Source organism: Manis pentadactyla, chromosome 12 (assembly GCF_030020395.1).
Source record: "Manis pentadactyla isolate mManPen7 chromosome 12, mManPen7.hap1, whole genome shotgun sequence".
NCBI classification, from domain to species: Eukaryota; Metazoa; Chordata; class Mammalia; order Pholidota; family Manidae; genus Manis; species Manis pentadactyla.
In genome coordinates, this window is record NC_080030.1 from 7,547,268 (window position 1) to 7,690,365 (window position 143,098).

General features: G+C 49.3%; 1 protein-coding gene and 1 long non-coding RNA gene across 2 annotated transcripts; both read left to right on the top strand.

Annotated features, from left to right (window-relative positions):
- The first annotated feature begins 26,255 nt into the window (after nt 1-26,255).
- LOC130679948 (phospholipid phosphatase-related protein type 2-like) lies at nt 26,256-29,668 on the top strand. Its single transcript, XM_057489553.1, has 4 exons — nt 26,256-26,309; nt 27,584-27,760; nt 28,338-28,460; nt 28,965-29,668. Exons 1-4 carry the CDS (start codon nt 26,256-26,258, stop codon nt 28,995-28,997), a joined length of 387 nt encoding a protein of 128 aa, XP_057345536.1. The 3' UTR covers nt 28,998-29,668.
- A 5,561-nt stretch (nt 29,669-35,229) lies between these two features.
- On the top strand, nt 35,230-83,524 carry LOC130680024 (uncharacterized). The gene is made up of 3 exons (XR_008993022.1): nt 35,230-35,293; nt 47,007-47,071; nt 82,850-83,524. It is a non-coding gene; the product is annotated as an uncharacterized LOC130680024 (long non-coding RNA).
- Nucleotides 83,525-143,098: the final 59,574 nt, after the last annotated feature.

The following is a 143,098-nucleotide window of genomic DNA, read 5'->3' on the forward strand; positions in this document are numbered from 1 at the left end:
TAAATCTTAATGTCCATGTCACAAGGAGAAACATGTGGAACTATGTGATGACAGATGTTAAGCAGACATTGTGGGGATCTTTTCTCAGCGTGTACAAATACCAAATCATGCCATCGTGTGCCTGAAACTAGTCTAATGTTATATGTCAATCATTTGTCTGTTTAACAAAATAAGTTCTTACTCTCGGATGTGTGCATAGTTATTCAACCTCCTCAACCTAAACACACTTTTCCACAGATCCTCTACACAGGTTCCCACAGCTCCCAGAAATTACATACACAAAGATGCAACACAAACACCTGACCCCCAAAATATTGAAAGTCCCACTGGCAAACAGGAGCCCCGCTCACCGACAGACCTACCCCTGGATTTAACCCCAAAGACAAACAGACGTCTGTGTACTGACACACGCCAATTCCTGGACATACCCACGCACATCCTTACTACCCGTAGAGAAGACTAGACTGTAGTGAGAAACAAATATGCTTACCAATGGTGTAGCCAGACAAGCAGGCAGTGTTTGGACACCTCTCAAGTCCTGACCAAGGCACCATTCATTCATTCATTGAATGAATTCATTGAATTCTTTAGACAATTGCATACTGAGTCCCTACTGTGTGCCAGACCCTGTTTTAACCATTTAGAATACATCAATGAGCAAAATGAAGATTCCTACCTTGGCAAGTATATAAAGAGTCTGGAATATCTAGTACCAGAAAGTAAGGAAGTGCTCACAGATTAATGGCGCCGTATCTACAGGACAAAGGAGGCAGCCGGAAGGAGCTGGGCCAAGGGTGGGATAAGTTGGTATCAGTGATGACAGTCACCAAGGATACTCCATTGAATGTATAAGAATCAGAGGTTATGTTGACATAAATAACAAATAACTAAATGCCATGTGAGGAAGCTCCCACCAGGCACCATCCCGATTGGCACCTGGGTATTGGACTTCTAATCTCCAGGACCATCAGAAAATACATTTCAATCGTGTAAGCCACCCAAGCTCTTTTGTTATGGCAGCCGGAGTGCTCTAAGTCATTCAGATTCCCCACTGCCATCCAAAATTTTCTCCCTTCACAGCTAATGTCATCACCATGTCCTTACCTCCTGAAGCTCTCCTAGGGCACTGTGAAGTCCCTTCCCCGAGGGGTGGTGATCCCAGTGCCTAGCACAAAGCCTGGCACACAGAAGGTCTTTTGGTGTTCTGAGACTCAGTTTCCAATGGTGGAGGGCTGGTCCCCCCACATCAACCAGCAATTCTTGGACAGCAGCAGGGTGTCTGGAAATTCAACTCAATTCTGACACTATCTACCTGGAGACAGCATCAGATCCCATGGGTTAAGGGTTCAGTCCTACAAGACTGCCCCCAACACACACTTCAGGCACCAATCGCAAGCCGGGCTTGTCACCTGCACTTCTGACCCACTGGCTACAGATCAGTGGTTCCCAAGACGCCCGTACTTGGGTTTCATTAATTTGCCAAAGCAGCTCATGGAACTCAGAGAAACAGCGAGGTTGTGTCTCCAGGTAACAGCTTACGCACTTCCCTGGCCCAGCGAGGCCCACTGAGGTCTGAAAGAAGGCACTGAGGTGCAATCCTGATTCCACCACTGGCCAGCTGTGTGGGCTTCTCTGGGCCTCAGTTTCCCCATTAGAAAGTGGGAATGGCAATAATAAGACTTTCCTCCAAAGATTCTTGTGTGGACCCCATGAGAAGGGGCAAGGGCGATGGTCCCAGCCAAGTCTGTGCTCAATAGAAGTGGACTGCTATTTTCACTGGCCTAAGCTAAGGGGCAGCCTATCTCAGACCAGAAGCTTTTTAGAGCAGTCTGTTGCTCCCTAACAGAGCCCCAAATTCTTAGGCCGTTGCTCAATGCCTGGCTGCCCCCTTCCATCGTTATTGTTCATGCCGCCCCTTCCACATACCCTGCATTCCAGTGAAACTGGGCAACGCATCACAGGCAAAACACAGCTGGTGATGTCTACCCCAGGACCTTTGCTTATTCTGCCTCCAGAGAGCCCATGGCACAGAGGACTGGAATGGGCATCACAACTTATCAACCTGGACTGTACCCCAGTTTCACCTCTTGAATGCTACTGACATTTAGCAAGTGACAAAACCCTTCTGACTTTAGTTTCTCCATATGTACTGGAGTGGATAATGTATACACTAGAGATAATGAATGAGGACTAAAAGTGTATGGGAGACTCACCTGGACCTGAGAGGTATAGTAATAATAATTATTACTATAGTAAAATAAATGGTAATAGTAATATCAATAATAGATGTTAATTAATGTTATGTTATGCATAATCACATAATTATAACACATATTATATATAATTGAAATATAATTATGTGTATTATAAGATAATACACACAATTAATGTAATTATTATTACAGCAAAATAAGTCATAATATTAATCTTAACAATAAATTTGATATATAATATATACTATGCATAATATAGTATTATAATTATATAACAAAATAATGAATAAAAATTTAAACATAATAAAATTATATAATAATCATACAATTATAGTATGATATGTATTATATATTACTGTGTATGATATGTATGTTATAGTATTACAGTATGTCATGATAATAGATGCTAATGCTACATTATATGACAGATGATTATAATGATATGCTTATATATTATTATAACTATTATGTATGTATAGTAATTATATATATGATTACATAATGTATTTATTCTTAAAATACAATAAATAATACTCATGTTAATAAATGCTAATTAATGCTATTATATTATGATCATCTATGATAACTCATAATTATCAAAGTAATGTCATAGTTTTATATATTTTCTATATGTTTACTATATATTCATTATGTATTTAATTATAGAATATATGTGATTATATAACAAATTATAAAATATATAATGATACATGTTGTTATATGAATATATACTAGCATCCATGATATAATATACATTTCAAATGTTTTTCCAATATTAATAAGTATTTGCCATGTGCCAGGCACTCTTCTAAGAGCTCTACATATACTAAGTGATGGACTCCTTACAACACCCCTCTGATGTCAACAGGCTATTAATAAACCCATTTTACAGATTGAGGAAAGGGAGGTAGGGAGAGGCAGAGCAGGGCTTGAACCCTGGACATCTCCCTCCAGAGCATCACTGTCAGATGGGCTGGTGGACATTCCTGCAGCAACGGACACGTTTTGTACCTCCAGTAGGGTAGCCACTGATCCTGCATAGCTCCTGAGCTCTCAGAATGCAGCTGCCATGGCTGAGGAAGTTAATTTTTATTTTTATCTAATTCTTAACAATTTATATTGAAGTAGCCACATGTGACTAGAGGCTATTGCACTGCGAGCCACAGCTTTGGGGCCCTCTCTCTTACCCACCACCCTCTCCTGAAATATAGCACCCGTGGCTGACTGGGCTGGCTGTAAGAAAAGTGTTCTTCATATAATAAATGCAGAGCAACAGTCCTGACTACTATGGAGAAATCATTCCTCCTGTTCCTGGGACTATGAGGCTCCCATTTCCCACTTGACTTGGAGATGCTGTAGATGAATATTACATGTTTCCCTGACTTTTACTCCAGGAAGAAACAGCAGTGCACCTACAAAAAGGAAGGCAATTGAGTACTCTGAACTCAGAATGGGAGGCAACAGTGAGTGGTGGAGACTGGGACAAACTGGGTGCTCTGAACTCAGCATGGGAGGCAACAGGGATACTGGGGACTGGGACAAATTGAAGACTTCTACCTGCTCCATCAAAAGGGACAGCTGCTGCTCAGCTTTTGCTGGGAGGCACACGACTGGGGTTGGCAGAAATTTAAAACTTTTTACAAGGAGTTGGAAACCTGGAAACTTTACAGGATTTCAAAATATCAGTGGGGGGAATGCAACAACTTTTAAGAGGCTGTACCCCAAAACAAAGGCATTCTTGGGCCTGAATCAAGCTTTAGGCCATCATTTGAAACTTCTGATTTAAATCAATGGTTCCCGATCCTGGCTGTGCATTAAAATCTCTGTGGAAGCTTATTTTTAAGAAAAATACCAATTTGGAGTGGAGCACTGACATGGGATTTTTCTCAAATCTTCCAGCGCATTCAGACACACAGTCAGACTTGAGAGCCAGTGATTTAAATATCTTGGGACCTTTCACGCAATAAACATCTGTGGTATGTCCACGTGCTATATTTTGTGACAGGGACATCCTCTTAATAAAGAGGATTGAAATGTGGGAAAACAGGCACCCCACTCCAGCTTTTTCTGTGTCTTCATCTCTCTCCTTTCACATCTTGCACCCCTATGTCTGAAAACAGCACACCCCAATTTACTCTTGGCTTTTCTCTCTTCCTTTTTATGGACAGCGGAGCCCTGAAGCACCCAGAGGCCAGAAGCATATAATTGACTTCTTGGCAGGCCTCTCAAAGGCTGCAGCCGAGCAGACCTGGCGCTCCTTAATCCTAACCAAACAGGATCGGTCACAAGGCTGCCTGCACCAGAGGAAATCTCCACGTAATTTCCAGAGGGAGCAGCTCTGGAGAGAAACACGGAGACTCTGCTGATCAGGGCAGGTGGGTGGGGTTTGCACCACAGGGAGCAATTTTTTTTTCTTTCAAAAACTGGAAGGAGAGCAACAATGTGGATTGGAAACAAATAGAAGTTTTAAGAGGGTAACTTTCCGGCTCTGGGCCAACGGCTGTGGCCTCCCTGGGCTCCTGAGGACTGCGTCAGCCGGGGCTCCTTTAAATGAAACCTGGTTTGCAAGATTCCAAGCCCTCAAAGACAGACCAGAGTTCCTGGCCTTAAACTGCTTCTCTCTTGTTTGTTTAATCTGGCGTGTGGAGATTGGAGGCTGGGGGTTTAAGGAAACCGGGGACAGAAAGTCGCCCTGCCCTGCCTGCTTCCCCAGCCGGGCTCTTCGGTTTTGATACCAGCTGTGTCTTCAGAAAGGGCTTCTCTGCCCTTCTCTGCCCCAAAACCTGACATCCATCTTTCTGTCCAACCAATAAATATACACTGAGTGTCTAACACGGGCTAAATTGAAGCTAAGGATTACAATAGCACCCCACCCCCATCTACGGGGGGATACGTTCAAAACCCCTCAGTGGATGCCTGAACCCTGTAATATACCATGTTTCTCCTATCCATACCTTCCTAGGATACAGCTGACTTTATAAATCAGGCACAGTAAGAGATAAGCAACAATAATGAATGAGCAAATACAACAATATGCTGTAATAAAAGTGATGTGAATGTGGTCTCTCTCTCTCTCAAAATATCTTTTTGTGAGTGGTGGAGGCATCGCGACCTGGCATTACGCTGCTATTGACCTTCTGACGTTGGTTTCCAGCTCCTCAGCACCCACCCAGGGCTTACTGGTGGACCTGCTACTGAACTGCAGTTGACGCCTAGTAACTGAAACTGGAGAGCAAAACTGCAGATAAGGGGGCACTGTTGAGTATTTTTATCATTCTTACTATCCTAACAGCAGCAAACACATGTAGGCCCTATTCTGTGCCCCTGACATGTTCTAGGAGTAGTTCATGTAAATCCTTATTGAAAAGCTTCTACTTTCCCCATTTTATGGAGGAAGAAACAGAGGTTCAGAGAGGCCCCAAGTCATAGAATTGGGCTAGGATTTGAACTGGGCCATCTGGCCCCAGACCAGCCCTCTTCACCCCCTGGCATCGTGCTCCCCTCACAGAACATATAGTTGAGTGGGGGCAACTTAAAAAAACAAGTTGACTTCAGATATTTATATTTAAATTCTCATAAAGATATGAGAAATTTAGTTTTCCTGTGGAAACAGCCAATTTAGCTAAAATTAGCTGATTTACCTAATTACTAGGGATTGTAGTTTATTGTGAAAACATATCTGTAATGGGTTGTGTCTGCTGGGCTGAGTAAAAGGGTAAGTTTTCTTTCTGCGTCAGTCTCTGAGCAGGTTGCCTGTGAAATGTGCCATGTTCTGGGTTAGTGCTTATGGTTTAATGGCTTTTCGTTAAGATTTCCCCAACACCTGCCTGTTGCTTCCTGCCTTTTTCGAATCGACACATTTAGTCTAAGAGTCCCAGGAATCCAGAGCTGGCCTAGTTTGTGGTCTTAATTTCACAGTGACATGGTGGGATCTGTCATTAATTCTGGGTTCAAATCCTGTGTGGCCCTGGACAAGGCACTCAACCTCTCTGTGCCTGAATTTCCCCCTTTGATAAATTAGGGTTACAAATGACAGTACCTATTCCAGAGGATTATTGCCAGAACTAAGGGGGAGAAGGGCTTAGGCCGAATCCCGGTACAAAGCACATAATTTTAGTTAATAATAACAACCAGTATGGTTTTAGGATCCCTCATGCTCATTGGGTTAGTACTGTGTCGAATCCCAATATTAGTAACAATGCAGTGCTGTCTGCATTCTCAGTAAAAGCTAACATGCATTTTGACCTTGTTGATATCAGTGAACAAAACAATGTCCCTGCCGTCATGGGGCTCATAGGCTGGAGGGGGAAATAGATAAACAAGTAAATAAGTAATGGTGGAATGTAATGCCAAGTGGAGGGAAGGAAAGTAAGAAGAGAAGAGTGGTCTCTGTTGGCCGGGTGTTTAGAAACACAGAAGAGTGACAGACAGGCAGAGACTGCACGGGAAAGGGAGGCCCAGTGAGGCTGACACTCATGGCCATCTGAGAATGATCCTGAGCTCTTGTGTACCCACATCCCCTCCTCCCGATGACCAGGACCAGCTGAGGCCCTTACCTGCGGGCAGTAGGCATCTGAGCACGAACAGCACCAGGAGCCACCACTGGCCTCCGGGGGGACCCTGCCACAGGCTGGCCATTCAAGGCATCAGGAACACATGGGGGCCAGTCCTTGGCTTCAGGGCAGTCCCGCAGCTGAGCCCACAGACATGTCCCGCACACCCTCCGCAGGGCCGAGGCAGCCAGGTGGCTGAGTTCCGGCGGGTATCAAATGTTGGCCTAATCCGTGAGGCCAGGTGGGGCTGGGAAGGGCCCCTTCACCTGTTCCCAGGCCCTGATTGGCTCTCCCGGCCCTGGGTGAGGCCTGCCTAGGCTCCCAGGCGGGTGTGGAGAGGGCTGCCGGGCTCACCCAGGAGTTACACCCATTTTCCAGGGGAGGCACCCTGGGGTACAGACACCTTGCTGCAGCTCACGCATTCCTCGAGGGTCTGCTGGTGTGGGCACCGAGATCTGACGGCAGAGGGACAGCTGGGCTCTGCAGAGCTCCCAGCTGGTCGGGAAGGGCTGGGGCGCCAGAAAGAAGACGTGACCCTTGTTCCCGTTGCCCTGAGTGGATGCTGAGGAGCTTGAGACAGAGCAGCAGCATGGTGAGGCTGGGGTTCTAGTAAAAGCCCCAGTGGCTATGGGAAGGATGAAGGTCTGGAAGAAAAGATGCTGGGGCTAATCGGGCCAGAGGGGGCTGGGGTATTAAGTCGGGGAGGCCTGATTGGAGTCATAGCGGTGGGGACAGAGGGAAGGAAACACACTAGGGAGGTGGAACAGAGGGGCAGTCTTAGAGAGTGGGGGACAACACTGGGGGGAGGCAGTGGGGTTCCAGACGGGAGTTCCGTTGGGCCGTTGGTTGGCGATGACCCCATTCTTTTCCCAGATCTGGCCCCACACCACCTTGTGTCTGGTCCTGTCGGCGAGAGCGGGTCCCCGCCAGCTCAGTGTCCTGCTCCCGGCGCTGCTTCTCTCTCTCTCTCTCCACATGCAGTTCCTACAGTCCTGACCTCCTGCCTTCTCCAAAGCCCAGCATGCGGACCCTTTCTATTTCTTCTGCCTGACATGCTTTTCCCTCCAGCAGTTAGCAGATGGCTGCTTGTCCTACAAGACCCTGTGATAACCCCTTGACCCTCTTAGGAAGCTGCTCATACTGCTCCTCGCTGCCCCTTCCCTCTCTGAGCAGCTGAGACTGCTTTTAGCGTTGATTTGTTCTGAGCCTATGAGCTCCACCCATCCATCCATCCATCCACCCATCCATCCATCCATCCATCCATCCAATCCATCCATCCATCCATCCATCCACCCATCCATCCATCCACCAATCCATCCACCCAACCATCCATCCACTCATCCATCCATCCATCCATCCACCCATCCATCCATCCACCCATCCACCCATCCATCCATCCATCCACCCATCCATCCACCCATCCATCCATCCACCAATCCATCCACCCATCCATCCATCCACCCATCCATCCATCCATCCACCCATCCATCCGTCCATCCATCCATCCATCTATCCATTACCCATACATCCTTTTATCCACCCAACACACATTTATTGAGCACCATCCTGTGTTCTAGGTACAAAGGACACAACAATCAATGGACAGACAGACATTTGTACCTCACAGGGATATGGATTCCAAACCAGAATAAATAAGTACAAGCAAGGTCACTGCAGATATCAGTAACTCTAAGGAAGGGGGAGGAGACAGGGAACACTTCACACAGGGTATCAGGCGAGGCACCTAAGGATGTAATGTGTACGGATGACAAGGATGCAAAACACAGGAAATGCCTGGAGAAGAACATTGTTGGGGGAAAGTGCAAAGGCCCTGCCGGTGGGAATGTGCCTGAGGTTAGTGTGGCTGCAGAACAGAGAGTGAGGCAGGAGAGACAGGCAGAAATGGGGGCAGGGGGTGAAATCTAAGGGGTGGGGCTCTGTAATTTTGCTTATCTCAGCACCTAGAATGTGTTGGCTGAATGAAAAAATATATGAATGGTTGGATGGATGAACGGATAGATGGATGAAAATATTTGGTAAAAATGGAGTTGCCGTGAGTGTAGGGAAATCTAGGCGGGCCCCCAGAAGAGGCACTTCCATCCTTTGGGCTACAGATTAGACACCAGGCTCCTCTCTTCAAATGCAGAATCCCAGGACAGGGGTGACCAGCATCCCTTTACATGGATGAGCGTTTTAGCCAAACCAGACCTAGAGGCTCTGAGCAGAGGTTTTGGCTCCTGCGACTTCCAGCTGGCTTGTGGCCCCGGAAGCTGTAGCTTCCCTCCCTGCCCTGGGGGTACAGGAACCCTGCCAAGAAGCATTAGTAACTGAGCTGCCCCACTGTCCCTAAGCTGCTGGGATCCACTGTCTCCTCCCACGTGACCAAGGAGGTCAGTGCCCAGGAGCATCGGTGGGTGGGGCTGACACTGCCCAGCTCCTCAGGATGTCAGCACCAGGTCTGGGTGTGGATCCGCCACAGGCAGAACCCCAGAGTCAGGCAATGAGAAAGTGGATTCCTGGGGGTAGGGTCTGTCTCTCCAAATTCTGATGTATTCGTCACACACATCAGTACAGGTTCTGGAGCCTGATGCCAGAGTTCAAATCTTGACTCTTTGTTTGCTGTGTGACCTTGGGCAAGTTCTTAAGCTCTCTGAGCCTCTGTTTTCCCACCTGCCAAAGAAGGTACAAATGATGCGGCACACGGGAGCTGTGTAAAGAGGTCTGGACTGCCCGGGGCGCAGTTGGCCTGCTTTGGGAGTGTCTTTTGATAAATACAAGCAGAAGTCAATGAGAAACCTTGCCCCTGCCCTTTGGGCCCTTATTCCTGGGAAGACAATTTGATCCCCACCACACTTGGGGGGTGGCAGGGCCCAGGACAAGCTCACTTTGCACATAAGCAAACTGAGGCTTGTAGTTCTTAAGCACATGCAGGTAGGTGCCCAGAGGTGGACATGGTGTAGGAACATTCAGCCTGGACTCCTGCTCCAGCCAAAGCACAGTAAGGAGGCAGCACCCAGGGCAGCGGACCAGGGGCAGGGAGACCGGGGTTTCAACCCTGCTGTGGAACCTTGGGCAGGTCACTGAACCTCTCTGTGCCTCAGTTTCCTACCCGCAAAATGGAGCTTATCCCTATCACAGTAGACAAGAGCTCAAAGAGGTGAGGCCCCCTACTTAGCCCAGAGCCCTTTCCTCAGTGGCGTGTGTGTATGATTTGTGGCAGATTCATCATGTTCACAAATAGCTTTTAAAATGCAAAACAGTGCAATTGTTTGTGCCACCATAATATTTACAGTAAAAGGTGCAGGGGAATCCTGCATATCAAGTTAGTGTTGTGGTTGGTTCCTCAGGAAAGGGAAAGAATCAAGATTGTGTAAATACATGACATAGGGACATCAAATATGTCTGTATTAAATATTGCTATAAAAACAATTTTTTTTGGTGTGTGTAAATTTGATCATGTTGACGGGTGGGTACCAAGCTCCTCACTGGTATCTTTGTACTTTTGTTTCACTTGAATAATTCATAACAAAAATAAGCACAACTATGTAGGATTAAAAAATATTAAAAATATCTCATGCATATGCTTTTGTCACATTTTCTCTGCAATAGGATTTCACTATTTGTGTTAATTCATATATCTACTTATTTTTATTATGATTCATCTAAATTGCTGTGTATTTCATCCATGTCCTTGTCGGATGAATAATGACGTCAACAATGTTTCCTTCATTCCTTTTCTACATGATTAAGGTTCCCAGCTGGACTTGCAGCTCATAATGTCTTCCCTGAAATTTGCGGTTGTCACAGGTGGGATGTTCTTTTTGATTGTTTTCTTCCTCTTGCTGAGCCCATTGCCTCTTCTGATGAGCGAGACACGCCAGGAGCTGCTGTTCATGGCAGAAAAGGAGAACCACGATAGGAAATGTCAGGATGGGGGTGCCCTGTGCTGACTGCCATGCTGGATGTGTTTCTATTCACTGCTCATCATTACAACATCCCCATAAGGTCTAATGAGGGTTCTCGTTATGCAAGTGACGACACGAGGCCTCTGCAGACAATGCTCCCAGTTCACAAAGCAAGTGCTGGTCTGGACTGAGCTCACTGTTTGAGTTCAAGTAATCCTCCAAACGATAAGGGCTGTCGTGGCCACTGCAGGCTCCCCAGGAGAGCGAGGACCACCGCTCCACAGAGACCATCCTGTAGGTCAGTCAACTGGCTTGTAAATAGCATGTATTTCTGCATTATCTTGTCTCAGTCTTCTGAGGACCTACAGATTGTTGTTATTTTCATAGATGACAATACAATTTATTCTTTCTCAGATTTAACTGTTTTTCTTAACCATATGACACTATCACCTTAGGGGAAGACATCCTCTTAGGGTGAGACAGAGAATCTCACCGACACAGTGTCTGCTTCCTTTAGAATGAACCACTAAGGCAGATGAGGACCGTTTCAACCGGGGCGTCTTAGGAGCTTCGGGTTGATGGGAAGCATTTCTTCTCTTTGCCAGGAGTGGAACGTATACTTGGATGGATGCCTTGACCTGCTACATGCTACTTCATGGGTAGAGGAAGACATGCCTTGCAGGAACGGGAAAAGATATTGGGCTTTGCTCAGAATTAAAATGATAAAAATGTTAAAGGAATTTACAAAATCTGTGCAATTGTAAATGCTGGTTCTGTGTCACCGGGGGCATTAAGAGAGACTGTTCAACAGAGTTAACTCAGCAGACAGCTGGTCTAAACTGAGGCCCAGTCTTTGCTGGGCACCAACTGTACTTCCTGTCCGTGACCTAGCCTCATCTTACCCAAGTGTCCTCATGGGTAAATGGGATGAGAGCATGTAAAATGCGTCTGTAATGTGACCAGCTCTTCAGATGAATCTGAGGAATGCCAAATACTGGAGAGCATTGTTCTAGAATGTAGATTTCATAATGTTATTCTTGTCCTTCTGTTTGTTTGAAGGCATGGGATATTTCTAAAGGAAATGCCATGTCTGATTCTTGGTGTCAGTCTCAGCACTTGGCACAATGTGTAAAATGGAGTTGGTGATCTCTAAAAATTTGGGCCAGTAATAGGAAGACAGTAAAGAAATGGTGTGAGAGATGGTGATGGAGGGAGAAATTAGCAGAGGGACAGATCTGAATATTCATGTGGATTCACAATATATATGGAGGGTGTTGTTTGTTTTGTGGTAACCACTGATTCTCAAACATTAACATGTTTCAAATTCATCTGGAGGGCTTGTGAAAACACACATTTCTGGTCCTGCTCCCTGAGTTTATCCAGAGGAAGTCTTCAGTATTACCAAGAATTTTCATTTCTATCAAGTTCCCAGTTGGTGTTGCTGCGGTTAGACCAGGAACGATTTTCTTTTCTTTTCCCTGCCTCTTTTATACCAGCCAGATTCATCAACAACATGAAGCCCACAAATCACACAGATGTTTCAGAATTCCTTCCCCCGGGACTGACACAGGAACCAGAGCAGGAGCCCAGCAACTCAGAAGCCATCACAGAAAAGTTCTCTATTGTTGAGATCATTTTGCTCTTAGTGAATTCAATGTCTTGAATTCACAGTATGAGATTTCCCACAGTTTTGGCAGATTTTCCCAGACTGGAATATCTGACCAGGAAATTTGTTTCTAGACAGAATGTAACAGGGATGCTTTAGGAATGGAAACATTCACAAAACCTTGACAATATGAATCAAACTCTTGAGGATGAGGATTTTGTGGTTTCCTTTTTTTGTTGTTTAAAGCCCATGCTAAGTTTCTTTCAGAGTTTCTCACATTTTCCTATGCCCAGAAAAAGCCTCTAGGACCTGGTGTTCTGGTTGTCTATTGCTTTGTAACAAGTCACCCCAAACTGAGTGGCTGCAATACAGCAGTGAGTGACTGTTTCTCAGGATCCCATGGTGTAGCTCCAGGCTGAAGGGGGTTTCAGGTCCAGGCAAGTTTACTCTGGATTCCCTGAGACCGAATAACAACAACGGAACACAGCAGGTGGAAAAGGGCTCATACCAAGTTTTATTCTCACAGAGGTAGGTTGTGTTAGCATCACATCTGCACCCAGAAGTCTGCAAGTAGCAAGTCTCTGTCTCTGCATCCTGCTCAGCCTCTGCCCCAGCGGCTGCCTCTGCTTTCTTGCTCTCTTGCTCTCCTGCTTCCTTGCTGTCTGTCTTCCTCCCAGCAGGAGACAGAGCTCTTTATGTAAAGACATAGGCAACAACGGCTCATTGCCAAGCCTGCGCAGGAGGCTAAGTATTACATCAAGCACATACACAATGGGTGGGCAGATTAGGATCAGGTGAGGGTCCTGGCCATGGTAACTTCCATTTTCCCTATGCATGGGTTCTGTGTTTGGTCCCTTTGCTGATCTCACCCGGCTGGCTCTGTCTGTTACATTCTGCCAATGGCTGGGCTGGACAATCACCTATGTGGCAGTTGGTACTGGCTGTTGGCTGGGCATCTTGTTCTTGAAAAATTATTAGAGGGAAACCCCACTAAAATAGAGTTAACAGGCCAGAAGGGGGTGCTCTTATGCCAACCACATGATGTCAAAATTACAGAAAAAATTGTCCACTATAGACCCCAACAGAAGAACTGTCAAATGGAAAGAATCATCAAATACAGGCCCCAACAGGGAAAGACGTACATTGCATCTCCTACAAGAAATCGTGTAGCCCAGCAACTCGACCAATAAGAAATTGTCATCACCTTGAACTCTTGCTTTCCTTCAATGGAATTTCATTCAGAACAAACCCTCCCAACTTCCTTCTTCTTCTCCATAAAGTAATATTTCTCTCTTTTGCTTATTGGACTGGCCTTAGCTTGCAGGCCCTGAATTGCAATTCTCTGATATCCCAAATAAGCCCATTTTTGCTGGTAAAATAACCATTTATCTCCAAGGCCAACACTATTTGGTATCAGGAGTGTGATCCAGAGAAGGAAACCAACCCTCCCAACCCAACCCCCAGTGGATCTGAGGCTGGTAAGCACACAGGTGCTGGTAACCAGAAAGCCTTTGAACTCACTGCTTTCTTGCCAACCCTAGCATTTGTGGGTAACACTTCTGGATTTTGAGATCCACTCTTTGTGTTTTGAGCTCTCCAGGCTTTATTCAGGATATGTTTTAAGGCTTTGTCCTTTCTGATAGTACTCATTTGGACTTTTGGTTCTACTTTTTGGAAACAGACTGTTCCTGTTGGAACTGTGCTGACCTTTGATCTGATTCCTTTTAGAGCTGGGCTATTCCTACTGGAACTGTGCTGTTTAGGAATTTTTCTTTTTGCTCTAGAGAAAAACCTCCAGGAAATGGGATTCCAGAAATCAAGATACTTTGAAGGTGCTGCCGGCCCACCCAGCCCTTCTGTGATCCCAGTAAGTTAGATGTTTAAAAACTGTGGTCCTTCCTCATTTGCATTTCTAAATAAATGGGCCAACATAACTGAAAGTAGTTTAGAACACCAATGGCCAATGTGGGAAACTATTCATCTCCACAGACTTACTCTTCTCAAAACTAAATTGGACAGCCATGGCTCAAAAATTGTCAAAATGGAATGGGACACCTATTTTAATTGGTATTTTGAAACTTTCTAATGTTATCCGGGATCTAAAATTGCCTTTTTGCAAAATAGAATTTCCCAACTAACTGAGACCAACAATTAACAAAAGACAAAGAGGCTTCCAAGGCCTCTTTTTTCCCTCCCCTGTTTTCCTTTGTCTCCAAATGCACAGCCGCCGCCTTATGACCAGGCCCCACCTCTAGGGCCATTATTCTTTTTCCCTTCTGCACCACCTAAACTCCCTATATAGCCTCAGTTTCCACATTCTGATTACCTATCAGAACCAGCCCCTTTAAAGTTAAGTGTCCTGAAAAAAAAAGAAATTCATAAAAAGTTAAGTGTCTTGAGGATCCAAAAAAACCCCAAGTTTCTGTTTCCTGGAGTAAGGCTGCATCGCAAGCCACAGTTACAGAGTCTCCTGAAGTGACCGAGGACCCCATGTGTTTGCTGAAGTGTTTAATACAGTTATTCAACTTACCGACCTGCATCTCAGGTTTATATCAGTTAGTCTACAAGTACCACATGCTTGTTGGGGCCCAGGCCAAACACTGGAGAAACTGGCTCAACGGAAACATCCTTATTAGGCCGAAAGAGAGACATGAGCAGGATGAAAAGTGGGTGGGGCCTACCAAGAACTCAGAGAGTTAATCAGACAGAGCCGGAGCTAACTCAGACAGCTGACTGACTGAAGCTACAGGGACTGAGAGTGACTATAAGGGGGCAGACACTCCCCAGACAAGATACCTCAGAGCAAGGCACACTCCAGATGACAAAAATTTCCCAGATGAAAAATGTGACAGCGCAACCCATGTCTCCAGTCCTCCAATCAGATCAAGCGCCCAAGGCCAAAGAATGTCAATCAAGGACTCCTTTGCCCTGCCAAAAATCCCATAAAAGAAGCCTCACGATAGGCAGTCAGGGCCTTCTGACTCTAAGTCAGAGGCCCACTCTGTTTCAGATAAAACTTGCTTTCCTTTCTTGACTTTGGTTTCACGTTTCACTCTATCTGGACCTGACTTCTCTGTGATTCCAAACCTAGTGACACCCCATCATCCTGAACAGGATTTAGGAAACAAAACCCTAATTTGTGTCAAAATGCTAGAGCACTCACTGAAAACCTCTCCCGAGCAGCTGCAGTAGTTTTCCTAAGCCTGATTAGAACAAAATTCAAGCTTTCCCACAAAAATATAAATCAGTTCATGATTATTATAATTGACTTCAGATTGTTTTCAAAGAAAATTCTGGTCTTCCTTTAGATGTTGAATCCACTGTGGGCCAAAGGGCAGGCTACCCAAAGATGTGCCATTGTGACATGCAGATTATTTCAGAGTTGAGATCAAGGCCCAAATGATTCAGAAACTTTGACGTCCCACCCGCCAACTTCATGAAAAGAATTGATACAGTACATGCACCAGAAAGAGCTCTATCACCTTAGATAGCTGTATTATAAGGTAAACTAGGTGTGGTAGACAGGGAGGGATGTGGCTATGAGACAGGGACCTGGGTTTAGACAGAGTAGGGTGAGGGCCTCTGGAGAAAATACCCTAGGGAAACTCCATATTTAACAATTAAGTGAAGTCAGAGTGTCCTGCCAGTGGGTTTCAGCCCTGGGCAAGTTCACTGTGGACTCAGTGTGACCAAAGAAATTGACAGCAAAACGTTCCTTGGGGTGAAAGGGTAATATCCAACTATATTTCCAGGTGGCAGGTCAATCACTAAAATCCTATTCACTCAGAGCGAGTCTGCATGCAGCAAGCCGGTCTCTGCCTCTGGGTCCCTTTGTCCCCACAGCCATCCTCTGGGCCTCTGTCCTCGGTGCTGCCACCACTCCAGCCTCTGCTCTGCTCTCCTGCAGCCTTGCAGCCCTGCCGCTGTGTCGTGCCCAGAGCACTGGGCGGAGCTCTTTACATAGAGTCAACAGCCATGTATTGCCCACAGGTGTGCAGTGAGCTGGTCAGCCAGGGCCAGGTGAGAATCCTGGCCACAGGAACTCATTTTATTCACACAGAGTCACATTAATTCTGTAAAATGGCATAAACATTCTTCTGTGAGATTAATTAAAATTAAAAAGCCAGGAGTAATGTGGCCTGAAATGTTTGAATATCCCCCACATAAGAAAAGACCGCAGCATAGCCCATGTCTTCATTGTGTCAGTTAAATGAAGCTATTGTAAAATTTACTTTAGCCTGCTAAAAGGCCCAGCTTATTTTCTTTAACTTTACCCAGATGCTGCTTTTCTTCCTCTAGCCCTAATCAAACGATTTGCATCCTAGGCAAGTAATAATGGCAAGCAAGCCCAGACACAAACAGCATAGTAAAAACAGGAAAGATTCCATCTTAAAGATAAGATTGCATTTTAAAACCCAAGAAGTCAAAAAATAGGATTCTTAACATAGCAGACAATGACTCAGCCCACCTTGGGAGCAGGACAGGCAGTCTTGATTGATATGCTCCCAAACCAAGAAGCTACTATTCTGGGATAGAATCAAAGCAGTAAATTTCCTGTGTTAACTCTACAAAATTATCTGGAAGACTGATAAGAAACTTCGTGTCTCTTCCAAGATAAGCATTTGGGGACTATTTAACAGGTCTGCATCCCTGGCCCTTTGTCTCTCAACTGCCTATAAATCCCTAGACAATGCACCACCCCGGGGCTATCTTCTCCCCTCTGGGCAGGGGCAAGCCAGGAGCTCTATCCTTTGCTTTATCTCTAAATAAAAGCCTCACACATGCTCTCTTACCTTGAGTGTTTGCAAAGTTCATTCTTTGACTAGGTGAACAAGAACACCAGCATCAGCTTCTCTGAGGAGTCAGAAGACAGGGAGCCCCCAGAGCCCCGTGCTTGGGCCCAGGTCAGGGCACCCGGTGCCAGAGGGCCCTGCCAGCTCCCCAGCACACACCAGGTGGGGAAGGTTCACTGCAGCCCAGTCAGGGTGGCCACGCAGCCGTGTTAGCCTGATATCCCAGCAGCAGTCCAGAGCCTGGCATGCTCGGGGCACCTGCACACACCCGGGGCAGAATGGACCACTGGCCCAGTGACCACCCAGCAGGCCCAGGGCTGCTGCTTTGTTTCTGGGCCCAGAAGCTCTTCTGTGTCAGGTTGAGGCGGGTGGGCCGTGCAGGATGACAGGTCTGACCTGGGCCACCGCCCTGCTTGGGGCCCGCTGGCCCTCCTCCTGCCCAAACCTACCTCCCTATGTGGCTGGGGAGCCTGAGGTCATCCCTGGGACCACCATGCAGGCAGATGGCTCTGAGGGTGCTGTATGCAGGGCCAGGGGAAGGAGGGTGGCCTGCGTGTCCTGATTTTACCTCCTGTCACCTGGTCACCTGAGGCTGTCAGGAGGGCCCAAGTCCACTTCCCCAGTCCCCAATCTGGGGCTCCACCTGCAGCATAAGGCCTAGAGACTCTCTCCATCCTGGAGTCCCCCACGGCGGTGTTTGTGCTTATCCTGGAACTCCCCAACAAGCCATCCCTCCCCTCCTGGGAGGGTGAACACATCCTGAGGGCCCTTGGGGAGCATATGTGGAGAATCAGAACCAAGTGCCTCTGCTCATCTTTCCCAGCCTTTTGTCATTGATGTCATGCCACTCAGCCAGTAACTGGACAGCTGAAGGGCACCATGGGGGAGTACTCGGGATCTGGGAGCTTTGTGGGGTACTCTGAGGTGTGAAGTGTGGAGAAATTGGGCTCAGAGAAAGCCCCCAACAGAAGACGTGCACCTCTTGGAGGGGCTTTGAGAGACCAAGTTCAATGTTTTCTGAAAAGGAATTTTCTGGAATGTGTGGGGCAGCTGTGTCTCATCAAATGGGACAGTGCTAGACTGGTGCCCTGCAGCCCTGGGATCTACTTGGGTTACATATGCATTGGTGTTCCAGACGTGAGGAGACACCCTGGGGCTTATAGATTTTGGTGTCTGATCATCACCTATAGGCGTCAGGAAGAAAGGCCCAGGTTCTGTTTGAGCAGCCCTCCCCAGTGCTGCCAAGGTGTGCCCGCCTGGGGCTTAGAGCGCCCCGCTATTCCTGAGCACCTTATGGGGGTAGAACAGAGGATGGAGGGCAACCTGGCAGAAGTCAGGGACCCCTGCGTAAGAGTTAGAGGGCCGGGGTGGCTCGGGGGGCACATGAGGTCTGCATGAGAGCTGAGCTTTGGGAAGAAAGAGCAGTGTGGGGGCAGTCCTCTCCCTGATGGCATCCCACCCGCACAGGAAGACCCCAACCCCAGGGATAACATCTAGATCACACTGCCCTCAGGGAGGCTATTTCTTTTCTTTTTTTTTTTTATTAAGGTACTATTGATATACACGCTTATGAAGGTTTTACATGAAAAAACAATGTGGTTACTACATTCACCCATTATCTTGTTGAACTATGTTGAATAAGAGTGGAGAGAGTGGGTATCCCTGTCTTGTTCCCCATCTCAGAGGAAAACCTTTCAGCATCTCGCTGTTAAGTATGATGTTGGCTGTGGGCTTGTCATACACGGCCTTTATTATGTGGAGGTACTTGGCCTGTATACCCATTTTGTTGAGAGTTTTCATCATGCATGGATGTTGAATATTGTCGAATGTTTTTTCAGCACCTATGGGCGTGATCATGTGGTTTTTCTCCTCCTTTTTGTTGATGTGTTGGATGATGTTGATGGATTTTCTAATACTGTACCATCCTTGCTTCCCTGGAATAAGACCTACTTGTTCATGATGGATGATCTTTTTAATGTATTTTTGAGTTTGGTGTGCTAATATTTTGTTGATTATTTTTTTTCCTCAGAACCACTTTCCTTTTTTGTCTTTTCAATATACAAACTGTTTTTCCCACTATACCTGCTACACACACGCACACACACACTCACACACACACACACACACACACACACACATACATATACATATATGCATAAAGGTAGATTTTTCCTTTAGAGAACACACAAAATACAAAAAATTACCTTTGCAAATCTGTTAGCATCTGGAGCATATAAAATGTGTGTTCACCTGCTTTTTTTTTCACAAGGCTCCCCTGATCTCAATGAAGTGGCCAGTTGGAGTTTGTCTCCTCTTCTCTCTGGTCCATTGACTTCAGCCTGTACATACTGATTCTAGACTTCCTAGATAGTTCACAAACAGCTCCGGTGAAATTAACTTGAGGACAGTGTTTGAAAATGCCGAATTACACACTTTTTTGTGCCTGTTATTAAACGTTGTTTCCAGAAGATCAATCTTTTAATTACAGTGAGCTTCCCTACTGGTGGTTCTCAGTAACAAGAAGTGTATGGTGTGAGCTGACTGGAAAAACTAAAGAAGAAAAGCAATTTTTCTAGCACATTCCCTTTGCAAAAGTAACATCTCCAGGGTACTGAATAGAGTCTGGTCTTCACCAGCATATCTAAGGTTGGTCCTATAATCTCCATCAAAAACTTACCTTCATGAGTTCATGTTTGATAGGAAGAATGTATAATAGATAGATGCTAATACTTATTGTGTATTTGCTGTGCAATGGGAATTGTGCTAATCATGATAAATTACATACAATGAGGTTGGCTCTGTTATCCTTCCCTATTTTAGAAATGAGGAAACTAAGGCTATTCAACAGTTAATCTGTGGCCTTATAACAGTAAGTAGAGCACTATGTTAAATTTAGCTCTATCTTACCACAAAGGTAATGGTATTAACCCCTACCCCCTCCCTCCCTCCCTCCATCCCGCCTTCCTTCCTTCCTTCCTTCCTTCCCTCCTTCCGTCCTTCCTTCCTTTATTCATTTTTATTTTGTTATCATTAATCTACAATTACGTGAAGAACATTATGTTTACTAGGCTCCCCCCTACACGATGTCCTCCCCACAAACCCCATTACAATCACTGTTCATTAGCATAGTCCGTTGTTGTAGAATCACTACTTGTCTTCTCTGTGTTGCACAGCACTTCCCATGCCCCCCCCACATTATCCATGCTAACGGTAATGCCCCCTTTCTTTTTCCCCCTCATCCCTCCCTTCCCTCCCATCCTCTCCTGTCAATTTTCCTTTGATAACTGTTTGTCCATTCTTGGGTTCTGTGATTCTGCTGCTTTTTTGTTCCTTCAGTTTTTCTTTGTTCTTACACTCCACATATGAATGAGTGAAATCATTTGGTGCTTGTCTCTCTCTGACTGGCTTATTTCCCTGAGCATAATACCCTCTAGCTCCATCCATGCTGTTGCAAATGGTAGGAATTGTTTTCTTCTTATGGCTGAATAATATCCCATTGTGTATATGTACCACATCTTCTTTAGCCATTTGTCTACTGATGGACACTTAGGTTGCTTCCATTTCTTGGCTATTGTAAATTGTGCTACGATAAACATAGGGATGCATCTATCTTTTTCAAAGAGGGCTGCTGCATTCTTAGGGTAAATTCCTAGAAGTGGATTGTTGAGTATATTTTCATATATTCTTCTCAGTGATATTGGTCTGTAATATTCTTTTTCTGTGGTGTCTTTCCCTGGTTTTAGTATTAAGGTGATGGTGGCCTCATAGAATGAGTTTGGAAGTATTTCTTCTTCTACTTTTTGGGAAAGTTTAAGGAGGATGACTATTATATATTCACTACATGTTTGATTAAAGTCAGCAGTGCAGCCGTCTGGTTCTGGTGTTTTGTTCTTAGGTAGTTTTTTGATTGCCAGTTCAATTTTACTCCTTGTAATTGATGTGTTCAGATATTCTGTTTTTCTGGGTTAGCCTTGGAGGGTTGCATTTTTCTAGAAAGTTTTCCATTTCTTGTAGGTTATCCAGTGTATTGGCATATAATTTTTCATGGCATTCTTTCATAATTCTTTGTATTTCTGTGGTTACTGTAGTGGTTTTTCCTTTCTCATTTCTGATTCTGTTCATGTGTGCAGGCTCTTGTTTTTTCTTGACTAGTCTGCCGAGGGGTTTATCCATTTCATTTATTTTCTCCAGGAATCAGCTCCTGCGTTCATCGATTCTTTGTCTTGTTTCATTCTTCTAGGTTTTATTTATTTCTACTTCAATCTTTATTGTGTTCCTCCTCTTGCAGACTATGGGCCCCCATTTGTTCTTCTTTTTCTTGTGATAGTTTTCAGTTTAGACTATGCATATGGGATTGTGGTTCTCTCCTGAGGGAGGCCTGTATTGCAGTATACTTCCCTCTTAGCACCGCCTTGTCTGTGTCCTACGGATTTTGCGTTATTCAGTTATTGCTGTCATTTGTCTCCATATATTACTGGATCTCTGTTTTTATTCGATCATTGATCCATTGATTATTTATTTGCATATTTTTAAGACTCCATGCGGTGGTAGGCCTTTTCATTTTATTTGCATAATTTATTTCTAATTTCAAACCCTCGTGGTCTGAGAAGCTGCATCATTTTTGTGGGCTACTCCGGGATAACTTCGGAAGTGAGTATAGGCATCTGAGCCTGCTTTTTCTTTCTTTTCTGTCCTTCTAGAAGGAAGCTGTCTATGGCACACAACATCGGGCACTCGTCAGTTACTTAAATGGGACTAGCCCAGCTGCCGATCTCAAAGTCTCGAGTGACAGGTTCCCCTGCATCTCCCTCAGTGGATCCCCATCTCCCTTGGGAGCCGAGAAAGTCACCTGAGTGGAGGCCAGGATTCCCCTTCAGAGGCATCTCCTTGGACGCCAGGGACTGAGGAAGGCCGTGGGCACCTGCGAGAGTCTAGGCTGAGGGTGCACTTCAGCGGCTTCTCAAAGGTCCGCGTGTCTGGAATCAGACCCCGACAGCCCGACTGGGTATCCATGAGGAGTGTCTCTCTTTCTGTCTGCCTGACTTCCAGCCTGCTTCTCCAGGCCGCCCCAGCCTCTGGGTGAGGCAAGGGTGCTCTTTACATCCTTTCCTCACTCGATGTGTGCCTCTAAGTTCGTCAGTGCCCTGGACCCCATTGCTCAGCACCGCAGGGTAGGAAATCTATGCTTTGCTCTTATTCCTAACGAAATGCTGTACTTTTTTTTTTTTGTAGATTATTATTTTTTATTGAAGTGTAGTTGACACACAGTATTACATTAGTTTCAGGAGTACAACACAGTGATTCAACATTTATATACATGATAATTCTAGCTACCAGCTATCACCGTACAAAGTTGTTACAATATTTTGACTATATTCCTTATGCTATACATTACATCCCGGTTACTTATTTATTGTACAATTGGAAGTCTGTACTTTTTTTTTTTAGAGGGCATCTCTCATATTTATTGATCAAATGGTTCATAACAACAATAAAATTCTATGTAGGGGAGTCAATGCTCAATGCACCATCATTAATCCACCCCAAGCCTAATTTTCCAATCTTCTGAAGCATTTTGAACAAGTTCTTACATGGAGAACAAATTCTTACATTGTGAATAAGGTACACGGTGAACAGTACAAGGGCAGTCATCACAGAAACTTTCAGTTTTGCTCATGCATTATGAACTATAAACAATCAGTCCAAATATGAATATTTGTTTGATTTTTTTACTTGATTTATATGTGGATTCCAAATTTTTCTCTTTATTATTATTATTTTTAATAAAATGCTGAGGTGGTAGGAAGATGCAAGATAAAGGTAGACAACATAGTTTAGTGTTGTAAGAGAGCAAATGTAGATGATCAGGTGTGTGCCTGTAGACTATGGGTTGATCCAAGCTAGACATGGGCAATAAAACATCCACGGATGCAGAAGATTTCTCTCAGAGCAGGGGTGGTGAGGTTCTAAGCCTCACCTCTGTTGATCCCCAATTTCTCACCTGATGGCACCCCTGTGACTGTGCCTGTCTTAGGTTGTTCCTCCCTTGAGGAATCTTACCCGTCTCTGGCTAACCAGTCATCTTCCGGGGCCATACAGGGAAATGTAAAGTTGGTAAGTGAGAGAGAAGTCTTATTGTTTGAAAAGGTTAGCTTTTTACTTTTTTGCATATTTATGCCCTGTTTCTTCTATGCCCAGCATTTGTTTTGAGGTATCTTTACCACTTGGAGGAATTATGATACTCGGTAAATTCGATATGAGGCACGAATTCTATTTAAGGGTTGTAATTAGGAAGGAAGAAGAAAAGCTATAGAAGTAGCAGGCGGAAGAAATCGTGGGAAGATTGATTATTTCTTTCACATATCTTCTTGTAGAGTAACTTCAGCATGTATAGGTTTTAAACTACTAATTAAATTGCACACACTCATTAACATAATAGGAGTACAGTTACATAACCAAAGCAGACCTATAATTACCAGCCATCTCCAGTGAAAACAAGAAAACCAGTTAGGCACCTTAGGCATTTGTGAAAACTTATCTATGATATGGTGGATATTATCCAACTGAACTTGAACAGTCTGAGAGAAATCCGACAAATTAAAACAACCCATTCCTGGGGACTGTTCACATCCCATAGGTTCTTTTAACAGTACATATTCTGTAGTTGTAAGATTTTGTAGCGCTACAATTTGCACTTCTCCAAATTCTTGGTTGAGTTCCAACAGTATAGATCCAGTCAAATTTGTTGTTTTACTGTTTGCACAGGCCAGCTTAGATATCTCCTTCTTCATTCCCATGGCAAGTCCAGGAACTGGTGGGATGAGTGCAGCTACAACTGCAGCATCGCCTGGATCTTTGTTGAGGTTTTTTGATGATCATCTTCTGGTATGAGTCTTCCCGAGAGTGCTGATGTTGGAAGTTCTTTTTCATATCGTATCTTAGTTCATTGTCTGGGTAGCCAAATTAGGCTTTGATCCTCTGTATTAACACAAACAGACCCTTTGCCTACACTTTTATATGCCCTTTGTACCATTGTGTAGAACTCATTGGAAGTCACCACACAGGAACTGCTTTTTTGTTTGTTTGTTTGTTATCATTAGTCTACACTTACATGACGAATATTATGTTTACTAGGCTCTCCCCTATACCAGGTGCCCTGTAGAAACCCCTTTACAGACACTGTCCATCACCACAGGAAAATGTTGTAGAATCACTACTTGTCTTCTCTGTGTTGTACAGCCTTCCCATTTCTCCCATCCCCCAACACATGCTAATCTTAATATCCCCCTTCTTCTTTGCCCCCCTTACCCCTCCCTACCCATCCATCCTCCCTAGTCCCTTTCCCTTTGGTACCTGTTAGTCCATTCTCGGGTTCTGTGATTCCACTGCTGTTTTGTTCCTTCATATTTTCCTTTGTTCTTATACTCCACAGATGAGTGAAATCATTTGGTGCTTGTCTCTCTCTGACCGGCTTCTATCCCTGAGCATAATACCCTCTAGCTCCATCCATGTTGTTGCAGATGGTAGGATTTGTTTTCTTCTTATGGCTGAATAATATTCCATTGTGTATATGTACCACATCTTCTATAGCCATTCATCTACTGATGGCGGACACTTAGGTTGCTTCCATTTCTTGGCTGTTGTGAACAGTGCTGCGATAAACATAGGAGGATATCTGTCTTTTTCAAACTGGGCTGCTGCATTCTTAGGGTAAATTCCTAGAAGTGGATTGTTGAGTATTTTTGCATGAAATTTCCTCAGCGATATTGGTCTGTAATTTTCCTTTTCTGTGATGTCTTTGCCTGGTTTTGGTATTAAGGTGATGCTGGTCTCGTAGAATGAGTTTGGAAGTATTTCCTCTTCTACTTTTTGGAAAAGTTTAAGGAGGATGACTATTAGATCTTCACTACATGTTTGATTAAGGTCAGCGGTGCAGCCGTCTGGTTCTAGTGTTTTGCTCTTAGGTAGTTTTTTGATTGCCAGTTCAATTTTGTTCCTAGTAATTGATCTGTTCAGTTTTCTTTTCTTTCTGGGTTAGCCTTGGAGGGTTGCATTTTCCTAGAAAGTTGTCCATTTCTTGTAGGATATCCAGTGTGTTAGCATATGATTTTTCATGGCATTCTCTCATAATTCTTTGTATTTCTGTTTTTTCTGTAGTGATTTTTTTCTTTCTCATTTCTGATTCAATTTATGTGTGCAGGCTCTCGTTTTTTCTTGATGAGTCTGACTAGGGGTTTATCCATTTTGTTTATTTTCTCCAAGAATCAGTTCCTGCTTTCATCGATTCTTTGTGTTGTTTCATTCTTCTCAGTTTTATTTATTTCTGCTTCAATCTTTATTATGTTCCTCCTCCTGCTGAATATGGGCCCCATTTGTTCTTCTTTTTCTTGTTATAATAGTTTTCAATTTAGACTGCTCATAGGGGATTGTTCTTCTCTCCTGAGGTAGGCCTGTATTGCAGTATACTTCCCTCTTAGCACCGCCTTGTCTGTGTCCCACGGATTTTGTATTGTTCAGTTCTTGCTGCCATTTGTCTCCTTATATTGCTTGATCTCTGTTTTTATTCGGTCATTGATCCGTTGGTTATTCAGGAGCATGTTGTTAAGACTCCACGCGGTGGTAGGCTTTCTCATTTTACTTGCACAATTTATTTCTAGTTTCATACCCTTCTGGTGTGAGAAGCTGCATCATTTTTGTAGGCTCGTGCGGGATAACTTCGGAGGTGAGTATAGGCATCCGAGCGTGCCTTTTCTTTCACTGTCCTTATAGAAGGAAGCCGTCTATGGCAAACAACATCGGCGCTCGTCAGCCACTTAAATGGGACTAGCCTGGCTGCTGATCTCAAAGTCTCGAGCGACAGGTTCTCCTGCGTCTCCCTCAGTGGATCCCCCGTCTCCCTTGGGAGCCGGGAAAGTCACCTGAGTGGAGGCCAGGATTCCCCTTCAGAGGCATCTCCTTGATGCTAGGGACTGAGGAAGGCCGTGGGCACCTGCGAGAGTCTAGGCTGAGGCTGCGCTTCTGCGGCTCCTCAAAGGCCCTCGTGTCTGGAATCAGACCCCGACAGCCCGACTGGGTATCCATGAGGAGTGTCTCTCTTTCTGTCTGCTTGACTTCCAGCCTGCTTCTTCAGGCCGCCCCAGCCTCTGGGTGAGGCAAGGGTGCTCTTTACGTCCTTTACTCGCTCGATGTGTGTCTCTGACTTTGGCTGTGCCCCGGACCCCGTTGCTCATCACCGCAAGGTAGGAGATCTACGCTTCGCTCTTACTCCTGACGAAATGCTGTACTTGTTATCTCATAAAAAAGTGTCCAGTTCGTTGAAGAATGCTGTTGGTAATTTGAGGCTGATTGCATTGAATCTGTAGATTGCTTTAGGCAGGATGCGCATTTTGATAATACTAATTCATCCTAGGCAGGAGCATGGGATGAGTTTCCATTTGTTTGTGTCCTCTTTAGTATCTGTTAAGAGTGTCTTGTAGTTTTCAGGGTATGGTAGGTCTTTCAGTTCCTTGGTTAGGTTTATTCGTAGGTATTTTATTCTTGTTGATGCAATTGTGAATGGAATTGTTTTCCTGATTTCTCTTTCTGCTAGTTCATCGTTAGTGGCTAGGAAAGCAACAGGTTTCTGTGTATTAATTGTGTGTCCTGCAACTCTGCTGAATTCGGATATCAGTTCTAGTAGTTTTGGAGTGAAGTGTTTAGGGTTTTTTTTTATGTACGATAAATATCATGTCATTGGCAGATAGTGACAGTTTGACTTGTTCTTTACCAGTCTGGATGCGTTGTATTTTTTTGTTTCGTCTGATTGCCATGCCTAGGACCTCCAGTAGTATGTTAAATAGCAGTGGGGTGAGTGGGCATCCCTGTCCTGTTCCCGATGTCAGAGGAAAACTTTTCAGCTTCTCGCTGTTAAGTATGATATTGGCTGTGGGCTTGTCATATACGGCCTTTATTATGTTGAGGTACTTTCCCTGTATACACATTTTCTTGAAAGTTTTTATCATGAATTGATGTGGAGTATTGTCGAATGTTTTTTCAGCATCTTTGGACGTGATCATTTTTTTTTTGTCCTCCATTTTACTGATGTGGTGGATATTGTTCATGGATTTTCTAATAGTGTACCATCCTTGCATCCCTGGAATAAATCCTACTTGATCATGAGCTCTTGAACCTACCCCTTGAACCCCAATTCCACCCTCTAGTTCTGAAACTCCACCCCAAGCAAGCATCTTTCTGGGTGTGTGACTGATCCTGGGGATACCAGGCCCCAGAAATGTCCACTGCTCTTTGGTGCTCTGTGCACATCCCCGTCCCTGGAAGGACCCACTGGGAGTCCGTGACTCCATCCCCCAAACTCCTGTTCCCCTGGCTCCTTTTTCTGGAGACCCTGGCCTCAGCGTCCCAGTCCAGTGTCATTCCGGGGGATCCAGCCACTCCCCATAACCAGGAACGCAGTGTCCACTCGGGTTTGGCAGCTGCACCGCCCCATGTGACCTGACCGGTCTGGCTCCCACAGATGTACGTGACACTCGTGTTCTGTGTGAAGGGCTCCCGCCTGGTCAAATCCTTGCTCTGCCTGCCCCTGCTGTGCCCTGCCTTCCTGGTGGTCGTGGTCCGCGTGGCTGAGTACCGCAACCACTGTTCAGACATTCTGGCTGGCTTCCTTACCGGAGCAGCCATCGCCACCTTTCTGGTGAGCCACCTTCCCATCTGTCCCTGTATGGCAGACCCTCCATCAGCTCCATGACCCAAGAGGCAGGCCTGTGTGATGGTGGAGAGTATGGACCTGGGGCGAGTCTCTTAACCTTACGCTGCCTGGAGGTTTTCATCTGTGAAACGGGATGATAGGAAGAGGGCCAAGCAAGTGAAGCACTCGCTATGAGCACAAAATTGAAGGAGGCACAAACCCACTCAGTAATCAAGATAAATAGTATAGTAATGAAAACGTTTTAAAAATCAAAATTAATGCAGACAACACCTTGTCCAAAAATACTGAAGTTTTAAATGCAGACAGTATCCGATTCTGCTCTTGCACAACTTGGCCTTACTTGCCTTCACCTTCTTCCCACCCTTTGGACTAAGTAACAGTACCTACCTCTTGGTAAAATGGAAAGAACAGTGGTGCCATATAGGAAGCGCCATAAAAATGTTAGCTGCTTTTTGAAACCTGAGCCTCAGTTTCCTTATCTGAAAAATGGGGATGGTATTTATACAACTCCTACTTATTGGCCTCTGGCCTCAACATGCAAACTGCCCTCCCTCTGCCCCAGGTCACCTGTGTCGTGCACAACTTCCAGAGCCGGCTGCCTTCTGGCCGAAGGCTCTCCCCCTGGGAGGACTTGGGCCAAGCCCCCACCATGGAGAGCCCCCTCGAGAAGTTAAGTGTGGCCCAGGTAAGGGGGGCTGGGGGCCGCTCCCCGCTGGAGAGGGTGGTAGCTGGATGGGGACCAGGGAGGCAGGAAGTTAGGCAAGAGATGGGGATCTCAGGGCCATGGGGGGTGGGCAATGGCTCATCTCTGCGGGCCTAGGTCCTGGGGGACAGTCCCAGAAACAAGTGCCCGTCTCCTCTCTCCCTCCCAAGGGGATATGATTAATCCTGAGAATCCTGGTTGGTGTTTCCATTGGGCTTTCTGCCCAATGCGCCCCCTCGTGGTTGTGGCCGGCAGGGCCTGGGGGGCCGCTAGCCCCTTCCCTCTGCCTGTTTGTCTCAAAAACCTTAGGCCTGCAGGCCGCATTGGACACCGGCACGGCTCACCCCACCCAGTGAGTGCCGAGGGAGTGGGGGGTAACCAGGGGGGACTTCCAGATGGCAGTCACTGCCGCAGAGGTCTCCCCTATGTTCTCGTGGTCCCTTCCCAAGCTTTCTGATGCCCCGATCTCTGCTCCCTGACCCTCAGAGCCACAGAACTGCACCCGCCGTGGCCACCTGATCCCCAGCTGCGTGTCCTCCAGGGCTCCAGCCATGTGTTCGTCGCCCCGTGTGCCGCGCCCTCGGTTGAGGTCTGAGCCGACACCGCTGCCCCTGCCCCTGCCTCTGCGTGCACCAGCTCCCAGCCAGGGCCCCTCACCCTCCTCCCCGGGGCCTGGGGGGCCAGGTGGGGGAGGCGGACGTGGTCGGAAGCTGCTGCTGCCCACACCTCTACTGCGGGACCTGTACACCCTGAGCGGACTCTACCCCTCCCCTTTTCACCGGGACAACTTCAGCCCTTACCTATTTGCCAGCCGTGACCACCTGCTGTGAGGCCCCACCACCCACCCAGAACCTACCCGCTCCCCATTTCTCCCCTGCCACGCGTGTGTGTGCGTGTGCCGTGTGAGTGCCAAAGCCCCCTGTCCCCAAACCAGCCAGGCCCAGATATCAGCCTGGCTGGGAGGACATTAGGGGGACCCTCCGCCTCTCTTGTCCTCTGGGACCATCCAAGGGGCATAACTAGGAGGTGGGCCTCTAGGGTGGCTCCTTTAAGAGCCAAAACCTGACCCTATTGGCCACTGCCAGCCAGTGGGGACCCCCAGTTCTCAGAATTCTAAGCAAAAGGACTTTACTTCAGCCAATGGGAAACTCCCCCGTCAATTCTTAGAATCTCAGGCAGAGGGCAACTCCAGGCAGTGTTCAGCGTCAGAACAACCAGTAGGAGTCCTTGGTTTTCAGAATTTCTAAGGTGGGTGGGTATGATTCCAGTCAATGGGGGACGCCAGTGTCATAGCGCGTGCCAAGGAGAGGAGGGAGGTGGGATCATCCTTTGTCACTGGGTCTTCTCAGAATGAGAATGCTCAGCAGGAGGGTGGGGGCAGGCTCCCCCGCGGCAGGGTCCTTGGCGCACCTATTCCTATCTCAGCCCCGCCTCCATGTGCAACCTCTCACTGAGTCCCTCCTAACTCCCTACTTACGCAGGGCTAGCCCCAGTTCAGAGGTTTTTGGGCTTCATGGTGCTGTGCTTCCCCTTGCCTGAGCCTGGGTCACTGTAAACCCTTCTGTTAGTTATTAGGGCTGTGGGAAGGGGCCTGTTTTTCCTGGAAACCACCCCTGTTCTCCACACCATTCCCCATGCCTCAGCCTCATGCTTATGTGCCATTATAGAGGACATGGGTGGAGCAGAGAGGGCTCCCCCTCCTCGGGCAGCCAAAGGTACTGGGCAGAGGAGAAACTGCCCCACCTTTCCTGCTCCCTCCTCATCTTTAATAAAGACTTGTTTGTAACAGAAGTTTGGCCACTTGCCTTCCTTCCCTGGGTTGCAAGGAAGAAGAACTTTAATCATGGATCTAGGTGTTGGTGAGTCTGGGTGTGGGTGTGTCTGAGGGCAACTGTGGAAAGGCATTGTGGGACCAAGGAGCTAACGACTTGGTTTTAAATCCTGACTCAGTATTTTCTGGTTGTGTGGCCTCTGCAAAGTTACTTAACTTCTCTGCTGGTTTCTTTTTTTTCAATTTTTTAAATTTTGGTATCACTAATATACAATCACACGAGCAACATTGTGGTTACTAGCTTCCCCCCATTATCAAGGCCCCACCACATACCCCATTACAGTCACTGTCCATCAGCGTAGTGAGATGCTATAGAGTCACCACTTGCCTTCTCTGGGCTATACTGCCTTCCCCGTGTCCCCCCTACATGATGTATGCGAATCGTAATGCCCCTTAGTCCCCTTCTCCCTCCCTTCCCACCCACCCTCCCCAGTCCCTTTTCCTTTGGCAACTGTTAGTCCATTCTTGGGTTCTGTGAGTCCGCTGCTGTTTTGTTCCTTCAGTTTTTGCTTTGTTCTTATGCTCCACAGATCTTTATCTTTTCTTTAACTGTCAAATGTGGACATCCCCACACAAACACACAAACATGTGGTGAGGGGCCTCACATGACTGTCTTTTCCAGGCATCTGGCCTCCTTCTGACCATGGCCATGGTGCAGAGGGCACAGGGAATAGGGCCAGGGCACTAAGAATCTCCAAGCCAAACCCCTAGCTGCATGGATGCAAGCAGGGGTTCTGATAGTGATGTTGTGCTGAGACCCAACCTCTGAGGACCCAGTGGAGACCAGGGAGGGTAGGAGCAGGCAGGCAGCCACACAACAACACCCACCCCTACACCGTGGCTCTGCGGTGCTCCAGATAGGCCATTCGGGACTCCGCGTCATCCAGGAACTAGGAGAGGGGAGTCGGCTTCCCTCCCTTCCTCCTTCATCCATTCAGCACTCTGGAGCAGCTACTGTGTGCCAGGTGCTGTTTAGTTAGGCACAGGGGCCACAGCAGTGAACAGAACAGATGCCAGTCCCTGCCCTCTGGGAGCCCACCTTCTACTAGGGAGAGACGGAGAATAAGCAAGGGAAGTATGATAGGTACAAAGCCACAATTCCAGATTTCAACAAGGTCTATAAACCAAGATTTCTTTCCTAATTCACGTGTGGCAAATCCTGACCTGGACTGACATGTAGTTATTATAGCCTTTATTAACGTGATGTGGATACCCTTATGTTTTGTTACAGACAAAGTGGTTGATTTTGAGATATTATCCCAGGTCCCACTAGGTGTATTATGCAATATGTAGTATTTATACCATAGTACCACTCACAAATCTGAAAAATTCTGAATTCCAAACTCTAGGTTCAAGGATTTAGGTCAAGGATTGGGATATTTGATATATCAGACCTTGATAATGATAAGAACACTTAGCTGGAGAAGACAATGGGATAACTGGAATAGGGACACAGTTTGCACTTTAAAGAGGGTAGTCAGGGAAATTCCAGGCAGAGGGAACAACGAGCGTGAAGGCCCTGAGGTGGTAATGTACCTGATGTGTTCAGGGAACAGAGAGGTGTGTGGCTGGAACTGAGCAAGTGGAAGGGCAGGGAGAGGGAGAGGAGATGGAGGAGGTGCTGGGGCTGAATAAATGAAATGGGAGTAGGAGAGGGCTGAAGGCAGAGGAGGGGCAGCGTCCTGCTGCACCGACCAGACCGCCTGTTTCCAGGGTTTGCACACCTCAGACCTGCGGTCCCCCCTGTTGCACAGCTTCTGTGTGCGACAGAGAAGCAAAACTTGAGCACAGAGGACAGCACCCAGAACCGCCCGTCTGCCTCCGTCCGTGGTCCTGATGTTAAGCGCGGGCCAAGAAAGAGTGAAGTGGGGGCTGCTGGACACAGAAGTGTTTGGCCCTGCTAGAGAGGGTGGAGACAGCAACCCTTGCCTTGCCGACAACCCCACCCCAAAATGGATAGGTAGCAAACCCAGACTAACGTTACACACTTATTCAAGTCTTCTTGACATGCCCCTGCGGTCTCACAGCATCTCAAAGTCATTAAAACTGAGCTCTGGTTTTAATATCAACCAGACCGTGGCCCCTGTCTGCTCAAACCTTCTTGAGGTTCCTCACAGCCTTCTGTGTCAAAGCCAATGCCTCAGGGCGCCTTCCCTTAGAAGGCTCTTCCCCCACGTATCTGCATGGTTGAATCCCCTCAGCTCCTTCAAGCCTTTCCCCAAATGTTACCTTCTCAGTGAGGCCTGCCCCTACCACCCTATTCAAAATTGCAAAAAGAAAACAAGTGGCCCTTCCAACTTGCCTTCCCCGTACAAACTTTTTCTGCATACACTTACCATGTGCTTAGAGACTGTTTAAACCCCTCGTTATGCTCAGTGGTCATTATCTCCTTCCTCGCTAGGATGTAAGCTCCACCAGGACAGAGACTTGTCTGTTCTCTGCTCACACCCACATGCCTAGGACAGGGCCCAGCACACAGTAGGTTCTCAATAAATATTCATTGAATGAACTAATTGCTTGAGCTGCTAATCAATGAAGGAGAAGCACAGATTGTCCCCGAGCTATCCTTCATCTAAGGAGCCCCTCTAAGGTAAGCATCCTTCCAATAGGACATGAAGAGGGGATTCTGAGAAGTGAAAGAAGTACTGCATGCACAAGAAATAGGCCAAATGTATGCATCTCTGCCAATGTATTCAGCCTATATTATTGAGCACCTACTGTGTGCCAGGTGTAATTCTAGGTGGGAACCCAGCAGGGAACAAAATAATGACTACCGTGGTGGAGCTGAAATTTAGCCAGCAGAGAAGCTATAAAATAAATTCATAGCATTGGAAGTGATGTTATCTGAAGAGAAACAAAGGTGGATAAACAGTTAAAGAGTGAAGGGTGTGTGATTTTACACAGGTGGTCAGGGAAAGTCTCTCTGAGTAGGTGATGGTTAAGCAGAGACCTGAATAGGAGCAGGAAAATGAGCCACAGGGATGTCTTGGAGCTAAGTGCTCTGGGTTGTGATCATCACGCTCCTGTGCACGTAACTGTGCATATAACTGTGCACGTGATGTTGCAAAGTGAGTCGAATTATGGTTGGGAAGCATTTGACAAGGCAGTGTAACAGTGTGCAGGTTATGTGTGTAGTAGCAATGGTATGGTTGTATCAGTGTATTCTGGTGTATGGGAACGTGAATGTGGAAGACTGTGTATGGGATGCTTTGTGTCAAGATCAGGAAGGGCTGTGAGCTTGTGGGTGATGGGGATTCTGGAAGTGCAGTACATGCAGAGTCCTAGTGTGTGTGTGTGTGTGTGTGTGTGTGTGTGGTGTGTGTGGAGGGGTGTGCGGGTGCCCAGCTGTGTGGGTGGGTGTATTGGAGCATGTTGTGGAGCCATTTCCTGGCCTCAGAGGGAGAGAGAAAGCCCAGAAAAATCTCAGTTCCGCCCTGCCCCTGGGTCTCCTGGCAACGCACCACTTTGAAGTTACCAGAAAACAGAGTTGCCAGGGTAACCGGGTGAGTGACAGCCCTGGGGCGAAGCCAGAGATCGCTGGAGCCATCACCTTTATCCTTCCTCTCACCCAGTTACTCATCACCCTACCTTCCTTTCTTCGTTCATTCATTTAACGAGCACATACTGAAAATCTACAATGAGCTGGTTATTGCTCTGGACGCTGCAGATACCAAAGTGAACGAGACGAACAAGGTCCTCGCCCTGGCTCTCTCCCTCTTCCTGCTCTGTCTCTCCTGGCACCTTGTTTGGTCTATGGCCCTGCTTCTTCCATACCCCAAACAGGATCCACGGAGCCCCCAGACTCAAAGAACCCAAGAATGGACTGACAGTTACCAAACGGAAAGGGACCGGGGAGGTGGGTGGGAAGGGAGGGATAAGGGGGAAAAGGGGCATTACGATTAGCACACATAATGTAGCGGGGGGACACGAGAAAGGCAGTAAATACAGAGAAGACAAGTAATGATTGTACAACATCTTACTACGCTGATGGACAGTGACTGTAATGGGGTGTGTGGGGAAACTTGATAATGGGGGGAATCTAGTAAGCACATTGTTGCTCATGTGACTGTGTATTAATGACACCAAATTGAATAAATAAATAAATACAAATAACACGTGGGTCATGTCATGAAAAATTAGAAAGTACTTTGAACGAAATGAAAGTCCCGCCTGACAGCCCTCGCGGCCAATGAGCGTGCAGCGTCCCGCGCAGGCCCGCCCCCGTGTGAAGGCCGTCAGGGCCAATGAGCGTGGGGCGTCCGAATCTGGCCCTCCCCCGACTGACGGCACTCCAGGCCAATGAGGGAGCGGCTCCGCGGAGCAGGTAGCCATTGGGCGCGCGCGCGCAGAAAACGAATATCCGGCGGCTGCATACTAGCTGCAGCCGCCACATTGAAGTCAGTAGGTTCGCCCTGTGCCGCCAGGAGGAGCTGCTCCCGCGGCTCAGTCCGTGCTCCGGTCCGCCGTCCGTATCCGGGCGCCTCTGGCCCGTCCGCGCTGCGAACCCGGCGGAGCCCAGATGGTGGACCCGCGCTGTGCTCGGCTGCGCCTTCCTCCCTGCGCGGAGGCGCTGGCGGCACCTACCTCGCCCGCTGGGCCCCCGCCGCCGCACTCGCCGCTTCGCGTCTCTCCCGCGGTGTGCGGAGTGCTGCGATTGACCCTGACGTAGAGCCGCCGCCACGGCCGGACCTGCGCCCGTCCAGGTCGGCCGCCTCCAGCCTGGCGCCGTCGCGCAGCGCGACCAGGAACCCCGATGCGGCAGCGGTCCTGGCTTTGGCTTCGTCGGCCGCCGCGGAGCAACCGTGCAGGAGCAGCTCGTCGGCCGCAGCGCGTGCGGCCGCCTATTCCCCGCCGACCGCTTCGCCAAGGCCGCCGAGAGCCCGGCCGGGAAGCGGCTTCGGCCGCCGGAGATCTGCGGCGGAGCGTCCAGAGCGGGCCCCGCTTCAGGGGTGAAGGCGACAGCGACGGCTCTGTGGGCCACAAGGTACGTGGCGGCGGGGACCCCTGCCTCCGCCTGCGGGCGCGGTGGTGCCGGTGAGGGGGCGGTCGTGGGAGGGCCCGGCGGGCGGCGCGGGGCCCGCGGGGCCGTGGGGCGGCCGACGCGCGTGCTGGGTCCTCGCTGGGCCCGGCTCGGGGCCGCTCCGCCGACCCGCGGCGCCGCCCGGGACGGGGCCGCAGGCGGAGGGGCCGGGGTCCGCGCAGGCGGGGAGGCCGGCGGGCGTCTCGCCGCGTGTGGAGGTTTTCGGCGGCGGCCTCTAGGGCGAGGGCCGGGCGAGCAGAGGGTCAGGCGGGACCCGCGGCGGGGCGGCGGGGGACAGGCCGCCGGAGGCCGCGCCTTCAGAATTAAGTGTTTTCCTGAGGTGCCTGTCGTCCTTGCCATTTGGGATTCCCGATTCAGTTTCCTGGCTGGTCATTGGTCTGTTCAGGTTTTGTTTCTTCCTGGGTCAGCCGTGGGAGGTTGCGTTTTCCTAGAAAGCTGACCATCTTCTAGGTTCTCCACTTTGTTACCATATAATTTTTCATAGTATTCTCTCATAATTCTTCATATTTCTGTGGTGTCAGTAGTGATTTTTCCTTTCTCATTTCTGATTCTGTTCACGTGTGTAGACTCTCTTTTTATTGGTAAGTCTGGCTAGGGGTTTACTATTTTGTTTATTTTCTCGAAGAACCAGCTCCTGCTTTCATTGATTCTCTCTATTGTTTTATTCTTCTCTATTTTATTTATTTCTGCTCTAATCATTATTATGTCCCTCCTCCTCCTGACTTTGGGCCTCATTTGTTCATCTTTTTCTAGTTTAGTGAAATGTGAGTTTAGACTGTTCATATGGGATTGTTGTTCTTTCCTGAGGTAGGCCTGTGGTGCAATATACTTCCTTCTTACCAGCGCCTTCGCTGAGTCGCACAGATTTTGCATTGTTGAATTATTGTTGTTATTTGTTTCCATATATTGCTTGATCTCTGTCTTTATTTGGTCATTGATCTACTGGTTATTTAGGAGCATGTCGTTAAGCCTCCATGTGATTGTAGGCCATTTCGCTGCCTTTGTGTAATTAATTTCTAGTTCCATACCCTTGTGGTCTGAGAAGCTGGTTGGTACAATTTCCATCTTTTCGAATTTCCTGAGGCTCTTTTTGTGGCCTAGTGTATGATCTATTCTTGAAAATGTTCCATGTGCACTTGAGAAGAATGTGTATCCTGCTGCTTTTGAGTGGAGAGTTCTGTAGATGTGTAAGGTCCATCTGTTCTAATGTGTTGTTCAATGCCTCTGTCTCCTTACTTATTTTCTGTCTGGTTGATGTGTTCTTTGGAGTGAGTGGAGTGTTGAAGTCTCCTAAAATGAATGCATTGCATTCTATTTCGCCTTTCAATTCTGTTAGTATTTGTTTCACATATGTAGGTGCTCCTGTGTTGGGTGCATATTTCTAATGGTTATATCCTCTTGTTGGATTGACCCCTTTATCATTATGTAATGTCCGTCCTTGTCTCTTGTGACTTTCTTTGTTTTAAAGTCTAGTTTGTTCAATACAAGTACTGCAACACCTGCTTGTATCTCCCTATTAGTTGCATGAAATATCTTTTTCCATCCCTTCACTCTTAGTCTGTGTATGTCTTTGGGTTTGAAGCGAGTCTCTTGTAGACAGTATATACATGGGTCTTGTTTTTTTTATCCACTCAGTGACTCTGTGTGTTTTGTTTGGTGCATTCAGACCCTTTACATTTAGGGTGATTATCGATAGGTATGTACTTACTTATTGCTATTGCAGGCTTTAGGTTCGTGGTTACCAGAAAGTTAAGGGTATCTTCCTTACTACCTAAGAACCTAACTTAACTCACTTAAGTATGCTATTACCAACACAATCTAAAGGTTGTTGTTTTTTCCCCTCCTCATTCCTTGTATATTAGGTATGGTATTCTGTACTCTTTGTCTGTCCCTTTTTATTACCTCTGGTGACAGCTATTTATCCTTAGGAACACTTCCATCTATAGCAGTCCCTCCAAAATACACTGTAGAGATGGGTGGTGTGAGCTGAATTCTCTCAGCTTTCGCTTATCTGGAAATTGCTTAAACCCTCCTTCAAATTTAAATGATAATCTTTTTTATTTTTATTTTTTATTTAGTTATTATAATTTTTTGTATGATTCATCTACAATTACATTAGCAACATTGTTTCCTCGACTCCCCCCCATCGTCAAGTACCCCCCATATACCCTTTGCAGTCAGTGTCCATCAGCGTAGTAAGATGCTACAGAATCACTACTTGTCTTCTCTGTGTTGTAGAGCCCTCCCCGTGGACCCCCCTACATTGTGTCGGCTAATAGCAATGCCCCTTTTTTTCTGCTTATCCCTCCCTTCCCACACCCATCCTCCCCAGTCCCTTTCCCTTTGGTAACTGTTAGTCCATTCTTCGGTTCCGTGAGTCTGCTGCTGTTTCGTTCCTTCAGTTTTTTTTCTTTGTTCTTATACTCCGCAGATGAGTGAAATCATATGATACTTGGCTTTTTCCCCCTGGCTTATTTCACTGAGCATAATACCCTCTAGCTCCATCCATGTGGTTGCAAATGGTAGGATTTGTTTTCTTCTCATGGCTGACTAATATTCCATTGTGTATATGTACATCTTCTTTATCCATTCATCTACTTATGGACACTTAGGTTGCTTCCATTTCTTGGCTATTGTAAATAGTGCTGAGATAAACATAGGGGTGCATATGTGTTTTTCAAACTGGGCTGCTGCATTCTTAGGGGTAAAATCCAGAATTGGTATTCCTGGGTCAAATGGTATTTGTATTTTGAGCTTTTTGAGAACCCTCCATACTGCTATTGACAATGGTTGAACTAATTTACATTCCCACCAGCAGTGTAGGAGGGTTCCCGTTTCTCCACAATCTCACCATCATTTGTTGTTGTTTGTCTTTTGGATGGCGGTGATCCTTACTGGTGTGAGGTGATACCTCATTGAGGTTTTAATTTGCATTTCCCTGATGACTAGCGATGTCGAGCATCTTTTCATGTGTCTGTTGGCCATCTGAATATTTTCTTTGGAGAACTGTCTGTTCAGCTCGTCTGATCATTTTTTAATTGAATTATTTGCTCTTTGTTTGCTGAGGTGCGTGAGCTCTTTCTATATTTTGGATGTCAACCCTTTATCGGATCTGTCGTTGATGAATATATTCTCCCATACTGTAGGATGCCTTTTTGTTATATGGATGGTGTCCTTTGCTGCACAGAAGCCTTTCAGCTTGATATAGTCCCACTTGTTCATTTTTGCTTTTGTTCCCCTTGCCCGGGGAGATATGTTCATGAAGAAGTCGCTCATGTTTATGTCCAAGAGATTTTTGCCTATGTTTTTTTCTAAGAGTTTTATGCTTTCATGACTTACACTCAGGTCTTTGATCCATTTCGAATTTACTTTTGTGTATGGGGTTAGACAATGACCCAGCTTCTTCATGCTCCTCCATGCAGCTGTCCAGTTTTGCCAACACCAGCTGTTGAAGGGGCTGTCATTTCCCCATCTTATGTCCACGTCTCCTGTATTATATATTAATTGACCTTGAATGTTTGGGTTAATGTCTGGGGACTCTATTCTGTTCCACTGGTCTGTGGGTCTGTTCTTGTGCCAGTACCAAATTGTCTTGATTACTGTGGCTTTGTAGTAGAGCTTGAAGTTGGGGAGCGAGATCCCCCCTGCTTTGTTCTTCCTACTCAGGATTGCTTTGGCTTTTCGGGGTCTTTTGTGATTCCACATGAATTTTAAAACAATTTTTTCCAGTTCGTTGAAGATTGCTGTTGATATTTTGATAGGGATTGCATGGAATCTGTAGATTCCTTTAGGCAGGATGGCCATTTTGACAATATTGATTCTTCCTAGACAGTGGCATGGGATGAGTTTCCATCTGTCAGTGTCCTCTTTCATTTCTCTTAAGAGTGTCTTGTAGTTTTCAGGGTATAGTAGGTCTTTCACTTCCTTGGTTAGGTTTATTCCTAGGTATTTTATTCTTGTTGATGCAATTGTGAATGGAAGTGTTTTCCTGATTTCTCTTTCTGCTAATTCATCTTTAGTGTCTAGGAAAAAAAAATGCGGTGGAGTCTTTAGGGTTTTTTTAAGTACAATATCATGTCATCTGCCAATAGTGACGGTTTGACTTGTTCTTTACCAATCTGGATGCCTTGTATTTCTTTGTTTTGTCTGATTGCCGTGGCTAGAACCTCCAGTACTATGTTGAATAACAGTGGGGAGAGTGGGCATCCCCGTCTTGTTCCCGATGTCAGCGGAAAAGCTTTCAGCTTCTTGCTGTTAAGTATGATGTTGGCTGTGGCCTTGTCATATACGGCCTTTATTATGTTGAGGTACTTGCCCTGTATACCCATTTTGTTGAGAGTTTTTATCATGAATGGATGTTGAATACTGTTAAATGTTTTTTCAGCTTCTGTGGATGTGATCATGTGGTTTTTGTCCTTCTGATTGTTGATGTGGTGGATGATGTTGGATTTTGTGATACTGTACCATCTTTGCTTCCCTGGAATAAGTCCTACTTGTTCATGATGGATGATCTTTTTTATGTATTTTTGAATTTGGTGTGCTAATATTTTGTTGACTATATTTTTTTTTTTTGCTCAGAACCATTTTTATTTTTTGTCTTTTCTATATACCAAGTGTTTTTCCCACTATACTTGACACACACACACACACACACACACACACACACACACACACACACATGCATAAAGATGGATTTTTCCTTTAGAGAACACACAAAATACAAAGAATTGCCATTGCAAATCTGTTGGCATCTGGAGCATATAAAATGTGTGTTCACCTGTTTTTTTTTTCACAAGGCTCCCCTGATCTCAATGATGTGGCCAGTTGGAGTTTGTCTCCTCTTCTCTCTGGTCCATTGACTTCAGCCTGTACATACTGATTATAGACTTTGTAGGTAGTTCACAAACAGCTCAGGTTAAATTAACTTGAGGACAGTGTTTGAAAATGCGGAATTACACACTTTTTTGTGCCTGTTATTAAGTATTGTTTCCAGAAGATCAATCTTTTAATTACAGTGAGCTTCCCTACTGGTGGCTCTCAGTAACAAGAAGTGTATTGTGTGAGCTAACTGGAAAAATAAAAGAAGGAAAAAATTTTTTCTAGCACATTCCCTTTGCAAAAGTAACTTCTCCAGGGTATTGAATAGAGTCTGGTCTTCACCAGCCTATCTGAGGTTGGTCCTATAATCTCTAAAAACTTAACCTTCATGAGTTCATGTGTGATAGAAAGAACTTATAATAGATACTTGCTAATACTTATTGTGTATTTGCTGTGCAATGGGAATTGTTCTAATCATGTTAAATTATATACTATGATGTTGGCTCTGTTGCCCTTCCCTGTTTTAGAAATGAAGAAACTAAGGCTATTCAACAGGTAATCTGTGGCCTTATAACAATAAGTGGCGCACTATGTTAAATTTAGCTCTATCTTACAAAAAAGGTAATGGTATTAACCCTTCCTTCCCTCCTCTCCCTCCCTCCCTCCCTCCTTCCCTCCTACCCTCCCTCCTTTCTTCCTTCCTTCCTTCCATCCTTTCTTCCTTCCTTTATTCATTTTTATTTTGTTATCATTAATCTACAATTACATGAAGAATATTATATTTACTAGGCTCTCCCCTATACCAGGTCCCCCCTATAAACCCCATTACAGCCACTGTCCATCAGCATAGCAAAATGTTGTAGAATCACTACTTGTGTTCTCTGTGTTGTACAGCCCTCCTGTTTCTCCCACCCCCCTATTATGCACGATAATCTTAATACCCCCCTTTTTCTTCCCCCTCTTTATCCCTCCCTACCCATCCATCGTCCCCAGTCCCTTTCCCTTTGGTACCTGTTACTCCATTCTTGGGTTCTGTGATTCCGCTGCTGTTTTGTTCCTTCAGTTTTTCCTTTGTTCTTATACTCCACTGATGAGTGAAATCATTTGGTATTTCTCTTACTCTGCTTGGCTTATTTCACTGAGCATAATACCCTCCAGCTCCATCCATGTTGCTGCAGATGGTAGGATTTACCCTCTTCTTATGGCTGAGTAGTATTCCATTGTGTATATGTACCACATCTTCTTTATCCATTCATCTACCGATGGACATTTAGGTTGCTTCCAATTCTTGGCTATTGTAAATAGTGTTGCGATAAACATAGGGGTGCATCTGTCTTTCTCAAACTTGATTGCTGCGTTCTTAGGGTAAATTCCTAGGAGTGAAATTCCTGGGTCAAATGGTAGGTCTGTTTTAAGCATTTTGATGAACCTCCATACTGCTTTCCACAATGGTTGAACTAATTTACATTCCCACCAGCAGTGTAGGAGGGTTCCCCTTTCTCCACAGTCTCGCCAACATTTGTTGTTGTTTGTCTTTTGGATGGCAGCCATCCTTACTGGTGTGAGGTGATACCTCATTGTAGTTTTAATTTGCATTTCTCTGATAATTAGCGATGTGGAGCATCTTTTCATATGTATGTTGGCCATCTGTATTTCCTTTTTGGTGAACTGTCTGTTCAGTTCCTCTGCCCATTTTTTAATTGGATTATTTGTTTTTTGTTTGTTGAGGCGTGTGAGCTCTTTATATATTTTGGACATCAAGCCTTTATCGGATCTGGCATTAAAAAATATATTCTCCCATACTGTAGGGTTCCTTTTTGTTCTATTGATGGTGTCTTTTGCTGTACAGAAGCTTTTCAGCTTAATATAGTCCCACTTGTTCATTTTTGCTGTTGTTTTCCTTGCCCGGGGAGATATGTTCAAGAAGAGGTCACTCATGTTTATGTCTAAGAGGTTTGTGCCTATGTTTTCTTCCAAGAGTTTAATGGTTTCGTGACTTACATTCAGGACTTTGATCCATTTTGAGTTTACTTTTGTATATGGGGTTAGACAATGGTCCAGTTTCATTCTCCTACATGTAGCTGTCCAGTTTTGCCTGCACCATCTGTTGAAGAGACTGTCATTTCGCCATTGTATGTCCATGGCTCCTTTATCAAATATGAATTGACCATATATGTTTGGGTTAATGTCTGGAGTCTCTAGTCTGTTCCACTGGTCTGTGGCTCTGTTCTTGTGCCAGTACCAAATTGTCTTGATTACTATGGCTTTATAGTAGAACTTGAAGTTGGGGAGTGAGATCCCCCCTACTTTATTCTTCTTTCTCAGGATTGCTTTGGCTATTCATGGTCCTTGGTGTTCCCATATGAATTTTTGAATTATTTGTTCCAGTCCATTGAAGAATGTTGCTGGTAGTTTCATAGGGATTGCATCAAATCTGAATATTGGTTTGGGCAGGATGGCCATTTTGACGATATTAATTCTTCCTAGCCACGAGCATGGGATGAGTTTCCATCTGTTAGTGTCCCCTTTAATTTCTCTTAAGAGTGACTTGTAGTTTTCAGAGTATAGGTCTTTCACTTCTTTGGTTAGGTTTATTCCTAGGTATTTTATTCTTTTTGATGGAATCGTGAATGGAGTTGTTTTCCTGATTTCTCTTTCTGTTGGTTCATTGTTAGTGTATAGGAAAGCCACAGATTTCTGTGTGTTGATTTTGTATCCTGCAACTTTGCTGTATTCCGATACCAGTTCTAGTAGTTTTGGGGTGGAGTCTTTAGGGTTTTTTATGTACAATATCATGTCATCTGAAACTGGTGACAGTTTAACTTCTTCTTTACCAATCTGGATTCCTTGTATTTCTTTGTTTTGTCTGATTGCCGTGGCTAGGACCTCCAGTACTATGTTAAACAACAGTGGGGAGAGTGGGCATCCCTGTCTAGTTCCCGATCTCAGAGGAAAAGCTTTCAGCTTCTTGCTGTTCAGTATAATGTTGGCTGTGGGTTTATCATAAATGGCCTTTATTATGTTATGGTACTTGCCCCCTATTCCCATTTTGCTGAGAGTTTTTATCATGAATGGTTGTTGAATTTTGTCAAATGCTTTCTCAGCATCTATGGAGATGATCATGTAGTTTTTGTCTTTCTTTTTGTTGATGTGGTGGATGATGCTGATGGATTTTCGAATGTTGTACCATCCTTGCATCCCTGGGATGAATCCCACTTGGTCATGGTGTACGATCCTCTTGATGTATTTTTGAATTCGGTTTGCTAATATTTTGTTGAGTATTTTTGCATCTACGTTCATCAGGGATATTGGTCTGTATTTTTTGTTGTTGTTGGGGTCTTTGCCTGGTTTTGGTATTAGGGTGATCTTGGCTTCATAGAATGAGTTTGGGAGTATCCCCTCCTCTTCTATTTTTTGGAAAACTTTAAGGAGAATGAGTATTATGTCTTCCCTGTACGTCTGATAAAATTCCGAGGTAAATCCATCTGGCCCGGGGGTTTTGTTCTTTGGTAGTTTTTTGATTACCGCTTCAATTTTGTTGCTGGTAATTGGTCTGTTTAGATTTTCTGTTTCTTTCTGGGTCAGTCTTGGAAGGTTGTATTTTTCTAGGAAGTTGTCCATTTCTCCTAGGTTTCCCAGCTTGTTAGCATAGAGGTTTTCATAGTAGTCTCTAATAATTCTTTGTATTTCTGCGGGGTCCGTCGTGATTTTTCCTTTCTCGTTTCTGATTCTGTTGATTTGTGTTGACTCTCTTTTCCTCTTAATAAGTCTGGCCAGAGGCTTATCTATTTTGTTTATTTTCTGGAAGAACCAGCTCTTGGTTTCATTGATTTTTCCTATTGTTTTATTCTTCTCAATTTTATTTATTTCTTCTCTGATCTTTATTATGTCCCTCCTTCTGCTGACCTTAGGCCTCATTTGTTCTTCTTTTTCCAATTTCGATAATTGTGACATTAGACCATTCATTTGGGATTGTTCTTCCTTCTTTAAATATGCCTGGATTGCTATATACTTTCCTCTTAAGACTGCTTTTGCTGTATCCCACAGAAGTTGGTTCTTTGTGGTTTTGTTGTCATTTATTTCCATATATTGCTGGATCTACATTTTAATTTGTTTATTGATCCATTGATTATTTAGGAGCGTGTTGTTAAGCCTCCATGTGTTTGTGAGCCTTTTTGCTTTCTTTGTACAGTTTATTTCTAGTTTTATGCCTTTGTGGTCTGAAAAGTTGGTTGGTAGCATTTCAGTCCTTTGGAATTTACTGAGGCTCTTTTTGTGGCCTAGTATTTGGTCTATTCTGGAGAATGTTCCATGTGCCCTTGAGAAGAATGTGTATCCTGTTGCTTTTGGATGTAGAGTTCTGTAGATGTCTATTAGGTCCATATGTTCTAGTGTGTTGTTCAGTGCCTCTGTGTCCTTACTTATTTTCTGTCTGGTGGATCTGTCCTTTGGAGTGAATGGTGTGTTGAAATCTCCCAGAATGAATGCTTTGCATTCTATTTCCTCCTTTAGTTCTGTTAGTATTTGTTTCAGATATGTTGGTGCTCCTGTATTGGGTGCATATATATTTAGAATGGTTATATCCTCTTGTTGGACTGAGCCCTTTATCATTATGTAATGTCCTTCTTTATCTTTTGTTACTTTCTTTATTTTGAAGTCTGTTTTGTCTGATACTAGTATTGCAACACCTGCTTTTTTCTCTCTGTTTTTTGCATGCAATATCTTTTTCCATCCCTTGACTTTAAGTGTGTGCATGTCTTTGGGTTTGAGGTGAGTCTCTTGTAAGTAGCATATGGATGGATCTTGCTTTTTTATCCATTCTGTTACTCTGTGTCTTTTGATTGGTGCATTCAGTCCATTTACATTTAGGGTGATTATTGAAAGGTATGTACTTATTGCCATTGCAGGCTTTAAGTTTGTGGTTACCAAAGGTTCAGGGTTAGCTTCTTTACTATCTTACTGTCTAATTTAACTCGCTTGTTGAGCTATTATAAACACGGCGTGATGATTCTTTATTTCTGTCCCTTCTTATTCCTCCTCCTCCCTTCTTCATATGTTGGGTGTTTTGTTCTGTGCTCTTTTTAGGAGTGCTCCCTTCTAGAGCAGTCTGTGTAAGATGCCCGGTAGAGGTGGTTTGTGGGAGGCAAATTCCCTCAACTTTTGCTTGTCTGGGAATTGTTTAATCCCTCCTTCATATTTAAATGATAATCGTGCTGGATACAGTAGTGTTGGTTCGAGGCCCTTCTGTTTCATTGCATTAAGTATATCATGCCATTCTCTTCTGGCCTGTTTGGTTTCTGTTGAGAAGTCTGATGATAGCCTGATGGGTTTTCCTTTATAGGTGACCTTTTTTTTCTCTCTGGCTGCCTGTAATACTTTGTCCTTGTCTTTGATCTTTGCCATTTATTTATTATGTGTCTTGGTGTTGCCCTCCTTGGATCCCTTGTCATGGGAGTTCTGTGTACCTCTGTGGTCTGAGAGGCCATTTCCTCCCCTAGTTTGCGGAAGTTCTCAGCGATTATTTCTTCAAAGACACTTTCTATCCCTTTTTCTCTCTCTTCTTCTTCTGGTACCTCTATAGTGCGGATATTGTTCCGTTTAGTTGGTCACTCAGCTCTCTTAGAATTCTTTCATTCCTGGAGATCCTTTTATCTCTCTCTGCATCAGCTTCTCTGTGTTGCTGATATCTGTTTTCTAGTCCACTAATGGTCTCTTGCATCTCGTCCATTCTGTTTTGAAGTCCTTCCAGAGCTTGTTTTATTTCTGTATTCTCCTTCCTTAGTTCTTGCATATTTCTCTGCAAGTCCATCAGGATGGTTATGACTTTTGTTTTGAATTCTTTTTCAGGAAGACTGGTTAAATCTATCTCCCCAGGTACCTTCTCAGGGGAAGATGTAGCAGATGCCAAAGCTGTCTGGGTTATTCTTGTCTGGATCAAATGTTTTTTCCCTTTTCATGTTGATAGGTGCTATTGACTGTCAGCTGGGAGGGCCAAACTTTCCACTTGCTACTGGCCTTTCTTTACTGCGACAACTGCGACCCCTAGTGGCTTGTGTTGGGTACTTGCGTGTAGACTGGGTCTTTGTGTCTTGCCCGGCCGGTATGGAGGAAGCTCCCTTGCTGAGGGTGTGACCAGCCTTAGGCTGCTTCTCTGCTATTGCCGCGCCTCGGAGGGGTAATGGATGGGGGGCTGTTTGGCTGTTTACCTCCGTGAGGGGTCTCAGAGGTGTTGCCCAGGGGGTTAGTGCGCCCGGTTTTCCCTGGAATTTCCAGCTGCTGGACTGTGACCTGTGTTGTTTCCATCCAGCTGTTGCGTCCCTGTCCGTTTAAGACTTTCAAAAAGCACCCGCTTTTCTTTGTCACAGGGGCATCAGCTTGGGCACCCGCTCAGAGGTCTTGCTGCCCTGTTTCCATAGTTTCCAGCCCTCCAAGCATGCACTGTGTCTGCGCTCTGGTACGGATTGCTAGGGCTGCGTGTTTAGCAGTCCTGGACTCCCTCTCTCTCCCCGCTCCGACTCCTCCCGCCGGGAGCTGGGGTGAGGGGTGCTTGGGTCCTGCCGGGCCGGGGCTTGTATCTTACCCCTTTTACCAGGCACTGGGCTCTCGCACATGTGGATGTAGTCTGGCTGTTGTCCTATGTCTTCTGGTCTCTCTTTTAGGATTAGTTGTATTTGTTGTATTTTCAAAAATATATATGTTTTTGGGAGGAGATTCCCACTGTCCTACTCACGCCGCCATGTTGGCTCCGCCCCACGATTCGTTGGTTATTCAGGAGCATGTTGTTAAACCTCCACGCGGTGGTAGGCTTTTTCATTTTACTTGCGCTGTTTGTTTCTAGTTTCATACCTTTGTGGTGTGAGAAGCTGCATCATTTTTGTGGGCTCGTGCGGGATAACTTCGGAGGTGAGTATAGGCATCCGAGCCTGCCTTTTCCTTCACTGTCCTTATAGAAGGAAGCCGTCTATGGCAAACAACATCGGGCGCTCGTCAGCCACTTAAATGGGACTAGCCCGGCTGCCGATCTCAAAGTCTCGAGCGCCAGGTTCTCCTGCGTCTCCCTCAGTGGATCCCCCGTCTCCCTTGGGAGCCGGGAAAGTCACCTGAGTGGAGGCCAGGATTCCCCTTCAGAGGAATCTCCATGGATGCGAGGGACCGAGGAAGGCCGTGGGCACCTGCGAGAGTCTAGGCTGAGGCTGCACTTCAGCGGCTTCTCAAAGGCCCGCGTGTCTGGAATCAGACCCCGACAGCCCGACTGGGTATCCATGAGGAGTGTCTCTCTTTCTGTCTGCCTGACTTCCAGCCTGCTTCTCCAGGCCGCCCCAGCCTCTGGGTGAGGCAAGGGTGCTCTTTACGTCCTTTACTCGCTCGATGTGTGCCTCTGACTTCGTCAGTGCCCCGGACCCCGTTGCTCAGCACCGCAAGGTAGGAGATCTGCGCTTCGCCCTTACTCCTGACGAAATGCTGTACTTGTTATCTCATAAAAATGTGTCCGGTTCGTTGAAGAATGCTGTTGGTAATTTGAGGCTGATTGCATTGAATCTGTAGATTGCTTTAGGCAGGATGCCCATTTTGATAATATTAATTCCTCCTAGGCAGGAGCATGGGATGAGTTTCCATTTGTTTGTGTCCTCTTTAGTATCTGTTAAGAGTGTCTTGTAGTTTTCAGGGTATGGTAGGTCTTTCAGTTCCTTGGTTAGGTTTATTCCTAGGTATTTTATTCTTGTTGATGCAATTGTGAATGGAATTCTCTTCCTGATTTCTCTTTCTGCTAGTTCATCGTTAGTGGATAGGAAGGCAACAGGTTTCTGTGTATTAATTGTGTGTCCTGCAACTCTGCTGAATTTGGATATCAGTTCTAGTAGTTTTGGAGTGGAGTCTTTAGGGTTTTTTTTATGTACAAGAAATATCATGTCATCGGCAGATAGCTACAGTTTGACTTGTTCTTTACCAATCTGGATGCCTTGTATTTCTTTGTTTTGTCTCATTGCCGTGCCTAGGACCTCCAGTACTATGTTGAATAGCAGTGGGGTGAGTGAGCATCCCTGTCCTGTTCCCGATGTCAGAGGAAAAGCTTTCAGCTTCTCGCTGTTAAGTATGATGTTGGCTGTGGGCTTGTCATATACGGCCTTTATTATGTTGAGGTACTTGCCCTGTATACCCATTTTGTTGAGAGTTTTTATCATGAATGGATGTTGAATCGTGTCAGACGTTTTTTCAGCATCTGTGGATGTGATCATGTGGTTTTTGTCCTCCTTTTTGTTGATCTGGTGGATGATGTTCGATTTTCTAATACTGTACCATCCTTGTTTCCCTGGAATAAGTCCTACTTGTTCATGATGGATGATCTTTTTGATGTATTTTTGAGTTTGGTGTGCTAATATTTTGTTGAGTATTTTTTTTTTTGCTGAGAACCATTTTTATTTTTTGTCTTCTCAATATACCAAGCGTTTTTCCCACTATACGTGACACACACACATACACACACACACACACACACACACACACACACACACACGTATATGCATAAAGATAGATTTTTCCTTTAGAATTGCCATTGCAAATCTGTTGGCACCTGGAGCATATAAAATGTGTGTTCATCTGCTTTTTTTTTCACAAGGCCCCCCTGACCTCAATGAAGTGGCCAGTTGAAGTTTGTCTCCTCTTCTCTCTGGTCCATTGACTTCAGCCTGTACATACTGATTATAGACTTTGTAGGTAGTTCACAAACAGCTCAAATTAAATTAACTTGAGGACAGTGTTTGAAAATGCAGAATTACACACTTTTTTGTGCCTGTTATTAAGCATTGTTTCCAGAAGATCAATCTTTTAATTACAGTGAGCTTCCCTACTGGTGGCTCTCAGTAACAAGAAGTGTATTGTGTGAACTAACTGGAAAAATAAAAGAAGGAAAAAAATTTTTCTAGCACATTCCCTTTGCAAAAGTAACATCCCCAGGGTATTGAATAGAGTCTGGTCTTCACCAGCCTATCTGAGGTTGGTCCTATAATCTCTAAAAACTTAACCTTCATGAGTTCATGTGTGATAGAAAGAACTTATAATAGATACTTGCTAATACTTATTGTGTATTTGCTGTGCAATGGGAATTGTTCTAATCATGTTAAATTATATACTATGATGTTGGCTCTGTTGCCCTTCCCTGTTTTAGAAATGAAGAAACTAAGGCTATTCAACAGGTAATCTGTGGCCTTATAACAATAAGTGGCGCACTATGTTAAATTTAGCTCTATCTTACAAAAAAGGTAATGGTATTAACCCTTCCTTCCCTCCTCTCCCTCCCTCCCTCCCTCCTTCCCTCCTACCCTCCCTCCTTTCTTCCTTCCTTCCTTCCATCCTTTCTTCCTTCCTTTATTCATTTTTATTTTGTTATCATTAATCTACAATTACATGAAGAATATTATATTTACTAGGCTCTCCCCTATACCAGGTCCCCCCTATAAACCCCATTACAGCCACTGTCCATCAGCATAGCAAAATGTTGTAGAATCACTACTTGTGTTCTCTGTGTTGTACAGCCCTCCTGTTTCTCCCACCCCCCTATTATGCACGATAATCTTAATACCCCCCTTTTTCTTCCCCCTCTTTATCCCTCCCTACCCATCCATCGTCCCCAGTCCCTTTCCCTTTGGTACCTGTTACTCCATTCTTGGGTTCTGTGATTCCGCTGCTGTTTTGTTCCTTCAGTTTTTCCTTTGTTCTTATACTCCACTGATGAGTGAAATCATTTGGTATTTCTCTTACTCTGCTTGGCTTATTTCACTGAGCATAATACCCTCCAGCTCCATCCATGTTGCTGCAGATGGTAGGATTTACCCTCTTCTTATGGCTGAGTAGTATTCCATTGTGTATATGTACCACATCTTCTTTATCCATTCATCTACCGATGGACATTTAGGTTGCTTCCAATTCTTGGCTATTGTAAATAGTGTTGCGATAAACATAGGGGTGCATCTGTCTTTCTCAAACTTGATTGCTGCGTTCTTAGGGTAAATTCCTAGGAGTGAAATTCCTGGGTCAAATGGTAGGTCTGTTTTAAGCATTTTGATGAACCTCCATACTGCTTTCCACAATGGTTGAACTAATTTACATTCCCACCAGCAGTGTAGGAGGGTTCCCCTTTCTCCACAGTCTCGCCAACATTTGTTGTTGTTTGTCTTTTGGATGGCAGCCATCCTTACTGGTGTGAGGTGATACCTCATTGTAGTTTTAATTTGCATTTCTCTGATAATTAGCGATGTGGAGCATCTTTTCATGTGTCTGTTTGCCATCTGTATTTCTTTTTTGGAGAACCGTCTGTTCAGTTCCTTTGCCCATTTTTTAATTGGGTTATTTGTTTTTTGTTTGTTGAGGCGTGTGAGCTCTTTATATATTCTGGACATCAAGCCTTTATCGGATCTGGCATTAAAAAATATATTCTCCCATACTGTAGGGTTCCTTTTTGTTCTATTGATGGTGTCTTTTGCTGTACAGAAGCTTTTCAGCTTAATATAGTCCCACTTGTTCATTTTTGCTGTTGTTTTCCTTGCCCGGGGAGATATGTTCAAGAAGAGGTCACTCATGTTTATGTCTAAGAGGTTTGTGCCTATGTTTTCTTCCAAGAGTTTAATGGTTTCGTGACTTACATTCAGGTCTTTGATCCATTTTGAGTTTACTTTTGTATATGGGGTTAGACAATGGTCCAGTTTCATTCTCCTACATGTAGCTGTCCAGTTTTGCCAGCACCATCTGTTGAAGAGACTGTCATTTCGCCATTGTGTGTCCATGGCTGCTTTATCAAATATTAATTGACCATATATGTCTGGGTTAATGTCTGGATTGTCTAGTCTGTTCCATTGGTCTGTGGCTCTGTTCTTGTGCCAGTACCAAATTGTCTTGATTACTATGGCTTTATAATAGAGCTTGAAGTTGGGGAGTGAGATCCCCCCTACTTTATTCTTCTTTCTCAGGAATGCTTTGGCTATTCGGGGTCTTTGGTGCTTCCATATGAATGTTTGAATTATTTGTTCCAGTTCATTGAAGAATGTTGCTGGTAGTTTCATAGGGATTGCATCAAATCTGTATATTTCTTTGGGCAGGATGGCCATTTTGACGATATTAATTCTTCCTAGCCACGAGCATGGGATGCGTTTCCATCTGTTAGTGTCCCCTTTAATTTCTTTTAACAGTGACTTGTAGTTTTCAGAATATAAGTCTTTCACTTCTTTGGTTAGGTTTATTCCTAGGTATTTTATTTTCTTTGATGCAATTGTGAATGGAGTTGTTTTCCTGATTTCTCTTTCTGTTGGTTCATTGTTGGTATATAGGAAAGCCACAGATTTCTGTGTGTTGATTTTGTATCCTGCAACTTTGCTGTATTCCGATATCAGTTCTAGTAGTTCTTGGGTGGAGTCTTTAGGGTTTTTTATGTACAGTATCATGTCATCTTCAAATAGTGACAGTTTGACTTCTTCTTTGCCAATCTGAATTCCTTGTATTTTTTTGTTTTGTCTGATTGCCGTGGCTAGGACCTCCAGTACCAAGTTAAATAACAGTGGGGAGAGTGGGCGTCCCTGTCTAGTACCCGATCTCAGCGGAAATGCTTTCAGCTTCTCGCTATTCAATATAATGTTGGCTGTGGGTTTTTCATAGATGGCCTTTATTATGTTGAGGTACTTGCCCTCTATTCCCATTTTGCTGAGAGTTTTTATCATGAATGTATGTTGAACTTTGTCAAATGCTTTTTCAGCATCTATGGAGATGATCATGTGGTTTTTGTCTTTCTTTTTGTTGATGTGGTGGATGATATTGATGGACTTTCGAATGTTGTGCCATCCTTGCATCCCTGCGATGAATCCTACTTGGTCATGGTGTACGATGGTTTTGTTGTATTTTTGAATTCGGTTTGCTAAAATTTTGTTGAGTATTTTTGCGTCTACGTTCATCAGGGATATTGGTCTGTAGTTTTCTTTTTTGGTGGTGTCTTTGCCTGGTTTTGGTATTAGGGTGATGTTAGCTTCATAGAATGAGTTTGGGAGTATCCCCTCCTCTTCTATTTCTTGGAAAACTTTAAGGAGAATGGGTATTATGTCTTCCCTGTATGTCTGATAAAATTCCGAGGTAAATCCATCTGGCCCGGGGGTTTTGTTCTTTGGTAGTTTTTTGATTACCGCTTCAATTTCGTTGCTGGTAATTGGTCTGTTTAGATTTTCTGTTTCTTTTTGGGTCAGTCTTGGAAGGTTGTATTTTTCTAGGAAGTTGTCCATTTCTCCTAGGTTTCCCAGCTTGTTAGCATATAGGTTTTCATAGTAGTCTCTAATAATTCTTCGTATTTCTGCGGGGTCTGTCGTGATTTTTCCTTTCTCATTTCTGATACTGTTGATTTGTGTTGACTCTCTTTTCCTCTTAATAAGTCTGACTAGAGGCTTATCTATTTTGTTTATTTTCTGGAAGAACCAGCTCTTGGTTTCATTGATTTTTGCTATTGTTTTATTCTTCTCAATTTTATTTATTTCTTGTCTGATCTTTATTATGTCCCTCCTTCTGCTGACCTTAGGCCTCATTTGTTCTTCTTTTTCCAATTTCGATAGTTATGACATTAGATCGTTCATTTGGGATTGCTCTTCCTTTTTTAAATATGCTTGGATTGCTATATACTTTCCTCTTAAGACTGCTTTTGCTGTGTCCCACAGAAGTTGGGGCTTAGTGTTGTTGTTATATGTTTCCATATATTGCTGGATCTCCATTTTGATTTGGTCATTGATCCATTGATTATTTAGGAGCGTGTTGTTTAGCCTCCATGTGTTTGTGAGCCTTTTTGCTTTCTTTGAACAGTTTATTTCTAGTTCAATGCCTTTGTGGTCTGAAAAGTTGATTGGTAGGGTTTCAATCTTTTGGAATTTACTGAGGCTCTTTTTGTGTCCTAGTATGTGGTCTATTCTGGAGAATGTTCCATGTGCACTTGAGAAGAATGTGTATCCTGTTGCTTTTGGATGTAGAGTTCTGTAGATGTCTATTAGGTCCATGTGTTCTAGTGTGTTGTTCAGTGCCTCTGTGTCCTTACTTATTTTCTGTCTGGTGGATCTGTCCTTTGGAGTGAGTGTTGTGTTGAAGTCTCCTAGAATGAATGCATTGCATTCTATTTCCTCCTTTAGTTCTATTAATATTTGTTTCAGGTATGTTGGTGCTCCTGTATTGGGTGCATATATATTTATAATGGTTATATCCTCTTGATGGACTGAGCCCTTTATCATTATGTAATGCCCTTCTTTGTCTTTTGTTACTTTCTTTATTTTGAAGTCTGTTTTGTCTGATACCAGAATTGCAACACCTGCTTTCTTCTCTCTGTTGTTTGCTTGAAATATCTTTTTCCATCCCTTGACTTTAAGTCTGTGCGCGTCTTTGGGTTTGAGGTGAGTCTCTTGTAAGCAGCATATGGATGGATCTTGCTTTTTTATCCATTCTATTACTCTGTGTCTTTTGATTGGTGCATTCAGTCCATTTACATTTAGGGTGATTATTGAAAGGTATGTACTTACTGCCATTGCAGGCTTTAAGTTTGTGGTTACCAAAGGTTTAGGGTTAGCTTCTTTACTATCTTACTGTCTAACTTAACTCGCTTGTTGAGCTATTATAGACACAGTCTGATGATTCTTTATTTCTCTCCCTTCTTATTCCTCCTCCTCCCTTCTTCATATGTTGGGTGTTTTGTTGTGTGCTCTTTTTCGGAGTGCTCCCATCTAGAGCAGTCCCTGTAGGATGCCCTGTAGAGGTGGTTTGTGGGAGGCAAATTCCCTCAACTTTTGCTTGTCTGGGAATTGTTTAATCCCTCCTTCATATTTAAATGATATTCGTGCTGGATACAGTAGTGTTGGTTCGAGGCCCTTCTGTTTCATTGCATTAAGTATATCATGCCATTCTCTTCTGGCCTGTAGGGTTTCTGTTGAGAAGTCTGATGATAGCCTGATGGGTTTTCCTTTGTAGGTAACCTTTTTTTTCTCTCTGGCTGCCTGTAATACTTTGTCCTTGTCTTTGATCTTTGCCATTTTAATTATTATGTGTCTTGGTGTTGCCCTCCTTGGATCCCTTGTCATGGGAGTTCTGTGTACCTCTGTGGTCTGAGAGGCCATTTCTTCCCCTAGTTTGGGGAAATTTTCAGCAATTATTTCTTCAAAGACATTTTCTATCCCCTTTTCTCTCTCTACTTCTTCTGGAATACCTATGATTCTTATATTGTTCCTTTTCGATTGGTCACTCAGCTCTCTTAGAATTCTTTCATTCCTGGAGATCCTTTTATCTCTCTCTGCATCAGCTTCTCTGTGTTCCTGTTCTCTGTTTTCTAGTCCATTAATGGTCTCTTGCATCTCGTCCATTCTGTTTTGAAGTCCTTCCAGAGCTTGTTTTATTTCTGAATTCTCCTTCCTTAGTTCTTGCATCTTTCTCTGCAAGTCCATCAGCATGGTTATGACTTTTGTTTTCAATTCCTTTTCAGGAACACTGGCTAAATCTATCTCCCCAGATTCCTTCTCAGGGGAAGATGTAGCAGATGCCGAAGCTGTCTGGGTTAGTCTTGTCTGGATCATATTTTTTTGCCTTTTCATGTTGACAGGTGCTATTGACTGTCAGCTGGGAGGGCCAAAATTTTCACTTGCTACTGGCCTTTCTTTACTGGGACAACTGCGACCCCTAGTGGCTTGTGTTGGGTAATTGCGTGTAGAGTGGGTCTTTGTGTCTTGCCTGGCCGGAAGGGAGAAATTTCCCTTTCTGTGGGCGGAATTTGTCTCAGGCTGCTTCTCTGCTTTTGCAGCGCCCGGTGGGGTAATGGATGGGGGGGCTGTTTGACTGTTTGCCTCCGTGAGGGGTCTCAGAGCTGTTGCCCAGGGGGTTAGTGCACCCGGTTTTCCCTGTAAGTTCCAGCTGCTGTACTGTGACCTGGGTTGTTTCCGTCAAGCTGTTAAGTCCCTGTCCCTTTAAGACTTTCAAAAAGCCCCCACTTTTCTTTGTCACAGGGGCATCAGCTTCGGCACCCGCTCAGAGGTCTTACTCCCTGTTCCCCCAGGATCCCGGGCCCCCTGGGCACGTACTGTGTCTGCGCTCTGGCCCGGATGGCTGGGGCTGGGTGTTTGGCAGCCCTGGGCTCCGTCTCCCTCCCGCTCTGCCTATTCTTCTCCTGCCGGGAGCTGGGGGGAGGGGCGCTCGGGTCCCGCCGGGCCGGGGCTTGTATCTTACCCCTTTCACCAGTAGCTGGGTTCTCGCTGGTGTAGCTGCAGTCTGGCCACTGTCCTGCGTCTTGTGGTCTCTCTTTTAGGGCTAGTTGTGTTTGTTGTATTTTCAAAAGTATATATGTTTTTGGGAGGAGATTCCCACTGTCCTACTCACGCCGCCATGTTGGCTCTGCCCTCCATAATGCCCCCTTTCTTTTACCCCCTTATCCCTCCCTTCCCTCCCACCCTCCCCTGTCCATTTTCCTTTGGTAACTGTTTGTCCATTCTTGGATTCTGTGATTCTGCTGCTGTTTTGTTCCTTCAGTTTTTCTTTGTTCTTATACTCCACATATGAGTGAAATCATTTGGTGCTTGTCTCTCTCCGACTCACTTATTTCCCTGAGCATAATACCCTCTAGCTCCATCCATGTTGTTGCAAATGGTAGGATTTGTTTTCTTCTTATGGATGAATAATATTCCATTGTGTATATGTACCACATCTTCTTTAGCCATTCATCTACTGATGGTGGACACTTAGGTTGCTTCCATTTCTTGGCTGTTGTGAACAGTGCTGCGATAAACATAGGAGTGCAGCTGTCTATTTCAAACTGGGCTGCTGCATTCTTAGGGTAAATTCCTAGAAGTGGATTGTTGAGTATTTTTGCATGTATTTTCTTTGGCGATATTGGTCTGTAATTTTCTTTTTTTGTGGTGTCTTTGCCTGGTTTTGGTATTAAGGTGATGCTGTCCTCGTAGAATGAGTTTGGAAGTATTTCCTCTTCTTCTACTTTTTGGAAAAGTTTAAGGAGGATGACTATTAGATCTTCACTACATGTTTGATTAAGGTCAGCGGTGCAGCCGTCTGGTTCTGGTGTTTTGTTCTTAGGTAGTTTTTTGATTGCCAGTTCAATTTTGTTCCTAGGAATTGATCTGTTCAGTTTTCTTTTCTTTCTGGGTTAGCCTTGGAGGGTTGCATTTTTCTAGAAAGTTGTCCATTTCTTGTAGGTTATCCAGTGTGTTAGTATATGATTTTTCATGGCATTCTCTCATAATTCTTTGTATTTCTGTGGTTTCTGTAGTGATTTTTCCTTTCTCATTTCCGATTCTGTTTATGTGTGCAGGCTCTCGTTTTTTCTTGTTTAGTCTGGCTAGGGCTTTATCCATTTTGTTTATTTTCTCCAAGAATCAGCTCCTGCTTTCATCGATTCTTTGTGTTGTTTCATTCTTCTCGGTTTTATTTATTTCTGCTCCACTCTTTATTGTGTTCCTCCTCCTGCTGACTATGGGCCCCATTTGTTCTTCTTTTTCTTGTTGTGATAGTTTTCAGTTTAGACTGCTCATATGGTATTGTTCTTCTCTCCTGAGGGAGGCCTGTATTGCAATATACTTCCCTCTTAGCACCGCCTTGTCTGTGTCCCACGGATTTTGTGTTGTTCAGTTATTGCTGCCATTTGTCTCCTTATATTGCTTGATCTCTGTTTTTATTCGGTCATTGATCCATTGGTTATTCAGGAGCATGTTGTTAAGCCTCCACGCGGTGGTAGGATTTTTCATTTTACTTGCGCTGTTTATTTCTAGTTTCATACCCTTGTGGTGTGAGAAGCTGCATCATTTTTGTGGGCTCGTCCGGGATAACTTCGGAGGTGAGTATAGGCATCTGAGCGTGCCTTTTCTTTCACTGTCCTTATAGAAGGAAGCCATCTATGGCAAACAACATCGGGCGCTCGTCAGCCACTTAAATGGGACTAGCCCGGCTGCTGATCTCAAAGTCTCGAGCGACAGGTTCTCCTGCGTCTCCCTCAGTGGATCCCCCGTCTCCCTTGGGAGCCGGGAAAGTCACCTGAGTGGAGGCCAGGATTCCCCTTCAGAGGCATCTCCATGGATGCGAGGGACTGAGGAAGGCCGTGGGCACCTGCGAGAGTCTAGGCTGAGGCTGCGCTTCAGCGGCTTCTCAAAGGCCCGCGTGTCTGGAATCAGACCCCGACAGCCCGACTGGGTATCCATGAGGAGTGTCTCTCTTTCTGTCTGCCTGACTTCCAGCCTGCTTCTCCAGGCCGCCCCAGCCTCTGGGTGAGGCAAGGGTGCTCTTCACATCCTTTACTCGCTCGATGTGTGCCTTTAACTTATTCAGTGCCACAGACCCCAATCCTCCGCACCGCAAGGTAGGAGATCCATGCTTCAGTCTTATTCCTGACTAAGTGCTGTACTTTTTTTATGTCATAAAATGTGTCTGGGCTCCTGTTAGCCACTTAGAAGACCCTTAGGGTCAGCTGCCAGTCTGAAGTCTCAGGTGGAAAGTTTCCTGGTGTCTGCCACTCCTTGATCGCCCGCCTCCAGACGGATGGGAATGTCGGGCAGTGCCTCCGTGGAGCTCCTGCTTTCCTCTCATACGCTGCGGACTGGGAGGGCAGACTGGACTAGCAGACAGTGGTCCTTGGATCTCCGCTCCGGCCGATGGATCTGATGGCGCTGAGCGATCCTCTGCCTAGGCTGCTGCCTATGGGAGAGTCGCAGATGACCCCTGAGGTCTTGTCTCACAGATCAGATTTCTTACAGTTGGGAACTAGCAGGATGATTCCCAGGCAGTGGCAGAAACTGGTGTTTAAGTATATAGACCCCCACCATGAATGTCTGTGGCAGCCTCTCAATTTTATCTCTGGTTTGGGAAAAGTTCCCCTGCTCATCATTTAAAGCAACTCTCTTAGGGTTCCGCCACTTTCTCCTGTATAATGAAAATGAAGTCTGTGCAGTAGTCAGGCTGCAACCTGAGTCCAACATATAAATGGCTCTGTTCTATTGACCTCCCTTCCTTAGAGGCAGCCATCCTGGGTCTATGGCATTTCCCTACCTGTAGCCCCAGAGAAGCGAAACAGGCTTGTGACTCTGACCAAGGCTCTGGCAGCGAGAGGTCACCCAGTCCCCGCACTTATCGGACAGGCAGGGGGCTCTCAAGGAATGATCCCGAGTGTACTATGCTAAAGCTTGTGCAGAGAAAACTAGGATCTAGATGTAACTCCCAAAAGGCATAAAGTAGGGGCACACTGGCAAGGTCCCGCTAAATCCAGAGCTCTGAGGCGACTCTTGCTTAGTGGGAAGGCAAGAGAGAAATCAAGGCAAGGTGCAGGCCATGGTGGTAAGAAGTGGTGAAATCCAGTATGCCTGGCAGAGGAGGTGACTGACTACTGTCACCCAGGAATAGAAGTGCCCATCTTCTGAGGCCCTCTCACTGACCACTGATGGAGTCCTACCTGCACCCTTTACTGTACCCCCTTCTCAGCATGAAGCAGCCAGAGCGGTCATTGCCCCCCACCCTCGCAGCAGCTAGGGTCTCTATCTGTAGAGGTGGGGAATGAGACAGGGACCATGGGTGTAGTCAGAGTAGGGTGAGGGCCTCCGGAAAAAGACCCGTACCAGAGCTCCGTATTAAACAATTAAGCAACGTCAGAGTCACATTAATTCCCTAAAATATCAACTAGGAATATAAGCATTCTTCACTGAAGATTAGTTAAAACTAAAAAGCAAGGAGTAACTTGGCCTGAAATGCTTGAATATCCCCCAGATAAGAAAATACCTCAACATAACCCCTGTCTTCATTGTGTCAATTAAATGCGGCTGTTGTAAAATTTACTTTAGCCTGCTAAAAGGCCCGGCTTATCTTTAACTTTGCCCAGATGCTGCTTTTCCTCCTTCATTCCCTAATCCAGTTATATATAACCTGGGCAATGAATATGGCAAGTAATCCCAGCCACAGACAACATAGTAAAGGGCAGGAAGGATCCCATCTTAAAGATAAGATTGCATTTCAACCCCCAGGAAGTTAAGAAGTAAGATTCTTAACTTACCCTTTAGCAAACAGACAATAACTCAGCCCACCTTGGGGGCTGGGCAGGCGGCCTTGTTTGTTATGCTCCCAGGCCAAGATGCCAGTGTATCAGGGAGAAATCAGAGCAGTAAATTTCTTTTTTTACTTAAGTTAATTTCAAATATTCAGGGACCACTTAAGAAGTCCACACCCCTAAGCCTGTATCCAGTTCCCAAAAAATCCTCAACTGCCTATAAAACCCCTAGACAACGCATAACTCTGGGCTCCCTTGTCCCCACCCGGCGTGAGCCAGCAGCTCTGTCCTCTCACTGTATTGAAAGCCTCTCCCTGGCTCTCCTACCTTGGGTGTTTGCTAAGTTCACTGTTCGACTCTGCCAACAAGAACCCCACCATCCATTCCATGGTAGGGTAGGGATGGTGACTGCTCTCTTGTTGCACAGTCCTTTTTGATTTAAAGAATGTCAGCCTGACTTCTGGTTAGTGACTGAAGTTACCTTGAAACCTTATTCATAGTTGAGTAAAAATTTCAGTGTCTGTTTGTGGGCAGTAGCATGAGAAAAGGGAATGAATTAAGATTGGTGAGGGGGTTATGCAGCCAAGGGTAGTATCTTACTTGCTAAAGGCTGAAAGGCATGTGGGACTGATGTGACCATGTCTTAGGAGATGTTTTGTTTGGAAATGACAACATAGATGCCTTAATTGGAACTCATAACATTATTTTACGTATGGTTTTGTGGCCAATGCTTTGTCAGCTGTAGCAGGACAGGTGGATGCTGTTTTTTGAATGAGACTTTTTTTTTGCAGCTGACATTTAAAGAACTAAACAATTGAACACTGGAAAGGAGACATTTAAAATGTTTGTATTGACAAAGATTAAAGTTCAATTACTGAAAGGCTACCTCTTTGGCAGTAGACACAAATATCACTAGATATCATGCCCCTTACGGGGCATCTTTCAGTGGACGTATAAAGTAGGGATGAGGGGAAAAACACAGAGTGGTAAGTTAGAATCCCTAATAGGCCAGAAGCCGTCTTCCTGTCTTTGTGCTCTAACGTCTTCATCCAAGTTCTTCGAGTGCAATTCAGCATTGCTTTCTGACAGAACAAATGTCAGTATTTGCTTGGAATTTCTTTGGGGAGCCTTTATTATTTGCATTTTTTTGGGAACAGTCTGCCCTTCAAAACTACTGAGTGCCCTGGCATGATGGGAATTTAGTCGGCCAGTTTTTTTGTCTCTGTGTGTCATAATTTGGGGGCTTTGTGGAATCCTCTTGGAAAGGCAGTATGAACCTTGGGTGATTGGAGAGAGGCCAGGAGTTTGTAGTTGTCCTGAGGAGCACGGAGTGAACACAGAAGAGATTTCAGCTCTCTGCAGTTGAAGACTACCTTGGCCTTTATGGTAACGGCTTGCAGAGACTTGCCCAACCCCCCCCCCCCCCCCCCCCGGCCCGGCACCTCCCTTGGGACAGATAACCACCTTTTTCTTGGTTCCTACAAAAATTCCGAAGTTGCTGTGGTTGTTCCTGGGCTGGGAAACAGAAGACCAGACGAACTTTAAAAAGTGTCTGTTTTGGTGACTTAAGGGGCAAAGGCTTATACCCCAGAGGGTGTGCCTATGCAGATGTACTGAATGTGGGAGAATTCTCCCCGTTTGCTGATTCCTGATGTGGACCAACAGAGCTCAAGTCAGTGAGGGGCACAGAAAGTCTTGCAGAAAATGACGGCTTGCTATTTGTGATCGTCTAAGGAACATGTGAAACATGAAAATGACTCTTTGTACGTCCGTGATTTCGTCTGATTCCACCTTTCTCCCACTGGCATCCCAGGTTACTTCACTCTGTCTACCTTTTCATTGACCTGTGGGCTGAGCGCTGCCCATACTGGGTCTGGGGTGGAGTCATTCGGGCCACTTGGAGGACATTTGGGCCGCCGCCTTCTTTCTTTTTTTTGAAACAATTTATCTTCATACAGCTTTGTTGAGATAAGCTTAAAAAAAGCAAACTAGTTTTGATATTAATTCAAATAAAATTTGAAAGCTATATATGTAACCACTTTCCTGTTTATTATTTAGTGAAGTTTAACCTTAATGCATTACTTAAATAAGGACATGAATCCACCGGGTGCCGTTCTTGCAGGCTACAGTATTCTTTACAGAAAAAAATAAAATGAGATGAGGCCTGCCTGGTGCAGTCCCACTTCTGGTGTTTGATGGCTGCTGGAGCGGCACTCCTTGTGGTCAGAGTCACGGACGCTGGCAAGGGGGTGTCTGAATCATCCCTTCTCCATTTTCCATTGGCCGCTCCTTTGGCAGAAATCCTTTCTCAGCTCAGACTCTGTTACATGGCACTATCCTGATGACCCCGTTCTGGCTTCCACTCCCATTGGTTTAAGGTAATTTGAGCTCCTCCATGGTGAGGGTACCTCAGGACTGGTTGGTCTTTTTCTCTGGCCCTTTCCTAGGTAACTGACTCTATTGGCCTATGTCTCCGTTTATCTCAAGGCCATAAAGGTCCCACTTTCACCTTAAGGTCACCTTGTTTAGACCCTGTCCTGCTCTCCAGGAAGCTCCCCATTTTGCCTCCCTGACTTGGGTAATGGTTAGCTCGCTCCGCTCCCTAGCCGACAAACATGGTTTAGCCTCCCCAAGTCTGCTAACTCTTCTTTGCGGAGTCCCTTGAGACCACGAGATGCTCACTCCCCAGCCTCTCCCCAGTCCCAAGTGTCCCCAGGACTTGGAGCACCTGCACCTCTCCTGGAAATCGCACAAACTTGGCCTACTCTTGAAAGGCCCAGGTCACCAACTTCCGGTCTCAGCTCGCGCCCAAATGCATGTTTGCCTTCTCTGAAGGAAGGTCTGGTCATCTCTTAATTCAAGAGCTGTGAATTATTCTAACATCTCAGATTGCAAATACTTGGTTGGGCGATTTTTTTTCTCGGAATACAGACAGGTCTTTTCTGTTTGAGCTTCCTGTGTGTTGCAGATGATAGCTGTCTGTATGATGTGAGAACAGTTTTATTAGTAAAAGTAAACAGTGATTATTTTATTTTCCATAAGTGGTCAAGTATTTTTTTTGTCATGTGTTGAATGGTCGTTGTGTACAAGGTGATGTAATAGATGAAATTGAATGAGAGAAAAATGATTCAAACATGAATCCTGTGGGGAGATGAGTTGTGCACACATGAACAACTGATGGGTCCTAGGAAGGGTTAAATGCCTTGGAGAAAAATGGGATCCTGTGGTGGCTGGTAAGGCGGGCCTTGCAAATGGGCGGTTGTTCTCCCAAGGTTTCATCATAACATTTTCAAATGCTCAGCGAAATTGGAAGGATTCTACAGGCACACTCCAACGCCTAGCACCTAGTTTCTGCTATTTCATATTGTTATACTTGATTGATCATCTGTCCATCGGCACATCCATCTTTCTATCTGTCAGTCTGTGTTATTTTTAACATTTGGAATGATGGGCTGGCGTTCATAAAGGTGTGAAAGTGGGGCAAGCATCAGTTTCTGAGAATGATGTGTAAGTCAAAGTACAGATAGGGAAGTATGTATGAAATACTGAATGATAGATGTAGGAAATACACACAAAGTCGAAGTATAGGTGGGGAAGTCACTGTCACACTGAACTTGGACTTTACACATATTATGGAAATAATACTGTATTAGAGACCATATTTTTTATTGAAATTGTATCTTTGTGTTTGTGATAAAAGAAATGGATTACATTTTTAAATGCAAGTCCTTAGTAACACATTCCTATGTGAATAGACTAGATGGAATGCAATAAAAATTTAACAGCTGGTGTACTTACTGCATTTGATTTAAAACTAGCATACAGAATTTGGTAATACATGGAACAGGCTACATAATTGGCTTGAATATGAGTATGAGTTGATAGGAATAATAAGCATTTTTACAAAATATTTAGCTTTTTGCTCGGCCTGTTTAAAAATTAACTTTCATGACCAGTGTCCTAGGAACAGAGTGATTTAAACAAAGATTGTTATTGATCATAATTCTCGTGTTTTTGGAAAATGAGGAATTCTGAAATTGAAGTTAGCAATCTTAAAATATTCAGGGCAGTTTTGAGGGAAAGATATGTTGGCTGTTAAAGACAGATTAAAATTGCCATATCAGGTCTAACGTTGCATAGCTAAATACTTAATTTGTTTGATAGCTTTCTACATTGTAATACATCTTTACGGACTAAGCCAGGTATGGGAATGAAGATTATAAGGAGATGTTTCAGCAGACGCAGAGGACGTTGGATTTGCATAGACTAAACCCGAAGTTGATACCAAGCAGACAGACATCACTGAATGTTTTCAAAATACTGGGAGTGTTTCTGACGAGCTCGTGGTACACTGAAGGGCTAAGGCAGGTAGCGCTATTGTGGGGTATCAAAAGGCACAGTCATTGACGTATTCACACTTAGTCCTTTCAGAAATAACAAGTGTCGAAGAAATGTAAAAAGGTGTTTGAGTAGTATGTTTATAGCTATAAAATTTTACTTAAAAGACACCCTGCTGGTAGGTGGGGGAAATGGGTAAGTTACTACCTTCCATGGGGACAAAATAGATTTCCGAGCACCCAGGATATCACCCTTGTGTGGTTGCTGGTGATGTCAGGATAACTAATGAGAAGCAGCCAGGATACAGTATGGAGTTGTCCAGTCTAATTTTCTTCCCACTCTTCCTGTTCGTAGATAGAGTGAAGTTCAAAATTGCAGCTCATCTTTGGTCGGAATTCTTTCCGCTGAGTGGAGAGAGGGAGAAACATCTTCCTTCACCTGGTGTCTCATCTTGGTTCTGGTTTTGAAGGGAGAGGGCAGGGAGGAGAGGCAGGAGTCAGTTTGTAGATCTGTGGGAGGACAGGCCTTTGCTCCCAAGGTATCCTGTCCCTATTGACCCTGACCCGCATGTGTACAATTCTTAGGGACCGTGGACGTGTGTCTGTCTTCTCGGGATGAAGGCTGCCTCTGACACACTGCGGCTCATTGGTCTACACCACGGCCCCTGTGACCTGGATATGCCGTTAGCTGCACAAGTCCTGTTCCTCCTCCTGTTCCACAGCCCACCAGCCTCCTGTGTGGAAACCCTGAGGCTGCCCCCGTGTTGTGTGCGGCTTGGCCCCGACCTCTGTGCATGGCTGCTTTCCCTTGCATGCAACTTGCTCCTCGTGGGTCTTTGAGACTTCCTCTTGTTCTGCCTGGATTAATTTTCCTCCAGTTTGTATTTGTCATAATCACAGTGTCGTGATCTTTGTGTGGCTCAAGTTACAGAACTGATCCTAACGCTAAACCCTGTGACCTTAACCGCTCTGAACGTGCTGCAGGTCATCTGATTCAAGCAAAGCTGTTAAGAGAAAGAAAGTGGGAGGAAGGGATGGTCTCTTTCCATTTGGTTTCTTTTGTTCAAGTAGACACATTTCTTGGATAACAGGTCTTTCTCAATTGCCATTCCTTACACATCTGGAAAATGGGACTTGGTTTTGTGAATCCCCACCTGTTACATGCGGTATTCCATAAGCGTCAGAGCTGAGGAAAGACGTTTTTCTGTCCCAGCTGCAGTCCTACAGCCAGTCCAGAGCTGCCTGCACAGGTTTGCTGAATCACCACACATTTGAAAGCAGCCGAATGAATCCCGACATCAGGAGGGGAGGTGGCCTCAGTGGCTGCACTTTGGAACTGCAGTAAAAAAGTCTCAAAGAGCACTGTTAGCTCTCTTGTGTCTTATTTGGACTTGAGCCAAGACAGAGCCTAATGCAGGAAGGAGGAAGAGGAGAACCAGTTTGGATTATGTGGGAAGATAAAGATCTTTTCTGCGGCTTGGCATCTCCCCAGTGGTTATCTGAGGCCAGGAGGCGCTTAGCTCTGCCGTCTGGTCCAACTCCCCCTGCTCCCCCCGCCCCAAATCACCCCCAGTCAGTTTTCCTCTTTCTGTCTAGCAGTGTCGTGCTCTTCCTCCACCAGTTCCGAGCCCCAGAGGGCTGCGGGGCAGGTGGCTTGAGGGCAGCGGCATCTTGCTGGCAGGGAAATCCCTGCACACAGAGTGGAGGTGTGGGGTTAAAGGTGAAAAGGGCTCCCCTGACCTGTGTCTGAAAAGGAACGCGTTTGGGTTTCAGACCCAGTTTGGAGAGAGAAATCATAACTGAATTACATAATTCCTAGGCTTGTAGCTATTGTATGTCCTTAAAGCTTGAAAGGAAAATGACTAAATAAGTATTTGGGAACGGCCTATACAGTGAACATCCAATACCCCAGGCAGTTAGGTGGCTCGGAGGCCAGGTCAGAGGAAATGCTTTGCTTGTGGTGCAGCTAAAGGCTCTTACTTTGGCAGAGTCTTGAGAAAGTGATGGCCAGATGTGGAGCTTACTGTGCTTTTTTGACCTGACGGGAAGCCTTTTCGCTTATTCTTCCATACCCTTAAGTGTAGGGTTGCACCCAGATGGGCACATTCAGACAGCGCAGTTTCGTATCCGAGGACGTCGCTTTCGGACTTGGATGCCTCGCTTGCTGAATGACCGGTTTGTCCCATCAGTGAGGGTTCAGTGTCAGGTCTGAGCCCGCCACACCGGTTTGAATGTAGGAGAAGCCCAGGCACCTGAGCGCGAGCGCTGCCTCACCTGACGGCCTCGGTGGACCTCCCTGTGCGCGGCCAGCTCTGAAGCGGGGAGGGGAGGCGGCAGAGGGGAACTTGCAGAACTTGTAAATATCAGCTGAGGCTGTTTCTGTGTTTGGGACCCAGCTAGTTCCTGTCTCTCAACCTGAATGTAAACCTGCTCTCTGGATGGGTAGGTGTGCCTGCCGGCGTGACACTCACATGCAGTGACTCTGGAAGCTTCCTGGGGGCTGTCCTACTGGGTGAGTTTTATATAGTCTGTGTGACAGAGGTGGTCTCTCCTCCAATCTTTTAGAATTCTAAGTTTCTCTTCAGTGTCCATTATGGCGTTTGCATATCTGAATGTGAAGGTTCCGGTGTTCTCACTCTCTTGGGTTATCTGTGTGCCTGAAATGGTTTCTTGAATCCTTTAGAATTCAGGAAACAATTAATTATGCGGGGCCTGAATTTATATTTATTATATGTTTTTTTGTTAATATGCAGGCTTTCAGGTTATGGCATAGCGCTGATTGTAAATACGGTATTTGATAGCTTTATGTTGTAGAAGACGTCACCAAAGGTTTTTATTGCTGTTTTTGTTCTTGTCTGAGGTATTTGGGGCAATGAAAAAACTTAATGCTAAGAACATGTATCAGGGTTAAAAAGTCCAGTAATTAGGCATGTTTTGGTGTGACTTACAGCCTCCTTGCCTCTGAGTGGACACTTCCCAGCTGGGACCACACTGCTTTGTAGTGGTCTTGTGGATGACATTCCGGTATTCCTGGAATGTTCCTTTAAGGTGCTTTCTATTTCTGGGAATGTCATTTTGATACCTTTGATAATTAGTTATACTGAGAACATAGTTTAAAAAAATAAATAAAAAGAAAGCAGAATTTGGATTATTAAAACAAAAGCTTTAAAGCATGGTTATCACAAGCCATGAGAATTCCCATGCCCGCACTGCAGTGTTTCTTGGTGGTGGGGGTCTCCTGTTAGAGCGCTGGTCCCCCCACCACCTGTCACCTCCGTTTTAGAGACTGCCCCCTCTCATGATCTTTCTGTTCTGAATTTTTCACAGTGGCGTCTAACTCCGAAGTAAATAGTCTTCATCTGTTCATCTTAGTTGAGATTCAAGCTACTTAATTAGTATGAATATTAAAATTTGTGCCGTGCATTCCTTAGCGTGACTGGTTTATTTTGAGCTAACCGAGGATAAGGGAGATAGAAAGTAAAATGGAGAAAATGTTACATCGATACGGATGACGCCGCCTTAACGCCGAATGCTTTTTTCCCCTTAAACCACGGGACAGTGCCTGTTGGCAGTCAGTCAGCTTCAGAATTCCTTACCATTAGCTTGCATGCTCTCTAAGTTGTAGTTCTAAGGAAAAATCTGAGACGTATGGTTATTGTGCCGTGTGATTCCCCTGACGAGTGGACGTGTTCTTGGGTTCTGTCAGATGCTGACTGTATTCATCCAAAAATCCTAATTACTTCTTTTGTGGTGAAATTATGGAGATACTTTAAACAAAGACAAGCCCTTGATGGCTTTGGTCCTTAGGCTAGCCATAGCTGAGGTCGATTCTTGTGCAATTGGCCATTCGGAGCCCCAAGTTAGGCCTCGTTCACACTGCCCGCCCCCATTTGTGTTTCAAATAAGTATTCCCAGAGGTCTGGGAGGAGGTGTAATGAAATCTGAGAGAGAAAATGAAGTGTGACAGCATTTCAGAATCTAAGGAAATGCACCCGCAGGTTCCTGCCCTGAGTTCTTTGCGACCCTTAACTGTGCGAATGCACCCTGGGATTGGAAATGGGGACACCACCACCACCCGCCCACCCCCCTGGGTCACGAGCCCTGACCAAGCTTGTTTCTGGGTGGCTTGCTGGGACTTTCAGGGACTCACTTTAAAAAATGACATTGAATTTTATGAAGCAAACTTTCACGTCTGTGACCTGCCTTTTGCCCAGAAGCTCCCCTCTCCCGGTGAGGTGTCCCTGTTCCTGCGGGCGCTATTCTGTTACTCTGGCCTGAAGCGAGTTAGCAGCCAGCTGAGCCGCACCAGTTACATTGCCTCCCGGGCCGCTGACAAGAGCGTAGTGACGTGTTAGAGCATGTTTATTGTGCAGACGAACTGGAATGGCACTAGGACCGTGTGCCTGTGTCGGCTTAAACACTGGGATTTTATGCCCCTTCCACCTTCCATCAGCTGGTAGCTGTTGGATTTTACAGTTACTCATTCTGGCTACAAATAGAGTAACAGTATTTTTGTTTAGCCAAATGTGGGGTGTGACCTTTGACATCGTGCTTGGCTGTGCCTGGGGATTTGAATCTTCCAATTTAGGTGGAATTCCCTGCTTTGCTTCCTCTGATAGGGGAATACGTACTTTGGCTCTTCCCACTAGAGGTGGAGGAAGACAGGAAGAGTACAACTGGAACACACAGAGGGTATTCATTATTTTACTGGATGTGATTCAGGTGGCGGGCTTTTCACGGGAGTGTGAGCCTCCTGCGGTCGTTAGTGCCGTGTACTAAGAAAGCGCTGTAATCATACTCAGTTTTCTTTGCTCTGTATCCAATTTTTGACCAGTCTGCCGGGGTAGGGAGGACGAGTCCCTGCCTTTTCGTGGTGCCTTTGGTGCCGGGGTTCTTGTTCACCAAGCCGAAGAATGAACTTCACAAACACTCAAGTAGGAGAGCATGGTTAGAGGCTTTAATTTAGAGTCAAAGTGATTGGACAGAGCTCCTAGCTCACGCCAGGAGGGGACACTAGAATCCGTGGTTCGCTCGTTGTCTAGGGGATGTATACGCAGTTGAGGATTTTCAGAAATGGGGATAATGGTCTAGGGGTGCAGACTTGTTGAGTGGTCCCATAATGCTCATTTTTGATGAGTAACATAAGAAATTTGCTGCTGTGATTCTTTCTCAGGATAGCAGGTTCCCTCTGGGAGCGTGTCAATTAAGACCACCTGCCCTGCCCCCAAGGTGAACTGGGTTGTTGCCTGTTTGCTAAAGTGTGTTAAGAATCTTACTTCTTAACTTTTTGAGATGTTTATAGACTGGCTTGTTTACTAAATGAATCTTTTGCTCAGGTTGCAGATTACTTGGATAGGATCAAAGAAGGAAACACAGCATATAGGTACAGTTATAAATAAGCTGGGCCTTTTTGCAAGCTAAGGTAAATTTTACAGTGTCATGGTCTAACTGATACAAAGAAGTCACAGGTTATGCTGAGATACTCTTCTTCATCTGCAGAACACTCAGACATTCCAGGCCAAGTCGCTCCTGGCCTTTTGAGCTTTAACTGATTTCACTGAAGAATGTCTATATTCCTACTCTGGTATCTTTACCCTAGAGAGTCAGTGTGACTGACTGCGTAATGCTTATCACAGACTTTCGCTAGGGACTTCTTGGCGCATTGTTACATTGTTCTGACTGTAATTATCTTGCTCTGCTTTTTCTCCGGAGGCCCTCACCCTACTCTGCCTAAACCCACGGTCCCTTGTCTCACCAACACCAAGTTCAAAAAGGTGCTCTTACCTCTGAGTAACTCTTGTTATTTTCCAGAGACCCCCTGGAACATGCCAGAGGAACTTTTCCTCCTCATTAGGGAAAATTTGGCTAATTTGGCTTACATTTATCTCATCTATAATTACCTGGAAAGCACTGTCAATGGAATAATGCTAAACTTTATTCAGTATTTTACATTACAGATATTTCCAGATATCCGTATATCCACTGTCTTCTTGTAAGTTCTCCTCAGCTCTTTAACCATTGTGAATTGTAAGTCTCTTGTCATTTATAGTTTATTATTCCTAAACTGATAAAGAACTAGATGCCAGCAGCGGTGCTTATCTGGGGGCGAGGTCGTGTCTGTTACAGGTCCTCGCTGGCTCCCCACACAACTGGTCAAAGGTCATCATACAGCGGTCAGCTCCCAAAATGAGATTGAAAACCACCCCTCAGAAGTCCGCCTCCCTCGGCACCCAACATCACCTACAACTTCAGTTAAAGAGAGAAGGGGGAGAGCTCCCAGCTGTGCCCGACGTTTTGCCCTGAGGTTTTTCCAGTCTTTTCACCTTTCTTCCTGTTTGCTGGTTCTGTGATCTTTGTCCTTTCTTCTCAAACCAAATTTTTTCTGAAACTTCACTACTCTGTTGTTTCAGAAGAAATATGTTACGTTATTAAAAAATGGCCTGAGTTCCTCAAAATATATTACCTGAGCTGGGACCGTGCCGGCTGGCAAGGGATGCCTAAAGCAGGTACTGGGCACGGAGGCCGCGGAGGCATAAGCAGCCAAGGAGACAGAAAACCGACGCCGCCTCTCTCTCACCCACATGCCTCACATCGCCCTGATTGGCCTCAGAGGATGGCTGGCTAGCCAGAGACGGGTAAGATTCCTCAGGGGAGGAACAACCTAAGACAGGCACAGTCGCAGAGGGGCCATCAGGAGAGAACTTGGGGGCCAACAGAGGTGAGGCGCAGATCCTCACCCCCCCGACTCTGCGGAGGCCTGAATCTTCACCATCTCCGAGCAAAGTCTCCTCCTCCCATGGCTGCGTCGCTGCCCAGGCTCAGCTTGAGACAGGGACCCTTGGCTAAAACACAATCGGTTGGGGGCCTCTGGAAAAAGCAAGGCAGGATAATTACAGTCAAAGCAGTGTGACTACGTGCAAGGAAAGCCCCTATCAGAACTCTGTGTTAAACATGAAGCACAGTGAGATCAGTTAATATTCCCCCAGTGAAGGAAAGTAGTCTGTGTTTTTGTTATGCTAATCGTCTGTCATCATGTGTAAGATTCACCTTAGCATGCTAAAAGGCCCAGGCCTATGTGCTGTCTTTTCTCCTTCAGATCTGATGAGGTGATTTGCAATCTGGGCAGTTAGTTAATAATGGCAAGTAAGCCCAGCCATAAACAACATAGTAAAAGGCAGGAAGAATTCCACCTTAAAGCTAAGATTGCATTTTAATACCCAGGAAGTTAAGAAGTAAGATTCTTTACTTAACTCTGGCAAACAGGCAATCCCTCAGCCCACCTTGGGGGCTGTGCAGGCGACCTTGCTTCATAGCCTCCCAGACGAAGAAGCCAGTATTTTTGGAAGAAATCAGAGCAGGAAGTTCCTTGTGTTAAGTTAATTCTAAATATTCAGGGGCCACTTAACAAGACCACACCCCTAAGCCTTTTTTCACATTGCTAGACATTCTCAATTGCCTATAAAACCCCTAGACAACCCACCACTATGGGCTTTCTTGTCCCCTACTTGCGTGATCCAGGAGCTCTGTCCTCTCACTGTATCTCTAAATGAAAGCCTCTCCGTGGCTCCCCTACCTTGGGTGTTTGCTAAGTTCATTCTTCGACTCTGAAAACAAGAAGCCTGGCATCAAGTGTTTTATTTGAATACACTCCAGGGGAGGAGCAGGCCAGAGTCGTGGTAGACAGAGGCCTCCATCCATCCCCACAGCCATCCCTCTTGGTGCGCTTGGCCTTTCCTGTGTGATCAGGTGTGGTCTGGGCAGGTCACAGTAGACTTCTTTTTCTGAGCAACATGAGTCATGTGGGAAATGGAAGTGAAAGACAAATGTAGGTGGAAAACATAATGAGATTCTGGACATGAGAATGGCTAAAATTACAAACCTGAATGTAAACCTGTTGAGAAAGATGTGGAGCAACTGGAGTATTCTTAAGGAGCTGGTAAAAAATAGCTTTGCTACATGTTCAAAACTTATGTACACCTACACAGCGGTTTCCATCTGAGGAGCTTATACAAGAGGAATAAAAACAGATGTTTATGCAAAAACTTATACACAAATGCATAATAGCTTTATTTGTAGTCCATCCACAGGGAAATGGATAAACCCCAGGGGAATAGTCTTTAGCAATGAAAAGGTATGACTTTTTCATCCATGCAACAGCAGGCATACATCTCAAAATGATGATGCTGAGTCAAAGGAGCCCAATGAAAACGAGGGCATAGAAAACTGTAGAAAATATAAGCTCCTCTATAGGGATCTAAAGGAGACCAGGCGTTGCCTGGCCATGGGGATGTGTTGGCTGATGGCAGGGAAGGAGGAATTGCAGAGGGGCATGAGGACACTGTGGGTGACGGGCATTCCTCATCTCGACTGTGGTGATGGTTCAGGAGGTGATAATCACGTCATCAGTCCTTCCCTTGGAGTGTGTGCCACAGTCATTGATGTATTCACACGTAGTCCTTTCAGAAATAACAAGTGTCAAAGAAATGTAAAAATCTGTTTGAGTACTATGTTTACAGCTATAAAATTTTACTTAAAAGACACCCTACTGGGAGGTGGGGGAAATGGGTAAGTTACTACCTTCCATGGGAACAAAATAGATTTCCAAGCACCCAGGATATCACCCTTGTGTGGTTGCTGGTGATGTCAGGGTAACTAATGAGAAGCAGCCAGGAAACAGTATGGAGTTGGCCGGTCTAATTTTCTTCCCACTCTTCCTGTTCATAGATAGAGTTAAGTTCAAAATCGCAGCTCATCTTTGGTCAGAAATCCTTCCGCTGAGTGGAGAGAGGGAGAAACATCTTCCTTCGCCTGGTGTCTCATCTTGGTTCTGGTTTTGAAGGGAGAGGGCAGGGAGGAGAGGCAGGAGTCAGTTTGTAGATCTGTGGGAGGACAGGCCTATGCTCCCAATGTATCCTGTCCCTACTGACCCTGACCCACATGCATACAATTCTTAGGAACCGTGGACGTGTGTCTGTCTTCTCGGGAAGAAGGCTGTCTCTGACACACTGCGGCTCATTGGTCTACACCGCAGCCCCTGTGACCTGGATGTGCCGTTAGCTGCACAAGTCCTGTTCCTCCTCCTGTTCCACAGCCCACCAGCCTCCTGTGTGGAAACCCTGAGGCTGCCCCCATGTTGTGTGCGGCTTGGCCCCGACCTCTGTGCATGGCTGCTTTCCCTTGCATGCAACTTGCTCCTCGTGGGTCTTTGAGACTTCCTCTTGTTCTGCCTGGATTAATTTTCCTCCAGTTTGTATTTGTCATAATCATAGTGTCGTGATCTTTGTGTGGCTTAAGTTACAGAACTGATCCTAACGCTAAACCCTGTGAACTTAACAGCTCTGGACATGCTGCAGGTCATCTGATTCTATCAAAGCTGTTAAGAGAAAGAATTTGGGAGGAAAGGGTGACCTCTTTCCGTTTGGTTTCTTTTGTTCAAGTAGACACATTTCTTGGATAACAGGTCTTTCTCAATTGCCATTCCTTACACATCTGGAAAATGGGACTTGGTTTTGTGAATCCCCACCTGTTACATGCGGTATTCCATAAGCGTCAGAGCTGAGGAAAGACGTTTTTCTGTTCCCAGCTGCAGTCCTACAGCCAGTCCAGAGCTGCCTGCACAGGTTTGCTGAATCACCACACATTTGAAAGCAGCCGAATGAATCCCGACATCAGGAGGGGAGGTGGCCTCAGTGGCTGCATTTTGGAACTGCAGTAAAAAAGCCTCAAAGAGCACTGTTAGCTCTCTTGTGTCTTATTTGGACTTGAGCCAAGACAGAGCCTAATGCAGGAAGGAAGAAGAGGAGAACCAGTTTGGATTATGTGGGAAAACAAAGATCTTTTCTGTGGCTTGGCATCTCCCCAGTGGTTATCTGAGGCTGGGAGGCGCTTAGCTCTGCCGTCTGGGCCACCTCCCCCTGCCCCCCACCCCACATCACCCCCAGTCAGTTTTCCTCTTTCTGTCTAGCAGTGTCGTGCTCTTCCTCCACCAGTACCGAGCCCCAGAGGGCTGCGGGGCAGGTGGCTTGAGGGCAGCGGCATCTTGCTGGCAGGGAAATCTCTGCACAGAGTGGAGGTATGGTATGGGGTTAAAGGTGAAAAGGGCTTCCCTGACCTGTGTCTGAAAAGGAACACGTTTGGGTTTCAGACCCAGTTTGGAGAGAGAAATCATAACTGAATTACATAATTCCTAGTATTGTAGCTATTGTATGTCCTTAAAGCTTGAAAGTAAAATGACTAAATAAGTATTTGGGAACGGCCTATACAGTGAACATCCAATACCCCAGGCAGTTAGGTGGCTCGGAGGCCAGGTCAGAGGAAATGCTTTGCTTGTGGTGCAGCTAAAGGCTCTTACTTTGGCAGAGTCTTGAGAAAGTGATGGCCAGATGTGGAGCTTACTGTGCTTTTTTGACCTGACGGGAAGCCTTTTCGCTTATTCTTCCATACCCTTAAGTGTAGGGTTGCACCCAGATGGGCACATTCAGACAGCGCAGTTTCGTATCCGAGGACGTCGCTTTCGGACTTGGATGCCTCGCTTGCTGAATGACCGGTTTGTCCCATCAGTGAGGGTTCAGTGTCAGGTCTGAGCCCGCCACACCGGTTTGAATGTAGGAGAAGCCCAGGCACCTGAGCGCGAGCGCTGCCTCACCTGACGGCCTCGGTGGACCTCCCTGTGCGCGGCCAGCTCTGAAGCGGGGAGGGGAGGCGGCAGAGGGGAACTTGCAGAACTTGTAAATATCAGCTGAGGCTGTTTCTGTGTTTGGGACCCAGCTAGTTGCCTGTCTCTCAACCTGAATGTAAACCTGCTCTCTGGATGGGTAGGTGTTCCTCCCGATGCCTCAAGCCCAGAGGCACCCACTCCCTCTTCGCGAAGGCCCTGGAGGCGCCGGCCGGACCGTGGGCCCCGGCTCCCAGGTGCTCCAGGGAGTCCATGCGACACTGGTGCGGACCTTTTTGTCCCTAATGTCCGCTTGTTTAGACATTCGTTCATCTACTGCACGGATTCCTTCTCTGACAGATGACCTAAGACTCTCTAAAAAAACAAAGAAAATTTTCTGCAGAAATTGATTTGTAACATTACGAAGTTTATACATGTAACTCATTTCCATAGAACTTAACATCTGTACTCCAAATTACGCAGATAGTGACAAAAATACAAAATACTGGACACAGCTGCCATCGAGGATACTCATAATTTGGGGGTACGATGACACACAGAGAGCTGAGGTCTCACAGAATTAGTGGCCAATAGAAAAACATACATACACAATGAATGTCATAGGTGGTCAGGGCAGAGAAAGGATAATCTGAGTCAAAGTACAGGAGAGTCTGGAGAAGAGTTAGGGCTAGAGTCTGACTCTGAAGACGCGTGTATGCTGGCAGCGGTGGGGAAGGGGTTATCAGAGGGCAAACGCAGGAGGAGACGACCGCGCGTGCCAGACGCAGGGACAGGGAGGCACGCACCTGGGTGCACTGCCGGCTCCCCTTGCAGAGAAGCAGAATTTAAGAGGGATGGGCTAATTTAGGAGGACTCCACTCAGATAAGGCCTTTACGCTGGACTCTATATTTGGAGAACTAGGGAGTGCTGAGGCACTGATATATCATGAAATGTTTGGGAATAGTAGGGATCAAGAAACAAGGAACAGAATGGCTAGAATATGGGAGAGGTCATAGGTGGAGAAACATGTCCAGAAGCTAATGAATCTCATCAAGTATGAGGTGACTGGGAATCAGGGCCAAAACAAAGGTAACGGCACCGACTAGAATAAACCAGACAAATCACCACCATTCCACAGGAAGGTGAACTAACTCGTTCAACAAACACGATGAAATACTGTCAGCTATTGTGGAAGCCAGTAAGGACACAAGGAGGAACAATGCAGAAACAGTCTTATCCTCCAGGGGTCTTAGAACCTCACAGAGCAGCTTCATGAGTTGAGATCAAAAGGCGAGGGCAGGTCTGTAGCTGATTAGGAGAAAAGTGGCTATAAAGGTGACTGTGGGAAAGCGGTGGGGATATGATGCTGGCAGGTGGCGAGGCAGGACCAGATCCTGCGTGCAAGTGGCAGCCCAGGAGGTTCAGAGGACAAGTCAGCAGAGCACATCTGCCCGCAGGGAGGAAGTCTGGGGAGAAGGGAGGACGGTAAAGGAAGGTGAGGCTCAGGGAACCCCACAGCCACAGGCTGGAAGGGAGGGGGTGGCGCGCCAGAACGACGGCCGGAGCGCCACCCACGGGCTGCTGTTTGGGTCCAGCTGTGGGGTCCAGCAGCGGGCCACAAACCACTTCTGTTCCATTCCAAGGAAAAGCACATGAACGGGCTTTTGTGACATTCAGACAAGACGTAAACACTCACAAATATGTGCCAGTTCAAGGCACAGCTCAAAACTTCCTTCTTTTATGACATCTTTTCTGCATACCCCTCTTCTGGATTTCTCAGAATTGACATTTATTATTCTGCGTTTTCGTTTTTCTTTCCAGCTTTATCCATGCATTGTGTCTTTACTTACAATTACAAGGTGCCAGGCGCTGTCTTAGGGGCTGTGTGTGAGAGGCCACTCAGGCTGGTGTGGTCTAGTGGGGATACACATGGGAAATGGGGTACAGTGCACCACGTTTATGGCAGGGCATCGCAACTACTCGAGACGGGGCGTCCAAGGCCTGAGCCAGACAGGACACCGGGGGAGGACAGGGCAACATGATTTTCTGCTGGAAGTGATGCCCAAACTCCCCCCTACTGTTCTTCCAGGAGGAGTCTCGCTTCCCAAGGGCTTAGAGGTGGGGGTTCCGCAGCACATTTTCCCAGAGGAGCATTAAAATGTAACATTTATTAGGCATTACATTTTATTATCCCTTGGATACATGAGATGTTAAACAGCTTTTGTGAACTGGCCTAGGAATCTAACCACATCTAAAACATTATTTGGGAAAATACTTATAAAATTACAAATTTTTATGATACAAGCCATTCATAAGTTGGAGACCATTTACATATGAGTGAGGCGGCTGAAGCAAGCTGAATTTGGAAATGCCCTTGTCTTCCCCTAACATTTTAAGCCATCTACTGGCAGAATCTGTCATTTTCAAATCAAATATGTTTCCTAAGTTGTAACAAAAAACAGAGAACTTTTTAGTTTTGTTTTGTGTCTGACTGTAGGAAGTTGACAACTTCTTTGAAGGTGAATACTACAATCAGGGACCATTACAAAACAACAAACCTACCTAGCAGATTAAAAAAGGAATTCTTCCTGGAGAAGACAACCGGGCACGCCATGCTTTATGACAGACTGTTTAATATTATCTGGTGACTTACCAGAACCTCTTCTCGTAACTGTCCCAGAGGCGCAGGGAGCTGGTTGAGGGCTTTGTCCATGCCGACCTAAAGGCAAAATCATGTTGCCACAAGCACATCACAGCAAGGGGTAAGTGCAGGATCTGCTTAATGACCAAGGTGTACTAGACTTAGGTTCTTCTCTGTGCAGCCACATCCTGCTAATCAGCTAAATAGCAGAAATGTTATTTTGCCACAGGTGTTACTCATAGAATATGGAAACACTGTTAATATTCACTAGACTATAAAAATAAGGGCATGAAAGCTTCCTCATGTGCAATTTGTCTTTGGATGAAGATTTACATGAAATTGAAGAATTTTAACGGGTGAGGAACAGCTATCTGCCCACAATTTAGGATACTCTACCAGTTGTTGTGAAAGTCTGATGGGCTGTATCTCTCAACATTATTGTAAACCTTGAGAAAAATTTCAGATTAATAGAACAGAAATGAAATGTTCTGGGTCCCTAATCCTACTGGAACATTTATCTTAGTGGTATATTTCCCGAAAGCAAATATGGCTCATTAACTGTCATGCTTCTTGAAATTCCCAATTGACAAATCGATTTAAAAACAAAATAAAATATGAACAAGAAGACTTTTTGTGAGTATTAAAACTCAAGCATTTCTAAATGATTTTTACAAACCATTCTTGTGTTTTTATAAAACCAGGTCTCCTAAAGATCAATACTGGACAATGTTCCCTCAACCTAGCTCTGACTAGCAGCACATAGACCTCAAAGTTAACTAAGTATTTCCTTAGGAAAACCTGATTATTTTTCTTGCAAATTAGCCTAACCAGTGAGATTTCATAGTAATCACTTAGCAACTAACACAAACACACACCCATATCACTGTACTTCACTTTTCAATATTTAATAATAAAAATCAAGCAAGAACCATATGAAATGAGTAAAAAAACTAAAGACAAAAGATGTTTATCAAAAAGATTAGTTCTTTTCTTGTTGAGATTAGTAATCTGTTCAAGTTGTTTGGGGAAAAATCAACCGAAAGGTTTCTAAAAACACTCAGCACTTTTAAGAGCAAATGAGCAAGAAAGAAGTGTGTGTGTGTAAATATACTGACAGGTAGGAACTGTGGATTAAAGGTTTACCAAGTTTGTTGAAAGGTTAACAAAATCTGCATAGTCCTTGTTGATGAGTCCGACCATGGCGGTCTTAAGAAGCTCATCGTCGAGTTCCGGGTCATCTCTCAGTTCCTCCAGCTGGACGTGCTTCCTGCCGCCAGATACAAAATGATCCACATCGAAATCTTCCTAAAAATGAAGTCAGGAAAGAAAAAAAGTATTATAATGATGTCACATTTTACATACACAAATAAGAAGAGACAAACAGTAAGAAGGAAACGCAAAAGGCCCAGAGTACTCAACACAATTTGAAGGCAAAAAGCAAATCCAGAGGACTGATAACTACCCGACCTCAAATGTTACTATTAAAGCTACTGTTACCATAGAGTGGCGCTGGCCGAAGAGGAAACAAACCCGTGGAACAGAACAGACAGCCCAGAGGTATGGAAAGGCCATTCATGGAGAAAGGAGAGTCTCAAGCAAATGGTACTAGGACAACGGGACATCCACACGGAAAAGAAAAGAAAACAAAGACATAGCGACAGAGTGGCAGGGCTGCAAGGCCTCAGGAGAGCAGAGCAGAGGACAGAGGCCCAGAGGACGGCTGTGAGGACAGAGGGGCCCAGAGGCAGACTCGCTCTGAGTGAACGGGATTCTAGTGACTGACCTGCCACCTGGAAATAAAGTTGGGCATAACCCTTTCACCCCAAGAACATTTTGCTGGCAATTTCTTTGGTCACACTGAATCCATAGCGAACTTGCCCAGGGCTGAAACCCAACTTTATTTCTGGCCCATCTGTCCACGCAGCCGTCCCGCACAGCCGTCGTCTGGGCCTCTGTCCTTGGTGCTGCCACCTCTCCAGCCTCTGCTCTGCTCTGCTGCAGCCTTGCAGCCCTGCCACCATGTCACATAGAGCACTGGGCGGAGTTCTTTATGCAGAGTCAACAGCGTATTGCCCACAGGTGTGCAGTGAGCCAGGCAGCCAGGGCCAGGTGAGAATCCTGGCCACAGGAACCCTCATTTTATCCACAAACTTCAAGTCTATTTCTTGGAACTTCAGGCCAGCTTTACTGGATCTAGGAGGAGCAGGGATTCAGATAAAAGAGAAGGGCAAAACAGAAGATTCCATCTTTTCTGGCTTAATTGTGCCGGTTTGCAAAACTGCATAAAACATCCCCTCCCCATCTCACTCACCTGCTCAACACCAGGATAAGGGCTTCTAGTCACACCTCTGACCTTGTTTCACCTGTGACCTCAGAGTGACCAGCCCAAGGCTAACTGTGACCAGCTGGAAGCAGGAGAATTCTCACCACCGTGCTATGCCTCCTTGCCTTGATTTTTAAAACTTCTTTTGTAATCTTTAGGAGTCATTTGCCAGCTGGAAGCTCAGTGATGTTAAATTTAAGCAGGGACTCAGTCAACCTGAGCTTGAATCCCAGCTCCCCTACTGTCCAGCTGGGTGAACATGGATGTGTTACCTAAACTGCCTGTGCTTGAGTTTCTTCATCTGTACATAAGGCAATAAATAATGCGAACTCATAGGGCTGTTGAGGGTTTATGCAGTGGTAACGGATAATCTGGTGGCTTTGCAAATAAAACTTTATTTATCACTCATATGAATTCCAACACAAGTCATCCCCGATACTATACTATACTACCCTGACACTATGCTGTAGTCATGTGATTCTGTGCCTTAGTACAGTATACTACAGGTATCATACCTATTAACCATCAAACGGTCCCAGCTAGCTCTGAAATTGGAGCTTGGGCTTAAGTGTGGGTGTGATAATGTTCTTCAAATATTTAAAAGCCTCCACTCAACAATCTATTTCCTTAACACACAATACCTCCACACATACATTGGCACCTGTCATTCAGAATGCTTATGATGACATGTCAACCCAGCCTTAAGATGCACAGGAATTGTTGTGATTCTTAGCCCAGAGATAAACTAGATAAACACTTCTGCAAAAGTAAAGAACAGGGATATATCATCCCCCTGGAAATCCTTAATTGAGTAATTTTTTTCAGTCAGCTTTATTATTGGTAAAGTTGATTTGGAGAACATGGTTTGACCTGTGACCACGTCGTTCATTCTGCAAATTCCGTTCATCTTGGACGCATTCGTCTGTGTAGAGAAAACTGCTACCTAGATGAGTCCTGGTGCATAGTAGGTGCTTTTTCTTAAATTTTATTTTGGTATCATTAATCTACAATTATATGAAGAACACTATGCTTACTAGGCTCCCCCCTTCATCAAGTCCCCCCCACATACCCCTTCACAGTCACTGTCCATCAGCGTAGTAAGATGCTGTAAAATCACTACTTGTCCTCTCTGTGTTGCACAGCCCTCCCCGTGCCCATCCCCCAGTATACATGCTAACCGTAATGCCCCCTTTCTTTTTCCCTGCCCTTATCCTTCCTTTCCCACCCATCCTCCCCAGTCCCTTTTCCTTTGGTAACTGTTAGTCCATTCTTGGGTTCTGTGAGTCTGCTGCTGTTTTGTTCCTTCAGGTTTATTTTCTTTGTTGTTACACTCCACAGGTGAGTGACATCATTTGATACTTGTCTTTGTCTGCCTGGCTTATTTCACTGAGCATAATAATACCCTCTAGCTCCATCTATGTTGTTGCAAATGGTAGGATCTCTCTTCATCTTCTGGCTGAATAATATTCCATCCTGTATATGTACCACATCTTCTTTAGCCATTCATCTACTGAGGGACACTCAGGTTGCTTCCATTTCTTGGCTATTGTAAATAGTGCTGTGATAAACAGGGGTGCATATGTCTTTTTCAAAGTGGGCTGCTGCATTCTTAGGGTAAATTCCTCGGAATGGAATTCCTGGGTCAATGGTATTTCTATTTTGAGATTTTTGAGGAACCTCCATACTGCTTTCCACAATGGTTAAACTAATTTACATTCCTACCAGCAGTGTAAGACGGTTCCCCTTTCTCCACATCCTCACCAACATTTGTTGTCTGTCTTCTGGATGGTGGTCATCCTTACTGGTGTAAGGTGATGTATCATTGTGGTTTTAATTTGCATTTCTCTTATGATTAGCGATGCGAAGCATCTTTTCATGTGCCTGTTGGCCATCTGAATTTCTTCTTTGGAGAAGTGTCTGTTCTAATCCTGTGCCTATTTTTTAAATGGATTATTTGCTTTTTGTCTGTTGTGGTTCGTGAGCTCTTGGTATATTTTGGATGTCAACCCTTTATCGGATATGTCATGTATGAACATATTCTCGCATACTGTAGGATGTCTTTTTGTTCTGTTGATGGTGTCCTTTGCTGTACAGATGCTTTTCAGCTTGATATAGTCCCACTTGTTCATTTTTGCTTTTGTTTCCCTTGCCTGAGGAGATATGTTCATGAAGAAGTTGCTCCTGTTTCTGTCCAGGAGATTTTTTCCTATGTTTTTTTCTAAGAGGTTTATGGTTTCATGACTTACATTCAGGTTTTTGATCCATTTTGACTTTCCTTTTGTGTATGGGGTTAGACAATGATCCAGATTCATACTCTTACATGTAGCTGTCCAGTTTTGCCAACACCAGCTGTTGAAGAGGCTGTCATTTCCCCGTTGTAAATCCATAGCTCCTTTATCATCTATTAATGGACCGGATATGTTTGGGTTAACATCTGGACTCTCTATTGTGTTCCACTGTTCTGTGGGTCTGTTCTTGTGCCAGTACCAAATTGTCTTGATTACTGTGTCTTTGTAGTAGATCTTGAAGTTGGGAAGCGAGATCCCCCCGGCTTTATTCTTCCTTCTCAGGATTGCTTTGGGTATTCGGGGTCTTTTGTGGTTCCCTATGAAGTTTAGAACGATTGGTTCCGGTTTGTTGAAGAATGCTGTTGGTATTCTGATAGGGTTGGCATTTGAATCTGTAGATTGCCTTAGGTAGGATTACCATTTTGACAATATTAATTCTTCCTAGGTTACTCACAAGTATCCCAAACCTAAAATCTTCCAAACTTAGTCAGTTATCTTCCTCTGCCCACAACTTTCTTACCATTATCTGTGTACCTGACCCCAGCCATCCCAGGACCAGGGGACGCCTTCCCCTTCCATCCTGCGCATAGAGAGTCAGGCCCGGGTTCCGCGGACTTTGCTCTTTCTCATGTCTGTATCTCCTCTCAGTTCTCACCACCACACTGGGTTTCCAAGCCCTCACCGTCTCTCCCCTAAGCTGTGCAGTGGCCTCCTACTTGACCCCCAATCCTTCAGTGCCTCCCACTTAAATTCTTTCCCCACACTACTGCTAGATGACCTACCTATAAGAGAGTGATCATGTTTCCCTGCTCAAAATCCTTCTCGGGCCCGGTATTGCCTATGGAATACAGTCTGCACTTCTTAATAAGGTGCACGGGGCTCTTTGGCACCTTCTGCTTGTCCCTTCTCTAGGGTAAAAGTAGCAAACTAAGAATATAGGCATTCTCCAGTGAGATCAGTTAAAGTTCCAGAAGCCAGGAGTGACTGGCCTGGAATGCTTGAGTATTCCCCAGACAAAGGAAGGTCTCGGCATACCCTTGTCTTTATTGTGTTTTGTAAATCATGTCATGGTAAGAGTCACTTAGCCTGCTAAAAGGCCTAGCTTATTTTTCTAACTTTACCTATATGTGGTTTTTCCTCCTCCATGCCCGTATCAAGTAATTTGCGGACTGGACAGTTCACTTAGCAAGCTAGCCCAGCCATAACAGCACAGTAAGACAGGAAAGAGTCTATCTTAAAGCTAAGATTGCATTTCAAAACCCAGGAAGTGAAGAAGTAAGATTTTTAATGCACTGCCAATGGGTTTCAACCCTGGGCAAGTTCACTATGGATTCAGTGTGACCAAAGAAATGACAGTAAAACGTTCTGGGGGTGAAAGGGTTATACCCAACTTTATTTCCACAGTGGCAGGTCAATCACTACCATCCCATCCAGTCGGAGCGAGTCTGAATGCAGCAAGCGGGTCTCGGCCTCTGGGCCTCCCTGCCTACACAGCCGTCCCACACAGCCATCCTCTGGGGCTCTGACCTCGGCGCTGCCACCACTCCAGCCTCTGCTCTCCTCTCCTGCAACCTCGTAGCCGTGTCACCGTGTCACCCAGAGCACTGGATGGAGCTCTTTCTATAGAGTCAATAGCAACATATTGCCCACATGAGTGGTGAGCTAGCCGACTAGGCCCAGGTGAGAATCCTGGCCACAGGAACTTTGATTTTATCCACACTTAACATACTCTGTAGCAAACACACAATAACTCAGCCCACCTTGGAGGCAGGGAGGGCAGTCTTAACTGATATGCTCCCCAACCAGGAAGCTGCTCTCTGGGAGGGAATCCATCAGAGCAGGGCATTTCTTGTGTTTAGCTAATTTTGCATAATGACCCGGAGGACCGATAAGAACCTTCATGTCTCATCTTGAGACCACTTCACAGGTCCACACCCCTAGCCCTTTGTCACATTCCTGATAAATCCTTCCAAGGGGGAGCCCCCACCCTTTCAGTGCGCCTCCCTCTCTGAGGTAGCCCACACTCCCCTCTCTCTGAGTGTGCACTTTCTCTCTGTAAATAAAACTTTTACTCTACTTCACTGCTGTGTCTCTGCCCCTCAGTTCTTTGCTGCGGCGGGGACAAGAACCCAGGAGAATACACAACGCCCTCCTAACAGGAGTCCCAGCCCAGGGGAGGGGTGGGGGAAGGAGAAGGCTGGGAGGGCAGGGGGAGAGGGGTGCGAGCATGGGATCAGAGAGCTTGGGGAGTGCAGAAGGGAAGCCTGGAGGAGGAACTGGGAGGGAATGGAAGCTGGGGAGGGAAGCCACGGAGCCTCAGTGCTAGTGAGGCAGGGACGGTGGGTGCAGACAGAGTAGGGTGAGGGCCTCCGGAATAAAACCCCTACTGAACCTCCATATTAAACAATTAAGCAAAATCAGTCACATTCATTCTCTAAAGTAATATAAGCGTTCTTGTGTGAGATTAATTAAAACTAAAAATCCAGGAGTAACTTGGCCCGAAATGTTTGAATGTCCCGCACATAAGAAAAGACCGCAGCATAGCCCATGTCTTCATTGTGTCAATTAAATGAGGTCATTTTAAAATGTACCATAGCCTCATAAAAGGCCTGGCTTCTTTTCTTTATCTTTACCCAGATGCTGCTTTTCTTCCTCTAGCCCTAATCAAATGATGTGCAATGTAGGCAAGGAATAATGGCAAGTAGGCAAAATAATCTGGAAGACTAATAAGAAACTTAGTGTCTCTTCGAAGATAAGCATTTGTGGACCATTTAGCAGGTCTGCATCGATGGCCCTTTGTCTCTCACCTGCCTATAAATCCCCTAGACTGTGCATCACCCCGGGGCTATCTTGTCCCCTCTGGGCAGGGGCAAGCCAGGAGCTCTGTCCTCTGCTTTATCCCTAAATAAAAGCCTCGCACATGCTTTCCTACCTTCAGTGTTTGCAAAGTTCATTCTCTGAGCCTGCGAACAAGAACTCCATCATGAGCTTCTCTGAAGAGCCCGAAGACGGGGAGCCCCCAGAGCCCGTGCCTGGGTGCAGAGGAGCGCACCAGCGGCCAGAGGGCCCTGCCACCTCCCCAGCACACGCCGGGTGGAGAAGGTGCGCTGCAGCCCACAGTCAGGGTGGCCACACAGTCGTGTGAGCCTGGTGTCCCAGCACCAGCGGTCTAGGCTGTAGCGAGCTTGGGTCCCTTGCACAGACCCTGGGCAGGACAGACCGCTGGCCCAGTGACCACCCGGCAGACCCAGGGCTGCTGCTTTGTTTCTGGGCCCAGAGCTCTTCTGTCTCAGGTTGAGGCTGGTGGGCCATGCAGGATGACAGGTCTGACCTGGGCCCCTGCCCTGTCAGGGGCCCGTCTGCCCTCCTCCTGCCCAAACCTACCTCCCTATGTGGCCGGGGAGCCTGAGGTCATCCCTGGGACCATCGTGCAGGCAGATGGCTCTGAGGGTGCTGTGGGCAGGACCAGGGAAAGGAGGGTGGCCTGGGTGTCCTGATTTTACCTCCTGTCACCTGGTCACCTGAGGCTGTCAGGAGGGCCCACGTCTGCTTCCCCAGTCCCCAGTCTGGGGCTCCACCTGCAGCATAAGGCCTGGAGACTGTCTCCATCCTGGGGCCCCCCAAGGGGATGTTTGTGCTGATCCTGCAACTCCCCTCCAGGCCAGGCCTCCCCTCCTGGGAGGGTGAACACATCCTGAGAGCCCTGGGGGAGCGTATGTGGAGAATCAGAACCAAGTGCCTCCGCTCAGCCTCCCCAGCCATTTGTCACAGATTTCAGGCCGCTCAGCCAGGACCCAGGAGCTGGACACCAGGGGCCTCACACCAGCCTGGCCTGGGGATGGGCAGCTGAGGGGCACCATGGGGGAGGACTGGGGACCTGGGATCTTTGGGGGGTGCTCTGAGGTGTGAAGTGTGGAGAAATTGGGCTCAGAGAAAGCCCCCCCAGTGGAAGGCATGCACCTCTTGGAGGTGCTTTGAGAGACCAAGTTCAATGTTTTTTGCAACGGAATTTCTGGAATGTGTGAGGCAGCTGTGTCTCATCAAATGGGACAGTGCTAGGCTGGTGCCCTGCAGCCCTGGGATGTACTTGGGTTACATGTGCATTGGTGTCCCAGACGTGAGGACACACCCCGGAGCTTCTAATCAATAGATTTTCATGTCCGATCATAATCTATAGGTGACAGGCAGAAAGGCCCAGGTTCTTTTTGGGCAGCCCTCCCCAGTGCTGCCAAGGTGTGCCCGCCTGGGGCTTAGAGCGCCCCGCTCTTCCTGAGCACCTTATGGGCCAGGACGGTGGATGGAGGGCAACCTGGCATACACAGGTCGGGACCACCCTGGGTCAGAGAGTTTGAGGGCCGGGGTGGGTCGGGGGGCACACGATGTCTGCCTGTGGGGCAGAGCTTTGAGAAGAAAGAGCAGTGTGGGGGCAGTCCTCTCACTGAGTGCATCCCACCTGCACACGGGTGACCCCCAGGGACAACATCCACATCACACTGCCCTCAGGGAGGCCATTTCTTTTTTTTTATTATTAAGGTAAAACACTTTCTGAAAAAACAGTGGGGGGGCCCAAGGGCCAGGGCCTCCCCTCCTCCGGTGGCCAGCGGCCCCTCTGGCCAGCAGGCCTACCCTGAAGGGAGGGGCCGGGGCTGTGTCTGTACACTTGGCACCCAGAGGATCTGCCCGCTGCAGCGGAGGATGGGACAGGCTCCTGACGTCCCTGCCCCTGGAGCCGCAGCTGCGGGCATCGATGCTGCTGGCAGCCTCGGCCACATGGCTTCTCTGTGGGGTCCGATGACGGGCAGTCCCCAGAGCCCCGTGCCTGGGCCCAGAGCAGCCCTCCCCCCGTGCTGCCAAGTTTTGTATCCTGCAACTGTGCTGAATTCAGGTATTAGTTCTCGTAGTGTTGGAGTGGATTCTTTAGGGTTTTTTCTGTACAATATCATGTCATCTGCAGACAGGGACAGTTTGACTCCCTTACCAATCTGGATGCCTTTTATTTCTTTGCGCTTTCTGATTGCTGTGGCAAGGACCTCCAGTACTATGTTGATGAAAAGTGGGGAGAGTGGGCATCCCTGTCTTCTTACGGTTCTCAGAGGAAAAGCTTTCAGCCTCTCGCTGTTCAGTATGATGTTGGCTGTGGGCTTGTCATCTATGGCCTTTATTATGTTGAGGTACTTGCCCTCTATGCCCATTTTGTTGAGACTTTTTATCGTGAATAGATGTTGAATTTTGTCGAATGCTTTTTTGGCATCCATGGAGATGCTCACCTGGTTTTTGTCCTTTTTGTTGATATGGATGATGATGATGGATTTTCTAATACTGTACCGATCCTTGCTTCCCCGCAATAAATCCTACTTGATCGTGATGGATGATGTTTTTGATGTATTTTTGAATTCGGTTTGCTAATATTTCATTGAGTATTTTTGCATCTATGTTCATCAGGGATGTTGGTCTGTAATTTTCTATTTTTGTGGTGTCCTTGCCTGGTCTTTGGTATGAGGATGATGCTGGCCTCATAGAATGAGTTTGGAAGTATTCCTTCCTTTCCTACATTTGGAGGATAGGTATTAGGTCTTCACTAAATGTTTGATAAAATTCAGTGGTGAAGCCATCTATTCCAGGGGTTTTGTTCTTAGGTACTTTTATTATTACAGATTCAATTTTGTTGCCAGTAATTGGTCTGTTCAGATCTTCTGTATCTTTCTGGGTCAGCCTTGGAAGGTTGTATTTTTGTAGAAAGTTGTCCATTTCTCCTAGGTTATCCAGTTTGTTAGCATATAATTTTTCATAGCATTCTCTAATACTTCTTTGTATCTCTGTGGTGTCCGTAGTAATTTTTCCTTTCTCATTTTTGATTCTGTTTATGCGTGTCGACTTTTTTTCTTGATAAGTCTGGCTAGGGGTTTATCTATTTTGTTTATGTTCTCGAAGAACCAGCTCCTGCTTTCATTGATTCTTTCTGTTGTTTTATTCTTCTCGATTTTATGTATTTCTGCTCTGCTCTAATCTTTATTATGTCCCTCCTTCTACTGAGTTTGGGCCTCATTTGTTCTTTTTCTAGTTTGGTTAATTGTGAGTTTAGACTGTTCATATTGGATTGTTCTTTTTTCCTGAGGTAGGCCTGTATTGCAGTGTACTTCCCTCTTACACCGCTTGTCTGTGTCCCACAGGTTTTGTATTGTTGAATTATTGTTGTCATTTGTCTCCACATATTGCTTGATCTCTGTTTTTATTTGGTCATTGATCCGTTGGTTATTTAGAAGCATGTTGTTAAGTCTTCATGTGTCTGTAGGCTTTTTCATTTTCTTTGTGTAATTTATTTCTAGTTTCATACCCTTGTTGTCTGAGAAGCTGGTTGGTACAATTTCAGTCTTTTTGAATTTACTGACGCTCTTTTTGTGGCCTTGTATATGGTCTGTTCTTGAAAATGTTCCATGTGCGCTTGAGAAGAATGTGTGTCCTGTTGCTTTTGGGTGGAGAGTTCTGCAGACGTCCAGTAGGTCCATCTGTTCTAATGTGTTGTTCAATGGCTCTGTCTCCTTATGTTCTGTCTGGTTGATCTGTCCTTTGGAGTGAGTGGACTGTTGAAGTCTCCTATAATGAATGCATTGCATTCTACTTCCCCTTTGAATCCTGTTACTATTTGTTTCACATATGTAAGTGATACTGTGTTGGGTGCATAGATATTTATAATGCTTATATCCTCTTGTTGGATTGACCCCTTTATCCTCATGTAATGTCCTTCTTTGTCTCTTGTGACTTTCTTTGTTTTGAAGTCTATTTTGTCTGATAAAAGTACTGCAACCCCTGCTTTTTTCTCCCTATTAGTTGCTTGAAATATCTTTTTCCGTCCATTCACTTTTAGTCTTTGTATGTCTTTGGGTTTGAAGTGAGTCTCTTGTAGGCAGCATATAGTTGGGTCTTGTTTTTTTATCCATTCAGTGACTCTGTGTCTTTTGATTGGTGCATTCAGACCATTTACGTTTAGGGTGGTTATCGGTAGGTATGTCCTTATTGCCACTGCAGGCTCTAGGTTTGTGGTTACCAAAGGTTCAAGGGTAACTTCCTCACTAAGAGCCTAACTTAACTCACTTAGTATGCTATTATAAACACAATCTAAAGGGTTTTTTCCCCTCCCTTTTTTCCCTCCTCCATTCTTTATATGTTAGGTATCATATTCTGGACTCTCTGTCTATCCCTTTTTATTACCTCTGGTGATATTCATTTAACCCTGGGAACACTTCCATCTATAACAGTCCCTCCAAAATTCACTGTAGGGATGGTTTGTGGGAGCTATATTCTCTCAGCTTTTGCTTATCTGGAAATTGTTTAATCCCTCCTTCAAATGTACATGATGATCCTGCCAGATAAAGTATTCTTGGTTGAGGCCCTTCTGCTTCATTGCATTAAATATACCATGCCACACCCTTCTGGCCTGTGAGGTTTCTGCTGAGAAGTCTGATGATAGCCTGACGGGTTTTCCTTTGTGTGTGATGCGGGACGTCCCTCTGGCTCTCCTGATGCCAGGGCAGGGGCAGCCGGTTTGCGAGCCAGGTACAGGCTAGCCAGGAGGAAGACACAGCAGTCTGCATATCAGCGTGCGAGTCCTTGGACCTGCGTAGCCAGCCAGGGTGATGTAGTGCCTGATGATCTTTTAAGTTCCCAACCTGCTGGGCAGAGTGCACCCGCCCAATTCTGTCTACCTGTCCTTTCTCCTGAGCAGTAAGCTCTGTGCCATCCTTGCCCCTTTAGCAGCCCTCTTGCTTTTAGGAAGTTTTTAAGACTGCCCGCCCAGAGCACGTGGATATGAATCCCTGTTCTCCACAAGCAGCTGGAATCTCCATCTCTCCAGGTATTCCAGCCCCACTAATCACCAGAGCACCATGCAGTGTAGGTTTGTGCTCCGAAGAGATCTGCACGGCTAGGTGTTCAGCAGTGCCAGGCCTCCACTCCGTCCCTGGTCTGTGTCTCTTCCTCCCGCCGATGCGCTGGGGTGGGGGAAGGGCTCGAGTCCCGCCGGGTCACAGCTTTGGTACCTTACCCTGTTCCGTGAGGTCTGCTCTTTTCTCTAGGTGTGTGCAGTCTGCGCAGCCTTCTTTCCTGTTACTCTTTCAGGCTGAGTTGTATTAATTATATTTTTAAATTATATGTGGTTTTGGGAGGAGGTCTCTGTGTCAGCTCTCACACCGCCGTCTTTAATCCCTAGAGAGGCTATTCCTCAGGGATGACGGGTGGAAGGTGCACAGGGGGCGCCCCTGGGAGCATGCCCTGGGAACCTGCGGCGGCCGGCCACCCCTGCATCCTCAGATGCCTCCTCTGGAAATCCACGGGGCGGTGGTTCCATACAGCACTGCGCCGTGTCCACGTCCATCCCGGGAATGTCCAGGCCTGGTGAGGACGGCCCCACCTTTTCCTGGAACCGTGTGGCTGCAACTCGGTGGCTGATGGCACCCAGGCAGCAGGTGGTGTTGACAACACGGTAGGCCTCATGCACAAATGGTGACACCCTCCGCATGGTGGGGCAGCTCGCCTCTGTCCATGGGGCCACGAGCAGAGGGGACGACACAGCACGAAGGAGGCCAGATTGGCTGCAGCTACGTACGAGTCCTTGAGGATGCAGCGGCAGCCCAGGGAGCTGCCCAAGTCTGCCGACAGAGGAGGTGCCAGAGCACCTGCCCCAGCAGAGGCTGAGGATGAGCAGGGGGAGGAAGAGGAGCAGGAAGCAGACTAGGGTCTGGGACTGCCAGGTGCCGCCTGCCCAAGGGGAAGCTCTCGTCCGCATGCAGCCAGGACACCGGCAGGGCCGCGGGCCCAATGACAGCAGCTACAGGGCCACACAGGTGAACAGAAGAGGCAGGTTATCCCGGGTTCCCACCGTTATCCTGCTTCCACCCCGTCCCCACTGCCCTCTGGGCTCCAGGCCCTGTGCGGAGGGTCCTGTCAATCACCAGCACCCGGGGGGTCCCTATCTCGGGAAGGCTCCTGGGCATCACCTACTCACAGAGGAGGAAAATGGGTCCCAGAGGAGGCGGGGAACCACCCTTCAGTCTGACACAACCGATCGGCAGTGGAGCGGGATTCCAGCTGCACCAGTCTTTAGGACGCCCCCACACCCAGCATGGCCCGAAGCTTCCCTGATGCTGGGGAACAGCCCACCCCCTCCCGATCGCCCCAGCCCAGAAACTCACCTGGCCCTGGCCAGGATTTTAAACGTGGGACCTGTATAACTGTAACACTCCCTTATTGCCGGGCCCCTGGCCTGGGGGCTCCAGCTGGCAGGACAGGGTGTAGCTGCAGGACAGAGGGACACCTGTGAGCCCCTGGGGCCACATGGCAGGGCGCCCTTCCCCCAGAGCCCGCCGGCAGCTGCAGCCCACGCCTCACTCCGCCGGCCTCACCTCTGCTCCTCATCCAGGGGCTCCAGGGGCTCCATGGCCTGGAGAAAGGACTCGAAGCCCTCATCGGGCTCCAGTTTATACAGCCTGGCCAGCCTCTTCTGCATGAGGATCTCACTTTGGAGGAGAGCGAACTGGAGAGGAGCAAGAATGGGGCACAGAGAAGGAGGGCGGTGAGGAGTGGGGCACTGGGATGGTCCCGGATCTTTGCTCACGGGAACCCGCCTTCCTTACAATGCCATCCAGCCCTGCCCGTTCCCACTGTTGGGTCTCCAGCTCCTCTTCCAGGAAGGTGGCCTTGACGCCACACCCCGGCCCCCACTGACAAAGTCTTGAGTGTCCTGAGCTCTGCGTTTCTTTACTCTCACAAGACACGTTAGGCCCAGGGGATGGGCTGGACAGGGTCCTGCTCAGGGGGTCTTGTTGGTAGGAAGGCAACCAAAGTGCATCAGAAACAGCCCCCTGAGCCCAGAAGGAGGCCGGAAAGTCCCCATCCTTTCTCAAGGTGGAGGACCGCCAGGGCCCTCCAAGGGGCAGGACTGCCCAGAAACAGCACCCGGGCCTGGCCTGGGCTCAGGGCTACCGAGAAGCGGGGACTGCACTGGGGAGCTGAGGCCTGAGGCGGGAAGGCACTGCCAGCCTGCGATGTGCTTCCTGCCCTGAAGGAGCAGCATCCCTCCCCCTGGGCAAGGCCTGAGGGGAGACCAGTCCTGCCCAGGTGCTGCCCGCTGGAGCCCTCAGCCCCACCTGCCCTGGGGCCAGGAACCGGGGCTTAGGTAGATCCTTCTGGCAGTCCTCTCCAAGAAGCCCAGGTCCTGGGGTGGAGGAGAGACTCTCAGGAATGGGGGAGGCCCGGTGCTGAGAGTTCCGGGCTCACTGAGGCTCTCTCCTCCCTAAAGCTCACCATCCTGCCCCCCCTGTGCCCCTCTGGGCTCACTCACCTCCTCATCATTTTCCAGGTGTTTGTAAACGAAGTCATACAGGATCAGTCCGAGGTAGGGGACCATGCTCTGTGCCACCGGGGTGGGGAGGTGATGAGTCGCCTGCCTGCCTCAGGGGCGCCCACAGAGCACCCCCTGAACCCACACCCGCAGTCCCCAGCTCCCTTGGACCACCCTGTGCTGCCTCCCTCCCCTCCCTTCGCCCTGCTCTCCCGTCCCGGGCCCTCCCAGGGCTGGCTTTTGGCCAGTCCCAGGACCTGTGGGCCCTGCTCCTGTCCTCCAACTTCTCCCTGTACCCAGCTGCTCTCGCCCTCCTGGTCAGCCCAGTGCCGGCAGTTCAGAGGTGGTGGGACCAGGGGCAGGTGCAGAGCTCCCCCACCGCCCCCGACCCTTCCCATGCCTCTCTCACCTTCCTCTTCCTCACGTCGGGTGCCATGCGGTCCCACAGCATTTGCATCAATGTGAAGGTCATCTCCTGCAAGGTCCAGGACACTCAGGTGCTCATGCTCCCCTCCCACGAGGCCTCCCAGAGCCAGACCGTGGTGGATGGATGCCTTGCCCGAGCCCCCTGGCACCTACGCTGTCCCCACCTCCAGCAGGCTCTCGGCCTAGAGCGACCCCAGCTCCAGCACACACTCATACTCATGGGGGTCCTTGGGCCAGGCCACGGCCGCCGCCCTGAGAGGGTCAGGGGAGGTCCCTCTGCCTCCCAGGGTGCCCTGAGCACTCACTGTCAGCTGGCTATCAGCACGGCTCCCCTCACATGACTGTGGGGGGCACAAAGCCGAAGCCCGTCTTGTGCTCCCTGGACCCTGCTCACCTGGGAGGCCCGCCCGCCAGGCTGACGGCAACCCTCCATGTGCACATGAGGAGCCCGAGGCCACAGAGGGGCCGTGTCAGGCTCAGGGGACCCAGGGGACAAGCCGACCTTGCTTGGCCACAGGCCCCACTCCTGCTGCCGACCCCACACCAGCCCCAGCCCTGACGGGGGTCTGTTCTCTGGGTCCTCACTGGATGCCATCAGCTCCCCCCTCTCAAGTCTGGCCCCCAGCTGGGACACAGCACAGCAGGCAGAGGACTTGCCCCAAGGACCCCTCCCTTCCAGACCTCTACCCTCCATTTACCTTGAACCGCCGCTTCCTGTGAACCCACTTGTCCTGCGTTTTCAGTTTTTCATATACCGCCAGGCAGACGCTAAGGGGAGGGGAGAGGAGGAGGGACACATGTGGCCAGCAGGCGGAGAGTCTCGGGGCCGACCCCTTTTCCTGGGGATCCTAGAAGGCCCACTAGCCCGCAGGAGGCTTTCCACCACGGCCCTGAGCCCTGGGAATCCGTGGCCTGCGGAGGGGGCTTCATGTTTCCCCCCGGGGCCTCCATTCCCTGTTCTCCCGGGAGCGAATCTGCCTTGGGCCAGGTCGCTGTCCTTGGGGCAGAGACCTCCTGCTGCAGAACGCAAGCTCAAGATCTCCAGTGGGCTTCAACCCACACCTGACATTGCAGGGAACTGATTCCTGCGGCGGAACCCGTGGCCTAACCCACAGGGGCCCCCAAGAGCCCGCCATCCCTGTCCTTAGGCTCTGCCGCCTCCCAGGAAGTCCCAGCCCACTGAGGGACACTGCCAGACCTAGGGGTGTCCCTGTCCACTCAGGTGCCCTGGTCCCGGGGACAGGCCTACCCACCAGGACACATGACCCCAGGTGCTGTGCAGACGATGAATAGCAGGGCGCTGCAGGGCGGAGAGAATGGCACGGAGGGCAATGTGGTTCCTGAGGCTCAGACTCTCCTGGGAGGGAAGACAGAGCTGAGAGCGTGGCCTGCTTCTCTGCCTCTGTCCCCCCATGAACTCCTGTCCTTAAGGGGGCAGACACCCAGGGAGCCCAGCACACCTGGTACCTGGTGAGCAGCCCTCCTGGGTGGAGGACTGTGGCTCAACCCAAGGAAGGGGCCAGGGATGGCTGTCCCACCCCCGGGGTCTGCGAGTCCAGGTCCGCACACCCCTGGCAGGAGGGGCCCAGGGACCGTGCAGGGCAGACCATAGGAACCCGTCCTCAGAGCGGACAACGGAGAGGAGCAGTTTCCAAGATGCCAGGATGGACCCCGGGGGCCGTCCCGTGACATACCATGGCCACCCATATCCAGAACTCCACCACTCGGGCCCTGTCCTGGGCCGTCATGCTCGGGGTCATGAGGCAGGTGGTGGTGACCACATTGATCAAGGTGTCACATTCCATCAGGAGCCTCTGTATGGTGGGAGCCAGGCACCCAGTGTCTCCCATCTGTGGCTGCTCCTTAATGGACTTCTTACATTCCAAAATGTCCTTATACAGCCCCTGGGGATCACAAGGGAGGGTCATCCAGCTGTGCCCCTGGTGCCCCCGTGCCCAGGCGGAGTCACCGGTCAGAGCTGGAGCCCAGGCAGCTGTGGACGTGCTGTGAGCCTCGTGGCGGTCCAGGTTTCAGACCCCATCCACTGAGGCGCCCAGGACCGGATGCACAGGACCCCACACTGGTGGGGAACGGAGGGGCTCTGCTCGCAGGCACCCTCACTCACCTCCTCCCTGCAGCACAAGGCAGCTCACGCCTGCCCGTCCTGGGGCATCTGCCTCCCATTCTGCCACCCCGTGGATCCCGCTCCCCACTCAGGTGCAGTTTCCCCCGAAACAACTCCACCCAGGGCCTTTGGTGGTGTCTGTGTCTCCCACGCAGTCACGTCCATGGCGGGGGCCGCTGGTGTGCGGAGGCTGCGGAGGCCTGCCCGGCCAATGTCCCGGGGTCCTAAGGCCCTGGCAGCACCTCCCTGAGCACCCCTCCCCTGCCCTGCCCCTCCCTGCCCGGCCAGGCCCTGCCCACCTTCCCTCTGCTCCACCTCTTTGGTCTGCAAGGATCCCTGAGGGCCGGCCCTACTGTCCCCCTGTGTTCAGTGAGGGCTTTGGGGTGAGGAGAGTCTCTCAGGACACATGGTGAGTCCGTGGGGAAGCTGGGACGTGGGCCCAGATCACAGGAGTCCACGTCAGGGGACGGCCGGTCTAGGGCAGCCCGTGACACAGGGAAGGCCCACCCCCGACCCCGAGAGCTCGCTCCGCTCACCAGAAAGCACAGGCTCAGCTGCTGGCCCACCAGGCGGGGAGGAAACACCAGGATGGGCGGCTCGTCCTCCCTCAGCACATTCCGGGTGCTCACGGCACAGGGGCTGGTGGGCTCCAGGTCCAGCTCTAGCTCTGCTAGGCCCTGTGCCACGGGCCCCGCGTCCAAGAGCTCATGGGGCTCCAGCTCGGGGCCTGAGACCACTCCTGGGATGTCCCAGGGGCTGGTGGGCTCTGGATCTGGACCTGGCTCTGCCACGCCTGGTGCCATTCCAGCAGGTGCCCTGAGGCCCAGGCCCAAAGGCTCATGGGGCTCCAGCTCAGGGCCTGGCCCCTGGGCTGAGGCCGCTGCTGGGACATCCTCCGGCTCTGCAGGGGCTGAGGCAGGTGACACCGGCCGTCGCTCCAGCACAGGGGTCTCAGGGAGCTCCTGGATGGGCTCTAGCCACGACGCCGGCCCTCCCCATGTCTCTGGAGCCAGCTGCATCTGCCGTGGGTCTGGAGCAGGACACAGAGGAAGGGTCGCCGCGGGCCTGATTCCCCGTGCCTCACAATGCCAGAAGAGCCCTGACTGCCTTGAAGGGAACCCCAGTCCGGGAAGCCCACCCTAGACGGTCCCCTGGCCGCAGCCCCTCACCTTCCAGCTCTGCCACCGTGGGCCCCAGGTGCTCCTCCTGGACCAAGTGGTGGAGGACTTGGCCCACCAGGGTGGATGAAAGCTGGCTGGTATCGATGGTGCAGGGCACATGCTCGGGCTCCCAGGCCAGGCGCCTAGCCCAGCCAATCCTGGGGCTGGGGGAAGCCCAGGGGGTGGCAGAGTGAGAAGCCTGGTCTTACCCCCCACACTGCCCTCCCTGCCCAGCCTTGTGTGGGCCTGGCCGCTGTGCACTCCCCTGCCTGTCCAGGCACCTGCCCCTCCCCGTTCCTGACCCTGCGTGTCCGTCCTGGGACCCCATCCTCCCGAATAGGAAGTCCCCAGTCGTCAGCCCGTCCGTGGGAATCCAAAGATGAGTGACCTGCTGGGCTCTGCTGTGGGCTCATGGGGCTCCAGCTCAGGGCCTGCCAGCGGGGCTGAGGCCACTGCTGGGACATCCTCCGGCTCTGCAGGGACTGAGGCAGGTGACACGGGCCGTCGCTCCAGCACAGGGGTCTCAGGGAGCTCCTGGACGGGCTCTAGCCACGACGCCGGCCCTCCCCGTGTCTCTGGAGCCAGCTGCGTCTGCAGTGGGTCTGGAGCAGGACACAGAGGAAGGGTCGCCGCGGGCCTGATTCCCCATGCCTCACAATGACAGAAGAGCCCTGACTGCCTTGAAGGGAACCCCAGTCCGGGAAGCCCACCCTAGACGGTCCCCTGGCCGCAGCCCCTCACCTTCCAGCTCTGCCACCGTGGGCCCCAGGTGCTCCTCCTGGACCAAGTGGTGGAGGTCTTGGCCCACCAGGGTGGATGAAAGCTGGCTGGTATCGATGGTGCAGGGCACATGCTCGGGCTCCCAGGCCAGGCGCCTAGCCCAGCCAATCCTGGGGCTGGGGGAAGCCCAGGGGGTGGCAGAGTGAGAAGCCTGGTCTTACCCCCCACACTGCCCTCCCTGCCCAGCCTTGTGTGGGCCTGGCCGCTGTGCACTCCCCTGCCTGTCCAGGCACCTGCTCCTCCCCGTTCCTGACCCTGCGTGTCCGTCCTGGGACCCCATCCTCTCCCATCCTCCCGAATAGGAAGTCCCCAGTCGTCAGCCCGTCCATGGGAGTCCAAAGATGAGTGACCTGCTGGGCTCTGCTGTGGGCTCATGGGGCTCCAGCTCAGGGCCTGCCAGCGGGGCTGAGGCCACTGCTGGGACATCCTCCGGCTCTGCAGGGGCTGAGGCAGGTGACACGGGCCGTCGCTCCAGCACAGGGGTCTCAGGGAGCTCCTGGACGGGCTCAGGCGACGAAGCCGGCCCTCCCCCTGTCTCTGGAGCCAGCTGCGTCTGCCGTGGGTCTGGAGCAGGACAGAGAGGAAGGGTCGCCGCGGGCCTGATTCCCCGTGCCTCACAATGACAGAAGAGCCCTGACTGCCTTGAAGGGAACCCCAGTCCGGGAAGCCCATCCTAGACGGTCCCCTGGCCGCAGCCCCTCACCTTCCAGCTCTGCCACCGTGGGCCCCAGGTGCTCCTCCTGGACCAAGTGGTGGAGGACTTGGCCCACCAGGGTGGATGAAAGCTGGACGAGATGGACGTCGCTGGGCACATGCTCGGGCTCCCAGGCCAGGCGCCTAGCCCGTCCCATCCTGGGGCTGGGGGAAGCCCAGGGGGTGGCAGAGTGAGAAGCCTGGTCTTACCCCCCACACTGCCCTCCCTGCCCTGCCTTGTGTGGGCCTGGCCGCTGTGCACTCCCCTGCCTGTCCGGGCACCTGCCCCTCCCCCTTCCTGACCCTGCGTGTCTGTCCTGGGTCCCCATCGTCTCCCATCCCCCCGAATAGGAAGTCCCCAGTCGTCAGCCTGCCCATGGGAATCTGAAGATGAGTGACCTGCTGGGCTCTGCTGGGCTCCCCCTGCCCCAAGGCCTACACGCCTCCTCCCCCGATTCTGTGACATGGGCAGTGCTCCCTCTGGACCCAGTGAATGCTCACGTTTTCAGTTCCTCCTCTGACCCATCATGCCCCCCGTTACATGAGGCGGCCGTGAGGGCATCGCCCGTGACGCTTCCCGGCTGTGACCTGCGGATGACGCCTGAGGTGACTGCCCGATTCCACACGGGCCGGGGTCCCAGTACTGTGTCTGCTTCCTTCACTCAGTTATGCTAAGTGTCCCCAAAGGGTCTGCACAAAGTGGGCCCTGCATAGCTATTGTTGCTGAAGGAAGTCCTATCAGAACCTTCTCAGGTACCCCTCTGCTGTCCCCAGAGGTCCCTCATGTGGCCAGGGTGAGGACAAGGACCGGGCACAGCCGCACGGAATCGCAAGCCTCCGTTCCAAAAGGCTGCTTCCCATGTGCTTTTCCAAATGAGCCAGGCTCCAGGCCACTGACGGGTGAGGCCAAAGGCCTTTCATCGGGTACAGAGAGGTAAGCCCCGAAGTGGCCCAGCTTGGCCGGCAGTCCTTTCTGCACTGCCGGGCGCCAGGGGAGCCCCTCTAAGCTCCTCCCGTGTTCCCCATGGGCACCCTAACAGGCTGACCGCCAGCCACCCTGCCTGTCAGAGGAGCACGCAGAGGCTCAGACACATGTGGGGATGCTCTAGACACACCGCGGGCTGTGGGCAGAGGCCTGACTGGGCCCAGGAGGGGGTCGGTGCTCACCGGGGGAGCCGCTGGCCCGTGGTCGGCTGGCCAGCGTCCTCGGGAGGGAGGGTGGCCTCGGGAGCGCTCCGGCTGGTGTTTGGAGCCGGTTCCACTCCCGCTGTGCGCTCTCTCCCCTTCCTCCTCGCGCCTGTCCGGGGAGCCCTGCGCCTGGGGACCTCAGTCCCATGGACAGATGGCTCAGGTTCACGCTGAGGGGGCCAGCAGGGATATAGTCAGTGGGAAACCCAGGACCCACCAGGACGAGGGAGGTTTGCAGCTCACCCGAGAGCCCCCAGCCCCCTGGGGTGCGAGCAAGGAGAGGCACGGGGTGCCCCCGGGAGCGAGGTTCCAGGCCCTCTGGAGTGGGTCTGTTGGCCAATCTCGTGGGGCAGCCCTGGAGGGCCCTGGCAGGTTACCAGGCTTGGAATGGGGTCCTGGGGTGTACGCAGCCTGCCCCAGGTCCAGGGAGATGGAGTAGGTGGGTCCATCCACCAGCTCCTCCTCGCTCCCCAGGGTGGAGCTCTGCAAAGCCGGTGCCCTGTAGCTGGGGAGCAGGCACCTGGACTGTGTGGACCTCCCCGCAGGGGACAATGTGGGGCACAAACTGTGCCCCTGAGATCAGGCGCAGAGGGCCATCTGCCTAGACATCCAGTCCCTGAGGGAAGGGAAGACAACCCCGGGTCAGGACTAACATGTGTGTGGAAGTACCTGGTCCCCACACTCACCTCCACGTCCTGAATCATTAGACCAGAGCTGTGACACTGAGTGCCCCCTCCTGGCCAGCCTTCAGTCCCACCCATGCCCCACGCCCACCGCACACACACAGGAAAGGCCGGCAGGAAGGTCAGCCGTGATGGGTCACACAGTGTCCTGGCCCTGGAGTGGCCCGCTCTGGGCTGCCCTGTGTTACCTCGGGGCTCCTCGGGAGACACAGAAAGAGGCGTGGGAGGTGGTCTCTCAGCCAACGCCCACAGCGAGCAGGAAGACTCTCTCTCTCGGCTTCCCTGACTCCCACGCCTTCAGAAGGTTCCATAGAACAAGACCGCATGTTGCTCTGTCGAGCGCCTCCGGTCAAGTGAGCAGGACTGGGGTCTGCGACCAGGAGCTGGGTTCCGTCCGGGTCACAATTGAGGTTCTACTGGGCGTGTCTTCAGTGACATCACTTCTTCGAGGGTCCATTTCCTAGGCCCCTCCCTGCCTTCAGACACGCCCACGTGCCCCTCTGGGCTGCTGACTGCCCACCCTCCTGGCCCTTGCCCTGCACGACTAAGCAGATCTCCACCAGAGCCCTCCCCTCGCTCTTTGGCAGTGACACCAGGGTCCCAGCTCTGAGGTGACAAGAGCTGAGCTCAGGCCGCTTTTTATCCCCAGTTCCCTGTCCTGCTGAGGCCATGGCACCTTCCAGGAGCTGCCCAACGTTCCAACCTGCACAGGGAGGGTCATGCCAGACATGCCTCCCTAAGGACTTCCCAGGGATGCATGGGGGGTGACGTCACGTGTGTCTCACTCACAGACTCAGAGATGGCAGAATGCCAACCAGGCTTGGCATGGAGCGTGGAACACCATGCAAGTCAGGCCGGGGTCCGGGCCTTGTGATCTTGGGCAAGTCACTTCCCCTCTAGGCCATGTTCAGGTGTGCACCTTGAAGGGGCAGCAATGAGAGGAGATCCAGGTGTTGCCATCTACTGGCATCCACCTTCCAAAGGTCCAGGCTGCTCTCAAACTCAGAGTAGCACACTGGAAATGAGGTCTATGCTGCCTCTCAAATCCAAGGTGATCCACCAGGCTGCTGTGCTCTTTTGTGTTTGTGTGTGTGTGTTGGAGGGCGTGCAGATACAACACCTTATTCTTCAACTTAGAAGGGAGAGCTTTGCATGCCCACAAGATAGACTTCTAGAAACTTCTATAAGGCGAAAGGCCCCTGAATTTTTGTTGGATTTGTTTCCCACCTTCTGACACGTGTGTGTTCTATCAATATGCTTAGACAAGTTGTGCTTCCTGATCACTGGGTCCAATCAGCATAGTACCATCAATGGGATGGGCCAGTGTGACAGCTGGAAGGAAAAGGAGACGAAGTTTCCTTCTGACTAAATGACAGCCTAAGTCTGGAGGTCTGATATGCCTCTGAGATAGTTTTCTCTCCTTGCCGGCTGAAAGCTAACTGCCCTGCTGGTCTTTACTCACAGGAAGAGAACAAAGAGCATTTTCCTGACCAATACTTACACACTGGGTGCTTGGGGACCAAGTGATGAAGCCCCACGTGCAGCAGTAGCTGCAATCTGAGACACTCCGATCACGGTGACCATCACGCACTGTCATCTCCAAGATTCGTCCGTTTTCTGAGTAGGCCACGTGAGTGACTTCAATAAGGGTTCGTGGAAATCACCACCCCGACTTCTTCCAAATCCTTGGTGGTAACTCCAGTCTGTAACCTCTCCTGGAAGGCATTACTGCTTTCAATATATACTTCAGAGGGAGTTCTAGAGGCTTGTACTTGCCCTGCCACACAGCACGAACTCCTGGCCGGCACAGTCCCCCGTGGCTAGCAAGGAGGAAGCCGGGAGCTCTGCGTCCCTGACAGCCCGGCCCTGTGGCCTCTGACACCGAAGGAGCGGCACTGCGGGCACTTGGTCGGGGTGGGGGGGGTGCTGCTCCTGATACCAAGACCCGGTCCTCGTCCCTGAGGTCAAATCACAAAACACAATGACAAGGTTTTGAGGAAAGGAAAGGATAGTTTATTGACTTGCTAGCAAACGAGGGAGTGGCAGGCTCCTGCCTTAGAGAACCACCTTCCTCCTGACACGCGAGCGGTCAGGGCTTTTCCAGGGGAAATTGTGGGAGAGGGGCTGGGGTGCAGACACATGAAGTAGCAGCTTGCAGGGGTCCAAGCAGACATTCCTTCACCGATTCACTAGCTTTCTGATTTTCTTTTCTGGGCCTCTTCAGTCCCTGGGGACTGGATGCTTAGGGTTGAACAAAATCGGCTTTCAGCTTTATCTCTGATCCTCAGAAGCAGAAAATCTGGAGAACAATTAGAAACTGCCCTGCTCCCCCCACCCCCACGGGTTAGTGGTTACAAAGTTTCTGGGGTTACTTGAGTTCACTTTCAGGTGAATGTCAGTGTTCAGTTTTGAACAGAGATTTGATTCCCCTTTTCTTCTATTACAGATTCATTTCTTACTGCATTCCCTTAAGAGCAGTCCCACACAGATCATGAAATGTCTTGAGGGAGAGTTTCTGACTTTATTCCGGGAAGATAGCCACCAGTTGAAAAGCACAGCTCTAAGCGTTTCTTGGAATATCAGTGCTGGCTGACAAGACAGGAACTGCCACCTGCGGTTCAGACTTCCAGTGGACTTGGCTTATGTGTTCAAATTCTGCAACTGTTGCTGTTAGAATCAGCAAGGGAGTGTCTCCTTGCACCTGGCTGGAGCCGGCAGCCTTGCATTTAATACTCGCATGCAGAATTTTGTCAAGAGCCCCTCCCCCACTTCTAGCACGTGAACAAGTTGGGGAAATGAGAAGAGGGGACCCACAGAGGCCTTTATGTCCAGACCCACTGCCCCACTCGGTCCACAGAGGCCTCAGGAGCCGAGGGGGCAGTGCTTGCAACCCAGGGCCTCCGCTTCGCCTTGCAGGGTGTTTCCCCTGCTGCTGCTGCTACACTTGTTACCACTTTCAGAAATCTACAAGAAAAACACCAAGGACCTCGGGCCTCACTGAGGTTTCGGTCTAGTAAACAGGCGAGGCTACCCATCCCAGGAGTCAGCCTGTCCCGGCCCTGCCCCCGCCATCCTGGGTAGCTCCTGACCCACTAGGGTCGGCCAAGCTCCAGTCACAGGCGCCAGAGGTCGAAGAACCGGGGGAAGCGGAGCGGCAGCGAGCCCTGGTGCTCAGCGTGCACCTACCCCAGCGGGCCCCGCAGGGAAGGCGGGGCTCTCGGGGGAGGCGAGTCTCACGGCTAAAGCTGAAGACCGCTTCCCTCCCACTTCCTCGGCTTCCCTGCTGAGGCCGGGCGGGGCGCCGCTCGTCCGGGGCGGGCAGTCTCAGGGGTCTGCGCCACCCCACTCTCGCCGCTGCACTCCTCGTCCCGCCCGCCCGACGACCTCGCACATCCACGTTTCTGCGCGGGCACGAGTTTCGCGTGCATCCGAGACGGAGAACTCCCGGATCGGTGGCTCCCGTGAAGCCCGCCTCCAGAACTGTGTGTGAGGCTTTTCTGGGAGGTGCGCAGGTGCCCTCCAGATCAGGGCCGGGTCCTCGGTGGGCAGGGAAGGAAGGGTCCTGGGTGTCCTGTCTCCGTCCGCGCCCTCCTGGTTTCGGCCCTGGATCGGCCACGTCCCCAGCGGTGACAGCATGGAAGTACATCGCGCTCCCCCGGGGGGCGCTGTACCCGGCTTACTCACCCCGGGCCTCCTCCCCCAGCACCCAACCCATCAGAGTCTCTTGCCAGCATTAGCCTTGGGCGCCACCCGCCCCCGGTCGGACGCCTTTTGTAGTTTCCCATCTCCCCAGCACGGGCAAGGCCCGCCATCTTTGAGGCCCTGCGTGGCTCTCAGAACTTGTTACTCGACTCTCTCCCCTCCACCTCACTCCCTTACCTTTGCCCCCACTTTGCCCTTCTCTCCCTTTGTTCCCAACTTCTCTTCACTTTCATTCTCAACTCACACCTCACCTCCTCCAAGAAGACTTCCCTGATTCCCCGGAGATTGGGTGGCCGTGCATCTGTGCCCCAGAAAGAAGGGTCCTCACCTGTCTTATTCACGCTGTGAGGTTCCCACCTCTTCTTAGCAGAGTGTTGCAGCCTAGATTGTGCACAGCACCCCCCCCGCAAAACCCCACGTTCAGATATTGAAACCCTAACACACAGGACCACAGGAGAGAGTGGAGGTAGAGTGTTTCACAAGATAATGAAGTTCAAATGAGGCCATTTGGGTGGGCCCTAATCCAGTATGACTGGTATCCTTCTAAGATTAGGACACACACACATGCACACAGAGGGAAAACCTTGTGAGGGAAGACGGCCATCTACATCTATCTACATGCCCAGGAGAGAGGCCTCAGCAGACACCCTGACCTTGGGCTTCCAGCCTCCAGGACCAGGAGACAATACATTTGTTGGTTAAGTCGCCAGGAACGTAGCACTGTGTTATGGCAGCCTGAACAGACTGATACACCCAGTGAAGGCTCTGATAAGTCCTGCAGTTAGGAGCCCCTGCGACTGCCCTGGGAATGGGGCAGAGGATGAGCAGAGAGAGTTCTCGCTCTCCAAGTGGGAACTGGGTATGGTTTGCTGTGTGACTGTCCTCACACAAACGCAGGCTGTGAACCCAGGAGCTGGAGAAGACCCTCAGACGGTATGGCCCCAGGCCTGCTGAGGCAGTTCCTAGAGGGCTTGGGGGTGGTGGGCGTGCAGGGCAGTTCTGCTTGTTCATAATACTCAGTAGCCCATGGGAGCAGCCAAGGGCTGCTGGGCCCCACCCAGCATCAGCTTTCCTGCACCGTTTATGTCGTCTGCAAAGCAGCTGCCATTAGTGGCCCCATCTTCTGGATGGGGATCCCAGCAGGTCGGCTGGCCGAGGCCTTTCAGCTGATCAGTGCTGGAGGCAATATTCAAACCTGGGCCCAAGTTCTTAACCTCCACTGGGGCTTAACGTGCCCGCTGGCAGAACAACAGGGTGCGGTGGGGCCTGAGGCACGGGCCGGGGGCAGGGGAATGGGACTCCTGGGAGGCGGGCCCCACCAGCCCCCTCAGAAGGAAAGTGAGGTGGGCGGAGCCTGGAGAGAGCCGCCAGCGGTTTATTTCTCTGGCGGAGCTGGGGGGGCTCAGGGTAGAGGAAAGTCGTCCAGCTTCTGGCCCAGCATCTTGAGGTCATCCAGGAAGCGTGTCGGAGTGAGGACGTGCGAGGACCCTGGGCAGGAGCCGAGGGGTGGGGAGGTGGGGTCACTGCCTGGGGACCCTCCAACCGGGGTCCCTGGGAACTCCGGAATTGACTGTGGGGACGCAGGAGTCTAGACCCCTTAGAAACGCCCAGGCAGGAGTTGGTGTCACGGCGGGAGGCCACCTGCACCAAGGGGAACAGCCTCCACACGGTGGGGCGGCTCGCCTCTGTCCAACGGGCCACGAGCAGAGGGCACGACCCAGCACGAAGGTGGCCAGGTGCGCCGCAGCTACATACGGGTCCTTGAGGAGGCAGCGGCAGCCCGGGGAGCTGCCCGAGGCGGCCGACAGAGGAGGTGCCAGAGCAGCTGCCCCAGCAGAGGCTCCGGAGGAGCAGCAAGCAGACTGGGGTCCTGGGGCGCCAGGGGCCGCCTGCCCGGAGGGGAAGCAGCTCTCCTCCACATGCAGCCAGGACACCGGCAGGGCCGCGGGCCCGATGACAGCAGCTACAGGGCCACACACGGGTGATCAGAAGAGGCAGGTCATCCGGGGTTCCCCCCATTATCCTGCTTCCACCCCGTCCCCACTGCCCTCTGGGCTCCGGGCCCTGTGCCCTCTGCGGAGGGTCCTGTCAATCACCAGCACCCGGGGGGTCCCTGTCTCGGGAAGGCTCCTGAGCGTCACCCACTCACAGAGGAGGAGGCTGGGTCCCAGAGGGGAAGGGAACCACCCTTCAGCCTGACAGGCCTGGTCGGCAGTGGAGCTGGGACCCCAGCCGCACCCGTCTTTAGGACGCCCCCACACCCAGCATGGCCCGAAGGTTCCCTGAGGCTGGGGAACAGCCCACCCCCTCCCGATCGCCCCAGCCCAGAAACTCACCTGGCCCTGGCCAGGACGTTTAAACGTGGGACCTGTATAACTGTAACACTCCCTTATTGCCAGGCCCCTGGCCTGGGGGCTCCAGCTGGCAGGACAGGGTGTAGCTGCAGGACAGAGGGACACCTGTGAGCCCCTGGGGCCACATGGCAGGGGGCCCTTCTCCCAGAGCCTGCCGGCAGCTGCAGCCCACACCCCACTCCTGGCAGCCTCACCTCTCGTCCGCATCCAGGAGCTCCACTGTCTGGAGAAAGGACTGGAAGCGCTCATCGGGCTCCGGGTCATACAGTCTGGCCACGCGCTTGTGCATCATGATCTGATATAGGATGTTAGTGACCTGGAGCAAAGGAAGGACAGGATGCAGACGAGGAGGGGGGTGAGGAGTGGGGGCACTGGGGTGACCCTGGATCTTTGCTCACACAGGAACCCACCTTCCTTCCAATGCCATCCAGCCCTGCCTGTTCCCACTGTTGGGTCTCCAGCTCCTCCTCCAGGAAGGCGGCCTTGATGCCACCCCCACCCCCCACCTGACAAAGCCTTTAGTGTCCTCAGCTCTGCATGTCTCAACTCTGTCAAGACACGTTAATCCCAGGGGATGGGCCAGACAGGGTCCTGCCCAGGGGGTCTGGACTCCATCCCTCACCTTTGCTGGCTGGGCACTAGATGCTCTTTCTCTCATCCCATCACCCTGGAAGGCAGCCAGGCAGCCAAAGTACATCGGAAAAAGCCCCCTGAGCCCAGAACGAGGCCAGAACGTCCCCAGCCTTTCTCAAGGTGGAGGACCGCCAGGGCCCTCCAAGGGGCAGGCCTGCCCAGAAACAGCGCCTGGACCTGGCCCAGGCTCGGGGCTACCGAGAAGCGGGGACTGCACCGGGGAGCTGAGGCCTCAGGCGGGAAGGCACTGCCAGCCCCCTGATGTACTTCCTGCCCTGAAGGAGCAGCATCCCTCCCCCTGGGCAGGGCCTGAGGGGGAGACCAGTCCTGCCCAGGTGCTGCCCGCTGGAGCCCTCAGCCCCACCTGCCCTGGGGCCAGGACCGGGGCTTAGGTGGGTCCTTCTGGCAGTCCTCTCCAAGAAGCCCAGGTCCTGGGGTGGAGGGGGGCGCTAAGGAGCAGCGGAGGCCCGGTGCTGACAGGTCCAGGCTCACTGAGGCTCTCTCTTCTCTAAAGCTCACCATCCTGCCCCCCTACTCCGTGCCCCTCTGGGCTCACTCACGTCCTCATCATGTTCCGGGAGCTGGTCTGCGAGCAGGTCATCCAGAAACACTCCAAGGAATGGTACCATGCCCTGTGCCACCGGGGTGGGGAGGTGATGAGTCCCCGCCTGCTTCAGGGGCGCCCACAGAGCCTCCCCTGAACCCCACACCCACAGTCCCCAGCTCCCTTGAACCACCCTGTGGTGCCTCCCCTCCTCCCTTTGCCCTGCTCTCCCCTCCTGGTCCAACCCAGGGCTGGCTTCCAGCCAACCCCGGGTCCTGTGGTCCCTGCTCCTGTCCTCCAACTTCTCCCTGTACCCAGCTGCTCTCATCCTTCTCCTGGTCACCCCAGTGCCGGCAGCTCAGGGCTGGTGGCACCAGGAGCTAGGTACAGGGTCACCCCCACCACCCGTGACCCGCGACACGCCTCTCTCACCTGCTTCTTCATATCCTGGGATGCCCTGAGGGCCCACAGCTGTTGCTTCACGATGGCCCTCGCCTCCTGCAGGGTGCACGACACTCAGGTGCTCATGCTCCCCTCCCACGAGGCTTCCCAGAACCAGACCGTGGTGGATGGATGCCTTGCCCAAGCCCCCTGGCACCTATGCTGTCCCCACCTCCAGCAGGCTCTCAACCTAGAGCGACCCCAGCTCCAGCACACACTCATACTCGTGGGGGTCCTTGGGCCATGGCCACCGCCCTGAGAGGGTCAGGGGAGGTCCCTCTGCCTCCCTGGGTGCCCTGAGCACTCAGTGTCACCTGGTTATCAGCATGGCTCCCCTCACATGACTGTGGGGGGCACAAAGCTGAAGCCTATCTTGTGTTCTGTGGGCCCTGCTCACCTGGGAGACCCGCACCCCAGGGTGACGGCAACCCTCCATGTGCACATGAGGAGCCCGAGGCCACAGAGGGGCCGTGACAGGCTCAGGCGACCCAGGGGACAAGCCGACCTTGCTCGGCCACAGGCCCCACCCCTGCTGCCGACCCCACGCCAGCCCCAGCCCTAACGGGGGCCTGTCCCTTGGGTCCTCACTGGATGCCAGGCCCGCAGTCAAGTGGAGCCAGGGAGGGAGACAGACGAGGCCCTCGGGGACCTGGGGGACCCTACTTTCCCCATCAGCTTCCCCCTCCCAACCCGCACACCTCAAGTGTGCCCCAAGGCTGGGCTACAGCGCGTCAGAGGACTTGCCCAAGGACCCCTCCCTTCCAGACCTCCAGCCCCCATTTACCTGGAGGAGCTGCTTCCTGTTAACTCCCTTGTCTGTGTTTTTAAGTTTTTTGTAGATCCAGGAACTCTCCCTAAGGGGAGGGGAGAGGAGGAGGGACACATGTGGCCAGCAGGCGGAGAGTTTGGGGGCCGACCCCTTTTCCTGGGGATCCAGGAGATCCACTAGCCCGCAGGAGGCTTTCCACCACGGCCCTGATCCTGGGAATCCGTGGCCTGGGGAGGAGGCTGCGTGTTTCCACCCAGGGCCTCCATTCCCAGTTCTCCCAGGGGCGAATGTGCCTTGGGCCAGTTCGCTGTCCTTGGGGCAGAGACCTCCTGCTGCAGAGCACAAGCTCAAGATCTCCAGTGGGCTTCATCCCACACCTGACATTGCAGGAAACTGATTCCTGCGGGGGTACCCGTGGCCTAACCCACAGGGGGCCCCAAGAGCCTGCTGTCCCCGCCCCTAGGCTCTGCCACCTCCCAGGAAGTCCCAGCCCACTGAGGGACACTGCAAGGTGTAAGGGTGTCCCTGTCCACTCAGATGCCCTGATCCCAGGGACAGGCCTACCCACCAGGACACGTGTCTCCAGGTGCTGTCCAGATGACGAATAGAAGGGCACTGCAGGGCCGAAACAATGGCATGGAGGGCAGCGTGGTTCCTGAGGTACCGGCACTCCTGGGAGGGAAGACAGAGCTTAGAGCATGGCCTGCTTTACTGCTTCTGTCCCCCCCATGAACTCCTGTCCTTAAGGGGGCAGAGACCCAGGGAGCGCAGCACACCTGGTACCTGCTGAGCAGCCATCCTGGGTGCAGGACTGTAGCTCAACCCAAGGAAGGGGCCAGGGATGGCTGTCACCCCCACCAGGGCCTGCGAGTCCAGGTCCACACGGCCCTGGCAGGAGGGGCCCAGGGACTGTGCAGCGCAGACCGCAGGCACCCACCCTGAGAGCTGGCCAAGGAGGGGAGCAGGTCCCAAGAGGCCAGGATGGACCCCAGGGGCCGTCCCATGACTCACCTCGGCCACCTGGATCCAGAACTCCACCACTCGTGCCCTGTCCTGGGCCGTCATGCTCGGGGTCCCAAGGCAGGAGGTGGTGACCAACCTAACTGTAGCTTCAATCTGCTTCATGACCTTATGGATGGTGGGAGCTATGTGCTCAATGGTTCCTGTTTGTGGTTGGCGCCAAAGGTAGGCTTGGCATTCAGAATGGCGCACCTTCATGAACAGCTCCTGGGGATGAGAAGCAGGGGTCATCCAGCTATGCCCCTGTGCCAGGCAGTCACCAGTCAGAGCTAGAGCCCAGGCAGCTGGGGGTGTGGCCATCTGGGCTTTGGACTGCATCCACTGAGGCACGGAGAACTGGATGCACAGCATGGTGGGGAACAGAGGGGCTCTGCTCGCAGGCACCCTCACTCACCTCCTCCCTGCAGCACAAGGCAGCTCTCGCCTGCCCGTCCTGGGGCATCTGCCTCCCATTCTGCCACCCCGTGGATCCCGCTCCCCACTCAGGTGCAGTTTCCCCTGAAACACCTCCACCCACAGCCTTTGTTGGTGTCTGTGTCTCCCACGTAGTCAGGTCCATGGCAGGGGCTGCTGAGGTGCGGAGGCCTGCCTGGCCAATGGCCCAAGGACCTAAGGCCCTGGCAGCACCTCCCTGAGCACCCCTGCCCTGCCCCTCCCAGACTGGCCAGGCCCTGCCCACCTTCCCTCCGCTCCTCCTCATTGGTCTGCAAGGATCCCTAAAGGCCAGCCCTACTGTCCCCGTGTGGTCAGTGAGGGCTTGGGGGTGAGGAGAGTCTCTCAGGGCACATGGTGAGCCCGTGGGGAAACTGGGACGTGGGGCCAGATCACAGGAGACCACGTCAGGGGACGGTAGGTCTGGGGCAGCCCGTAACACAGGGAAGGCCCACCCTCGACCCTGGGAGCCCGCTCCGCTCACCGCACACATCAGGGTCAGCTGCTCAGCCACGAGGCAGGGAGGAAACGCCAAGATGTTCGGCTCCTCCTTCCTCCACATGTCCTGGGTGCTCGCGGCACAGGGCCTGGTGGGTTCCAGGCCCAGGTCTGGCTCTCCCTGGCCTGATGCCATTCCGGCAGGTGCCCTGGGCCCCGGGCCTGAGGGATCATGGGGCTCCAGCTCAGGGCCGGAGAGCACCCCTGGGATGTCCCAGGTGCTCACAGCTAGCACCGGGACTGAGGCCACTGCTGGGACATCCTCCGGCTCTGCAGGGACTGAAGCACGTGACGCCGGCTGTAGTTCCAGCACAGGGCTCTCAGGGAGCTCCTGAACTGGCTGTAGATAGTGGTGGCACAAGAGGTACCAGGCGTGCCACCTCGGTCTCCTCCGACGTAGTGCTGGAGCAGGACACAGAGAAAGGGTCACCCCGGGCCTGATTACCCCCACACCTTACCAAGGACAGAAAAGACCTCATGGCCTTGCAGGGAATTTCAGCCCGGGAAGCCCACCCTGGATGGTCCCCTGGCCATAGCCCCTCACCTTGCAGCTCTGCCACCGTGGGCCACAGGTACATCTCCTGGACCAAGTGGTGGTGGACTTGGCCCTCCAGGGTAGATGAAGGCTGGCTGTCATGGTGGACCCTGGGCACACTCTCGGGCTCCCAGGCAAAGCACCTAGCCCGTCCCATCCTGGGGCTGCGGGAAGGCCGGGGGGTGGCAGAGTGAGAAGCCTGGTCTTTCCAGCCACACTGCCCTCCCGGCCCAGCCTTGTGTGGGCCTGGCCTCTCTGCACTCCCCTGCCTGTCCAGGCACCTGCCCCTCCCCTTTCCTGACCCTGTGTGTCTGTCCTGGGACCCCATCTTCTCCCATCCTCCCGAATAGGAAGTCCCCAGTCGTCAGCCCGCCCATGGGAATCCAAAGATGAGTGACCTGCTGGGCTCTGCTGTGCGCCCCCTGCCGAAAGCCCCAAGCGCCTCCTCCCCCTATTCTGTGAGATGGGCAGTACCCCCTCTGGACCCAGTGAATGCTTATATTTTCGATTCCTCCTCTGGCCCCTTGTCATGCCCCCTGTTCCTGGAAGAGGCCAAGAGGGCATCACCTGTGACACTCCCCGGCCATGACCTGAGGATGACGCCTGAAGTGATTGACAGAGTCCACCGGGGACGGGGTCCCAGTATTTCATCTGCTTCCTTCAGTGAGTTATGCTAAGTGCCCCAAAGGTCTGCAACAAGTGGGTGCTTCATTCCCTATTGTTGCTAAAGGCAGCCTTACCCGAACCTTCCCAGGTACCCCTCTGCTGTCCCCAGAGGTCCCCCATGTGGCCACAGTGAGGACAAAGACCAGGCCCAGCCGCAGAGAATCGCAAGCCTCCGTTCCAAAGGCTGCTTCCCATGTGCTTTTCCAAATGAGCCAGGCTCCAGGCCACTGACGGGTGAGGCCAAAGGCTTTTCATTGGGTACTAAGAAATAAGCCCCGAAGTGGCCCAGCTTGGCAAGCAGTCCTTTCTGCACTGCCGGGGGCCAGGGGAGCCCCTCTAAGCTCCTCCCATGCTCCCCATGGGCACCCTAACAGGCTTATCGCCAGCCACCCTGCCCGTCAGAGGAGCACGCAGAGGATCAGACACATGTGGGGACGCTCTAGACACCGCGGGCTGTGGGCAGAGGCCCGACTGGGCCCAGGAGGGGGTGGGTGCTCACCGGGGGAGCCGCTGGCCCGTGGTCGGATGGTCAGCATCCTCAGGAGGAAGTGTGAGCTCAGGAGCGCTCCGGCTGGTGTTTGTAGCCGGTTCCACTCCTGTTGTGCGCTTTCTCCACTTCCTCCTCCCGCCTTTCCGGGGAGCCCTGCGCCTGGGGACCTCAGTCCCATGGACAGATGGCTCAGGTTCACGCTGAGGGGGGCAGCAGGGATATAGTCAGTGGGAAACCCAGGACCCACCAGGACGAGGGAGGTTTGCAGCTCACCCGAGAGCCCCCAGCCCCCTGGGGTGCGAGCAAGGAGAGGCACGGGGTGCCCCCGGGAGCGAGGTTCCAGGCCCTCTGGAGTGGGTCTGTTGGCCAATCTCGTGGGGCAGCCCTGGGAGGGCCCCGGCAGGTTACCAGGCTTGGAATGGGGTCCTGGGGTGTACGCAGCCTGCCCCAGGTCCAGGGAGATGGAGTAGGTGGGTCCATCCACCAGCTCCTCCTCGCTCCCCAGGGTGGAGCTCTGCAAAGCCGGTGCCCTGTAGCTGGGGAGCAGGCACCTGGACTGTGTGGACCTCCCCGCAGGGGGCAATGTGGGGCACAAACTGTGCCCCTGAGATCAGGCGCAGAGGGCCATCTGCCTAGACATCCAGTCCCTGAGGGAAGGAGAGGACACCCCCGGGTCAGGACTAACATGTGTGTGGAAGTACCTGGTCCCCACACTCACCTCCACGTCCTGAATCATTAGACCAGAGCTGTGACACTGAGTGCCCCCTCCTGGCCAGCCTTCAGTCCCACCCATGCCCCACGCCCACCGCACACACACAGGAAAGGCCGGCAGGAAGGTCAGCCGTGATGGCTCACACAGTGTCCTGGCCCTGGAGTGGCCCACTCTGGGCTGCCCTGTGTTACCTCGGGGCTCCTCGGGAGACACAGAAAGAGGCGTGGGAGGTGGTCTCTCAGCCAACGCCCACAGCGAGCAGGAAGACTCTCTGTCTCGGCTTCCCTGACTCCCACGCCTTCAGAAGGCTCCGCACAACAAGACCGCATGTTGCTCTATCGAGCGCCTCCGGTCAAGTGAGCAGGACTGGGGTCTGCGACCAGGAGCTGGGTTCTGTCCAGGTTCTACTGGGCGTGTCTTCAGTGACATCACTTCTTCGAGGGTCCATTTCCTGGGACCCTCGCTGCATTCAGACACGCCCACATGCCCCTCTGGGCTGCTGACTGCCCACCCTCCTGGCCCTTGCCATGCACGACTACACAGATCTCCACCAGAGCCCTCCACTCGCTCTTTGGCAATGCCACCAGGGTCCCAGCTCTGAGGAGACGAGAGCTGAGCTCAGGCCTCTTTTTCTCCCCAGTTCCCTGTCCTGCTGAGGCCACGGTACCTCCCAGGAGCTGTCCAACGTCCCAACCTGCACAGGCAGGGTCACTCCAGACATTCCTCCCTAGGGACATTCCCAGGGATACGTGGATGACACCTAAAACTCCTTTGGGCTTCTGTCATGTGTGTCTGATGCACAGACTCAGAGATGGAAGAATGCCAACCAGGCTTGGCATGGAGCGTGGAACACCATGCAAGTCAGGCCGGGGTCCGGGCCTTGTGATCTTGGGCAAGTCACTTCCCCTCTAGGCCATGTTCAGGTGTGCACCTTGAAGGGGCAGCAATGAGAGGAGATCCAGGTGTTGCCATCTACTGGCATCCACCTTCCAAAGGTCCAGGCTGCTCTCAAACTAGGTGCTTTTCAGACCAATCAGTAAATGGGTCAGAGTAGCACACTGGAAATGAGGTCTATGCTGCCTCTCAAATCCAAGGTGATCCACCAGGCTGCTGTGCTCTTTTGTGTGTGTGTGTGTGTTGGAGGGTGTGCAGATACAACACCTTATTCTTCAGCTTAGAAGGGAGAGCTTTGCATGCCCACAAGATAGACTTCTAGAAACTTCTATAAGGCGAAAGGCCCCTGAATTTTTGTTGGATTTATTTCCCACCTTCTGACACGTGTGTGTTCTATCAATATGCTTAGACAAGTTGTGCTTCCTGATCACTGGGTCCAATCAGCATAGTACCATCAATGGGATGGGCCAGTGTGACAGCTGGAAGGAAAAGGAGACGAAGTTTCCTTCTGACTAAATGACAGCCTAAGTCTGGAGGTCTGATATGCCTCTGAGATAGTTTTCTCTCCTTGCCGGCTGAAAGCTAACTGCCCTACTGGTCTTTACTCACAGGAAGAGAACAAAGAGCATTTTCCTGACCAATACTTACACACTGGGTGCTTGGGGACCAAGTGATGAAGCCCCACATGCAGCAGTAGCTGCAATCTGAGACACTCCGATCACGGTGACCATCACGCACTGTCATCTCCAAGATTCGTCCGTTTTCTGAGTAGGCCACGTGAGTGACTTCAATAAGGGTTCGTGGAAATCACCACCCCGACTTCTTCCAAGTCCTTGGTGGTAACTCCAGTCTGTAACCTCTCCTGGAAGGCATTACTGCTTTCAATATATACTTCAGAGGGAGTTCTAGAGGCTTGTACTTGCCCTGCCACACAGCACGAACTCCTGGCCGGCACAGTCCCCCGTGGCTAGCAAGGAGGAAGCCGGGAGCTCTGCGTCCCTGACAGCTCGGCCCTGTGGCCTCTGACACTGGAGGAGTGGCACTGCGGGCACTTGGTCGGGGTGGGGGGTGCTGCTGCTGAAACCAAGACCCGGTCCTCGTCCCTGAGGTCAAATCACAAAACACAATGACAAGGTTTTGAGGAAAGGAAAGGATAGTTGATTGACTTGCTAGCAAACGAGGGAGTGGCAGGCTCCTGCCTTAGAGAACCACCGTCCTCCCGACACACGAGCGGTCAGGGCTTTTCCAGGGGAAGTTGTGGGAGAGGGGCTGGGGTGCAGACACATGAAGTAGCAGCTTGCAGGGGTCCAAGCAGACATTCCTGCACCGATTCACTAGCTTTCTGATTTTCTTTTCTGCTCCTCCTCCATCCCCGGGGACTGGATACTTGGGGTTGCCTATGTTATCTTCTAAGAGTTTTATGGTTTCATGACTTACATTCAGGTGTTTGATCCATTTTGAGTTTGCTTTTGTGTATGGGGCTAGACAATAATCCAGTTTCATTCTCTTGCATGGAGCTGTCCAGTTTTACCAACAGCAGTTGTTGAAGAGGCTGTCGTTTCCCCATTGTATGTCAATGCTGTGTTCTCGCAGATGTAGATGAAGCCTGGCTGTTGTACCGTATCTTCTGGTCTCTCTGTTAGGCGTAGGTGTATTTGTTGTATTTTCAAAAATATATATGGTTTTGGGAGAAGATTTCCACCACCCTACTCACGCTGACATCTTGAACCTCTCTCCTCTACTCCTTTTAAAAATAATTCCTTTAATATTTTAATAAAAATACTTCATGTTGGCGAGGTTGTGGAGAAAGGGGAACCCTCCTACACTGCTGGTGGGAATGTAAACTAGTTCAACCATTGTGGAAAGCAGTATGGAGGTTCCTCAAAATGCTCAAAATAGACATACCATTTGACCCAGGAATACCACTTCTAGGAATTTACCCTAAGAATGCAGCAGCCCAGTTTGAAAACCTATGTTTATCGCAGCACTATTTACAATAGCCGAGATATGGAAGCAACCTAAGTGTCCATCAGTAGATGAATGGATAAAGAAGATGTGGTACATATACACAATGGAATATTATTCAGCCATAAGAAGAAAACATATCCTACCATTTGCAACAACATGGATGGATCTGGAGGGTGTTATGCTCAGTGAAATAAGCCAGTCAGAGAAAGACGAATAGGAAATGATTTCACTCATATGTGGAGTATAAGAACAAAGAAAAACTGTAGGAACAAAACAGCAGAATCACAGAACCCAAGAATGGAGTAACAGTTACCAAAGGGAAAGGGACTGGGGAGGATGGGTGGGAAGGGAGGGATAAGGGGGAAAAAGAAAGGGAGCATTACGATTAGCATGTATAATGTGCGGTGGGGGGAGGGTATGGGAAGGGCTGGGCAACGCAGAGAAGACAAGTAGTGATTCTACAACATCTTACTACGCTGATGAACAGTGACTGTAATGGGGTTCGTGGGGGGGACTTGGTGAAGGGGGACCCTAGTAAACATAATGTTCTTCATGTAATTGTAGATTAGTGATAACAAACAAACATACAAAATACTTAATAAAACATAGTTATCCAGTATTTTTACTTTTTTCCTCGGAAGAGAAGAACATTAGACTATTTTCCTTTAATTTTCACCAAATTCTCCCAAACTTATTATTATTGTTTAATAGAGTCAATGTTTGTTTTGATTTACTCACTGGTGTATTAACTGTTTACATCCAATTTCTTTTTTTTCATTTTAATTTCTTTCTTTTTGAAGGACATCCTTTAGACATTCTGTGAAAGCTAGTGACAGTAATGATCATTTTTTGTCTGAAAATGTCTTTTATATTACCCTCATTTCTGAATGATAGTTTAGTTATAAAATTCTGTGTCAGGTGTTACTAGCTTTAGGTAGTTTGAAGTTATTGTTCCACTATGTTCTGGCTTCTCTTGGTACTGTAGAGAATTATGTTCTCAGCTTAGTTTTCTTGCCTTTCAAGCTATGGTTAATCTCTGGATACATTTACTATGTTTTCCAGGTCAGTGGTATTCAGAAGTTTTTCTGGCCTATTTCTAGGCATTCATTTTGTTTTCTTTATCTTGCTTGAGTTACATAATGTTTCTTGAAAGTAAAAATTCAGTTCTGGAAAACTCTATAGCCATTATTTTCTGAGTATTTCTTCTCTTCCATTATTTTTATTCACTCATCCTGGAACTCCTATATTTTTCCCCTTATTTAAAAAATCATCTTTCATCTTTTCCATCACTGTGTAGTTCCTCGATTTACAAGACACTACTTTTCTATTTTGCTGTTTCTAATGTCTTGTTTATTTAACTGATTATTTAATTTTAAGTAAGACCTTTTTGAAATTTATTGATATTTCATTTTACTTTTGAAAAATACAGCCAGCTTCATTTTGTGAGGGAATGACTTGTTACTTTCTCATTTAAAAAAATTTAAGCATATTTATTTTATATTCTATATTTAATCATTTCTTTATCTAATATTCTTGAGGATCTACTTCAAGTGTCTGTTACTTCTCTTGTGATTGTGACTGCTGGGTAGTTTATTCACATGTTCCCTAATTCTGAATTGTAAATTGATGTACAGAGGTAGAGGGATAGAGAGAACGGAACTTAATTTGGAGCATATTATAAAAATACTGTTTTTATCTGTGTAGTCAAGTGCATAATTTTTTATTTTAAAACACACTTTATGTTTAGTGTACGATTATGAATAGAAGCAATAATACAATTTAATGATTCGTTTTTGTTTGGAAAATATCTCAAAGAACATAGTAAGAAATCATAATTGAAGCACTCGATATAAGTAAAAAATTGTCCATATGTCGTGTAGTGTGATGACAGCTTTACAGGACTCACACAATACTTATTTCCTGCAAAATGGGAAGGCAGCCAAAATATGGAGAATGTGCACTGTAGGGATACTATTGGGTATTTCCCCCTCTTTAGATCATATATATATATAATTCATGTTTAGAGATTAAGCCACCTACCCAAGGTCTCAAAGCTAAGTGATAGACTTGTACTCAAACTCCAGTTCGTTTGACTTCAAAATCCGTTTTAGTCTCTCCTCACGCTGCCCCCCAGTAAAGCCTCCTATGTCAGAGGCTGCCAGTTAGCACACATTCTTTGATTTTTAGCTGGGCACACATAGCCCAAATACAATAACATTTTCTACCCCACTTTACATCTTGGTGTTAGCACGTAGCATAGTTTTCAGAAGAATAGAAGTGACGTGGTATGTGAGCTATCACTATCAGAAAAACATGCGTTGCCAGGAAGGCACTGTTTCTTTGAGATTCTTGATAAACGTCACGAACTTCTATTCATTTACTTTTTAGCCATTGATACTAGGCTCAGCAGAGCGTGAGAGCCTGGAGAGCAAGTGTAGCTGCCGTGGCATGCCAGCACTCCCACAATTTCCCAACGTGTCTATGGAACATAGGAGGACAGTTCCGTAGCGCAGGGACTACGGAGAAGGCGACGAAAGGGCGCCTCGGCCCGTCAGTCACAGAGCGCAGCGCCCAGGGAGTGCGTTCCTCCGGGGGCGGAGCTCGCGCGGGGCGGACGTCACTCCCGGGCGCGGGCGCGCTCCCTCGGCGGCGGCTTCGAGTGTTCCCGTCGGGGTGTCCGGGCCTCAGGGAGCGTCCGAGCGGCCGGGCTGTTCTGGTTGTCCCAGCGGCCGCGAGCGCCGGCTCGGTGCTGGCGCCTGAGCGGGAGGATGGCCCCGTCGGCGCCGGTGTCCTGGAGAAAGCGCAAGACTCCCCGCGGCTTTCTAAAGCGCGTCTTGGAGCGACGGAAGCCGCACCTTCGTCTCGAGGAGGTGGGTGGGGCGGAGCTACGGATGGGACAGCTGCTCAGCCTCACTGTCCTTTTTCACCCCAAAATGCTAAGAATGGGGGTCGATCCCAGACTATCCACCCGCCCATCCATACCCTCACCCTCCCACCCATCCATCTTGTTTGTCTTCTTTCGCCCGCGCACATATCAGCCCCAATATTGCAGAGACTGCCCTGTTTATGTCTGCATCCCAGTGCCCAGCACTGGGTACTCATTATTTGTCCGAATCACTCATTCATTCATACAATAAATATTTACTAATTAATTTATTATTTCATTCAAATGTTTACACACTAGCCAATTCTTAGACTCAGCAACCGAATGTAGCACTCTGAGCAGGACAAATGCAGGTGCTTTTTATTTTTATTTTCTTCAAGTGCTTTCCTTGTATTGAAGTATAGTTGACATTCAATATTATACTACTTTCAGGCATACAACATAGCAATTCAATAACTATATACATTAGGAAATGCTCACCACGGTGTTAGTTATCATTTGTCATCATACAAAGTTACTACAATATTACCCACTTGTTTCCCCATGCTTTTTATCCCTGTAACTATTTTATAATTGGAATTTTGTACCTCTTTATTCCCATCTATTTTGCCCATTCCTCCCTCCCCAATGGCAACCACCAGTTTGTTTTCTGTGTTTATGAGTCTATTTCTGTTTGTTTGCTTGTTCATTTGTTTTGTTTTTTAGATTCCATATATAAGTGAAATCATATGGTATTTGTCTTTATCTGACTTACTTCACTTAGCATAATACCCTCTAGGTCTACACATTTGTCATGAAATGGCAAAATTCCATCCTTTTATATAGCTGAGTGATATTCCGTTGTGTATATGGACCACATCTTTATCCGTTCATCTATCAATAGACACTTAGGTTGCTTCCATATCCTGGCTATTGTAAATAATGTTGCAGTGAACGTAAGGGTTACATATATTTTTCTTTGAATTGATGATTTTGTTTTCTTCAGGTAAACACCCAGAAGTGGAATTGCTGCTCACATTGTAGTTCTGTGTTTAATTTTTCTTTTTTTTCTTTTCCACAGTGGCTGCAACCAATTTACATTCCCATCAACAGTGCGCAGTGCTTGCCTTTCTCCCACATCCTAACCAACACTTGTTATTTCTTGTTGTGTCGATACTGGCCATCTGACTAGTGTGAGGTGATATTTCATACTGGTTTTGATTTGCGTTTCCATGATGATTTGTGATGGTGAGCACCTTTCACGTGTCTGTTGGCTGTCTGCATGTCGTCTTAGGGAAACTGTCTATTCAGGTCCTCTACCCATTTTTATATCAGATTATTATTTTTTTGTATGAGTTCTTTATATATTTTAGATATCAACCACTTATCAGATAGATCCTTTGCAAATATCTTCTCCCACTCAGTAGGTTGCCTTTTCATTTTGTTGATAGTTTCCTTTGCTGTGCAGGAGCTTTTTGGTTTGAGGCGGTCCCACCTGTTCATTTTTGCTTTTGTTTCCCTTTCCTGGGGAGACAGATGCAGGAAAAATTACTAAAGCCAATGTCCAAGAATTTACTGCCTATATTTTCTTGGAGGAGTCTTATGGCTTCAGGTCTTACATTGAGGTCTTGAATCCATTTTGAGATTAGTTTTGTGAATGTGGTAAGACAGTGATCCAGTTTCATTCTTTCACATGTAGCTATCCAGTTTTCCCCAACATCATTTATTGAAGACACTGTCTTTTCCCCCTTAATTGACTGTTTAAGCGTGGGTTTATTTCTGGGTGCCTTATTTGTTCCATTGATCTATATGTCTATTCTCGTGCCAGTTCTGACTCCTATAGCTTTGCAGCATAATGTGAAATCAGGAAAGCTAGCTCCTCTTCTATTTTTTATTTTTTTAATTGAAGTACAGTTGATATACAATGTTATACTGGTTTATTATTATTATTAGTGTCACTTTTATTCACTCCAAAAATATGTACAAGCTCCTACTGTGTGACACAAAGATGTTGAAACATCAAAAACATTAATACATGGTCATTATTATTATCACTATAATTATTGTAATATTCACTCAACAAACATTTACTGAGCACGTACCGTGTGCTAAACCATACAGATAGAAGCTGCGTTCATTATGGGAACTGTGAAATGATGCTGTTCATGATGATTTTCTCAGTGAGGGGATACTCACTGAGTGCCCTCTGAGCACTCTGGATGGCAAAGGAGACAGTGCCACTCTGCTGATCTCTTCCAGGGAGGGCAAGAGAAACACAATACAGAAACCTAAAAACAAGATGATCGTTGTAAGGGTAGGAGTTCTGAAGGCAGCAGAGCCGGCGGCCGGGTTTGGGCTGAGCAGGGGTGGGAGTTGTTATAGAATGAATAGGGGTCTGGGAGGCAGATTCAGAGAAGGGGCTGACATTTGAAAAATTTTCACCACGACCTTATGAGCAGGGACAATCCGAGAGAGCCCTGGTGCAGAGCCTGGCACAAAGCTCGTACCAATCTTGTTTATATGTGTGTTGAGCACATGAGCTCTGGAACCAGCTATTTGGGCTCAGGTCCTGGCTCTGCCACCAGCCCGCTGGGAGGCCTCCACCTTGCTGGATGGCAGTTTGCACATCTGTGAAATAAGGCTAATAACTGCACTTTTCTTCACTAGGTTATCATATAAATGCATGAATTATCTGTCACGCCTGCTGTGACTTGGAACAGTGCCTGGGATGTAGCCAATACTCAATGTCATTATTATTTGCTATTACTATTATTATCTACTACGTGGCAGGTAAGAACACAGTTGGTGGCTTTGAATCCTGACTCCGCAATTGGCCGGGAGACATTAGGCTAGTGATTACACCTCTTGTGCCTCAGTCTTCCCTTCTGTTAAATGGGTGTAACAGCTTTGGTGCCACCTCCTCAGGGGGCACCCACTGGCTTCCTGGGCATAACTGATCCCTGGCACAATGTCTGTGCTCCCTGCACACCAATGCTTGCAAATCCTAGGCTGCACCTCCTGACTATCTGTGATCTGAGCACCAGGGAAGTTTGGGGCAGGTGGGGAAAGAAAGAGAAATTCAGTCTCAGGCAGGCTGGGACTGATTCTGCTCAACAGAGGGAGGAAGGGTCCGGCTGAGCCTCTAGGGGGAGACATTCAACTCTTCCTGGCCTAATCCTTCCTACCAGAATCCCAGCCCCAGACCTTTATCAGGCCCTGGGGTGGGTTGGGCATCCACGGGATGACGTGATAACCACGAGAGCAGTGGCTATTCATATTGTGTTCCAACACCTCTTCTTGTCTTTTTGTTTGTTTGTTTCAAGTTCATTATTTTTTGCTGTTTGACTCCACTTTTCCCAGGTACGGTTTTCCTGATTATCCGTGGCCTGAGGGGAACCCCTGTATTCTTATAATTGGAGATGCAGAGGCACAGAGAGGGGGAGCCATTTGCCTAAGGCCCCACAGCAGGGAAGCAGTTGAGCCAGAATTTGCTCCTCAATTCCTGACGTTTGAAAGCTGAGTTCCCTGCCCATTCCCAATGGCTCTGAGACATTGCTGGATATTGATGTTACTATTACTAACAATATACCACACTCGTATATGATGCTTGATATACCCGGGTGCAGCTCTCCCTGTCTCCCATGGGAATCGTCCTTAAAACTGCAGTTGGAGTTAGGGAATTACCTCCATTGAACAGAGGGGAAAACCGAGGCTCGGAGAGTACTGGGCCTGTACAAAGTCACCTGGCCAGCAGGGGCAGAGCTGGAATTCAAGCCCTGCAAAGCCTAGAGTTTGATGCTGCCTCTGTGCAAAGGAGAGGAGTCCTCCTCACTCCTGCCAGCCCCCTGCTCAGAAGGGGACCCTGGGGCATTTGGGGCACTGCCAGGCCCTTGCCCAGCCCAGGCATCTTGAACCTCTCAAGGACCCTTCTCCTGAGGCCCTGAGATGTTTTCAGGCAGTAAGTAGAACCCAAAGGCCTGGGCCTAGCTCCCTGGAATCTGAAACTCAAGGCTTGTTCGGCTGAAAAATGCATGAGCCCAAAAGCTTCGCTGGGGTCAGAGAACAGAGCAGCTCTGTGTGCCCAGCCACTCCGCCCCAGCTGCAACCTCCCCTGTCCCCAGGTCCCCAGGGACTGTGGCCGTGCCCCAGTTCCTCCTAGATGTTACGGCCAACCCCGGACTCCCCTCCTGGACCTTGCCTCTGGGCAGCCCCTTGAGTCTCTCCTCTGAAACTCACAGCTGCTATGGCCGCCCTCCTTCTCATATCCTCCGTGGCTCTGCATTGCCCTCCGGCTGCCCTGCCCTGCTGACCTCTCCCACGAACCGCAGGCCCAGAGACGCTCACTTCCTGAATTTCAGCCCCTCTCTCTCTCTCTCTCTCTCTCCCCTGGCACCTGACGGCTCAGTGCACACCACCTCCCCCTTTGCTTTCTGTACCTCATTCAGACCTCAGGACTCCCCTTCGGGAAGACCTTCCGACCTCTCACCCCACGTCTAGGTCAGATCCCTCCTCGGGGCTTTCCTCGATGTCCCACGTTCCCCTGTCACAGCTGTGTTGAACCATATTTTTTAAAATCTCTTTTAGAGAAAAACCACTTTTATCGTGTAAAATATATAACATTTGCTACATATGTTACATAGATAGGTACATAAATACATAAAATGGATAAAACTTACCATTTTATCCATTTTAGGCCCACAGTCCAGCGGCATTAAGTACATTCACGGTTTCGTGCACCCATCCCCTCCAGCCACCACCAGAACTCTACGTATTCTGACACTGACACTCCGTCTGCATTAAACACTAACTCCGCAGCTGCACCCCCAGCCCGCAGCGCCCACCAGCCACTTCCCTTCTCTATGAACCTGGTTGCTCTGGGACCCCACCCAATACGCAGAATCATACAGTATTGGACTGGCTTGTTTAAATCTATGTTTTGAAATAGAGTTTTAGTTACCCCAGAAACACATGAAAACTTTCTCCCCTTAAAGAGAGAGAGAACATTATAGATCAGAGAATGTTTTTGTCCCTGCTCGCCCTTCCTGTCCTTCTGACAACTATGGGCCTCTTTAGATCTTTCTCTGGTAAGGTACAGGGCAGTGTGTCTGTGTGTGTCTGTGTGTGTGTCTGTGATGTTGTCTCTCTCTCTCTTTTCCCATACCATCCATGGCCAAGCGACTAAATACAATTTGTTACATTTATTCACCAGTAGGACCTGGAAGCCTGGCTGGGTTACTTACCAGGGCTGAGGACCATGTGTGAGGTCAGGCTGCATGGGGTCAAATCTCCTGTACACCCCCACTCTTACTGTGCCTGTGAGTCAATTACTTAGCCTCTCTGTGTCACTTCCCTCAACTGGTAGGTGGTTGCAAAGATTTAATACAAAGCACTTAATAAATGGCTTAACCTTTCTGTGTCACTTTCCCCAACTGGAAAATGGTATAAAGATTTAATATAACCTCGCCTGATACTGACTCAGCTACTTATGAACATTCACTCTTGTTACAGCCTACAGGGCCACCTCAGGAGCGGCATGCAGGGACACAGCAGAGGGGACAGTGCTTATCTCCACACTTGGGCTGTTCTGAGAGACGCTGGGCTCCCTCAGTCCAGGGGTCAGGGAGGACGCCGGCTCTGTCTCGGCCTTTGTGGTCTCAGAGGAGCCTGGCACCGATGTGGCTGCAGCCGTCTCTCCTGTGTCGTGGGTCCTGACCACTGGAGGCGTGCCGGGTGACTCAGAGGCATGTGGGACAGAGTAACGCGACTCAGCGTCCCCCCTGGGGCTCGCGGCTGGGTCAGTGGAAGCATGGATTCTGTCTAGATCTGTGGTGTCCGCAGAAGGTCTCTCCTCTGAGGGGCTGCTCAACTGTGGAGGTAAACCAGTTCTGGGTTCTGGCCTTGCCCCCAACATATCCATGGTTTTCTCCAGGCCAGGCATGAGAGGTGAGGTCCCAGGAGGTGGAGAGGTGAGTGACGTGGAGGGAGCAGGGAAAGGTGAGGTCCCGGCAGGGAAAGGCGCCGGGGAAGACGGGGAGCTGGTTGCCTCCGCGGAGGGAAGGCTCGTCCGTGAAATGTCCTCGGGGCCTCTGTTCCACAGAGTGGTCATCTCCACGCATGGAAATCCCTGACTCACAGCTGAGGGGGTCCCTGCCCTGGATGGGGTGTTTGAGGTGTCCAAGGAGACAGTTCCCTGCAGTGTATCTGTACGGGGATCCGTTTGAGTGGTGCCAGTTATTTCTGCCGATTCTGTCACAACAGAGGAAGTCAAAAGCCCAGTGATGGTCTCTGCGGAGATGCGTGGTGACTTTGCAGACTGGGCAGAGCGCGGGGTGAGTATCCCACGAGAGGAGGTGACTTCTGTGCTGGAGACCTGAGTAGTGGCACCGGAGCTCACCCCAGGAAGGACAGAGGTTAGCTCTGTGGATGAGCTGGTCTCCCTAAAAGGGGCCCATGGCTCTCATTCCAGGGGTCCAGGAGGGACTTGTCTCAGGCTCAGAGACGCTGGACATGGGTGTGGGGACCGTGGCCTCCGCCCTGGTAGAGGTGGCAACCACTGGAGACGTGGCTTTGGCTGGCTCCGAGTCAGTTGGGACAGAGGAATGTGGTTCCTGCCTAGGACCGGCGATCCCCACATTGGTCACTGCTGTGGGTGTAGAAGGATGAAGTTGCTCTGTACAGGTAGTGGCTTCTGAAGTGGCCAGTATGTCTGCCGAGGTGTGGCTCAAACGCTGAGGAGCACCGGCTCCACTTTCCAGGCTTGGGGTGGTGGGGAGCCCTGAACTCATCGATAGAGAGGAGGTGCTATGACCTTGGAATGTGGATGGGACAGGGGACCATGAGGCTGTGGCAGGGCCGGCCTCTTCCGCAGAGGGAGGGCTCACCTGCGTCACAGCCTCGGTACCTCTGCTCCGGGGACTGGTCATCTCTGCCTGTGCAAATCCCTGAGTCACCGCAGAGTGGGTCCCCGCCCAGGGGACTGTGGCTGATCTGTCCGAGGGAAGTGCATCCAGGGTCGGAGTCCCGGGAGGACCGGTCTGCAAGGCAATGGGCTTTCTTTCAGATTCTATCATGGCGGGGGGTGCGGAAGGCCTGCTGATGTCTGAGGACCCTGTGGACTGAGCAAGGCCTGGGCTGGGTATTCTGCTAGAAGTGGTGACTTGTGTCCCCGACCCCCCAGTGACAGCAGTAGAACTCGGGGAAGGGCCAGTGCCTGTCTCTGTGCTTGAGCTGGGGTCCACGTAAGGACTGGACGATTCCATGGCCGGGAGGAAATCAAGCTCTGGTCTAGCCCTTGTGGACTCTGACCAGGTGGCCACTGATGTAGAAACAATGGTTTGCACCCCAATGGCAGCAGTGCCTGTCGGATATGTGGCCCCGGGTGACTCTGGGTGGACTGCGACAGTGGGGCAAGAATCCCCTTCAGAACCTGGGGCCCACATTGCTGTCCCCACCGTGGTTCCAGAAGGGTGAACTGCCTCTTTGTCTGTGGTGGGCTCAGAAGTCTCTACTCCCTCATAACTGCTGTTTTTCCAACTTGGAGATGAAGATGTCCCAGGTTCCGAGCTTATGCCCACCTGATCTGTGGTCCTTAGTAAGCCCGAGGGGTCGCTAACCTCACTGGTGGTCCCGCCTGATTCAGAAGAGACAGCCCGCATCTCAGTGCTGAGAGATATGCTTGAGATCAACTCCTCTCCCCTAGTCCAGGGATCAGATGCAGCCCTGGCCTCTGTTGTACAAGTCTCTGGCTCATGCCCCTGGGGACCTAGATCTGGAGGTCTTACTGCGTACGGGGTCCTATCCCGAGTTGGTGCTTCTCGTCTGGACACATGCCCTGGGTCTATAGAAGCCATAGTGGGAAGCTGGGAAGACCTCTGCTCTGCTTCCTTGCTGGTAAGAGCCTGCGTCTCTGACAAAGCAACTGTGGAGCTACTTATCATTGTAGCACGTGTGACCCCACTTGTAAAGCCCCCTACAGAGAGTGACAGCGGGGAGGTCATTGGGCTGAACAGGTTCTCCAAAGGGACTTCTTGAGGAGCTGAGGAAGTGGTTGTGGCTGATGATACAGGTCTCCCGGTGGCCCAGGCAAGAGTGGACAGAGGTTCCGACAAAGGAGTGGACAGGAAGCTATTTGGGCCAGACTTTATAGTTGAATGGTCACTAGAAGCCATTGAAACAGACAAGGCTTCTGTTTCTCCTCTACTGGGAGGCCAACTCGTGCTTAAAATGTCAGGAATGGAGGTGCTCGACCTCTTGACACCAGAAGTTGAGATGGGCATAGCTAGGGTTGTGTCTGAAGGACTCAATGGTCTCAGAGTTGGGCTGGCCTCTGTCTTTTCAGCAAAAGCATGGGAGGATGGAAGGGCTACACGGGTTCCACTGACCGTCCCAAGGCCATGCCGAGGAAGCACAGAGCCTGATGCTAAGAATGATGTACCCACTGCAGGAGCGGCATTGGGAGAACCTGAGACTTCCAAGGTTGAAGCTGTGTCTATGACAGTCCAGGGGCCCGACGAGGGAGCAGTCGTGGAGGACCAGGTGGGCTGGGGCACTAGGGCAGACGTGCGGGTCAGCGTGGCCAGGCTGCTGTCCGTGGTGCTCACACGCCCCTCTGGGCTGGGCACTGCAGTCTGGACTGGCTTGGTTCCCATGGTGGTGAGGGTGGTAGTGACACGTGGCGGGGGGTCTGTGCTGCCACGCACGGTGCTCTCTCCTGCAGGAGATGAGGTCCGTGACGGTTGCCCAGGAGTAGAGGCAACACCACTGGTCTCCACACGTGTGATGGCCACCAGGGTCTCAGACCCCGTGGAAGGCAAGGTGGACAGTGCTAAAGAGTTCATTCATCCTCCTAAGGCATCAGTGAGCCTGGTGTTGGCTTGGCCCCCAGAAGGCAGTGATGTTAATGGGGTCTCTTCTGCGGAAGTGAGGTGCAACGTGTTGGTTGTCTCAGGGGATGTGCCGGGAGTCAGGCCATGCCCAGCTGTCTGCCTTGACCATTTGCTTGCAGATGAATGAGCCTCAGTCACAGATATGCTTTCCTCTTGTCCAGCTGTCGTTGTCTTTTTGCTCAAGACAGTGGAACGAATGATGGTGTTGTCCCATGTCTTGGCTGTAAATTCAGATCCACCTGCCACTGTGCTCATGGTTACCTTCCCGGTTGTTACAGAGTCTAGGGTGGTCTCAGAGCCTTCAAGGCCAGTGCTTCTAAAGACATGCATGTCCATTATGACCCGTCCAGTGAAGCCAAGCCACATGGAAGAATGCCTTCCAGCTGTCTTTGGAATCAGAGGTGGGCTGTCTTGCTCACTGGTCACTATGGTGCCTTTAGGAGTTGACTCTAGGGAGACAGATGACACTGTTCCCGATGACTTTCTGGTACCTCCTGGGATCCCAGAAGAGAGGCTGGTCCAAGCCTGAGACAGGGAAAGCGAGACCCTTTCTGTAGCTGCCGTCCCTTCTGTTGGTGACGTGGCTGGTGCCGTGACTCATGAGGCCAGGTGAGGGGGGCCGATGCCGCCACTCGCTATGGCCGTGGCCGGAATGGCGGCTGGTTCCATCATTGTCTCTGCGGGGACAGTCGCTGTTGGAGTCTCCCAGCGATCTCCCACAGTGTCCCCGGTCTCTGGGATGGGCCCCTCGGAGCTTATGATTTTGAGAGCTGTAGCCATTTCTGGGCTTCCCGTGGGTGCACCTGGGATTAGAAAGTGAGCCGGCAGGAGATACACAAATGGCACAGAAGGGGAATCCTTCTGGTTGACAGTATCATTTATTTCCCCCTGGAACTACAATTCAAACTATTTCCTTCTTCCCCATAAAACGTCAACCTTTCCATGCCACACTCCAAGCCCCTGGATACCAGGAACACACTATCTTGGAGGATATGGTGGGGTGAGAGCTTTGACCCCTCTTTGCTCAGGAGAAATGGTCACCTGGAGCTCAGTGCCTCGTGCTCCCTGAAGGTTGCTGGTACCAGGGGCGATGTGACGAGCCCAGGCCCTACCCGTGCAGGAGGCCTTCCCTATCCAGTTTTCACTTTTCTCCCTGGAGGCTGCCCTTCTAACCAGTTGCAGCTGACAGCTTCTTGCCTTCTCCAGATCCCCAAATCTGAGTCCGTTGCAGAGCCACTTAAGGATTTATAGTTGAGAAGGAAGAGGACAGAGGTAGGGTTATGAAATCATTCTTTTTCTCTCGCCTCATCATCTTTCAAATCCGTCTCCCTCTCTGAACCCCTGTCTTCTCCTTGAGGGAAAGAACTTCTAACTGCCGCAGGGTGAGGACACCTCAGTCCTCCAAGGGTAGCCCTCCTGGGGGCCATTTCTTCATAGTCTCCCAACCAACTAGGCACAGCCAGACCATGATGGCTTCTTCTCCTGTAGCAGAAGAAACCTATGTCATCTCAAGTCTGTCTGGGGCCTCCCTGTCAACACATAATTTCAGTGATGGCTCTAATCAAGAAAGATCCTTTACCCGGGGACAAAAGGTGTAGAAAGGACTGACCCTTGGCATTGTCTCCTACGATTAGCTACTAATCGTATATAAATGACTAAGTCGAAGCAACATGCGTTTGTGAATACCATCTCCAGGAGAAAACGACCGACATCCTCAAAGAATGGCAAGAATTCAGAGGAAATCTGTTTCAATGCCAGGCATTCGTGCCTCCTGAAGCCAAGCAACATTTGACTGCAGCGAGGAGGAGAAAGGACCCAAATGGGACAGTCTTGCACGCAGATAACGTTCATACTTACCCACACTGATCACAGTCACAGGAGCTGTGGAGGCATGGGTTGGCCAGCCGGCGCTTCCACGTTCCCCTTGACGTGGCTGCCAGTGTGTGGCTGCCACGGACTCATCGGGCCCTGAAGTAGAAGGGGATGAGGATGTCCCTTGGTGTTCCCTAGGAATACGGATCCAGGAGGGACATTCTCCCTAGACTCTGGCTTAGCAATGTCCTCATTTCTCTGACATGTCATTTAAAGAATACAGCCGATGGTTCTGTCACTACACCAGCCGGGGCGCGCATTGAATAATGTAGATGACTGGCGTATCGCTGTGCTGGGTACTTGAAGCCAATATAATATTAGATATCAGTGATACTTCCATTGAAAGAAATACATCAAAAGAAAACCCTCAAGATGGCCAAGGGGATGGAAGGCTGTTTGTTAATTGTGGTGACTGGTTGATTTGGTTAGTCTCAAGCGTCTGAATTCTGGGTACATGTCCACTCTTAGCCCTCCCCTCCTCCTCCCCCTGGCTCCTGAGTCCATGAAATATCAGGAGCTTTTTGTTCAAGGTCCCCTCCACAGTCGGAGGATCCCCACATCCATGCTGACATACCTGCTCCTGGACCTGCACGCCGTCCCCTGGGGGAAACCGGAACTGAAGGAGGCCAGTGCCTTCTACAATTCTACCTCTTGCCTGGACTACCACAGTAGGCGACCAGGGGCTTGACTGTCACTTTCATTTGGGGCTTGTTGCTTTAATCGGCTATTCTAACACCTAACAGCCCAGCCCACTCCCTCCAGCTCCCTCTAACCCTGGACGGTCATTAAAATAGTTAAAGCAGGTAACCAACAAAGTTAGCCATCAGCAATCACCATTTCTCCCAACAAGCCGTGTTCTACTGCCTCTCCTGAAATACGTAGTTCGTCTCTGGGAGGTGGAGAGCTGAATCTGGGCGCCCAGCCAATTGGAAGTGCCACTAGATTTGCTGAGGAAATAGAAGGATGCTAACGGAAAGACAGAACCAGAGAGAAGACTGCTGATAGCAGACCTCTCTCTGCCATTCAGGTGGACTACCAAAGCTCAAAACCTCCATGGAAAGAATTTAGGAACAATGCGTTCTTACTTGCAAAGGGGGTAGAGTCGTCAGACGCTGGAGCAGGCCCGGGCTCTTCAGTCCTCTCCTGTAGCAGTGCTCAGAGATCAGAAGGAACCTTCTGGAGAGGCAGTGCCTGGGAAAGCTGTGGTTTTCTGCGATTGTGTGCTGGTGGGTGATGTGGATGGCGACCATCCTGAGGCAGGCACCGATGAAGCGAGGACTCTTAAGTCCTTTCCTTTGGAGGAACTGGATGTAGGCAAGATTAGGCTGGACAATGTCACAGGGCCAGACAGGAATCTGATTTCTTCTCCAGAGGAAGTACTTTCCCGTGGAGTCTCTGGACCTCTGTTCACAAGAGTGGGCATCTCCGAGAGGGGAAACTCTGAGTCCTGGTCAGGGGTGGCCCTTCCCGGGCATCTGTGGTTACTTTGCCCAGAGCTGGGGAACCCCCAGATGTGGCTCTAGAGGGACCTGCTCCTGGGGTAAAGGTAATGCGTGAAGGTTCTGTTATGGGAGAGAACAAACGGTCAGTACTGGTTCTTGTGAAGATCATGGATGTCCCCAAGGACAGAGTAGGTCCTGGGCCGGATATTCTGTTAGAAGTGAATGCAGTCCTGGCCACCTCAGTAGGAGCAGCTCCAGACACTCGAGAGAGGACCGTGTTTCTGTCTGTGGCTGAACTGGTGTCCTGGAGATGACTGGTGTCCCTCAGTCCAGCAGTGTGTGTGGGACCAGGCTCTTCCGCAGCCTGATAAATGGACAATGATGGAGACAGGTTGGTGGTCTCCACAGCAGAGGCAGTAACCATCGAAGAAGTGGCCTTGGGTGACTCTGAGTGCGTGGGGGCAGAGAAACGTGGCTCAGAGCCAGTACCAAACGCCCAGTGAGTGGTCACTGCCACGTCTGTCCAAGGATTTGTTTCTATGTCTGCGGTGGTCTTGGAAGTGGCCAGGATATCATGCATGCTACTGACCAGAACCGGAAATGTAGTGGTCCCAGATTCCACGCTTGTGCCTGTAGGATCTGTGGTCTTCGGCAGGCCAGAAAAGTTGGGTGAGTCATGGATGGTCCCCAGGGACTTGGAGGAGGCTGATGGCATCTCTGTGGTCAATGCTGGGACCAAGCTTGCCTGCACTTCGCTTCTAGAGATGGATGCGTCTGTCATCTCTGATACAGGAGCCCTTAGGCTCTGTCCCTGGGCACCTGCGTGGAAGGTTCGAGTCCCCACTGTGGATATGGTCTCTCCAGGGAGTGGAGCTGTGGGTGCTGACGCCTGTCCGAAAGTTGTAAAAGTCACGGTGGGAGGCAGAACAGGCCTCTCCTCTGGCTCTCTGCTGGGAAGCGCAGCTTTCCCTGTGGCAGACACTTCAGTGCTGACCGTCGGAGGCAGTGGGACCCCACCTGATAATGCCCCCGTCGGGGAGGGCAGCCGTGGGATGGGTGAGCTATCACTTGGCCCTGAGCTGACTTCTTGAGCTCCTGTGGCTCCAACAGGAATCGAACCTGTGGCAGATGCCGAAGACAGAAGTTTCCTGGCAGCCAAGACCAAGGTGAAAGCATCAGGTGTAAAAGCGGGAGGGGTGCTATTTATATCAGCCTGTGCGGTTGGCTGCTTGGAGAAAGTCGTGCTAGCAGGGGCTGTAGTTTCTCCAGGGCTTTGCGGAGTCTGGTGTAGATCTGATTCCCCAGAGAATGGGATGCTCGCCTGCAGCGTTCATTGCCTTGTGCCTGAGGGCAGTGGAAGGAGTGACTCTGGTACTGAACCACAGCACGGGTCCAAGTTCAGATTTATCTGTCCCCGTGCCTGTGGCGGCCTTGGGGGCTGTAACTAAGCCTGTGGCTGAGTCCTGAAGGCCAGTGGGAGATGAGCTCACGGGGAAATGTGTGTCCACAGTGGCCCCCCAGGCGGTGCCTGCGGGAGTGGGCTCTGGGAGGAGGGAGGACATTGCTCCTTGGGGCATCCCGGGATGGGTGCCAGCCCAAGCCACAGCCGGGTAAGGGGAGTGTGGCATCCCACTTGGAGATGGTTCTGTGGGCCGCTGAGGGAGTCCGACATTGCCACGTCCTGTGGCCACAGACTGAAGGGTGGCCGGCCCCCACGCAGTCTCTGCTGGGGTCTCCTCAGAAGTAGCCACAGTGGCTCTGTTCTCGTGGCTGAGGCTGGGCTCCTCAGGTCTTGCGTTTGCAGCGACTTTAGATGCCCTTGGGCTTCTGCTGGGCAGGCCTGGGACTGAAACAGATCTTCAGTTAGGACATTAGCAAGGCATGGCCAAAGGGTTTGGACTCCTTCCCCTCACCTCACACGTCAGTTGGACACACCCTCTGCCTATAACCTGCCCCTCGGAGGGCAGGAATCACATTCTCTGTCCCTGTGTCTGAGGCTGGCATTGCAGGCTTGTTCTAGTGGCTTAGCAAGCTCCCTTTGCGACATTTGAGTTTCTATCAGTGTGACCCCATGCGGACGTGTGTACCGCATCTCATGTCTTAGTGGAGGGTAAAGATCCCACCCAGGACCTGGGGAAAATGTCCTCTTACTTTGTCCCATTATTTTCCTCCTTGGATCCAGACTCCATTCCCTCTATTTGGTCTGATACCTAATTTTCTCCTCTAGACCTCAAAACTGTAGTCTAATTGAAAGGTGGCTCCGTGGCTTGGCTTTAACAGGTTAGAAGAGACAGATCAAAGCATCTTATTTCCTATATATTTTCCTATTCTTTTACCCCTCTCATCAGGAAAGGACAGAGCTCTTGCTCCTAGCTTAGAAGGACATGCCAACTGGTGGCTTTCAGCATCAGAACAGCTGAAGCCATCGACCTAAGCACCTTAAGTGGTACCTCCTCCCAACTGCCCTGTATCGAAAGCCATAACAGTTTATTTACTTAGTTCTAGAGAATAAACCTGGGGCATCTCACATTTATCTCTCCTTGCTCAATGGCAATCCCTGACCGTTGTGACTTAGAAAGGCCCTTCATAATCAGCCAGCTGATGGGTAGACCCTGTATCTGTTCCTAAGGCTGAAGTGATTGGCTCCCGAACACATAATCATATTACTAAGTAGAAGCGATTCACGGGACAAATCGACAAATCCCCGTACTGACTGATGACCATCAGCGGCCTCTGCGTGCGAAAGCGCAAAGTTCTGTTGTCTACCAGAACCTGGGGTTTAGGCAGTCAATGATTTTATTCCGGATCCCAGGAGGCAAGGCTCTGGCACAGTGCACACGGAGGAGAATCATACGTACCCAGATCGATGGCAGTCACCAGAGGCGTGAGGTCACCAGGTGGCCACGTGGTGCCTCCATGTGCTCCCTCACTCCGGGCCCTGGTGGTGGTAGCCACAGACCCAGGTCCTGAAGGAGAAGGGGATGGAGATGTCAGCCCATCATTTGTCTCGGAGAAGCCACACTGCAAGGAACAGTTCTCTCCTAGGCATGGAATCAAGTCCCCCAAGAAGGCCTGGGTCATAATTATTAAAGAGCTTCTCGGTGGTCGTGGGACGGCTGGATTCACTGATCTCAAGCCAGAACATCGGGTGCTCTTCCGTCTTCAACAGCATGAGAATGCAACATTGGCTCATCTTTCCCTCCCGTGTTTTGGAGTCTCCGTGAGTAAAATCAGGACAAGATCATGGATTATTATGTCAGATTAAATAACACATGCCCATTATATGTCTTGATTGTCATTTTCCTCTATCACTTTTTGATGATTATCATGTACACTTCGTATCTGCAAAGGCGAAAGGTAGGCTCAGACTAGGAGTAACTGAATTTGGGCTCAAAGAGGCTGAACGTGTTTCCAGTTACACAGTGTAGAATGATCCTATTAGATACGTGGAACCAGCAAGAAGATTCTAAGCAGAAATTCTCTCTTCTCATTTGGTTATGTCCACCAGTCCTCAGAACCCCAAAGCAAAGGAAGTCAGGACTGGCTTCTTACTTGTAAATGGGATGAAGTTATCAGGACCTTTAGCCAAGCTGAGCTCAACATGAGGGGAGATCTCCTCAGTGGCTGTAGTCTCAGCAGTGCCATATGTGGTGGCCTTCAGTGGCCTGGCCACTGATGAGGTGAGGCCTACAGAGGCCACTTCAATTCCTCTCCTGCAGCGGCACTCAGGGGCCAGGAGAAATCTTCTGGGAGCCAGTGTCTGGGGACAGTGGAGGTTTCCTGGGATTGCATGTCTGTGAAGTACATGGATGGTGTATGTCCTGGGGCATGCAGAGGAGAACTGGGGGTTCCTGGTCTCTTGCTTTGGAGAAGACAGAAGAAACTGAGGTTGAGTTTAGGACAAGAACCAGGGGAGATAAGATTTGGGTCCCTTCCTCCAAAGAAGATCTTGTCCATGACTGAGCTTCTAGACCTCCAGTGACAGAAGTGGTCACCTCTGAGGGCAGTGAAGCCTGCATCTCAGCTGAGGGTCTCTCTTCCCTGGAGGCTGGGCTTTTGATGTTCAGAGGAAGAGTCCTCTCTGGTGTAGCTCCAGAAGTACTTGTGGGTGTTCTGAAGGTCGTGTGTGAAGAGTCTGCCATGGAAGGAGGGAGGGGATGGTTGAAGATGTTGGTGTTACCCATGGACTGAGTAAAGTCTGGACCAGATATTCCATCAGATGATGTAAACTCAGACCCGGTGACCCATGTAGGAGCAGCCCTGGATGGTTGGGGAAAGACCACACTTGGGTCTGTGGCTGAGCTGGCGTCCTGGGACCTACTGGTCTCCTGCAGTCCACGAGTGTGTGAGGAAACAGATTCTTGCCCATTCCCAACAGATTTAGGATGACCAGAGGTTGAAGAGTAAAGGCTGGTGGCCTCCATGGTGAAGGCCGTCATCACTGGTGACGTGACCTTGGTTGGTTCTGAGTGGGTAAGGCCAGAAGAATGTAGTTCAGCCCCAGAACTAGGGGCCCATGCTGTGGATGCCTCTGCATTTGTGGGAGGAGGAGGAGTCCATCAAGCCAAGGGAGCGAGTGACCCCACCTGGAGCCCCGTGAGTTGGCGGAGGCCTGTCTTGGCTCTAGGATCGGTGGAGCTGTGGAGCTAGTCAGTGCATCACTCCTGGAGATGAGTGAAGCTGTGAGCCTTTGTGCAGAAGCCCTGGGGCTCTATTTCTTGGATCTTGTATTCAGAGTCCAAGTCACTTCACTTGGGGACTCACGTGCCCACATTGTAAATGCCACATTGCAAGTGATAGAGACCTCTGCTCAGCCTCTGGGCTGTAAGGACTGGTGTTCCCATGGTGATAGTAACTGATGACGAATAACCACCAGTCGTCAAGCGCAAGGTAGATGCGGGGCCAGGCAGAGAAGAGAGAAAGGGCCCACTTATGTCGGTCAGTGTCCCTGGCTTCACAGAAGTACTGGAAACATACAGTGTCATTAGGTCAGGGCTGTGGAGAGGCTGACTTACACCTGAAATCTCAGGGAACGAGGTGGTCAAGTAAAGTTGTGATGGGACCCTATGTAGTCGTGTCCCCTGGACTCAGAGGTCTGTCGTTTGTGCCAGCCTCAGGGACCCCAGCTGAGTAAGGGGAGGGCAACGGGCCACACTGGGGCCAGTGGAAGTCTTCGGATGTTGGGCAGCCCCCAATGCTGTGATAGCAGCTAAGGAAGAATGCGTTTTTCCGGCAGAACTGGCCTCGTGCAAGCTTGCAGTGTGAGGTTGGCAGCCGCGTCTGTGACAATCCTTGGGGCATCTGCACCAATGCTGATGCCTGGACACTGTCCGTGGTGCTGAAACCCCTCCTCTAGGCCGGGCGCTGTTGTGGGATCTGAGCTCATTCCTCACTGCCTCTTGTTCATGACACTTAAAGTGGAGTCTTTATAGTCACCCCCACTCGTCACTCCAGCATTACGGGTCTCAGGGGTCCCTGCGGTCATGGAGGAGGTGACTGTCTGGATGGCGAATGTGCTAGATCCTGACAACTTATCACCAAGAGCCAATGCAGATGACAACAGAGGATCACCCGGGCTTACCCTGTGTGTCCTGCAGAGCTGGGTTCAGAAGAGAAGGGACACTCAGTGTTTGATGGAGTCGGAATCTGGGGTCCCTCTAGGTGATGACTTAGGGAAAAAGAAAATGTCCCAAATAATGGATTCGTACTTCCTGGAGAATTTGAGGCAGCCACTGTGGTCTAAGAGTAAATCATGGACTTTTGGGACATTTTCCCTGGAAACCATGAAATCTGTGTACAGCTCTGGCTCCGCTGGGATTGTTGCAGGAAGATGTTTGGTGTCCCAGGCGCTCCTTTTTCTAACGCGTTCTGTGGATGAGGGCTCGGTGGAAGCTGAGTACATTTTGGTGACTTGTCCGTCTGCAGTTTCTAGGGTGAGTGTGTCTAGAGATGCTTTCCTGGAAAAAGCTCCTTCTGCAGAGCTGGGGACTGCACCCATACTTCCAGCAAAGGAGTTCCTGGAGCAAAATTCCATTTGCCTGGGGACTTGGTGAGGCACTGGTTCTTTGCTCTGAATGGGCAATTTCTCCAGAGGTTGACTCTAAAAAGGCAGAGGACATTATCCCCGTGGACTGGGTGGTTCTTCCCAGAAGCAAAGACGGAGGACTGGCTGTGGTCTTTGCTGGAGAAGTGAAGGGCGGCACACTTCCTCTCCTCCCAGTCACCCCTGCAGATGTCCCAGGAAGACTGGCTCCTGTGGGCCCAGAACCATCTGCAGGGGGCTTTCAGCAATGCTGCCCCCTGTTATCAAGCATGGTGCAGGAGCAAGTGACCAGGGAGGCTTGTGGGTTCAAGCATGGGTGGGTCAGCATTTGCATCTTGGGGTGCACGTCTGGGAATAGCTCTCTGAGAGGAGGTGGCTGGCTGCAGTCCTACTCGGCGCCCTGCAAGTTCTCCGTGGTGGGAGACGTAGCTGGAATCTCTGTGCTTCCACTGGGCAAACCTTTTGTCCAGAATAGCTTCTGTGTGTTTCAGAGGCTGGGGGAAGTCGGGCAACCCTTCTGACCGAGAAAACACGCATCTGGGCAAGAGGAAAGATATTGTAATCACAGAAATTTCCTGAAAATGAAAATCTGACCGTCAGTTCTCTCCTTCAGTTCTTTCAGTGGGTCCTGCCCCAGGATAGAACTCCTTAATGGATCGGTCTTGAATGGTCCACGTCCTTGTCTCTCTCTTTCTCAACCAGGCATGCCTTATCTGGGGAACATTTGGTGACATCTAGGCATCAGTGGGTATCACAATTATTGGTATTCTACTGCCATTTAGTCAACAGAGGCCACGGAGGCCCCTACCAACCCCGTGACGCACGGGATGGAATTAATGACCCCGTCTGCAAATGTCAATCGTGCCGAGGTCGAGACACTGTGCTCTGCGCCCTTCCCACCATCACATCCTTCCAGTTGTGTACGTAATTCACAGCTGCATTCTTGCAGTTCCCCAGCCAAACAAATCATGGATCTTCATTCATTTCTCCCTTCTGTCTGCATTTTTCACTATCTCCTTTCCTCAGATTAACACCTATTCATCATTTAAGAGTCATTCTTTTGTCTCCACTGAATTTTCTAAGTGTTCCACAGTGAGCCTACAATTAGATTTCCTACATCCGTCCCAATTTACAGCCAAGTCCGAGAAGGAAGAATCAGTATCGCTGCTCCTATTTTTTTCTTTTATAAATTTAAAAATACCCGGCTGAAGCATCTTTTCTGGAAAGTCTTTAAAGCTGTACCACTGTGATGTATAACAAGAAATATATATTTAACACACCTCAACACCCAAAAAGCAAATAACCCGATTAAAAAATGAGCAGAGGATATGAACAGACAATTCTCCAGAGAAGAGATTCAGATGGCCAACAGGCAGATGAAAAGATGCTCCACATCGCTAGTCATCAGGGAAATGCAAATTAAAACCACAATGAGGTATCACCTCACACCAGTTAGGATGGCCAACATAGAAAAGACTAGGAACAACAAATTCTGGCAAGGATGTGGAGAAAGGGGAACCCTCCTACACTGTTGGTGGGAATGTAAACTAGTTCAACCATTGTGAAAGCAGTATGGAGGTTCCTCAAAAAACTAAAAATAGAAATACCATTTGACCCGGGAACTCCACTCCTAGGAATTTACCCCAAAGAAAACAACTTCTCCGATTCAAAAAATATATGCGCCCCTATGTTTATCGCAGCACTATTTACAAAAGCCAAGAAATGGAAGCAACCTAAGTGTCCATCAGTAGATGAATGGATCAAGAAGATGTGGTACATATGCACAATGGAATGCTATTCAGCCATAAGAAGAAAATGAATCCTACCATTTGCAACAACACAGATGGAGCTAGAGGGTATTATGCTCAGTGAAATAAACCAGGCGGAGAAAGATATGTACCGAATTATTTCACTCATCTGTGGAGCATAAAACAAAGCAAAAACCGAAGGAACAAAACAGCAGCAGACTCACAGAAACCCCAGAATGGACTAACAGTTGCCAAAGGGAAAGGGACTGGGGAGGGTGGAAGGGAAGGGAGGGAGGGAGAAAGGGAATGAGGGGCATTACAATTAGCCCACATAATGTGGGGTTGGGCATGAGGAAGGCTGTACAGCACAGAGACAAGTAGTGACTCTATAGCATCTTACTACACTGATGGACAGTGACTGTAATGGGGTATGTGGGGGGGACTTGATAACGGGGGGGAATCTAGTAATCACAATGCTGCCCATGTGATTTTATATTAATGATACCAATTAAAAAAAAGAAACATATTTAAGAGATCCTAAAACCCATGGAATTTACGGAGAGCGGGCCAGGTGTCACTTGTTATGTTAATACTGGCTTTGGGATCTCACCTAAGGAGAGGGCTGGTTGCCTGGGAAACCAACCACGTTTTAGAGAGTAGAAACTTTCATGGGAGGGGAATTAGCAGGAAGTTGAGTCGATTGCTATTGGCCAGTGATTTCATGAATCATGCCAGCGTAATGAGGCCTCAGTAAAAATCCACAAGGATGGGGTTGGGAGAGCTTCTCAGCGAACAAGTGGAGATCTGGGGATAGTGGCATGCCTGGTGAGGGCGTGGGGTCTCCGCGCCCCTTCCCACACACCTTGCCCTATGTCTCTCTTCCATCTTGCTGTTCCTGAGTTATATCCTTTTTATGATAAACCAGTATATAATAAGGTGAACAGTTTCTGTTGAGATGCTCTAGCAAATTAATTAAACCCAAGGAAGAGGTTGAGGGAACCTCTTATTTATAGCCAGTTGGTCAGAAGCACAGGTGACTAACAGCTACAATCTGAAGAATATGGGCTGGGGGCAGCCTTACAGGACTTACAGGACTTATAGTCTTATAGGACTGAGCCTTCAATCTGCGGGATCTGGACCCCACCTCCTAACATCAGGATTGAGTTGAATTCTTGGATGCCCTGCTGGTGTCCCAGAGTTGCTTGGTATTGTGCAGGGAGCCCCCCGCCCCAACACCTATACATTAGAGACTGGATCCAGGAGCCTAAAAAGGAAGCCCTCTGTGGGGGGCAACAGAAGGTACAAGGATCAACCATCTCAGATGCCGAGGGCACAGCGCTGATTGCATCAGCTCACTCTCTGAGCTAAGAACTCTTTCTGGGAAGGTTCTGGTGTAAAGTCCAAAGCCGGGAATACGTACTTACTGGCTTTCTGTCTTCCAACAAGTAAGGAATAAAATCTCAAAACAGCATGAAGATCAGGGTCATGAAAGCTTGCTAGAGCCAGAAAGCAAGGATTCTTTGGGACCGGTTCTCTCGGGTCACCATCTTGATAATCAGTTAAGGAGATAGATAAGGTTTTGGGGACTGGGGCACAGAGAGGTCTCACTGGCAGGTCTCAGAAACCAGAAAGCAGTGTAAAGGCTCCCAGAGGGCTGGGCAGAGATACGCAAAATGGGAGGAGAACCTGGGGACAAAGAGGATATGCCAGGAGCCCCCGCGCAGAGCACAGTAAGGAATGAGCTCTCAGCCTGCAGAAAAGGTGGGTGACAGAAGAAATCCTAGCTTCCAACCACCAGATGTCAGCAGCCCCAGCCCTCCTGGGGAGTAGTGACAAGGAAACAGACCTCCAGATATCCCCGGCAGGCAATGGGGACCCCTGTTCTGGAGGCATCATCTCATTTAATTTAGGTCTTACAACTCCTCCTTTCCACATTTATTCCTGTGTTGCAGAGAAGCGACAGGAGGCTCAGAGAGGTTATCTCGGTTGTCCAAGAAGTCCCAGAGCTGGGATTTGAACCCAGACTACCGGCACCAGTGCATATACTGTTATATGCTCTGCTGGGCTGCTTAAGAACCCTTGGTCACCCAAAGGGAGTGGACAACAGGACTCCTGGGAGGGGGGACGCATCACCCAGGGGCAGGGAGCAGAGGGCAGCATGCAAATCCCAGAAAAGGGGTTGGGCTTCAAACCCCCCCTTGCCCGAGCTGCTTCCCACCAAGGGGATATGTGTACCTCAATTATTTGCAATAGATCAGAAGTTTCTAAAGGATAGACTTTTTTTTTGTAAGTGGACTTAACCTCAGGATTTTCTTGTCTCATAATAAAACGAAATATGAAGCTGAGAACAGGATCGCCTGACCCTTTCTCTTCTTAATGCTTCCCAATTCCAACTGCTTGCCTGGCTTAGCTGCTGGCAGCTTCTTAGATAGTGGGGCTCAACCCATTCAAGCAGTTGTGTCCCAGCAACAGGAAATTTGTCTCTGTATGGGGCAGAGTTGATGGCTGGGTCCAGGTTGAGGCCCATGGACACCGTCTGCATCCAGGGCACTGTACCCACGTGGGGAGGGAAAGTGGGGGGGCAGCCGGGAGTCCCAGAGGAGGGATAAGGGTCAGGCTGTCTCTCTCCCGCCTGCTCTGAAGGAAGCCAGCATTCGCGAATAACGCAGAGGAGACAGAGTCCTATGCACTCGGTCCTCAAGTCCATTTCGCTTCCCAGAGACCCTTTATTTTCCCTCCTGAAAATCAAGCCAATTGCAACCCCTACAGGACTGGAAACAGAATGCTCAGTGGGAGGAATCTGGAAGAAGTGGACTTGGCTGGATTCAACTTCCAGCTCTGTTTCCTTCTTGCTGTTTGATCTGAGACAGGTCACTTAACCTCTCTGAGCCTTATCTCTACACACATCTGAAGGGGGAACAGCGCAGCGCTGTTGTAGAGATGCAATGAAATAGTGCCTGTGATGCAGTTAGCAACATGCAGGGCAGGGAGTTAAGGACTTAGTAGATGCCGGTTGTTCCCGGTCTTAATTATTACCTACCCCGGGGCTTGCTGAGTGACACTGGAGATAAGATATTGTATGTTGGCTGTCTGGTGGCTCCAGACGTCTTGGGGTCTTTCTGGGCAAAGACCACTGCATTCCATGGTACCCCTGTGGAGAAAGGACCCAGCTTGGTTATCACAGCAGGAAGCAGCAGGAAGAAAAATCTTTTCTTCTGGATTTTTCTCCCCTTTCCATAAGAATCTCTACATAAAGACTCATGCATCGACTACTTTGTTCATTCATTCCAGACCCTCCGCCCCACATCCACCCAACAAGCGTTTCTTGCGCATCTCTTACGGGCCAGTCGCTCTTTCTCAGTGGGGTCAGAGTCAGTTGCTAGGCAGGTCCTTACTCCCTGAAGGTTAATTTTTAATGGCCTCTCCACCACATCTTTTCTCCAGGATTTAGGAAAAGCAACTTTCTGGTCCAACGGCTGCCTGTCCCCCAGGTCAGACTTCCTCACGTCTACCTTCCTGGCTATTTGCCTGGTGGCTTTTTAAGTGACTGGATGTCTGCCTTGTCCCTTGAACCCAGGGACAAGGGGTACTCTTCTGGCCCCTGAACTCCAGACTCCCCTTGGCTGAGTCCTCCATTCCTGCAGCTGAAGGTTCCCTGGGGCCATCGCCATTCAGATTTGGGCTTTGAGTCCTAAGAGTTGATAACGGGGTAGCACAGGGGTTAAGAGCAGGAGCTGAAGACTTGAACTTGTTCTAGGCTCACATCCCGCTTGCCCACTTGTGACTCGGTGACCTTCAGAAGTCCCTTTGACCTTCAGTTTCAGGTTTTCAGTGGACATAATAAAAACGGCCAAATATTTTCAAAATACAAATATATGACATGTAGTGTGACAAAAACAGATGATAAAATATCTGGCAGCATTTTTAAGGCAGTTAAACAAATAAGGCACTTCCAGTTCAGCCCTTCATAACATCATTATTTGTATTATGGATATAGATCTTCTGTTTCTACTCTGTTCGGGGGGGCAGGTGGCGGGTGGGGTGCCCCAAGAGGTTCTCCTGCCTTGAGAGCTATCCGCTCCCACCACCCTCCCACCACCGGGTCGCACTGGCTGGCCCAGTGAGTAGCAGTCCCAAAGGTGGGTAGGAACAGGGTGAGCCCTGCGTCTCTGGGACACAGCAGTGGAGAGGGGAGCGACTCAAAAAGTAGTCTGGATGTTGTCCCCGAAGATGTCCCCAAGACAGAGAAGCTGAACCTATGACTGGACGGGTTACGGAGCCCTGAACAAAGAGGCGGTGTTCGTCTCTCGATGCAAATCCAGGGGCTCCTCCGTTCAGCCCTGCAGGGGTGGAGAGGGCTGCAGAGGGGGCGATGGCAAAGCCGGGTGCTTCTCCGGGAGCCTCAGGGGGCTGAGCGCTGGGTTCAGTCAGGGGCTCTGGGGGTTGGCCTCAGCTCTTAGACAAGGTGTTTGTTTATCTTCCTGCCAGCGCCCGCAGCCCCAGATGTCTGAGCAGAGCTGATGAGCGAGCATCCCCCAGGGCTATCAGGGTGTCTGTCGTGACCTTGGGGACTGAGGTAGTAGATCAGGAGCTCCCAGCAGGGGCGATTGGCCTCCTGCGTTCATGTGATACATACTTGCTGCACCTGGACGGTATCCGTGTGCATTCTGGGGGGATCTTCGTCCTGAGAGGTGTCCCAGTACTGTGGGAACGGCGGAGCAGTGGGCAGGGATGGTGACCCATAGGCGAGGGGGCCAGCCCACCCTGGGGCAGGAGCAGGGGTCCAGCTGCTCCCAGCATTACATCCTGAGAGAGCCTTGGGGACAAAAGCTGCTAAACGGCCACTGTTGTGTCGTGCTTTGGGGATCGCTCACAGGGCCGTGCACCATCGGAGGTGGTGGGACCGCCCTGTACCAGTCCCCCACTCTTCAGGTCATTGTGGGGATGTCTCACAATGGCACCCAACCGCAAAGCTCTTCTTGGGGGCCAGGGCCAGGCCTCGGTGCCTGAGGGCTGGGGGCTGGGCGCCTTCCCCACCTGCCCCAGGAGCTGCAGCTCCGCCTGGGCGTGGGAGGGCCGAGGCGGCCCCCAGGAGGGGGAGGTCCTCTCCACTCCCCTCCAGGCACTGGTGACTTCTGTTTCCCAGCTAAGCACTGAGGACAGTCCTTTCTCCTGGAAGGAGCCAAGGAGTAGCTGTGTAAGCACCTGGCACAGGGTAGGTGCCCCTTTCTACAAGCCTGGGCTTATCTTGGATTCTAGAGAGGCTTGGCTGCAAAGCCCTGACATCCTGCCCAAGGGGCCAGCTGGAGTAAAAGAGCCAGGGGTCCTGGCAGCCCAGGTACCACACAGAGAGGGTCTTGGACCTTCTCTGTGTAGGAGAGATAGAGCGTGGTCCCTCCTGCCTGGCACACAGACGCAGCAAGCTGGACCCCCTGCCTTTCCCTGAAGCTGGTGGGCTTTCTTCCAAGTTGACCAACAGACCTGCCATATCCCACTTGGGGTCTAGGAGCACACCTCTGCTAACCCTGACAGGCTGCCTTTCTGCTTCCCTCTGCACCCCCATCATGCAGCCTGAGAAGCTCCCATGGCACCGAACCACCCACACACGGGGCAGCCTCCTGCCTCCTGGCCTTTGTCCACCTAGTTCTCCCACGAAGGCTCTCACCCTCTTTTCTGCTACTAGCACCTATAGAAGCCCCCACCCACCACTCTACTGCCACTAAGATTGCCAAGCTCCTGCTCAACCTGGGA

Coding starts and splice junctions, on each gene's coding strand:
- LOC130679948 (XM_057489553.1), top strand. CDS start 26,256: ATGTGTGTCTCTGACTTTGGCTGTGCCCCGGACCCCGTTGCTCATCAC. Junction 26,310..27,583: donor CCGTTGCTCATCACCGCAAG/GTAGGAGATCTA, acceptor TGGCTCCCACAG/ATGTACGTGACACTCGTGTT. Junction 27,761..28,337: donor CAGCCATCGCCACCTTTCTG/GTGAGCCACCTT, acceptor CCTCTGCCCCAG/GTCACCTGTGTCGTGCACAA.